This window comes from Strix aluco, chromosome 5, assembly GCF_031877795.1.
Source record: "Strix aluco isolate bStrAlu1 chromosome 5, bStrAlu1.hap1, whole genome shotgun sequence".
In the NCBI taxonomy this organism is placed as follows: Eukaryota; Metazoa; Chordata; class Aves; order Strigiformes; family Strigidae; genus Strix; species Strix aluco.
The window spans coordinates 14717850-14859678 of record NC_133935.1 but is presented as its reverse complement, the minus strand read 5'-3'; the positions used below and the strand labels follow the sequence as shown (position 1 = coordinate 14859678).

General features: G+C 46.0%; 5 protein-coding genes and 1 non-coding gene across 16 annotated transcripts in view; 3 read left to right on the top strand and 3 right to left on the bottom strand.

The window, feature by feature from the left end:
- The window catches only part of LOC141924139 (electroneutral sodium bicarbonate exchanger 1-like), a 21819-nt gene extending 19121 nt beyond the window's left edge, over nt 1–2698 (bottom strand). For 2 of the 7 annotated variants that reach the window (XM_074826061.1, XM_074826065.1), the window contains exons 1-2: nt 2329–2698; nt 1243–1344 (exon numbers count right to left, since the gene is read on the bottom strand). The gene's annotated coding sequence lies outside the window, so the exon portion shown is untranslated. The remainder of the gene's footprint in view (nt 1–1242; nt 1345–2328) is intronic. The other 5 variants (XM_074826063.1, XM_074826064.1, XM_074826066.1 and 2 more) reach the window with 5 other exon arrangements.
- Nucleotides 2699–3895: 1197 nt separating this feature from the next.
- Nucleotides 3896–3980, top strand: LOC141924889 (small nucleolar RNA SNORD45). Its single transcript, XR_012623690.1, has one exon. It is a non-coding gene; the product is annotated as a small nucleolar RNA SNORD45 (small nucleolar RNA).
- A 16227-nt stretch (nt 3981–20207) lies between these two features.
- LOC141924138 (homeodomain-interacting protein kinase 2-like) lies at nt 20208–75350 on the top strand. Its single transcript, XM_074826060.1, is given in 20 exon segments — nt 20208–20322; nt 23382–23506; nt 25338–25420; nt 26158–26407; nt 31902–32652; nt 51486–51609; nt 53714–53833; nt 54567–54653; nt 56125–56309; nt 60131–60293; nt 62021–62030; nt 62033–62239; nt 63831–63952; nt 64895–65037; nt 65415–65594; nt 68192–68473; nt 71711–71958; nt 72963–73123; nt 74878–75304; nt 75307–75350. Coding segments are annotated over 18 exon segments (3513 nt in total). The 5' UTR covers nt 20208–20322; nt 23382–23506; nt 25338–25396; the 3' UTR covers nt 75336–75350.
- LOC141924142 (uncharacterized) lies at nt 75216–98318 on the top strand. 5 transcript variants are annotated; one of them, XM_074826070.1, is made up of 7 exons: nt 75216–75660; nt 75764–75817; nt 76302–76443; nt 77338–77483; nt 78731–78893; nt 85226–85328; nt 98208–98318. In XM_074826070.1, exons 1-7 carry the CDS (start codon nt 75472–75474, stop codon nt 98293–98295), a joined length of 885 nt encoding a protein of 294 aa, XP_074682171.1. In that variant the 5' UTR covers nt 75216–75471; the 3' UTR covers nt 98296–98318. The 5 variants fall into 5 exon arrangements, with proteins under 5 accessions (XP_074682171.1, XP_074682170.1, XP_074682172.1 ...); XM_074826069.1 differs by lacking the exon at nt 98208–98318 and adding an exon at nt 95581–95800; XM_074826071.1 differs by lacking the exon at nt 98208–98318 and adding an exon at nt 90594–91148.
- On the bottom strand, nt 86296–90030 carry LOC141924143 (transmembrane protein 140-like). The gene is given in 4 exon segments (XM_074826074.1): nt 86296–88499; nt 88502–88576; nt 88579–89070; nt 89865–90030. Coding segments are annotated over 4 exon segments (825 nt in total). The 3' UTR covers nt 86296–88407.
- Nucleotides 98319–99215: 897 nt separating the features above from the next.
- Nucleotides 99216–127197, bottom strand: LOC141924021 (cytosolic carboxypeptidase 3-like). The gene is given in 18 exon segments (XM_074825839.1): nt 99216–99292; nt 100039–100071; nt 100997–101031; nt 101033–101049; nt 102235–102304; nt 106385–106454; nt 106457–106470; nt 107603–107682; nt 107842–107909; nt 107912–107938; nt 108462–108588; nt 109699–109861; nt 111479–112258; nt 112778–112882; nt 115101–115221; nt 120253–120364; nt 121479–121552; nt 127023–127197. Coding segments are annotated over 18 exon segments (2148 nt in total).
- Nucleotides 127198–141829: the final 14632 nt, after the last annotated feature.

The following is a 141829-nucleotide window of genomic DNA, read 5'->3' as shown; positions in this document are numbered from 1 at the left end:
AGCTGCCTAATTGCTGATTTGCTAATTATGAAGTAAGAGCTTTGACCAGAGCATAAGTATGTACTATTGTAATAATAAAGGGTCTTTCCTTCTGCACTTCATGGAGAGTCCGTGCCTCAATTGCCACAATCTGTGATGTGAGTTCTAAGAGCTGGTATACTTCAGATTCTAGGGAGGTGAAATTTCTGTTCAGCCAACTTGAAAATTAAAACTATTCTCACTAGCCAAGATTTTTTTCTAAGGACAGAAAACTACTGGTTTGAAATCTGAAGGTTCTTACTCTAAATTCTACTCCTGCAAGTGAGGAAAGCAAGGAGTAATTGAACTTTCTTAAGACCGGGCTTTTTTCCTGGCAGGTTCTGTGCTTTTCCAGAGAAAGAGGGTGGGAGGGTTAAAAGTTTATTTGAAAGTTGAGACTGGTTTTACAGGATCCCAGTTATTTAGATTTCCCATTACACTGATCCATCACGTATGCATGGTTAGGTAGACTTTTTTTTTTTTTTTTTTTAAATGTTCAAATTAATCAGATCTAGTATTAAACGAATGCAGGAAAGGCTTTTGCCTTTACAGTCATTTCATCCCTGTCTCCTGATTACGCTTCCCTGTATTGCTGCCCTGTTCCAGATGGTGTATGCTTTTGGCCATTTGTTTTACGTACAGAAACTTTGTTGCTTCCATGCATTTGATATTTCTCAGCATGACACAATTCTGCTGCTGTGTTTACTCGTAACATTCTTACATGCCCATGCTTTGCGCTGTGTTTCTGTCCAGCTACAAATCCAAGCTACTATGACAGAAACTCCAAGTCAGTTTCTCAAATTTGGAAAACTTCCCTTCTGTAATTGTCAGTGAGGCTTGAAACTACTGCCATCGGCTGATAAACCAAACCCTTTCTCATGGTAACTGAGGAAGGTTGTGGGTTCTGATGTCTTTACACTTGAGTTTCATGGCTGTCTTCATCAGCAAATAATTTAAATATGGGGTAAGCAGCAGCAGGCAGAGAATTCACTCAGAATAAACCATTTCCTCTGAACCAAAAAACTAATGCAACCACAGGTTACAGCATCTTAATTTTTTAAAAGTTTTGTAAAGTGCTTGGGAAGATTATCCCTATATTGTGACTACAGAGAAAGGGAATTTGCATGCATCGGAGCAATCCGCCAAAGCAAGTTCTGGCAGAACTGGGAAGTGAAACACTGAAACCCCAAAACTGCGTTGCCCCTGAATCCCGTTGCACCGTACCTGTGGAGCAGATGGCATTCGACCTACACAGGTGCTTTGCTGTGTATCTCCCACTTTGCTGCCAGCAAGCCAAATAGAACACAGGGAAGATGCAGAATGTTTCTAGAGAAAAATGCAAGAATACATGGTTAAAAAACACAAAAGAAATAGAAAGAGAAATACTGTATGGAAGAAAGTACTAGTTAAGAAGAAGCAGTGGGAATAAATTGATGAAAGGGAACATTTGCGATGGCCTTGAAAGGCTACTCAAAGAAAATGCAACACTTTTAGCACATCCTAATCCACACTGGATTAGTGCTATGAAGGTTGACGAGTGTGGAAAGACCTGTCAAAATATTTTTTAAAATGACCAGCTAACATCATTGCAATTTTTCTTTTCAGATTTATGATGCACCAACACCTGATGGGATGGAAGGAAGCAGAGGGAGTCAGGCACTCCTCAGCAGTACCCACCAACAGGGCAAGAGGCAATGGGCACAGATTAGACACATAAAACCCCACCTGAACACAAGAAAACACTTTTTTTTACTGTGAGGGTGGGTCAAACACTGGCACAAGGCTGCACAGATAGGTTGTGGAGTCTCCATCCTTGGAGGTACTCAAAATCCAACCGGACATGGTCCTGCATAACTGCCTCGGCCTGAGCGGGGGGAGAGGGTGTGTGTGTGTGTGTGTGGACTCGATGACCTCCAGAGACCCCTCCAGAGACTCCTTTCCACCTGAACCCTTCGGGGAATTCGTTTGCAGCCTCCCACCGAAACGCCCTCGCTTCACCACGGTCCCTGGCACCCCCGCTCTGAACGTAGCACCGGACGGTACAAATCCTGTTGCCAGGTGGAAAGCCTGAACTGCTTAACGAAGCGCTTCATGGCTGTAAACTGCCACCTGAGTTACCCGCAGGAAGATCAATACTGTGACACGCCGGACAAGTATTGGCTGTGTTTTAAAAAAACACCAACCCCCCCCCCCCCTTGAAAACCCCTCAAAAAACCCAACGCACCCCCCCCAACGCCTTAAACCCCTCCCCAGAGCTTCCCCCCCCCAATACCACCCCCCAGCTCCTCCAAAAAAAATAAACAAACAGACCTTCTTTCCTATTGTTCTGTGCCAGCCAGCATTACACAAACTGTTCCTTGTATACTCTCCAATGGTGTTTCCGCGCGGCACAGCTCACATCTGCAGGGTCCAACACTGGCAACTCGCACCGCACGCAGCCTCATCCGTTTCATGAGGAAGAAAAAGGGTTTATTTCCGAGAGGAAGCGCAGTAGCACTGCCCTGCCCCGGAGCCGGCTCCAGCACCGGCCGCTCCTTAGAGCCGCGGCGAGCGCAGCGGGCCGAGCCGGCTCCCGGGCGGGGTCCTTCCCAGCCCCGGGGCGACCCGCCTGACCGCCGGCTGCTGCCCGCCTGCGCCGCCGCAGCCCGCAAGCGCGGGTCAGGCGCTGGGATAGTCACCCCTAGCGGGGTCCTTGCCGGAGCTGCCTCTTGCCCACGCCGCGCTGTGACGGTCTTCCTCTCTCTGGCGGCGGCGGTGGCGGCACGTGCAGGTACCTTGTGGCGCGGGAAGGGCCCGGCCGGGGCCGCCGGCGCCTGGGCCCGGGGGGGGGCGTTGAGCCCGGCTGCTTGTCCCAGCGGGGCGGGGGACCCGGCAGCGGGGCTGAGCAGGCGTTCAGGGTGCCGGGGGAAGAACCGGTGGGTGGTCGGAGGGGAATTGGTGCCTCCTGCTCGGGCACCGAGCTTGGTGCGTGTGGCCTCGGCAGGGGCGGGGAGGGAGGAAATGCAGCGAGAACTGTCTCAGGGACAAAAGCTAGCTCAGAACCTTCTGGGGAAGAAACTGCAACGGGCAGAACTGTTCAGATTCATCTGCTACAGAAGCTGTCAGATTTGGGAACGCTGTGCTTCTGATGCTCCTTAACCGGTGATGTTGTCTGCGTTCATCATGAACTTTGCAGCAGTCTTCTCCAAATATTTCTTAGCTACGGGTTTTACTGGGATTTTGTAGACAATTGCTTTTGGGTTTTCCGAATGCTTCTCGGTGTACGTTGAGGTGAAAGATGCGTATGGCCCGAGGAAGAGGAAAGGCTTTCATTCTCTGCATACTGATTTGCACAGAAGTAGAGATTGCTGTGTATTAATTTATGTTTAAATGATGATGGAGCAATTATATGAAATAAACGGTTGTGTAATAATTTTTCTATACGTGTAGTGTGTTTACGCTTTAGTACCATACAAAAGAAGTCTTGTGGGAGTCTGTTCCTATGTTGTGCTCCTCAAATCTGGCTTTTTTTTTTTTTTTCTGTTGAACTTGAGATTTCTGTTCAGCGGGTATTTGTGTGGTGTGCGCTTTTCCCCAGAGCAAAAGGACTTAGTCTCAATGTTACTTGTTGCCCAGAGCTAGCTCCACTGTAGGTGAAATGTCTCACCATCTCTTCTGTCTCTTGTTTTCTTTCTCACGGGCACCGTGGTGAAGAACAGTACTCAGAAGGCTCTGGTGCTCCCAGACAGCGGCTTGATGGCTTGTGCCATGTCCCTCTGGTCCCGTCTCCAGGAACGGGTGAGTGGCGTCACAACGAAATAAGGCAGCGTCCTGCTTTGGGAAGAAAGTGAGCTGGATTGGAAACCCTTGGGTGGGCCGGGAGGAGGTTGCCTTCCCGGGTCAAGGATGAGCGCTGGCATGTATTATCTGATCTGGAGTTGATGTCTGTCCCAGCTTTAGCTCTAGAATTACTCTGAGACCCGGGGAGCTCCAGTGTCCTTAGGCTGTGTCCTTGGAGCTTTTCCACGCTGTGGCATCCAGTTGCCGTCCCAAACTCTCACCCGGCGTGAGGAGAAGGGGGCACAGTTTGAGTTTTCTCCCGTTTCCGTGCTGGGGAGGCAGAGTTCTTGGCTTAGCGCTGGTGTTAGGAGGAGATTCTTTCCCGTTCCCTGCCTGCAGCTCTGGATACCCCAGTGGAACAGCGTTAGCAAGTGCTGGTGGAGGGACGTGGGGGTAACCATACCCAGCCTGCCTGGGTGAGCGTGCCTGTTCCGAATGCCCACAGCCTGTTCAGTCCCACCTGCACCTCCAGAATGCTTGAAGGTCACGTCTGCCTTGGGTCACAGTTAACAGTCGTGTTCAAATCTGCTTTTTAAGGGGAAGAGCAACGATGGTCTATTTTCTGTGGGGCTGTAAGTTCCATTTAGGGTTTGCAGTCGCCATCTCCTGGCAGGTTTAGATTTGTTTTGCGTATTCACATACTCCTTAAAATGCTGTAAATAGCCGCTGTTTTGCGCAGCAGTTCAAAATTTTCTGGCAATACTGCATGTATCTTGCAGTATTCTTAGACAGGCACATCACTGGTGGTGTGTGTGCTTTTGTTTTTGTTGTTTGTTGGTCTTTTGGTGGTTGTTTTTATCAGGAGAAGGTGATAATGAGCAGACTTCAGCTGATACTGTTGTTTTCTGGAATGTGTACCTTCACAGGTAAGCCATGTCATGAGAAAAACAGGCTCAATAGCAGCGTCCTGGCTGGGTGAGCAGGGACACCAGCAGCAGGTCTGCTGGTCAGAAGCTGTCAGACCCCGGCGGTGACACTGGACTGGCCTCCGCCAGTGGTGACGCCTGGGGCAGGTGCCCCCACCCAATGAAAACAGGGCTTCTTGGCTGCTCAGGGGGAGCAGCTGCTGATTGCCTTTGTCCTCGGGGGTTTGCGGTAGTTGGGGTGCCGGGGTTATGCAGTGCTGGGGTAACGGTTTTCCAGGGTTATCACACACTAGTTTTAGGGAGAGCCAGTGTTATTGGGTGCCAGGGTTATGGGGTTGTAGGCTTACAGTGAGCTGGGGTTATGGGGTGTTAGGGTTACGGGGTGCCAGAGTGTAGGTGGGATAGCATTAAAGTGTGCTATTTTTAGGGACAAAATCTGGGCTTTTTGGTCCTGGATTCCTGGGTTGTTTGGGGGTCTCTTGCCTTAGCTTATGTTCTGGGTGGTTTTTGGAGAGTCCTATTTTAGGTTATTTTCTTTCTAGGGTTTGGATAGGGGCCTCTAGTTTGTGTATGATGTGTTTTCTAGTTTGTTTTGGTTTGTTTTTTTTTTTTGCTCTTCTGGTGGTTTATTTTGCATTTTTTGTCTTGTAACCACCCTTTCTGGTCTAATACACTTGTCCAGGTCAGCCAGTGTCACTTCTTCTGCGGTCAACTCATTTGTGGTGAGGGTTGGACTGTTTTAAATGGGTTCATGCAGAATGACTGCTAGATGACAAACAGGCACTTCTGGGGTGTGGGAGGACTTCTGGCCCACAGATAATGACTGTCGGAAGGCTGAGTGTACTTCTGAATTTGTGTAGACTTCCAGATAGATGGTCATTTCTCCTGCCTTGGGGAAGAGGCATGGGAAGACATCAGCCACACAGGAGGACAAGGGTTTCCCCAAGGTCATGTGGCTTTTTGCTTTTGAGTAAGAAACCTACAGAGAGGTTGGTGTCGTTAAGTTTAGTGGCATTTTGTGAAGTCCGGTGTTGAGTATTGTGGGACTTGAAATATCACTGAAAAAATGGTGGAGGTTTGTCTGTGTCTTCTGGATGCTTCAGTTTTGATTGTCTGCTCATGGTGGTGACTTCAGTCTGTCCTTAGCTCCTGTCTCAAGGCACAACGTGTGCTTAGGGTGAGGTTCATCACCCATGATAGTGGGTGTGAATCTGTATTTCAAATAGACTTCTTGATCATTTTGAATCTGGGGGGGGCAAACTTCTGCTCAGACCTGTTCAGTCATCCTTGGTTTTGCCTCTTCATGTAACTGGTGAGGAGCTCGTAGGAGGAGCAGGAGAAGGGTCAGTGCTGCCGTTTCCATGTTGGTCACTCGTGCTGCAGTTATCAGGGTTATCTTCCATCTGCAGTTTCTTTGCAGAAATCTCTTTAAGTCATTTTTCTGTTTTGTGAGGTATTTTGGACTTAACAGGAGACTTTTTGTTCCTCACTAGTGCCTCGGGGATTTACCTGATGATTTTTGTTTGTTTGATTTATATTTGCTGTGTTTAATTTAAAAAGCTTTTTGTAGCTCTTTAGATTTCTGTCCTTAAAGAAAGTCTAGAATTTCTACCCAGGAGTGTCCAGAAAGGACGCTGGTACACTGCTGCCAGCTTTCAGTCTAGTGAAATGTCTGGTGGTGGTGAATGTTTAATGGTACTCTAAGTCAAATGCATCTTAATAGACAAGCTTTGCCCTCGTTGCTGCTATGCCTGGGGGATGATTCTCAGCAGGTTGTAAACAGTGTGTTCTGCTGTGCTTTACCCGTTTAAAATAGTGTATTGCCAGAAAATAGTGCCTACGCAGAGCAAGAACCACCAGCCCCTGTGCTGCCCCCCACAACCAAGGGGTTGGGGCCCCGGCAGGTGACCTTGCACTGCCTGAGGAGATGCTTCTTGTTTGCTCCCTGCCCAGCCAGGACGGTTTCAGGAGCCTCCCCGTTCCTGGGGACCCTGGCAGCACCAGCAGAGCCATCCCCCGCTGTGGCATCGACGCTGTCTCGCTGCCCGTGGAGCTGCTTGCCCCTGACTACAGCGTCCCTGAGCCCACCAATGCCATCCTGAGCCTGGAGCAGTTCACCACTGTTCAAGATGGGGCCCCAGGAGCGATGGTAGGATGTGGGGATGGACCTGCCCCCACCCCAGCCTGGCATGTCAGAAAGGAGGAGGAAAAAGCAGAAGAGCACCTGGCCAAACCACCCAGCAAGCGCAGGGCTCTGGCAGCCAGCACTGGGGTGGGAGGGTGGCAATAGACTCCAGCAGGAATGAGATGAGACTGACCCCCAGTGCAGTTGCATGGGGGTGGGGTGATTATGCATTAGAACAGATTTCATGGCATGTTTGGTCTTTTTTTTTTTTTTTTCCACTAAAAGCCATTTCTCCAGAACCGCTCCATGCCTGTGTGAGAGGAGGAGGCAGCACAGGGGGCACTGGGAAACAGCACCCAAAGGTGCAAAAGCCCCACTGAGCCCCAAATCAGGGACGGTGAGCCCCAAAGGGAACTGAGCTACCCCCAGGGTTGAGTTAGTGCCAGTGGGGCAGCAGTGGGGGGGGGGAACACTCCCCTGGCCCCTTTGACAGGGGAGCCAGGAAGGACGGGTCCCTGCAGGACTCACAGACAGAGCCCCACGCAGAAAGCAGCATGGAGCTTCTGGGACAAGGACGGACCTTGGGGGGCTGGGGGGGGACATGGACACACATGACAACAAGGGCTGCAATGCCTTTGTCTTGAGCAGTGTCTCCTCCAGCGGGGACAGAGCTCGGTGCAAAGCACTCCAAAGCCTCAAGCCAGTCATGCCGTTCCTTGGGTCCTGCTGCGCTCAGCTCCAGCACCCGGCTTTGCCTCAACGCCACAGCAATATAACTCCAAATCACCCCAATAATGTTGAGGGAGGGAGCTGGTGGCCAGTCAGGGACCCTCCTCCCCTTGTCTGGCTGCACCTTTGGCAGCCACAGGACCAGGAAAGGAGGAAAAATGGAAGGGGGGAAACCCTGCCCTGTGTCTTTCCTTTGGGAAGCAGCGTTGCTGTCCCGCCGTGCTGGTGGGAGCTTTCCGCCTCTGTGCTGCAGAAGGTACAGGGTGAGGTCCCTGTCGGAGCAGTTCCCCAGCGCTGGGGGTCAGCAGGGCTGAGCCCCTTCCTAAGGGCAGTCCTAGTGCTGGCGGATGGTGGCCTGCTCGGTGGGGTACGGCCACCTGGGGCTGGTGGGCAGCCGGGGGCAAGTCTGCCATAGTTGCCCCCCCAGAAGGCAACCTAACCATCAGCCCCTACTCTTCCTGGTTGCAGATGTGGCACCAGCTTCTGGCTGCAGCACAGGGTGCGTCTCAGCGAGCTGTGGGTGCTGTGCAGTGAGAAGGCAGCGTGCGGGTGTGCACAAGAAGATACAGTGTTGGGCCTGGACTGCTGCAGGACCCTTGTCCTTGTCTGGCCCATCAGCTTCCGTGTGGTCACTTTCTGGTGAGCGGTGGTGATGTGCACCCAGGCATTGGGCTGTCTGGGCCAGTGCTCTCCCTTAGAGCCCAGCTGGCTCCTCAGGCTCACGTCACGGGGTGAGGGGGGAAGCAGAGGCACTGCTTTGCTTGTGCAGTGTTTTGCAGCTTGGCTTATTTTCTGAGCTGGCCCTCTGGCCTCTGGAAACAGCCCTTGCACAAGCTGTGCACTGTCAGAGGAGTGAGGCAAAGCGTGGGCTGAGGGGGGGGCTGTGTGTAGACAGTCCATCCCATTTGGTCCCAGGAAGCCCCAGGTGCAGTTCTGGCAGAGCTGGGCTGTCTCTCCCCACTCTGGAGAAGCCTGGTGTCTGCGACAGTGCTCCTCAGCCCAGGGGGATCCCAAAAGCTGTAGAGTTGCAGGATCAAAAGGGGCTCCTGGAGAGATGCGGCTCGGTGATGAGCAGAGCCTCCTTGGCTTTGACCTTCTCTGTTCTCCATCTGTCCAGGGAGAGCAGAAAGACTTGCTTTTTCCTACTCCCCCTGCTCAGCCCCTGTCAGTCCCTGAGCTGCTGGGTGCAGTGGGAGCCTGTTTTTGGGAAGGCCCAAGAACAAGGGGAGAGCTGCTTTTTGGACAGGTCCTGCAGGTGTCAGAGTGGCCTGAGGTCCTGGTCCTTGCCTCCAGCCCCTCTTCCAGCTGATCAGGGGAGGACAGCCCTGCTGTCGGTGTACTCCAGCTGCTGGGACTGGAGCGCAGCTGCAGAAAGGGGCCCTCGGGGGTGGGGGGAAGCAGAGGCATCAGCCTGATGCCTTCTGCTTGTGCTAGAAAACCGCTTTGCACCTTGAGAAGCGAACCTGACCCCAGAGGTCTGGGTTTTAGCACTGCAGGGGGGGGAAGCAGCCCAACACCTAGTTGGTGGCAGCGAGGTGTGATACTGGTTCTCCTGTCTTCTGCAGCTCGCAAGAGAGGAAAGAGCTCTGGCTGGACGCCATCCTCAGGTAAGCCCCACTGCAGTAGCAAACCTCTGGTGCCAGTGTGGCAGTTGGTGGGATGCTCCAGCTGAGCTGAAAGGCAGCTCGAGAGCTGGGGGAGAGGTACCCACACTGCTGGGGCAGCTGCGGGGCAGCGCTGGCCGAGTTGCTCAGCCTTGAGTTGGTAAAGTAACACCAAGGCGATCCGGCTGTCACCACTTGCTCCTTTTGTGCCTGGAGTTCTTCTGATGTAAATGGTGCTGGGCGGGCTGGCAGGGGAGAGAGCAAAGCCGGGTTCAGTGATACAGAGGTCTTCCTTTGTCTATTCCCTGTGCAGAGGCAAAGGAGCAGAGCCCAGGAAATGCAAGTGAGCACATTGCCCTCGATTCATCTTCTCGTGAACATCTTGGGCCTCAGTGGATCTGTAAGTGTCTTTGTTGTTCCAGCTGGGTCAAGGGAGTGACTCTGCTTTCTAGCATGGACCATCAGAGGAGTTTCTCCCACTTGGCCTTTGTTCTCTTTTCTAGCCAGTGACGTTAACTGCCCAGACCATCGAGGCTTTGGTTCAGTGCCAGGCAAAAGTAAGCAGTGGCTACATTTCTCCTCCTTGGCATTGTGTATGGGTGGGAGAGGCCTTAGGAGAGGAAGGTCAGCCTTTCTGGGATGGGAAGCCATCGAGACACAGGCCTCTTTCTCCCTGGAGGAGTTGGGGTGGAAATTGCCAGTGCCGGGGTGGAGAGCACAGATGGGCAGCCTGTGTTCCCTGTGCTCCACTCTGGTGCCCTGTGCCCGGCTGTGGCTTTTCTGGACCACACGGCAGCCAAGAAGGGTGCTGAGGCAGTGCCCTGTGGGGCAGGTCCCGAGGAGCTGGGTTCAGCACAAGCTTTGGGAGCAAACACCCCCATGGGGCACAGAGCCCACGAGTCCCTCCTCGGGGTGAGGGCCCTGAACTGCAAGTCTGTGGGGTGAGGGGCGACCATCCTCATTTACCTTTGGGCGGAAGGAGTGCTACTTACATACGGAAAGTAATCTGGGATGGATTTTTTTTTTTTCCTCCTGCCTGCCCAGAGTATCCCACATCACTGTTCTCAGAGTCCAAGGCACGGAGAAGTCCACAGGAGAGCCCTGGCCGAGCAGCAAGTGCAGGAGCAGCTGGAGCCGAAAGTGCCTGAGCCTGAGGATGGCAGAGCATACACTGATGTGCAGATGGGTAGGATGCTGTAAAGGTCTTAATTTCATGTCCAACTCAAAGCCCATCGATCCAGATATGCCTGGAACAGGCAGTTGGGAGCATCACCTTGGGTGGTGGTTCTGTGGCCATTGCCCTTATAACATCCTGGAATTCACTGCTTTGAACGTTAACGAACAGGGTGAATTAGGTTGACCTTTTCCAGAGGTTAATTGACCTTTCTTCAGGTTTCAGCGCGTATCCTGGCACACAAGCCAGGGCTCCTTTCTTTGGTCTTTCCAGATGCTCATCAGATGTGGCCTGAGGTTTGTGAATGGTGCCACTGCTGGGCCCTGCTGAGCCTGCTGCCCTGCTGCCCAGCGGCACTGAGGCTCTTCTCCATTGGCATAGCATTTCACCCAGAACGAGGTGGTCTGCGGTGAAAGTTTTGTTCTCTTACCGCCTGACTAATGCAGATTGTGTTGTGTTCTCTGTAGCCCTTTGTGGTGGTTTAGGCCCTGCCGTGACCCGAGACCACGTTGCCTCTGCCCCTCCCCCACCCTCCAACCGGAGCGGGGCAGGGAGTAAAATACAAATCCCGGGGTTGAGATAAGGAGAGTTTTAATACAACAGTGCAACAATAACAAACTGAACAACAACAAGAACAATAACAGTAACAGTAACAACAATAAACAGAACAAAAGATGTCCCTATACAGCAGTGAGAGGAGCGACTGCACACACCGCGCGTTCTACCAAACTTCCCGCGCTTGGGCACCCCGGACGTGACGTCAGCATGGTATTGAATAACCCGGCTAGAGCTTCTTCCCCACTGCTGGGGAAACTTAACCCCGTCCTAGCTGAACCAGGACATAATGCTGAACCAGGACATAATCCACCTCTTTATTCTATACCATCTGCGTCATGTCCAGCTGCCATTTAGCAATTAACAATAACAAAAGATCCCAATTAACAAAAGCACAATATAATTCACGGTGTGTTTTCACCCAAAATCAAATCCCCTTGTGGTACGCATCGGACCTCTCCATTTTTCTGCATCACCCACCAGGTGCACCCAGGTCCTTGAGCAAAAGCAATCCCGTGGATGGGTTTGCCTTTGCCCGGCGCAGGACTAACCCAGACCATTTTTCCCAGCAGGTCCCTCATGCACACCACAGGGACTCTATCCCCGTCCACAACACGTGGAAGTTTTGACTGAGCCGGGCCAGCTCGATTGGCAGATCCTCTTGTGTTGACTAACCAAGTGGCCTCTGTCAGATGTGTGTCCCAGTGTTTGAAGGTTCCACCCCCCATTGCTCTCAATGTAGTTTTTAACAGTCCATTGTAGCGCTCGATCTTCCCAGAGGCTGGTGCATGGTAGGGGATGTGGTAGACCCACTCGATGCCGTGTTCTTCTGCCCAGGCATCTATGAGGTTATTTCGGAAATGAGTCCCATTGTCCGACTCAATCCTCTCTGGGGTGCTGTGTCGCCACAGGACTCGGTCTTTAAGGCCCAGGATGGTATTCCAGGCGGTGGTGTGGGACACTGGATAAGTTTCGAGCCATCCAGTGGTTGCTTCCACCATTGTGAGCACGTGGCGCTTGCCTTGGCAGGTCTGTGGCAGTGTGATGTAGTCGATCTGCCAGGCCTCTCCATATTTATATTTCATCCATCGATCTTCATTCCACTGGGGCTTCACCCGTTTGGCTTGTTTGATTGCAGCACATGTCTCACATCCGTGGATGATCTCTGCGATGGTGTCAATGGTGAGGTCCACCCCTTGATCTCGAGCCCACCTGTATGTTGCATCTCTGCCTTGGTGGCCCGAGGTCTCATGGGCCCACCGGGCTATGAACAGTTCACCTTTACGCTGCCAGTCCAAGTCCACCTGAGCCACTTTGATCTTAGCAGCCTGGTCCGCCTGCTGGTTATGTTGATGTTCATCAGTGGCCCGACTCTTGGGTATATGGGCATCCACATGGCACACCTTCACAACGAGGTTCTCCACCCGGGCTGCAATATCCTGCTGTACTTCAGCAGCCCAGACAGGTCTGCCCTTGCGTTGCCAGTTGTTCTGTTTCCATTGCTGCAGCCACATCCACAGGGCACTTGTCACCACCCACAAGTCAGTGTAGAGATAAAGCCTCGGCGACTTTTCTTGCTCAGCAATCTCCAAGGCCAATTGGATGGCTTTCATCTCTGCGAACTGGCTCGATTCACCTTGTCCCTCAACAGCTTCAGTGGTTTCTTGTGTGGGATGCCACACCGCAGCCTTCCATCGTCGATGTTTTCCCACAATGTGACAGTGTTCACTCATCAGTGAACAGGGCATATCGTTTCTCCTCCTCTGGCAGCTCGTTACATGGTGGGGCCTCCTCAGCATGTTTCACCTCTTATTCTGGTGACATCACAACATCTGTGCTCTCTGGCCAGTTTATGATCATTTCCACTAATCCTGGGGGGTTGAGGTTCCCTATTCGAGCCCGTTGTGTTATCAACGCAACCCATTTACTCCACGTGGCATCTGTTGCATGATGTGTGGAGGGAGCCTTTCCTTTGAACATCCATCCCAGCACCGGCAGTCGGGGTGCCAGGAGGAGCTGTGTCTCAGTGCCGACCACTTCTGAGGCAGCTCGAATTCCTTCATACGCTGCCAGTATCTCCTTCTCAGTCAGGGTATAGTTAGCTTCAGAGCCTTTGTATGCCTGGCTCCAAAAGCCTAGAGGTCGGCCTCAGGATTCCCCATCTGCTCTCTGCCAAAGGCTCCAGGAAGGACCATTCTCCCCGGCTGCGGTGTAGAGCACGTTCTTAATCTCCTGCCCTGCCCGGACTGGCCCGAGGGCCACTGCCTGGGTAATCTCCTGCTTAATTTGTTCAAAGGCTTGTTGTTGCTCAGGGCCCCATTTAAAATCGTTCTTCTTGCGGGTTACGTGGTAGAGAGGGCTCACAATCAGGCTGTAGTTTGGGATGTGCATCCTCCAGAACCCCACAGCGCCCAGGAAAGACTGAGTCTTCTTTTTAGTCGTTGGTGGGGCCATGGCTGTTATCTTGTTTATCACCTCCATTGGGATGTGGCGACGCCCATCTTGCCATTTTATTCCTAGGAACTGAATCTCCCTTCCAGGCCCCTTAACTTTCTGTTGCTTGATGGCAAAACCAGCCTTCAGGAGGATTTCAATTATCTTCTTTCCTTTCTCAAAGACTTCCTCAGCTGTGTCCCCCCATACAATGATATCATCAATGAACTGCAGGTGTTCCGGAGCCCACCTTTCTGCAGTGCAGTATGGACCAGTCTATGGCAAATGGTGGAGCTGTGTTTCCACCCCTGGGGCAGTCGATTCCAGGTGTACTGGATACCCCTCCAAGTGAATGCAAACTGTGGCCTGCACTCTGGTGCTATTGGAATGGAGAAAAACGCGTTAGCGATGTCAGTCGTGGCGTACCACTTGGCTGCCTTCGACTCCAGCTCATACTGGAGCTCTAGCATGTCTGGCACTGCAGCACTCATCGCTGGCGTAACTTCATTCAGGCCACGGTAGTCCACGGTTAGTCTCATTCGCCATAAGGTTTTCTCACTGGCCATATAGGGCTGTTGAAAGGTGAGTGAGTCTTGCTGATCACCCTCTGGCTTTCTAGTCGACGGATCAGCTGATGGATGGGGACCAGGGAATCTCGGTTAGTGCGGTACTGCCGCTGGTGCACCGTCTTGGTGGCAATTGGCACTCGCTGCTCTTCAACCTTAAGCAACCCCAGCACTGAGGGGTCCTCTGAGAGGCCGGGTAAGGTGGACAATTGCTCAACCTCCTCCAGGGCAGCTATACCAAAGGCCCACCGGTACCCTTTTGGGTCTTTAAAGTACCCTCTCCTGAGGTAGTCTATCCCTAGGATGCACGGGGCATCTGGGCCAGTCACAATGGGGTGCTTATGCCAGTCCTTACCAGTTAAGCTTACTTCAGCCTCTAATAGGGTCAGCTGTTGGGACCCCCCTGTCACTCCAGAGATGCAGATGGGTTCAACCCCACTGTGGCTTGATGGCATCAGGGTGCACTGTGCGCCAGTGTCTACCAAGGCCTTATATTCTTGTGGTTCTGATGTGCCAGGCCATCGGATCCACACTTTCCAGTAAATCCGATTATCCCTTTCCTCCACCTGGCTGATCTAAGAGTGACTCCTGCAAGAATGACTTCCTGGTCCCCTCAAGAGAGTCAAGCATACTGTTGGCCATTCTATTCTGTCTGGGGGATTTCCGACTGGACACTGGAGCTGCGTCTCTCTTGGAAGACTCCCCTTTCCATCATCTTGAAACAAATGCTAATTCAAGAGAAGCCTGTAATCTTTTTCATGAGACCAATGTTTACTGTTCTCGGATACTTATTTTTTTTTTACTGTCTTTGTCTTGGAGAGTATGCAGCCAGAATGCATTTCAGCCCTGTTGCCCAGTTGCTTTCTCCGGTGTGCATGAGAATCAGCATGGTTTTAACCAGATGTGAGATTCATCTGAGGAGCTTCTAATCCTGGCCCAGGTTTTTTCAGTAGAGAATACCTTTAAGAGTGTGATCTGTAATAAATGGAGTAGTGCATATAGGTCTGTGTTTAATCAGTATGTGCTGCAATTTCTAACCCCTCACTGACTCCTGTGTCTGTAGCTTTACTGAACAGTCATGGAGGTGCACTGGAACCTTTTGCAACCTTACACAGTGGAGCCTCTGGAGAAGTGAAGGGATGACCCAGGGAGCTTAAGAACCAGGAACGGTCCTAGTAAGGACTTAAGAGGACCATCTCTTCAGTGTCATCATTCACTTTGTCAGCAATTCATAGCTAATCTCACATAGTGCTGTACTAGGGGATCTTGAAAATCTAATCTTAATGGGATGCTTTATGGCAGCCCAGATGACGAGTGTGCAGTAATTATTACTGAATGTGGCAGAGCTTGACTGTTGTTGTGTATGATGCCTTGCCTGCCTCCTTTTCTCCTCTTGCTTTAAGGAAAATATTTTTTCTTTCATGCTGCTAATAAATGTCAGATAGAACAAAAACATCTTCTCCAAGACTAGCATGGCTGTGCTGTGGCTGTTCAGTTTCTTTAATGCTCAGTTGTTCTGAAACAGGTTTCAGTTGCTCTCTGCTACTAGTCTTGCTTGGGAAAGGCACATTAACTGGTCTGTTTCCCAAGAAGTTGTTTCTGTTTCTTATTTGTCTTGTGTGTGTTACGTCTTGATAAGAGGAGATTCCTTGCTTCTCCTTTTTATTGTTGGCTTTGTAGTGTATTTCCCAATATGTTAATTAGGAAGTTTTACTTTGTGATGTTCCTGAAGAGATACTGTTCATGTAAAAAAAATGCTGTGAGCAGACTGCCCCGTATAATAATACGTAATGCTCTCCACTCCTGTATATTTCTGTGTCCTTTACACTTGTTTTGTTACCTTTCTAAAGAGCTGCCAGTCAGAGAGGGACCTGGGGGTGTTGATTGACAGTGGGCTAAACATGAGCCAGCAGTGTGCCCAGGTGGCCAAGAAGGCCAATGGCATCCTGGCTTGTATCAGCAATAGCGTGGCCAGCAGGGACAGGGAAGTGATCTTACCCCTGTACTCGGCACTGGTGAGGCCACACCTCAATTGCTGTGTTCAGTTTTGGGCCCCTCACTACAAAAAGGACATTGAATTACTCGAGCATGTCCAAAGAAGGGCGATGAAGCTGGTGCAGGGTCTGGAGCACATGTCGTACGAGGAGCGGCTGAGGGAACTGGGGGTGTTTAGTCTGGAGAAGAGGAGGCCGAGGGGAGACCTCGTTGCCCTCTACAGCTACCTGAAAGGAGGTTGCAGAGAGCTGGGGATGAGCCTCTTTAACCAAGTAACAAGCAATAGAACAAGAGGTAATGGCCTCAAGTTGTGCCAGGGAAGGTTTAGACTAGATATTAGGAAGTATTTCTTTACAGAATGGGTTGTTAGGCGTTGGAATGGGCTGCCCAGGGAGGTGGTGGAGTCCCCATCCCTGGAGGTGTACAAGAGGTGGGTTGACATGGCGCTTGGGGATATGGTGTAGTTGGGAACTGTCAGTGCTAGGTTAACGGTTGGACTAGATGATCTTCGAGGTCCCTTCCAACCTAGATGATTCTGTGATTCCTATGCATATTTGTACTTCCCTTAGATTCTTTTCTGGATTATTCATTTCTTCCTACAGCAGATCCTTTTCTGATCTATTTCTGCCACTCTTATTAACATGTTATTTATTCATTCTGTTGTTTCTATTGTAACTGAGGCCATGAAGTTTTACACGGCAGTAGCTGTCATAAATGTGCTTGTGAACAGTAGTTTTCTTCGTGGTGAGGCCCCCATGATCCTCTCGCTGCATCCTTCTTTCACTGTGCCAGATAACAGATTCCAAGTTCAGACAGGTGAGTTCTTCCTGACACGAGGAGGAGGAGATGTAGCTTCATATTGATTCATGCTTCTTCACTTATGATTAAGTATGTAAGGTGAAGTCAAAACCCTGCATTCTACTGCAGTGAATCTTAATTCTTGGTTGTTTGAAATACTTCCTGGATCCATGGTTGAGAGACGATAAATTGTAGACAGTTAACCCCATAATCTCATTATCTTTTTAGGAATTTTTTTTGACACGTTGCAAAATAGGTTTGCTCTTTTTCTTTCTTCAAAAGGTGAGAAAAGAAAAAAATTTCTGTGAAACATTTACTCATACAATCACACTGCAGCTACTTTATAATGCTTAAGTCAAGTTTCAAAGTATGTTTACTTTAAATGCCACGATTTAGAATTCTCATAATGTAGAAGAATTGGTGAACAGGAGGATCGACTGCTCATGTATGATGTGATCAGGAGGATTGCTCGTGCAGTGTTCAGTTTTCCATGGCTGCTGTATGGCAGCAGTTTACGTGAAGTCTATGACAACTGATAATCTAAAGTAAAATATTACCTATGTAATAGATTTTGAGAATCAGTGGTATGATTTAAAATATTCTTCAGGCACTATTTGCATAACAGAGCCACCTGCCTGGCTGGTTGAATGCGTAATGAGGTAGTGACAGGGATTGAGTATATAGGCAGAGAGTTAATGAATGTCAAACATGGTGCTTTTGTTCAGGTATGTTTCATGTGTTGCTTCTGCTCTGTTAATAACTGTATGTTAAGACATCACTTCTTTAACTGCGCAGGTGTGATGTCTTTTTCCACTGCTTAACATGGTTATATAGATAGAAGTAGATATGTTTTCTGTTCTTGAACCTTGTGTAACATTGCTATCAGGGTCTGTAACCTAATCATAGCGTTTCTTTGGGTAAGACTATATCAGGAAATCCACAGATGAGTATGTAGTTAAGGTCTGTGTGCCTGCTCACATTCTTCTACTCCCACACTTTCTCTCCTGTGCTCTTTCTCTCCTGTGAGGACTTTAAGGTGTATGTATCTAGCTTTAAAAGATTGTTTGCTAATTAGGTGTTTTGAGAGCGTTAGACTGATACTGATGCACATTAATGGACCCAACATGTGATCTTTTAGACAAGCTAAATACTATATTTCGGTCTACAAGAAAGAGATTTGTTGCTTTTTTCCTTAAGATTTTCATTGATCTGTTGAGTACTGAGGATTTCAGTGTGGCTGATTCAGTGTTCAAGTTGTGTAAAATTAGGCGCATGTATGTAGCGAAGGTCTTTCAGTACGCGAGAGGAGACAGTGGGTATTTTGTCACTAGTATCTCTCAGTAATCTAATTACTGCTGCAGCAGGTTGTAATGAGTAGACAATTGACTGCACCAACACAAAATGTATTTCTACTGTATTTTTACCCAGTGTTTGACAATGTGTGTCTTGAATTCCATGAAAAAGTGCTAGTCCCATGGATTCTCTTACTCACTGTGTTCTCTCTCATGGCAGTACTTGTCTGTAGGAGTAATTTGTACCCTTTGCCTTCAGTGCTTCAGTTTGTCCCTCGGAATGTGGATGTTGGGTTCTGCAACTTTAGCTGGCGCATTGAGAAAGGGCTGACAACAGCATTCATGGAGGTGAGCAAACACCAGGAGTTCTACAACTTCACTGTGCAGGTAAGAAGATCAGCATGTTTTGTGTCTGTCCCTTTTTCTCCTCACCTTTGGTTGTCCCGTGTTTCATCCAGCCAGTGAAATGTTAGGTGTTCACTGGCAACCACTTGCCACCTAGATCATATAGAACTATAAGGCTTTGTTATGAAGTCAGGATTTTCTTCCCCTACAAAATAATACGGCACCACGTATCTCTCTGGTTTCAAGCTTTTTGAAAAAATGGTCCAAGATGATGATTTATATCCAAAGCATTATTCAATATAATAGGGTTTATACTTTTTCATATAAAGGCTGCCCCAACCCTTACCAAAGTCATTCCCTTCAGATTTTACTGTTACACAGTAGGGTGTGGTTAGAATGTTTTTGTTGGAAGACAACTTTCAGGTCTCACTGCCACTCAGGGGGTCTTATTAGGGAATATAGGAGTTATATGGACTCTGCCATTATGTGAGGAAACATGCTAGTTGCCTGTGAAGTCTAGAATAAGGTACTTACATCAGTAGATGATGTCTATGGCAGCTGCTGCTGGAACTTCACATATGAAGTGTATTGCATATATGCTGGGTACTGAATCACATAGGAGAGCTTAAAACTCCCTGGAAAGTCAGTAATTTAACTTAATGAGACCAACTCCCTCTTCTATCTGAATTCTTAAATTTAATCTAGCTGTGTTGTAATACCAAAATTAATAAACATTTTGTTGTGTTATTTAACTGGCACCGTAAATGCCCATCTGTGGTACCCTAAAATAGAATCATAGCAGAAAGAAGGACAAACTTTATAGTACTTAAAGTGCTGTAAAGTGCTCAGAACTGTACAAATGAATGACACAACGTGATGGGATAGACTGAAGACAGAACGCGCAAAACAGTTTCTTGGACTATTGGCTTAGCAAGCTTTTATTTTAAATACTTGCTTATTGTCTGGAAGAGCTGTGTCTACATGAACACGGTTGCTGTGTGCATTGGTGCCAAATGAAGGTTTTGAACTAGTGGTAGAGTCTGGGCATGCATGGTGCAGGAGGTTTTGACCAAGAGAACATCCACTTTCAGAATGCTTCTTTACCATGCTGTAATGGTTTAGCCCCTGCCGGGGTCTGAGACCACGCGGCCACTGCCCCTCCCCCACAAAGGGAGTGAAATACAAAGCCCCGAAACTGAGATAAGGAGAGGTTTAATACAACAGAGCAACAGCAACACAACAAACAGCAGCAATAAGAATAACAGTGATAACAATGAACAGAGCAAAGTGTATCTACCAATACAGGAGTGAGAGGAGCAGATGTATAAAACCACGTGCCCCGCGCTCCCGCGCCAGGATGTGACGTCCAGGATGTGACGTCCGCGTGGTATCTGAATAACCTGGCTAGAGCTCCCCCCCACTGCTGGGGAAACTTAACCCTATCCTGGTTAAACCAGGACACATGCTCTCTTCCTGTCTGTTCCACACAGTTCGGTACTTGTCTAAGATTTCTTTATCAGTAGTTTTATTTTGCTGACTGTCTCTCTAGGTTTTTTTCATCATTTTCTGTACTGTAGCTTTCAGATTACTCTGAATTACGATTGACGTTAAAGGATAGCTCTTAGAAGAGGAATTCATATGTAACTTTGCCTCTTCTGAGACTCAGCAGGCTGAAACAACCTGGTATAGGAACACCTCTGTTTTGATGTGAACTGCCTCCCCCTTCATATTAGGAAAAAAAAATAAAAGACTGTCAAGGAAGGAATGGAAATACCAGTGCTTTGATTTTGCTGACGATACTTCAATCTTGTCTTTTCAGATACTGAATATAACTCTGAGTAGGCCTGGGGTAGCACTTCGGCAAGGCCCCGTAAGCATTGTTTTTGCTGTCCGAGATAGATACGGTTTTCTAAACAGGTCCGAAGTCAGCGAGCAGCTAAGAAACTTGTCTGTGGTGGAATTCAGCTTCTACCTGGGGTTTCCGGTGCAGCAAATTGCTGAACGTGAGTACTTGCTGTTTGCCAAGACTGCAAAATACTACTTATAGTAATTTTTCCTCTCTACAATTTTAAAGTAATTTTGTGCATAAGTGATAATGCACCATCAAGAACCTGACTCATGTCATGAATTCTGCAGAGCAAATACATGCCTCTCTCTGCTCACATGCTGCATATCAGTGTTACAGCAACTTGTTGCTTTTGCCATCGTCCTTTCCTTCTGCACTGGGTGAGTTGTGTTTAACCTGACTTCATTTTCCCTGGTCTTAGTCTAGATTAAAAGAAAAGAAGTCACTTTGACCAATATTGCTGTGAAGTGTAATCCAAGGTGTGAGTCTGTGGATATGTCTACAGGGGCCTTGGCTGCTTCTCAGCAGGGTTTACTACCTTGGGCTTTCTGTTGAACTTAACTATGCACTTTTTCCAGACTGTTGCATCCTAAACCTAGATTAATGGGAACTGCCTGGTAGCAGAGTTTGCTTGACCCCCAGCCTTGACAATTTATGTTTGGTTAGATTTTTCAGATTACCTCAGTCTCCTAAATAAGAAAAGTTTCTAAACTCAACACATCCTTGTAAGCTAATGGATTGTTCATGACAGAAACCTCTCATGAATATTAAGCAAGATCATGAGAAAACAGTACTTGCCTTTCCTGGTGTGGTGGTTTAGTCCCTGCCGGGGTCTGAGACCACGCGGCTGCTGCCCCTCCCCCACAAAGGGAGTGAAATACAAAGCCCCGGGGCTGAGATAAGGAGAGGTTTAATACAACAGTGCAACAGCAACACAACAAACAACAACAATAACAGTAATAACAATGAACAGAGTAAGATATGTACCGATACAGCAGTGAGAGCAGAGAGATGGCATAACACACGCGTTCACTGATTCTCCCGCGCTTGGGCACCAGGAGGTGACGTCAGCATGGTATTGAATAACCCGGGTAGAGCTTCCCCCCACTGCTGGGGAAACTTAACCCTATCCTGGCTGAACCAGGACATGCTCTTACTTCATATTGATTTTGGCGATATTAATTTATACACTGGAATTAGGAAGATTTGTCTCTTCATCTAATCCTGTTTCTAGAGGGAGATTTACTTAATGTTCAGTGTAATTTGTCTAATGTGCAACTTTGTATGTAGAGTGTACCCAGATCCAGCAGAAACAGTGGGTATAATAAAAGAGAGCACTGTAGTGGAGTGCTGTAAATCCCTCTGTAATTAAAAATACTAAATTAGTCAGTGTTAGCGTAGTCAGGAGACATTGCTATCTGAAAATCAGGGATATATGGCAAGAGTTTTCAGTGCAGGACGGGGAAACTGGGTCTGTGTTCATCTGTGTGCCTGTGGTATGTGTCTAGGGGAGGGATGGTTTATAATATCTTTTGCCAGGAATACAGCTTGGGTGGCAAAGAGGAATCGTTGGGAGTTATCCCAGGGTTGTCCTTGCATGTTCACGAGGTGATGGAGGAACCAATTCTCCTGCCAACTCCCACACTGTCTCACTCTGTTTTCACCACCACCACCACCACCCCCCCCCACCCCCCCCCCCGAGTCCTGTGTGCACTTGGTGGACAGTTGCAAGGCTGGATTTTACACTTCTACAAAAATGTCTCTAAAAATACTTTATTGCTCTGAAGAAGGCTGGCACCAGTGATTGGTTGATTTATTCCCCCTCACCTCCATATGTCTGTCTGTATGTCTGTCCGTCTTGTCTTTCCCAGTGTTAACACAGATGAATCACTGCCTGAAATTTTCAGATGGGCCTTTTTTCAGGATTTGGTGAATCTCCTTGTAAATAATCAGGGGAAGGATCAGTTTATAGCAATGTAAGATTCACTACCTCTGAGTACTGTCCATCTGCCTGTCCTATATCCAGCTTATGACCAGTGCTGCCTGCAGTGCCTGACACTTCATTTGCTTTCTCTCTCCTCGGAGAGAACAGGAGGAAAGGTGGGGCTTATGCTCTAAGCAGAAGTCGCTATTTGGAATTGAGTAACAAGACTTTGTTGTGTATTAAGATTAAAAATAAATTAATCTTGTTTATCTGAACAGAACCAGGATATGAAATAAAGCTTTAGTTGCAGTTTGCATTTAAGTTTGACTTGATTCTTTTAGTGTAACATCTGGCCGCTGTGGTTTCTTCAACAGCTGGATAATATCATCCAAGAGAAAGAAAAGTGTATGTCATGGCAATGACCTACTGTTGAGGCCATCCAACAGCTTCCCCATTTTAAGACCCTTGTTTTGGTTTTTCACAATTTTACAAAACAAACTCTCTGGGCAAAAATTTTCCATCCCAGTTACCTGCCTCAGAATGTATGAATTTTTTGATGCATGTTAAATATAACAAATTTACAAAGAAACGAGGAAGCAAGCCCCCACCTTAACAACCCAATACAATTTGCATGGTATATATGTAGGAGGCACCACTTCTGCTGTCTACAAGAACATCAGCCCAAATGTGGCCAGGTTTTAAGCCTTAAAAAAAACCAGTTGCCACCACATCCTCAGCAGACAAAACAGATCTCTGAAGGATTTGGACCTAAGAGTTTCAATTAGACATTTAAAATTAGTGGAAGCTTTTCACGTTAATATCTCTGTGCCTCAGTTCCCTGCCCATGACATATGGATAATACAGTGTCTTACTTTATGAGGACATTGTGAAAATACATTCCCTTATGTTTGTGAAACATTCAGTTACTCTGATGATGCATACTGTAGGAAAGCCCATGAGTAAATTACTAATTTTGTCTGCCGAGCAGAGTGTGGCAGGTACCTAGTAAACAAGGCTTGGGGCCACACCTCGAAGAGCGCGGAGAAGATGAAATAGTGACTAGTTGCTTGCTAGGTGAGCACCGTGTGTCCCGCTGTACTGGGTGAGGCCAAGGTCCTGTAGAAAAATAGCTGTGATTATGTGATTAACAGCTCTGCCACAGTAGACAGGCAAGAAAGAGGGCTGGAGGAAGGTTGCATAGGCAGTCATAAAGCTGAGGTTCCCTAAGCCTTGTGTTCTTAATTTGCAGCTTTAAACAGTCTTGCTTTCACCTTTTTCTGTTTTCTGTGTAGTTGTCTATTATGCGGAGTGGGCATGAGGAATAATAAACAGCCGTTGCTCCTGGAAGAAGAAACAGGGTAACGCGTGGTGCCATCGTCGTCAGAGAGGAAAATTCTTGGTGAAGCCTTGAATCCAGGTATTGCATTTAGAAGCATGTGTGACCCTTGAGATAGAGGGAAGTCAGGGATGGAGAAAAAAAGCAAACCAGCCGAGGTGCCTGTTTTTCCCTTATGGCAACTGTTTGGTTTATGCTGGTTTTCTATAATAATGCTGCGTACCGTTAAGCAGCAATGCCACAAACCAACAGACTTGCAAGTTATTTCAAAGAAGAACAAGATCATCCCATTGGTTTTTGCTGTGGGTCTTGTGGGAAGGCTTTTCCTGATTTTACTCTGGTTGCTCCCTCTCCCGGGTCCTGCCCTGTGGAAATCCTAAGCAGTACATGCATGAGACTGTCATCTCTAAGCTTGGGAAAATGATCCAGCCCAGACTGACAGGCAGAATCACCCCCAAATCCCTCTGCTTTTGTTCACTTCCTTATATTTTGGTTTTCTACCTACATGTGTTTCCTCAGGTAGAAGGAAGTCGTGCTGCCCGCAGCCCGTTACTAGTTCAGAGTTGTATGTGGGCAGTAGCATGGGAGGAGGCGGCTCTGGTTGAATGTTTGAAGTAGAAATTGTGATCATGCCACCAATGAGCAAGCTACTGGATGGCTGGGATGCATGCTTCAGCAGAAGTTTGCCCCTGTCACAGTACTATCAGCTGTTTCTTCTGCAGTAACTTAGTATGGGAGTAAGGGTTACGGTTCAGCAGGGGAACACACTGAGCTGTACAAGTTGAGGAAACTTGCTCATTCTCTGCCTACATCATGAGTCAAACCAAGATGCGCATTTTCTTCAAATCCCTAAACCCTAAAGCCCGTGCACAAGAGCCTCTTCTTGATGTGGTTTTCCTAATTGATGTTTGGCTGTTTCACAGTTGCTTTTCCCCCTGGAGTTTCTCTTAAAAATGCCCTATATTTCTTTTTAATTTTGACTGTGCATGGCAAGTTTATATTTCAGAAAAGAAATTCAAGCATCATTTTTTGTAAAGCTAGGATGCCATTAGGGTACTTTGGGGAGGGAACTGCTTATTATTTGTGGTGTCCCCTGAGAAGCTGATAACTGAAGTCCTACCAATATTTCTTCTTCTTCTGCATGTGAATTTTCAGAAAGGTTTGTCAAGACAGACATTGGTCTGCCAGCACTGACTGGTTATTACAGTTGTTCAAGCATTAGGCAATTGTGTTTTAGCAAGCAACGATAGTTTCTCTCTCTCTTTTTTGTTTCGTTTTCTTTTAATAGCAAATGCCTTTCACATTCCCTGCTACTTGACTCCTCCAAAAGTAGGCATGCCTTTTAACTGGCAGCTCTCGGTATGTAACTCTGAGCTGAGATCTGTCAGCCATGTCAAAACCCTGTAGAAGAAGCTGGGGTAGCGCAGGTGGTCCTGCTTCAGCCGAGGGCCCTACGAGGGAGGAATGAGGGGACTGTCATCCCTTGGTCCTGCTTCATGCAGTGTGTGCCTGCACACAGGGGCAACCATTGGTGTGGGCATCTTTGGTCACCTCCAGGCTGCACCTACGCTTAGTGTGGATCACCACCAGTGTCCTGTCTCCCATAACCCTAGCGAGGGAAACACGGAGTTGCTCTGGAGCAGGGATTTTGGAGGAAAGGGGCTGTTACCATGGGAGGTGCTCATCTCCTCTGAAAGACGGCATTGAGCCACTCAAGCCAAGGGCTCAGACGTGGCCCGCCTAGGAGTCCACTGCGATGCATCAGTCTGTTGCCCCAACGTCTGGTTTCACACCCAAACTGCTGGGTGTTGGCTTTGTCGTGGAGTGCTGCTTTTTAAATAACCCTTACTGAGGGGTGGAAAGTGTCTAACCCGTGAAGTGCCTGCATCCTCCCTCCTGCTCTCCTCCACAGAGCTCCTGAGGTGCCACAGCTTGAAGATATCCTGGGTGGCAGAAGGGGAGGTAGCGAAGATGACGTCCCCCTCTGAAGATCTGGTATGTGTTAGGACATGGGATGCGTTACTCCATTTCTGACCTCTGAAAATGACCTCATTTTCATTTCTGACCTCATGAAAACGTACTGTCTGCCCCTTTGCCTGCCAGCCAGCCCCGTTCTGAGTTAGACAGAGCACCTAAGACAGGGTAGATGGGATCACCTTTCTTTCAAAAAAAGAATACAAGGCAGTACCAGTGCTTGTTTTAATTTATTCCTGCCCCTTGGTGTAATTATAACCTCTGGGTTTCAGTGTAAAGGTGGAAGGGGATGTGATTGAATGAACTTTTTTTTCAAATTTCATTAATACGTGACTTATATGAAAAACAACCACCCTCACACAGGAATGCAGGCAGTATTTGCAAGCTGCCTGTGGATTTATGAAGCGTTTGGAAACACGCTGTACATTATTTCCTGAGACCTGTTTCTCTACACAGCAATGGTGTTTGCTTATTCTGGGACAATGATGAGACATGAAGGTATTAAAAGCAAAATTTAAAAAAGGATAGAAAATGTTTATTTCAAAAGCTAATAAGGGCCCCATTTCTTAACAGAAACAAAATTACAAACCTTTCAGTACCTAGTTGGGACTTTGAGAGATCTGCCTAGAGAAAACTATTTATCATATACTTCTATATACTTCTTTTTAAAATTTTCCCCTCTTTTCTGTGAAGGCTATTTACACCAGAGTAATATCTTTACTTTTGGAGTTCATCTGCTTCTGCTGTTCCTTCTCCAGCTGAAGTCACAATACTCAGTCTGTGACATCATCGTTGGCGACGGTGACGACATGCTGTTACTAAGAGGAGTTTTCACTCCAGGTGGAGACCTCGGAGCAGCAGCAGCCAAACTCTGTCGAGAGCAGAGAGCATATTTGACTGTTCATATTTCGGGTCTTGAAGAAAGAAGTGAAGGAAAAATGCCAAAAAATCCAAGAGAGAAAAAGCGGAATACCTGTGCAGGTCTTCTGCGATTGCGCAAATTTGCAGGTGGGCATGGGTGTTAGAGACTTTACTTTCCACGGATTTCCTTTTCAAATCGGTTAACAGCAGACCAAATACTTAACTGGTAGAAAATTACTTACTTTTAAAAAAGGAAGAGTGGGAGAGAGGGGTTTAATTTAGATTCAAGTATGACTCGGATACCTGAACTGTGTCCACAAGTTTTATGGGGGTTTTTTGCTTTTGTTTTCTACACAAACCCCCTTGCAGAAGACAAGGGAAGATGACTAATGCCCTGATCCTGCTAACGCTTACACATGTGGTTAGCTTTCAATGCATGAGTTGTCCTGCTGAAGTCAGTTAAGACAATTCATGTGCTTAAACTCAGACACAGGCCCACGTGCCTGTAGCATGAGGGTCTAGCCAGCTGCCCTAGGGAAACAGTCAGATAATGAATTTATAGAATATTTTTGAATGCAGACACTGTCTTGACCTGGAAAAGCTGAAATCCTCCAGGAAAAGCAAGCTGGCCTTACCCCTTTCCCCTTTGCTTTTATCTGCCTGATTCATCTCTTGGGTCACAGGCTTGCAGTTACTGGTTAGAAGGTGAGGCATGTCTGCGAGTGTTTGAGGGACTGTGGCTTAAGAGGTGACACAGTGAGATCGTTAAAGAGCACGGGAAAAACAGAGTGGTAAAATGGTCTATATCCCCATTGACCATATCATAGTGATACAAGTGAAAAATATATGTACATGTAAAGTCTAGTTACTAGTGACAGGTTCACTGTTGAAACGGTATGTCCTGGTGGCCCACAAGCATGGATCGAGTAGCCATCTCATTTACTCTGAAGGCCGCCCCAAAGAGTAAAGGCAGCATGGAAACCCCTCAGATGCACTTGTAGCATTATTTCCATGCTTCAGTCTCATGGCTGCATTAAGGACTCCAGGAGGACCTTGAGCAGAAAAAGGCATTGCTGTTTCCCCAAGCTAACTTCCCTGCTGGTGTGAGAGGAGTAGCACCTCCAGCTGGCTAAGTGCACTCAGAGATGTGTTTTCCAAAAGACCCTGAGCATCCTCTGCAGCCTCATCCCTCAGTGACCGATGAGCAGCCTCTGCTACAAGTGTTTTCTCTCACTTTCAGCATCCTGGGCAACCCAGGCATCTGCTTGGTTGGGGTCCAGGTTCCCTGTGAGATGAGGCTGAGTGTTACTCCTGCTTTCCCCTGGCTCCCCGCTACAGCCATGCTGAAGCATTTCTGAAGTGTAACAGATCAGGAGGGCATATATTTTTTAGGCAAGCCTTGTAGCATAACTGTACTGGCAGCCTGAAGAGAGTGGCTGTTTACCTACATATGCGATTTGGGATGTCTTAGGATTTGTTTGTTTGTTTTTTTATCAGGGCTGCACACGCTGTGTTGCTGTTGTGGCAATCTATATGATTTATGTCTTGCACAGTCTGACAAGTTTATTGTAGCTTGCATGTGCTGAGCTGCACGCTGCGGTTGCTGCACTGCTCGTGGTTAGTACCAGGACAGCCCGTGGTGCTGGTGCTGGGTTGTGAGCAAGTGCCAGGACCCAGAGGGTGCCACGCATGGGAGGGCCACTCAAGTGAGGTCCCTGCGTTGTCTTTGGGAGGTGGAGAGGACATGAGAACACTTGCTTGGGCTTTATCTTTTAAAACTTCTCCAGGAATAGCATGTTCTTTGGAGCAGGCAGAGCAGAAAGCATGAGGGGGCAGAGAAGAAAGTGGGAGGGTCAATTCTGGGATCTATGGGTGCTGCCAGGATCCAGTTTCATATTTCTGTCTCTGCAGAGCATGAAGTAAGTTATGACTTCATTTGAACAGCTTGGAGTCTCTACCACTGAGCCTTTAAAAGACTCCACGCTCCTGGTGGAGGGCAAAATGGCAAGGAGCTGGGTGCCAGCCTCGGGCCATTCCACGCAAAATGTGGCAAGGTGTCTGCTGGGATTTTCCTGCAGAGAAGGAAGGTGGCAAGAGAGGCCCGGCCTGACACAGGAGGTTTCTTGGCAGAGCTGTGAGTGGGAGTTTTAAGAGGACTTTTCCCAGGTGAAACAGCCCGTTTCCAATCCCTCTGTGGCTTATGGCCCCTTCGTCTTTCCAAGACCCCAGGAGTGAGGATGCTCCCGAGGAACATCCCCACTGTCTCTGGGGGATGCTCAGAGGGCATTGCTGTCACAGGGATCGCCCCATTACTGCAGGCTTGTGTCTTCATAGATGTCGTGGCAAGCTACTGTTGGCCTGTGTAATCAAAAGGCTGAAGTTGCAAATCATATTACAGGCTGTAATGAGGAACTTGATCGCTGTAACAAACCATCCAACTTTTATTCACATTTATTGCTATTTCTGCTATTGCCATGGAGCAAAGATCCATTTTGAAAAAAAGAACATGCCACCAGCATGATTTGATAGTGTCCTCAGGAAATCTAGGGTTGTGTTTTTCTCACATTAACTGCGCAGGCAAATTTACAATAAAAATGACTTTGCTGCAGAAGCCTTCTTTTCCCATCACCAAGCTGTCAATCAGCCTGTAATTTCTTGGTATCAGACTATGCGGAAGAGCTGGCCAAGTTATTCTCCTTACAACGTGTGCCCCTAAAACCTCCAGTGTGAGAAAATAATTTTGGATGGAAGGAAGAAGATTTCCTACTTCCTTTTTTAGGGAAATAAAAATATTTATCCTGCAATGAGATATAAGCTTTGAGGAGGGTGGAAGCAGCAGCAGAGGAGTCCAGAGTCCTCCCTTTAGCCCCAAGACAGCCTGCTTCCTCCACCCTCTCCATTTTTGGGGTACCAGAGTGGGTCAGTGTTTGTCCCCTGTTCCTGTCCCCCTGCTGAGGCTGCCAGCAGTGTTGCAGGGACAGCAAGGGGCTATCTTGATTTTTACAGCAGCACTGAGAAAGTTGCAGCTACTGCCCTTCACATCCGTGACTTTAATTTGGGCTGCCTGCGTCTTCTGGTGTTACCTTTAGAGGAACGTGCGAGAAGAACCTCTCTCCTTGTTCTGCGTCAATTGTTTTTTCCCCTTTTTATTTTGTATGAAGAGATATTGCTCAAGCACACTGTGGAATGAAAGCCATAAAGCTATAAATTACACCTCGGCTAGGTCCACAATATGTTACCAATTACATCTGCTTTATTATTCGCGTCCAGGGGGAAAACATACATCAAACCAACCCTACTCTCCAGGCAGGTTCAGTACTGTACTAGAAGGAACACCATGACTCTTCTTAATCAGTGGAAAAACAAAACACGGTTTCGGCTCACTCACATATGATGTTTGTGTCTGGGATGACAAGTTGAGTAATACTGCTGTGGTTCTCCGAGCTTGCTGCGTGCCACATGCTACGGCATTTGTGGCAACATCATCTCCCCGTGGAAAGGAGAGAGGAAAGAAAGCACTTAGCACTGGGGAGGGGGTCTGAGGACCCAGCTGCAGGGACCTTGGAAATTGCTGCCAAGGAGGTTGGTGGGCGGGAGTTAATACGAATGGCAGCAGGCAGCACCAGAAATCACATTAAAGCCAGGGGTCACGTTTGCAAAGGAGAGCACACTGCGGTTTGCAGGGCTTCGTTGCTAGAGCGGGGTTAGTGGGGTTTTGTGTTGTGTGTTCCAGCAGGGGTGAGGGTTTCCCCACATGTCCTGATAGGGGTTTTCTTCTGCGTCTGCCCTGTCTGCATAAATTGGTCACTGTGGCAGGGGTGACGGTGGGGGTGTCACCCCTGCCACGGTGGGGGTGTTGAAGCGTACTTCTGTGTAGCTACGTACGGTGTTTTTTTGCTCGCCACAGTGCCCCTCTCCTGAGCAGTTCCTGGGCTTTGGGCTGCTGGGAATTAACTGGAAAACAGGTGTTGGGTGTGTTTAGATGTGTTTGCTTGACCATGCTACGGAGCTTTGGAAGTGTAGAATAACATTCATATTTTTCTATATGGGTGTATGCAATTATGCATGCCTGTGTGTATGTGTACATACGAGCTCCAGAAAATTTTCTGAAGAGCAACATAGACTAGGGGAGTGTGGGTTTCTTTTAGGAAAGGGAGGCGAGTGTTAGACACTCTCAGATCTCCACATGAAGAAGTCATCCATGTGCACTGCGGAGTTTGTTGTGGTTTTGTCACTGAAGCATTCATTCAGCTTTTGACTTTTTAAAGTTGAGAACAAGTCAAGGTTACGTTTGTGCTTAATAATTCAGCAATGGTGCCAGCTCAGCATATTGTCTTTTTCTTCCCTAGTCATTCTGGTTTATTAAAAAGAAACACTGACGACAGATAGAAGGGTGAAGGAGGCTGTGCCTTTCTGCTTTAACTCCCGCCATGCACTGACTCCTTCCCCAGGAATCCCCACAGATTTGTGCCGTTTGCGATACCTTTGCCCCAACGGTACCATCCATACCCTGGCCAGGGAAGAATGTCAGCAAGTCAGAACTTAGATGTCCGCTTCTCTGTGGACCATGTCTTTTCTTCTGAATAGGAGTATTTTCTGTTTCAGTGGAATATTCCTGAGAATCCTTTAATAAGTCTGTCTCAGTGATACTTTCTTTTCACTTTGGTTATGAGGTTGTGGGTTTCTTTGTTTGTTTGGTGGTTGTTTTTTTTAAAAATAAAGATGTAGAAGATCATTAACTCTTCTAGAACCAAAGAAGCTTGCAGTAAAATAGGTTTTTGTCTTTTCTTGAAAAGTATAGTTATATCAGGACCTAGTTCTACCACATGCTAACATGTATGTTGCTTCATTAACGATGCCGTTCATTCCTGGGGGATCTGCTTTCCAGTGAAGGTATTGTCACTGTGAATAAGAACAGATGAACACAGTTTTATAAATCTGGGAGAACTGAGAGCACACAGTGATGCTCACGTTGTGTAACTTCCATGTCCAGTGTCCCTGAGCACAGACCAGCATTGTGCACAATTCCCACACATAGACTTGGCAAGAAACCTGAAACATCATCTGCTGCTTCTGTCCTGGCTCCTCAACTTCGTCCATGCACCTCCATTTTGTCACGGTGTATCATCTTCTGGTCCCATCCTGGCTCTCTGCAGGCCAGAAGCTATATAGAGGTTTTATGGGAATAAACAGAGGGCTTAAGTCAGATCCACCAAACTGTTTAATGTAGGATGAGCCTGAGGATTTGAGATTTGACTTCCATAGGCAGAATACTTCTCAGTATTTGACGTGAATTCTTCCTGAGAGCTAGAAATATTCCTGGAGACAGTGGGAATAGGAGTCTCTTTAGGCAGAGGAGGTAAAAATAACATTTACATTCCTGTTATTAAAAATGAGAAGAGGGAGAGCAAGAGAGCAGGAATCTTGATTGTTGTTAGTATAGTTCAATCAGGGGTAATGATTTATTTTAGAGCATAACATTTGTGTTGAATACATATTTCTGGAAGAACTTGATTTCTGTGTGTGTGCATGTGCTGTATCTGAAGTCTGTATCCCATTTTCCCTTCCTGCCACTGAACAACCGAAAAAACCTGGGGAAGGCATCTTGACACTGTGGTTTCACTCTGATGTTGTATTGCAGGTATGGCCTCGCATGTGCAAGCTGTCTCTTCTCACACCCTTCAGTCAAGCGCCTTCTGTAGCGTGAAGAAACGGAAAGTGGAGATCATCGAAGAGCACCCACCAATGATTCAGAACAATGCCAGTGGGGCCACTGTAGCCACTGCCACCACCTCCACGGCCACCTCCAAAAACAGTGGCTCCAACAGCGAAGGAGATTACCAGCTGGTGCAACATGAGGTGCTCTGCTCCATGACCAGCACGTACGAAGTGTTAGAGTTTCTTGGCCGTGGAACCTTCGGACAAGTAGTCAAATGCTGGAAGCGTGGCACTAATGAGATCGTGGCCATCAAAATCCTAAAGAACCATCCTTTCTATGCCCAGCAAGGCCAGATTGAAGCGAGCATCCTGGCTCGTCTGAGTACAGAAAGCGCGGATGACTACAACTTTGTCCGCGCATATGAGTGCTTCCAGCACAAGAATCACACATGCTTGGTTTTTGAAATGTTGGAGCAGAGTCTCTATGATTTCCTAAACCAAAACAAATTCAGTCCCTTGCCCCTTAAGTACATTCGACCAATACTCCAGCAGGTGGCAACTACCCTAACGAAGCTGAAAAGCCTGGGACTGATTCATACAGACCTCAAACCTGACAACATCATGTTGGTAGACCCATCCCGACAGCCATATAGGGTCAAGGTCATAGACTTCAGTTCAGCTGTCCATGTGTCTGAAGCTGTGTGTTCCAGCTACCTTCAATCCAGATATTACAGGTGAGAGACTGGGCTCGTAACTTTACTAGGAAAAATATTTTATCTATGGGAATTTTCCTACATTCCTGTAAAGGAATGAGAGTCATCCCTTAATGCTAAACTGGGATGGCTCTTAGAATGGCTTGTTGGTCATGGGAAAAAATGGTATCCTAACCTCTTGGAGTTTACTTGCATTGAAAGCCATTGGAAATTTGTAAATAACCATAAAATGTTGTAAAAACAGAGTTTGCCAGTTACAATTTAGAAAGCCTTTCACCTCTGTCAGTACTTTGTTCTCTCTGGGACTGTTTCCAGAAGAGGGAACGTATCTGGATGTCCTGGTTTAGCCAGGATAGGGTTAAGTTTCCCCAGCAGTGGGGGGAGCTCTAGCCGGGTTATTCAATACCATGCTGACGTCACCTCCGGGCGCCCAAGCGCGGGAGAATCAGTGAACGCGCGGGTTGTGTGGTCGCTCTCCTCACCGCTGTATCGGTACATTCTTTGTTCTGTTAATTGTTATTACTGTTATTGCTATTGTTACTGTTCTTGTTGTTGTTCGGTTTGTTGCTGTTGCACTGTTGTATTAAACCTCTCCTTATCTCAGCCCCGGGGTTTTGTATTTCACTCTCTGGCCCATCCGGTCGGAGGGTGGAGGAGGGGCAGCGGCCGCATGGTCTCGGACCCTGGCAGGACCTAAGATACCACACTGGAGAGTCCATATTTCCTTTCCAAGTCAATGCAAGTACGTTCTTGGTTTCAGAAAGACCTTAACCTAAATAAATCCATATTTCAAGTATGTACTCATACGTGAAACCAGGTACTTTACAAGAATAAGGTTGGCCCACAGGAAAACTGTATGGATGCAGAAGATGATTTGTCAAGTAGTTTTCACGCAGGCTGTGGAGCTTGCTAGAGTCAATGGGAGGATTCTGGCTGGCTCCTGTTGGCTCTGCTCCAGGTAAGCAGGCAGCCTGGCCAGGCTGGAAACACCTTTCTCCATGTGGGAAGCTGTTGGTAGGGTTGGGTGAGTATTGTCAGTAATTTGGTGTTGGACTGAGGACCTGTCGTGTACAGTCAATTCCCACTCACAGTGCTTTTAACTCTAGGCATGTTATGTGCTGGGATGGAGTTCTGACCTCTGTGTAGGTGCGTGCGAAGCTCAACGTGTGAACCAGCTACATCCTTCTTCAGTGTGTTGAACAGTTTCAGCAAAGCAGCCTCTTTTCATAACCCCTGGAAGGTCATCTGTCTTAACTCCAAGACACAAAGTCTCTCTGTAGATGTTCTCCTCAGACCTTCTCTTTGGTACCAGTCAGCTTCATTCAGCATCCCAAGGACTGAGAAAAGCAATTCTACTTTTACCTCAGGGGTGGGAAAATATAGGGGGGGGAAAAAAGGGAATTTGTCTTTAGATGATAACTGAATTTAGAAATGTTCAGGCCATGTTTTTGTGGTTGTAATTCTGTGAAACGGGGGCAAAGGGGAAAATGTGATCTTTCCTGATGACTGATTTAATGCAAATCAGTCCTGGCAGCATCCACAGCTGCTCAGATGGGTTAAAGAAAAGCAGGATAGTTGCTCTGTTTGTAATAGGAAAGAAATCTGTCTTATACATCGGGAGGACTGGGGACAAAAAACAAGTATCAGTTGATAACAGACCCTTTTCCTACTTCATAAACATCACAGTGGCAAAGCCCACCTGAGCTGTGAGCTTGGGAAGAGTTAATTTTCACAGGAACTTTGACAGTGTAGCACTGCAGCAGCTGATTTTTATCTTCTTGTCCTTTGCTCTGAAGGAGGCCAGAAAAAAATCCCCAACCCTAGTTTATACCTCAGAAGAGACTTATTAAATGAAATATTCTACCTGATGACAGTCCCATCCTCCAGGAGAGACATGTTTCTGTGGTAAATATGCAAAAGCTTTTAGGGTTGCAATTACCTGGCAGACTAGAAGGAAAAAAAGAAAAAAGATAATACAGGCGTTTTGTTGTTATCTGTGATTCTGCATTAGCAGCCTAGGTCCCAGGCTGAAAGACAGAAGGGGCAGCCAAAATGAAATATGTGACAGAAAGCAGAAATGAAAGAGGAAAATGGTTCATTCTCAGGGACAAACAATATTTTTGTGGCAGTCTCTGGGGAGGAAAAGGCTTGATAAAATTTGCTTTTTATATTTTAAATGTTATTCCTGCCCTGTCTGAAATTGCAGCTTGTTGGATAATAAGTTCTGTCTAATTCCTCCCTTGTTTTTCGTGCCTGAATTGGTGGGAGGAGGAGAAAAGGGGCAGCAGCTCACCAGGAAAAAAAAAAAATTTAAAAAAAAAAAAAAAAATCTTGTTAGGTGGAATTACATCAGCAGGGGGCTGCTGATGAAGCTAAATTCAAGTCGTGAGGAAAATTTTTATTCTTCTTCATTTTCTGATGGGGAAAAATACAGCACAGAGTAAAGATCCATTCCACTCCAAAGAGAAAGACCTTCCATGCTAGGGAGAACACTGGGCTTTATAAAGATTTCATGTGTCTCCCATTAAATTTACACTTGTTTTGCTTACTAGAGTATAAAATACAAGGGGATGACTTCAAGAAATGGCACGTTTAAGCTGAACGTGAAGGAAAAGCTTCCTCAAGAGTAAAACCTCTCAGACTCTAAGCAGGCATGCCAAAGAAGTGACAGAAGTCCTGTGCCCCGTGCATTTAAGGAAAGACATGGCTGAGTGCTGGGGAATATAATGTAGAAGTTGGCTCTCAGCTGGAGGTTTTTTATCACGGACTTTGGAGAGCAAATTCCCAGGTTGTCCCCATATATTATTAACAACTTGCTTTTTCGTTTCCTGCTTTTTTTTTATTTGTTTGTTTAAGACTACTCTCAAGAATGTGATGGCCAAATCCTTTCAAGTGAGGAAAGCTGTGTGGGATCCTGCTCATTCTCAGAGCAATAGAAGGCCTTTCCCCTTCCTGTAAATGATAGGCCTGTTTACTTCTCCTGGAGGTGGAAGACAGAAGTGTCTTGAAACAAACTCCATGCTTGCTCTTGACCCAGATCTGCATAGCCAGCATAAGCTAAAACAGTCCCATGGCTGCTTGCAGACTTTATGTGAGCAATTTGCGGTTGCTGCCACGTAACATGCTTTGAAGACAAACAGGATCCCTGAGTCCGGTTTCTTGTGAGAGGAACGGTGAGCAGACGTGGTATTGCACTGCTGGTGCAGCCTGGGGGCCCTCGCTGGGCGCCCCAACATCAGGAACATTTCTGTCCCACCAGGGGTATTTCTGTCAGGCTAAGCCAGTGCTCTCCGGAAGGATTGTGTGGTATTGAGGTGGCAGGGTGGGACAGAAGGTATCAAAAATGGTCATCAAAATGTCTTTAGCAAAACTAGCCTCTTCCAGGCTAGATCTACCGCCATATTTGATACTGTGGAGATCTTTCTCCCTCGCTCCTGACTGTAGAGGGGCCCAGGAGAGGCAGGACACGCCAGGCTAAGGTGGGCCTTGCAGAAACCCCCCCCTTGCTGCCGAGTGTCCTGGTCTGGGAGGGCAGCACCGTCACATCCCTGTGCCTGCCCCAGGCCTCTGGCGAAGGGGATGAGACCAGCCAGAGCCTGGCGGGGTGGGGGGACAGGCACACCCTGGGCCCTGCCGCTGGCTCTGCACCGGACTTACAAAGGACGTCACAGCCGTTGTGAGAGCTTAAAGCTACTGGTGCTGAGTCCTTTACTAATGGGGAATGACCCCAGAGCAGACTGGGAACCAGGGGTAGGGTCCCGGACCCACAAGGCCCACACTGCCACAGTCATCTCCCCCGGCCTTGATGGCGGCGCAGCTCTGGCACTGTGGCGCTCGCATCGCTGCCCCGCTCCCTGACAGTGCTGGTGGGCCGTGCAGGGGCTCTCCTGCCCCATCCTGATTTCCTCGGCCGCTCCTTGTGCTGCTGCTCCAGCCAAGTCAGAGATTTTGTCAGTACTGTGGTCAGAGTTGTCATCTAAAAGGGGGAGTGCTGTGAAGAGGATCAGCCTCCTTCCTCCCACCCATCTTCGGCCTGTGCTGCAAAACTCACTGTGCTGCAAAGCGTTTCTCCTGTGGCATCCTTAGCCGGCACGTGTAGGACCTGGCTGGTGGCCGTCCAAGCATTCCCCCTTGCTTAGGACAGTGGTCCCAGCTTGCCCCCCAGTCACCGTAGTCCTTCATCTTGTCACTTATCACTTAGCTGAGTCAGCCTGATCAGTGACCCTTCATGGAGGAACATGGTGACCCAGCCATGGTCTGGAGGTGCCTGTGTGAGGAACTGAAGCTGCCAATGGAGGCAGCTCTGCCCAGCTCACAGTGCAGGAGCGGGGCTTTGCAGCTGGGAGTTTTAGCCGGGCACGCTTAGGCTAGGAATGAAACCCCATTCACAGAGCAACCGATCAAAAAGCTGCGATAGCCGCTGCATCATGGGGTATCTTCATGGGATTTTTTTTTTCCCTTTTCTTTTTTGTGCTGCAGTTTGAAAGGGAGATCGTTGAAGTAGTCTCTGTGATCTCCGTTTTGCAGGAGGTCAGAGGGATGAACAACCAGAGAGATCCCTTCTGGGTTGATAATCCGTGTCCGAACAGCTTTCCGGGAAAACCCGCATCCTGAGAAATGCAGGGCTCAGGCTGCAACAGACACCCCCTCTGTTAGAGCCCACATTCATGCACCCAGGTGGAAGAGGGGGTACTACCCTCTGGGAGGGGGGATGGTTAGGGTGGTGGGTAGAGCTGCAGTCCTCCCTTGCTGGAACCAGAGTGTGGGTAGGAGCTCTGGGACGCTTGGAGCAGGAGGGCTTTTCCTGGGGGCACTGCCACTGTGCTGCCTTGTCCTCTTGGCTTTTCTTTGCTGCTCAGCTGAAACAGCTGCTCTGTGTTGCACCCCAGGGATGACAGCGTTTCACTAATTAATGGCATAATCACCTTATGAGATTTAAGTCTTTTAGAATTCGCAAAATATTGCAGATATAAAACAATGGCTGTCACCCATGCACTAGTAACAGATAAATGTAGTTTTGGTTCCTTGTTTTCAAAAGGCTTTGGTATGTGGTGTGTCTGGCTTGGGTTGAGATGTCTGCTTTGTAGGTAAGTGGCCTTTGATGAAATGTTTGGATAACAGAGAATGAAGCCGAGTATCAGTTTGAAGAGGTGTTTTTCTTTTTCAGTCTAGTTTCAGACACTGCAAGAAAATACGCAGGCATAAAGGCCTATGCGCATGCTGTCAGCTGCCCGTATGGAGTAGATAGCGAGGCCGTGTGCAGGTGTGTTTTTTAACTGGCTGTACTCGCTTCGCTGGGTGAGTGCGGGTCCTGAGGGATGCAGGAGCCTAAAACTGGATTTGTCTTGCCACACGTGGACATTGTGCCGTGACAGGTATCAGTCCTCTAGCCGTGCTGACAGGGAGCCAAAGGAAGGTAGATTCCAGAGCAGCATCACAACCTCTTCCCCATCGTGTGGCTCAGAGTATGTGTCATTCTGGCCAAAACTGCACTTTAAATGAGGCAGTAGTAACAGCAGCAAGGATAGGCTGCGCTTATTAGTTTACTCAGTGAATTGGCATCTGTTACATCCTTGTATAACAGTGTTAGTGCATTTACATTTCAAAATCTTCTGCGATTCTGGACTTGCAAAAACATCTCTATCTCAGATTTGCCTCCTTTTGCAGCTGTGGGAGCCTCATTGCTCTGCCAGTCTGTTTCAATCCTACCTGCAACACTCACTGCTTTACTGACTCTGCCTCTCCAAGGTAAAGAGCAGAATAGCTAGATGATTTGAGGAGGAAAGTTTCTTCTGAGGACTGGAGCAAAACCACCAAGTTCATTCCTGAAGTCTAAGCTCGGTTTCACTTAGTGATCATCACACCTGGTAGGTTTGCAAAACAGGCAATGCATTGCAGAAGACTTTGTGGAGGAAAGCAGACTTCAAGCTGTACTGTTTTAAGCAGTTTTTAATTTCTTTTCCAAGGACACTTGGAGGAGTTTGGAGTTGCTTTTTTCAGAACCAAAATTCAGCATTTTTTTTTTTTTTGCAAAACCAACACCAGGATTAATTAAATCTCAGTTTCATTGTACCCAGACCACCGAGCCTTGGAAGGGAACAGACATTCAGCTGAAAGTTTTTGGCTTTGTCCCATCTCAGCGATAGTCAAGCCAGGTTGGTTTTTGGTTTTACAAAACTCAAGCAAAGACAGCTCTTTGCCAAGTTCCTTTGTGCATAAATCACCTCAGAGCAGGGATGGTAAACCAGCACTGTGCCCATGGTGCATCCAACAGAAGATACGCACTGTATATTCCAAAATAACTCCCTTTCTGGGATGTAATTTAAAACAGAAAAGCCTATATTTCAGCCTAAACAATCTCTCCAGACCAGAGTCTCCCTAGGGTTTTCTCTGCTGAAACCTTCTTACTGTTTCCCTAGGTGTGTTTTATTTTGCTCTGAGCAGACATGCCAGCTCCTGCTTTGTCTTGTCAAAGTTAGTGATCTGCCCCTTTCCCTGTGATGCTGCAGCATCTCCCTGCCTAGCTCCAGCACATGATGCTGGCCTCGCTCCGAGAGGAGCCTGCGTTCCTCTGCAGAGTCGGAAAGGCCATCGCAGGAGAGCTTTGTTTATTTATTAACAAAGTGTATAAAATATGACCAGTTATGTGCCTCTGGGCCCAAGAATATTTGTAAGAAAGGGCTGTTCACAAGGAACCTCACAAGGAGGCTTTTCCCAGCAAAGAGAAGACATCAATAGCCTGAGGAGGGAGAGAAGTCTCGTGCTGCTTCCTTTTGGCTCATCCATGTCTGAGTGGTGGAAAATCAAATATCTCAACTGAATGCTGAGCCAGTCCCTTCTGTGCCCTTTCCCCTCTCTGAAGACAGCTCCTATATGGCAAAGACGGAGGACTGACACTAATTATTCCTTCTGCAGATCTCAGTTTTATCTTGGTGGCTGGAAAGGAAGGTGTCCACAGGCAGGGCTCAATCCATTACGGGTGTTGTAGATCAGAGTCAAGTACATGAAAGGCAGCCAGAGGCAGGTACCAGGGTCGGGAGTGCTGGTTTTCCATCAACTGGTGCCACCCCACAGGTGAGGGGCTCTGGTCCTCACCAGTCGGCTGGAGTTGCAAGACCTCTGCCATAGTCCAACGAGGTAAAACACCACAGGGAACTGCTTGGCAGAGTCCCAATAAGCACAGATTAACAACAACAACAAATGAAATAAAAAGATTTTTAGCTGCTACACTCACCATTAATTGTTGGAACAACCAGAGACCCTAAGAGCACCCCAAAATCTGGGCTTTGGGCCACCTGTTAACCATACCCTGTCACATTGCTTTTCCCTTGTTCATCACTGTTAGAGATACTTGCCTGAAAAAGTGCGTTTGTTTCTTTGGAGTTGCTAATTTCCAGTGGTTTCTCTTCCCTGCCTGAAGTTACAGTCTCCCTCTAGATGTGGAAAGGGGATAGGATTGCCAGTGCCACCAATGCAAGCAGCAGGATGATGGCCTCAGGTGAGGGGGTGACACCGGGAGCAGGTGAATGGCTGAAGAAAGATCCCTCTTTTAGGAAGATGTCAGTTGTGCAAAAGAGTGAGCAAAACACAGGGAAAAGAAGGTAAATGCAAGTTTGCTTCTTAAAAAAAGCATTTTTCCAAGGCAGCTTTTAAGCATGTGAGTGATCCCCAGAGAAGGAAGGGCAGCCCTCGGGATGCGGGCAGCCCCATTCACCCTCAGCGGTGCTGCCCGCGGCCTGGGCCAGTGCTGTGCGGGCAGGGAGCCGGAGCCGGAGCGGAGCCACAGTGGCACAGCTGCTGCCCAGGGCTCAGTGGTCAACCACCAGCTCTGGCACAGGTGTCCTGCCCACGCTGGGGCAGCTCACCTCACCCTTCTCCACATCAGCTCCAGAGAGACATGATTTTGGAGAACAGTGCTCCTCTTCCCCTCCACCCCCTCTACTCCATAACCTTCCCGTTTAAGCTCACCTTCCCTCCATGCAGTCCCACGCCTGGCGCTGACCTCCCCGAAAGCAACACCTTCTGGTTTGGAAACAAATACGCTTCAAACGCAGCTGAACTGGAGTTTCTGCCAGCTTTCAAGAGGTCTTGCAGAGAGGAGGCAGTGTGCAGATACACTCGTTACCAGTTTGCGTACTACCACCTGAAGTCATCTGGGAACTCCTGACATAAGCATCCATGAACATTTTTCTTTTAAACCCAGCACTGAATCCTAAACTAATCCCTGCCTTGTCTACACTTGCTGCCAGAGGCATTTCAGTTACCCTGGGAGGACCAGTGAGAGGCTCGAAGGTCCTGGTCTCCCCACTTGCAGGTTGGCCACAGGTGTTCTTGGGTTTAGGGGTTTTTTGGTGGTTTGTTTTTTTCTTTTCCTGCTACTGTTTCTCTCACATGGTCACCAAAACAAGCCTGTCACAGGATTTCCTGCTGTCTGTTTTTCTTCTCTCAAGCTTTATGAGCACAGTAAGGCCCTTTAAGAATGCAGCCTGGTGAAATGATGTGAAAAATCAAGGTCACTCTGGTATTTACTGTACCAGGGCAGGTCTGAAATAGCTACAAATGGCTAGCTTGTTTTACTTAGAAAGAGCTATTTACCTAAGAAATCAAAACCCTCCTATTGCAGCTATTGCTGTAGCACTTCAGACTCCGTCTCTGTAGTACATAAAAGACATACTGTCTTTTGGTAAAGATACCTGTGCTCAGACCAGGGGCTGGGAAATAACTTAGCTCAGTACGGTGACAAGCAGTTGCTCCTGCAGCCGTACTTGTGAGCGATGGTACAATTAGTAGAACTAGAACAAGGGCCACCTGCAATCGGGGTCCACTGTTTGCATGTATATGAAAGACATACAGTTCAGTTTCTGCTTCTAGTTGCTTACTTCTGTGGTTTTGTGTTTGCTCTCCTTTCTCTCCTCCCACTCAAGTTGCTTCCTCGCCAAGTGCAAAGGAAACGGAGTGGGGAAAGGGTGCTCTTTTTTTCAGCTCCGATGACAGAACAGCAGCAGCTGCTCATAGGAACAGCAGTGTGGTGACCCACAGACGTTACTCCAGCAATAGGTGGCCAGTGAAGGAGAGTGCGCTGCAGTCACAGACTGGACTGTTACTATCCACATCTTTCTCTGCTTATTTCAATGCATGTTTGGGTCAGGGCAGTAGCTGGCTAAGGGCAGTAGTGGCTGCTGAGAAGCAAAACGATGTGAGGGGCTGTTGGCGTGAGATCAGTGCTCCAAGTGTGAAAATAAGAGTTCCGAGTAGTGAGATTCATCATCCGTACTTCTGAATATGAAAAAGCAGCATTAGCAACACAGTTTGCACAGGATTTCAGGAATGTTTTGCTCAAGTACCATATATTTAAATCCTATCAGATTTTTGCCTCCCCCTGCACGTTTGTTCACTGCAGGCAAGAGATTTAAGTGTAACATGGAGGAAGCTTACTGCAGACATCTGTGCATTCATTAGGTTCACAAATTTTAGGCCCCAGCACAGTGGGACTGAAAAGCTGTATTACACTGAAGAGCATTTTCTGATTGGAAAGGGTTTCTGCTCTGCTGCTTATTGGCAATGAGGTTAGAAAAGTGACTGACGTTGGCTTATGAGCAAATGAATCATCACTAGAAGAGAGAAATTACCTAAAGATGCTACGATTAGTAAGGGGTTATTCATTCCCCACCTTCAGACCCCTGAATGCTGTGATTTCAGTCCCTGAAGTTTCTATCTTAACTTGTCAAGCCACTTGCTGCCATGGTACTTCAGATTAGCCTAAGCTAATGTAAAAGCACCTAATTCCCGGGTGGGGTCTCAGTAGCTGCGTCCTTCTCCAGGTCACGCTGGGGAAAAAGAGCAACTCTCAGGCAGTTAAGAGTGGTTGTCTTGCTTGAAAAACACTAATCTTGTGGCCTAACTTAAGGTGAGTTAGAGCCACAGCTGTTACTTGTTTAAGGAGGAAGGTCAAGGAAATGTCCTTTGCCTTATAGGCCAGGTCATACAATGGTTATTCTGTGGTGCTTTACAAGGAAAAAAAAAAAAAAAAAAGGCAGAAGAGAGGCATGCGTATATATACTGTGAGAAATTTTTAGTTCTAAGAGGAATAAATAGAAGGGAAGTGGTTCTAGGAACTGAGAGAGGGGAAGAGCAGAGGAGAAATCCTCTTATAGGTGATGGCTACCTGTTCCCTGTATAAGAAAAGATGTGGGAGGAAAGAAGATGAGATTTCACTCTTCTTGCTATCTGGAAACTTCAAAACCAGAGACAGGTGATTTCCAATCAGGACGGTGTGCTTCTGAGATGGGCTGGAAAGTAATCTGTGAGTCCCTGAGTGGCAGCTTAACCTCTGTCTTCTACTTACTGAAGGACAGAAGTAATCGCAGCCGTTGTTTTACTTGCACAGACATGACTTATTTTGCGTTGACAGGTTTTGCCCTTATCTTGCTGTGACTGTGTGGGATCAGTGCTTGGGTGCATGTTCACGTTCTGTCTCCTCCGTCCTTGCACCTCCTGGTTTGCGTTAGCCAGGGATAGCAGACGTCTACCTGCTACCAGACCTACTGTTTGTCTCCAAAGGCTCCTGCTTAGGGGCGGAGGCAGGGTAGATGTGTGGGATTTGACCTGAATCTAACTGAAGTGACTCTGAATCAAAAAAACGTATGGTTCAAAGAGTTGGGTTAACTGTCATTATTTTTCTGTTTGCCAACCACTGCCATTCCTAGCTGGTTTGAAGTAGAAGTTCTCAAGTGCGAGCGCAGTACCCCAGGCCTGATGAGACATGAAAAGTGCCAAAAGCTTTGTAGTGTTATCACTGAACTTCTGCTTTTCTGGGAGGCTTGGGACAGTTTTCCAATAACTCTGGTGACTTGCACAGCTCCTGAGCCCAGGAAGTTCACCAGCTGAAGCCTTTAGAGGAGGAGAATTGTCTGCTCCACCAGCTGACGCTTGTGCTCATGTAGAGGCAGACAAGGAAAAGTTAGCAATGTTTCAGTTAATTTGACAACAGGAGGAGCAATACTATAATGAGTTGTGTTTTAACTGCTGATCATACAATTAGATCGCTTGTGGTAATACTGCTGAGCAACACTGTTTTCTCCCCGTACTCTCCAGTCTAGCTGTAGGTGGCTGTTGCCGTTTACCTTATGCTGTTCTCCTCAGATGCTGTGTTTTCTGAAGCGGGGCTGTGTTTACAGCACAAAGATTTTTTTGTGGCTGAGGCCCTTAAACAAAAGGGTAATAGAGAGTAAGTATAATGGTACACGTGACCATGAGGGCTAGCACGCACGTTAATGTGACAGCTGGTGTACAGAAGGGAAGCTGATGGCCTTTTTCAGATCCACCATGGTAAGAATTCACGTTTCAACTAGTTGCTTCCCTGCAGAGCTGTGCACTCAAAAGAAAGTCCAGGGTGGTGGGGTGGAAGGAGTATCTGATGGCTTAAAAAAGTTTCAGTTGATTTTGTCTGAGAGTGTTTTACTTGCCAGTGGGAGACTGCAAACAGAGAATAATCATCCAGGAGGAAAATGGAGTATTTCTTTGACGCTCACAACAATATTAAGAGGGAGAGATGAAATCTAAAAGATAAACAGGTTCAGCTGAGGCTAGCTGAATTTGCTGGTTACTATGCTAAAAAGTTAATAATGAAACACTGCCATTTGATTTCAGCAGATAAAAGGAAGTAATGGTGGAGGCCTGTATCAAAAATAAAAGCTTACCTAAGCAATCTCATCCCTGTAGTTGTCAAAAATACAGCTCCTGCTGTTGTTAGCCACTTAAATTAGTGGACTGGATACTGGAGGGCTGCATGAGCACAAGCAAAAGCAGAAAATAGCCATGTTGTTGTTTCTGGAAATGCTTTTCTGGAGGCTCATTTGTTAACCTATTTCCTCTTGGCAGGTGCATGAGGGACCAGGGAAGGGAAAGGTACCACGGGCTGCATTTTACTTAGCAATGCCAATATGCATACAGAGATGTGGTGGCTGCAAACGTATTCCTTTGTAAGTGAGGTCAAAATATAGCTTGATGTGTAAGATATATAATGAGCGAGAGAAAGAAAGGCATGTTAACTGGGTTGAAAGATAACATTCTGTCTTTTGAATAGGTTCTTGTTATTGTCACCGATGTCAGTTTCAGCAAAAAAAATACTGAAATATTGAAATTATTCATTTTTCTCTATTGTTTAGCACTTGTTCTCAGCTTTGTTATGGCCACAAAGAGATGATAAAACTGGATTGGCACAAAGTTGACTTTCCCGTATCATTTAGAGTTACGTTTTCAGCCCTTAGCACTTTGATAGGGTCTGTTTGTCGTTTTCAAAATAGCAATAAAAGAGGAGAGAACGTAAGAAAACACAATTCTCTTTTTTTTTTTTTTAATGAAATTGTCAGTGCTAGTCTGAACTTTACCTCTGATCTGTATGAAGTCTCTGAACTGTGCAGTGGGAAGAAAGCAGATACAAAAGAGAGATAAAATATCCATGTGCCTGGCTACTTTAGAAGGTAATAAAAAGCCCCCAAAGTCTTGCTTGTTTTTAATCTGTATATTTATGTCTACATAAATCCTTTGGGAATAAACTTTAAACATTTACGTTGGATTTAGAGAATTACCTTCCAGCATCAGTACCTATGATCTAGCAAAAGAAACTAAGCTTAAGCTTGTGTGAATGGCTCTCTTGGCTTCCAGAGGTATGGGTAACATTAAAGCATGTGTTGAATTGCTACACTAAAATGAGGAATGGTGGTAATGTGTATGAAGTGTTGCAGTGTATTTGCTTTTCCTGGGTGGTTATTGGAGGAATTGGACATGCATGGGGAGGTAGCTCACATCTTAGAAAAAGACTCAATCCGCAGCTGAGTGTCAAGGCACAGTTGACCGCACCCCCACTTTGGGGTGAAGTGTCCTGTTATGTGAATCTTGAATGAGCTCAAGCCTTCAGCCTCCTCATTAGGGAGAGGTGAAGAATTGCCAGCCGCTTCTCCCTGGCAGCTTAAGAAGCACAGCAGTGTCTGTCCCACCTGCAAGTTGTCAGGGCATTTTCCTAGCACCCTGATGCCCTTTGCAGGCTCTGAAGGGCAGCCAAAGTAGAAGTTGGAGAGACAAGAAGCAGGAGCAAACCCAGAGCATGAGGTGTTGGCTCAGATAAAAGATGAGAATGGCAAAGGCCAGAGTTGCTCTAGACAGCCGATACAGCCACATGGACTACTACTCTCAGCCCGATTCTGCAGTGTGTTCTTATGTGGGATTTGAAGAGACTCCTTTCCAGTTCAAGGTCTGTGCTTTTGAGCAACCCTTCAGCTCTAGCTCCTAAACACATGCGCAGCTTTTACCTTAGCCTGGGGCTGCAGGATATGATTATTGCCCACCAAATGGCATTTTAAGTCATGTAAGAATTCTGTGTGCAGAATACAACTGTAACTTTTGTAAGGGGACTGTCACAGCAGCCCAGTGGCAGGGCAGAAAGAAGGGGATGCTGCTTGGTTTTCTGCAGAAAATGCCCCTGACATTCTGTATCGCTCAGATCAAATTGCATTGTGAGTGAAGGTTGGGGGAGTGGGGATGGTTGCAAACTTTGACTTAAGTTTTCAGAGCCATTGGCACGCTCAAGTAGCTTGCAAAATAGCTGCTTCCATTGTATTTCCCTGATGCTTTTGCCTTCTGAGAGATCCAAATTGCTGTGCGTATCCCTTCCACACCAGGAACAGTGCATTTGCTTGATACCGCGTTGCTTTGCTTAGCTTTTAGGTTATGCTTGGAGCTGTGCCACACTATAGTATTTGCTGCCGTCGTGGTTTTCATCAGTGGTGTGGCCGGGCACTGGGGTACATTTCTTCACGATGCTTTGAAACAGCTGCCATGCTCTCATTGTACATACCCATGTGCACACACATGGACCTCTCTGGTGAGCCAGGGTTTCGGCGCGCTGGCTGGTGCCGTGGCAGGAGGGCTAGCAAGTAGCTGGCCGTGGCAGCAGCCCCCGCGGCAGCCAGAGGGGAAAGAGGACTGAGGCACTGCAGGAAGCATAGTGTGGTAGAAAGGGCAGGAGGCTGCTGTGGCTACAGTCTGAGCTTGCTTTCCTCAAAGCTGGCACAAGATTTTCCAATGAGGCCTCAACTGACCAAGAGCTTAAAGGCTTTCTTATCTGCAGAGTGTGACACAGGCCGGTGGCAGCCCATAATTAATAATGATACTAACCCTCCTTATGCAACCAGGGGACGTCTGACAGCGTTAGTAGGTAGTTGCTCAACAACAAGGCATGTTACAACTAACCAGCTGGGACCAATTATGAAAGCCTCACTAATGCTAGCAAGCACTTGCCTGTTCACATCGTTGGACTGAAGTCGAAGAGATGAGTGACTGCTGCGCAGTGCGCGGGCAGGCTGGCGATCAGGTGGTGCACGGTGTTGAGCTGAAGCACAGCCACTGCGTGGAGCGTGGGGTCTCTGCGCTCTGGGGTGCCTTTGCTGGGCACCGATGAGCCGCAGTGCCCTACATTGGCACCGTGTCTAGCTCGTGTTCCCAGATGCGGGGTGAGGAAGTACCCCCAGGGCTGCAGCACCATCTCCCTCCCCACCGCCTCGCTGCTGAGGCAACACCGATATGTGCCCAGTACCCACTTAGCTGCTCACTATGGTTAGAATAGGAGGGGGAGCGGGGGCTCCTAGTTATGGCTTCCTCATGAATTTTTCGTCACTACATGAAGATTTCAAGAGTGTGTGAATAAAGCATAAAATGAAGCGAAAGACTAAGTGGCACTGCACAAAAGGAGAAAAAAACCCAAAACATTGAATCGTTGTCCAAAAGGTGCAGCCATTAGAGAATAATAATAGTTTTTGTGTGCAGTGCAGCTGGGGCCACAGTTGCAGAAGGAGGGTCCTCGGTGACCTGTGCGATGGCTCTGTTTGTTTAATGTGCTAAAACAAAGAACTGAAAAGCAGACAGGGCCCTCGCAGATACTCACAGGGCTTCTCTCTCGGTTCCTGTGCCTGTGCCCTCTCTCGCTGCGTGCGTGTGTGTCTTCATGCTCCAAATGCAACTAATCACAGCTACATGCTCTTGGATGCCTTCCGTTGTGCATCCCTTGTCTCTGCGCCTGGGCACTCCCTTGTTGAATTGCTATTTTTGTAATTTAGAAACTACGACAAATAACGTAAAGTCAAACGGTTACTATTTCATTGTCTGTTTTTGTAATTCTCTGCTCTTCAGAACGAGCTTGGGGTAATGACATTATTCCCACCCCTCCACCCTGACCTCAGTCTTTTTTTATCCATTTAGCAAATACTGCAGCTTGCTCAGTTTTTAATGGGTGGGAATCAATGTGGCTTTTTAAAATTGGATTCTCTCTGCCTGCACAAAATCAATGGTGTTATTGAGCATGTGCAGGGCTGTGTGAACGGGAGCGAGCCAGCAGGGTTTGCCGCCTCAGCGAGGCAGGGGCAAAGCCTGTAACTCACACGGAGAGGATCACTCTTTATTTCTCTGTCATTTTGGTAAGGGCTGACGAGCAGCTTGGTACTGTTTAGAAAGTAGGGCCTAGGGAGCACTTTTCATCAGGTTAATAAGATTTTTAAGGTGGTCAGCGTGAGGCTGTAAAAATGGACTAAAAGCAGACCCATTTGAGTGCCAGTAGGAGGTCTGAAGATCCCAGTAAAATGAGGTTTTATCTGAACCATGCTTTAGTTCGGTACGACTTTACAATTGGGTTTGCCCCATCTTGCGGGGCACTCCCACTGTGGCCTTTGCTCTCAGAAGTGAGTTTCAGAGGGAGCTATAGCAGCAGGGATGCGGTTTTGCTTCATTCAGCCTAAACATTTGTATGCAAACAAATGGGATGGGGAATTTATCTATCCGTGTTTATCTTCTGTGGCGAATGAGTTTACTAACACTGAGCTGTCGTGGGAAACTTGACTGGCAGAATTGGTCATGGCCTTGGGAGATGGAGGCAAGGGCAGATGGATGGTATTGGGGTTTTTTGACTACTTTTTCAGGGATGATTTTCAGTTTTAACATTAGCAGGATTTTATTGCATGGTGTGGGAGGAATGGACTCTTCTATCAGGTTCTCTTCGAGACATCGACGTCATCCGTAAGCCCCAGTTCACGAGGCTGTGGTAGATTGTTTGCGGAACTGTATGAAATGGTAACATAGAAGATATTTTCAATTAAAACTTAGCTGTGGAGGGTGTATCATGATCCATGAAAGACCTTGTGTCCACTTCAAGAGCCTACTGCTGCTGCAGGCTGCATTGGCGGGACAAACAGCGTGCACAAAAAGGAAGTTCAAAATTCATTCCTTTTCGAGTCTTGGCCTCTCTGTGCAAAGTACCCCAAACAGTGTGTATATTTGTCTTCCAGGAGTTGGAGCAATACTACCAACTCTGTTGACACCAGCAGTCTTCCAGCTGCAGCCAGTTTCAGACACCACTGATACGGGTTGGGTTCACACTGATGACTTTAGTTGTATGTGAAAGACTCCAGAACCTTTTATCAACCTGCAGGGCCATTCAGTCATCTCACATAAACGCACATGCCAATGCTTGTTTTGAACACTGCTTTGTTAGGAGCACAGCGAGCTCAGTGTTTTGAGTGAGAGCAGAAATTTCGGGCCACGTGACAGAACGGGTTTTCTAATGCTCCTGTCAGCTGAGGAGCTCTGGGTCCTGAGAAGGAAGGGGTGGCAAGAAGGGACCTTTCCCCAGTGACTGCACCACCCGAAGATGTGTTTCTTTGGTGCCCTATGTTTTCATGACTAAACAGGAGCTCAATTTAAAACGCTGTCAGCTCTGAGGATGGAGTACTGATGAGTGGAAAGGAAGACCTGTGTTTCTAGTGGGTCCATATTTCCGTAGCCAAGAGGAAGACTTGAGCTGGCGTTTGGTTCCTGACAGTGACTTCTGCTGGGGTGCCAACCCTTGGGGTTTGTTGCGTGACTTTTCCGAGTTTTCTTTTCCTGACCCACTTTAGATTTCTTGATTTCTAATTGCTGAAAATCACCATCACCCCTTGATTTCACTTGTAAATGGAGTGGGCTCATTTCTAACAAACAAAATTAACCTTCTCCTGCTGTCCCCGGTTTGAATGAGGATTTTTTTATGGCCATCCTTTAATTGCGTGATCGTGACTGACCTGAGACAGTTTCAGTATACTGCATTCAGTATAGCTCATCCATGCATACATTCTGAAGTATGTGGAGGAGTTATAAATGATGCAGGAATTGTTTCTCAGCACAGGGCTTGGTACATGTATGTATGTGCTAGTGGACACCCTTTTTCATTGTGCAGAGTTTTATCCATGCAGGAAGCTTGTGATCATCAAATATCCTTTAAAAGAAGCTAAAAATGTGTCTTTATTGGCTTCTTTTCTTTCCACAGACAACAAAGGTCCTACTTATTTTCAAATGTTGGCAGCAGTGGAGTTTTCTGCAACTTGCAAATCAGTGCAAGAAGCTTCCCTGGGCTGAAATGTGTTCAGCAAAGGGTCCAGTCAAGCCCCAATTCATTAAGCACCTAATTTCCATGTGCAATGTAATTTTTAATCAAAACAGTGTTCCTTTCATGTGTGCTGATTAGAGCTCTACAAAAAAAATTGGTGTACTGTAGCATGTGCCAGGACATGCTTTTTCCTCTTGCTTTGTGAAGTCCCCAGGACAGGCAGGTCACTTGTTTGTGGAGAGGCCTCTGTTAACTGTGAAGGCAGGAAACTTCTGATGCTGCTTTGATCCAGCCCTTCTCTCCACTCCAGTGTCAGCAGTGTGCTCTGCTGGGAGGGCTGGACCTTCGCAGTGTTCGGTGGGACATGGGCAGACACTTCCAAATGTCCAAGCAGGAGTTCTGCTCCCTCCCAGGGGCTCCTGCTGTCCCTGCTTCCCCTGCATGCTGCCACGGGAATGGGTGAAAATCGTGGGTCAAACTGTGGTAAAAAAATAACAACAGGTTCTTCTTTATTTTGGGTTGGGATTTTTTTAGATTGTAGGGTTGATACCATAAAGATTTGGGTTGGAGCCTTGATGATTAGAAACTTAATTAAAACAGAAAGCTAACGTTCTTGGATTTGGGCGTCTCCTCCGCACCCCATCCAAGGATCCTCCTGGAGAGCCAAAGCAAGGCTTTTACCTTGTTCTCCCTCAGCAAGGCTAATCCCGAAACTCGCTGAGCAGAGGTGCCTCAGTGGGCATTTCCTGAAGCCAGCAGTAAATGCATAGCAGGAGTGCCACTGCATTTTGGCTGTTTGGCCTGGAAGGGAAGAGGAAATCTAATCAGGTACCTGGGAAGTGAAGGCTTCTTAGCTACTTCCTCCTGAGGAAAAGGGTTAGGTCTAATAGATCTAATTATATTATTTCTCTGCTTTATGGTTACACCCATTTGTTTAAAAACTCAATAATCCTTTTATACCAATCCTGTAATGATTATTTAATGTCTGGCTGTTTGTGAAGCCCACCGAGCTGTGTGAATGGAGGATGCTTTACCACAGGGAGTCTGCACAGTTTCTCCACAGGATGATGAGCTGGACCCAAGAGCCTTGAGTGGGGGCCTTAATTGGGTGGCCTTGGACGCATGATGTTTGTTTTGTGCTTCATTTTCCCACCTGCCAAATGAAAATAATGGTAGTTCTCTCCTCTGCAAACTGCTGCAAACGTGGTGCTGTCTCTTGACTAAATACTGCCAGAGGACGCTTCTACAAGGATAAATATTCACCAACTCATGCTTGATTAGCAGATACTTTGCCAGTGGTCAGTGGAGCCCTCAGCTCCGTAGGAGCAGTGACACTTGTGGGCAGCAGGCAGCTTCGTGAGCATCGTGCTCTGCACCGGCCTCCTCACACCAGCTGAGCGGATCCGCTCCTGTTGCTGATGTTTTCTAATGTCTTCCTTTGCAGAGCCCCTGAAATCATCCTTGGTTTACCGTTTTGTGAAGCAATCGATATGTGGTCGTTGGGATGTGTCATTGCAGAGCTGTTCTTGGGCTGGCCGTTGTACCCAGGAGCTTCAGAGTATGATCAGGTGGGTATGGATACTGCCCTAGATGCTGGTAAGTGCATGGATGTTTCTCCCATCTTTTGTCAGCATGAACAGATACCAACTTCTTCTGTTTTGCTAACAGGGGGTAATGTGTTTCTCACCCTCCCAAGTCAACTTTTTCATTATCCACCTGGGGTACTTATTCTAGGTAACCAGTGTGCTCTTTAGTACGCTGGCTTTTAAGTCCTGACTGCCAAAGTGAAATCTCAATCAAGAGTCAACAGTGCTGTTGACTGGAGAGCTCTGTGTTTGTGTCTCCTCACTGAGCAGAACAGGCACCCTTTCTCTGCTGTAACAGCAAGGACTGAATAGAGGTTTATTTGTTAGAAGAAACTGCATGATCTCTGCTGCGTTTCATAATCCCTTTTACAAGGGTGAATATTAAAAGCAATGACAAGAAGGAGAATGTTCACAGTGGTGTAGGTTTCCAGTTAATATAAGCTGTCGTGCTTCTCTCCCTATAGGCTTTTTTGCTCCTTTTGTAGTTCTAAAACTGACAGCGCAGCGGCTGCTAGAGCCAGGGCTGCAGAACACTTTCCATTCCCATAGTCGTCTTTGGGGTGATCTTAGCTTTCTGCAAATGAGGCCTGAAAAGGGTCTTTTTTTCTTTTAGAAAATTAAAAAAAAAGAGCAGGGTAATAAATAAATAAGTTTTTCATATATGCAAATATTTCTTTGACTCTGCTTTTGTAACTAGTGTTTTTCAGTCAGAGCTTTAAAGGTGAAATTTATCAGGGGAAGTAAACGGCAGTGAGGAGCAGGGCCATTAGTGACTCCAAAGTAAATCAGAGGGAGCTGAAAAACTTACAAGCATTTAAAAATCAGATACCAAGCATGAAGAGTAGATTTCTTTCTCCTCACCCCACAAAAGCCATAAAACACACATCTGAAAAAGAAATCACCGTATGTAACTGCCCAGCTTAACTGCCCAGCTCAAAGCTTCCTTCAGTGAATTATGGTGAGGGCTCCTGGGGAGCTGGGAAAGGGGCAGGGACTGATCCTGGCCCCTCACCGCAGCCCAGCTCGCCCTGCAGCACTGGTGCCGGGCTGCAGGCAGCGTCCTGGTGCTTCTCAGGCACGCAGGCTCCAATGGACCTAAGGAGCTGCAGAGTCAAGCAAAGTGCGCTCAGTGAACTGGGTCCTGAGAACTTGGAAGTCTTTGAAGCCACGTCTGCTTTTTATGCCTTTATTTATTTATTTTATCCCCCTCTGTCTCTTCTTTCAAAAACACTTTCCATTCTTCCCTAGAATTTTCTAGCGTAGATGACTATTTTTAGTAGTTTTGCAGAGTTTGCAGCAGTTTTGTGGAAACATTCAGCAGTCAGGAGATGCCAAAGTTAAGGCTTCCTGTGCACACCAGGCATGTGTGAGATCAGTCTCTAATTGTGTAATCACAGACCCTTTCTCCTTTGAATAACTAAATTGAAGTCTGAGATCCTGGAAACACATGTGTAGCATCTTTTAGCTGTGTGAGTGCCAGCGAGGTCATAGTCATGGAAGTAACCCCAATAACAACAAATGTAAGTCACGTAGGCAATAGAGATGAAGTACTTCACATACCATGAGGGTGTCAGTTCATTTGAGTGTATATTTCATCTAAGTTCAAAGATAGTCACTTCATAGTCCTCTGTTTTGAACTTGAAACTGCTGTGTGCTCAGCTGGTGGAAAAAACAGCCAAAGTTAGAACACAAACATCAAATTGTTGAACTTATCTCCTGGAGAGGAGAGTGTGACAGAAAAAGGTGCGAAGCGGTGAAACACCCCATTGAAATCTCTGTGTGGGTCTTCCTCTTTGACCTCTAAAACCTAGGGACTTTCCTCCCTTTATCCGCAGGCTTTGTGGGAGCGTACCGTAAGGGTGAGTTTCCAGTGATGTATGTGATAAACGGAGGATTGCTGCACAGGAATTCTCTTTCTTCTCATTCCTTGCACTGGTCTTGGTTTTTTTTGGTGAAGTCTAGCTGCGTGCTACATTTTCTCTTTCTTTCTTTGTTCTGTTGTTTTAAATGCCTCCTGCCCTCCTTCAGGGAAGACCTCCAGAGATCTTCACAGGATGAACAGTGACCTCTCATCCTTCTCTTACAGATTCGCTATATTTCACAGACACAGGGCTTACCAGCAGAGTATTTGTTAAGTGCAGGGACAAAGACTACGAGGTTTTTCAACAGGGATACAGACTCACCATATCCTTTGTGGAGACTGAAGGTAAGAAGACTCTCCCTTGTTTCTTTTACCTTGCAGTTGTTGGTTGGAAGTGAGGAGACATTCAGGTCACCTCAGAGCCTAGGTCTCTGCTTTTTGCAATGCAGCACAGACATCGGGGTGGGTATAGCCCGAGGTAAAACTGTCATCCCCAAAGTCCGCAGCCCTTAGCCCACCTGCTCGGCACTGCTTTGTGGGAAATTTAAGTCCGGAATTGACCTGGAAATCTCCTTCTAAGTAGTCAATGAATTGATGTGTAGTTCAAATGAAACATGCCCTGGGCAGTCTTTGCTCTCATATCTAATGCATTGGGGCAGGGGAGAAAAAAAAAAGGCATTTTAATTCTGACAGTCCAAACTGCTAGTAATGCAAGTGAGCCCTGAGTCTCTCATACCAGCGTGCTTGTCTGCATCCAGTCCCCAAGGAGAGAGGCCAGTGGGCTTCTGGCTGTAAGGATGGGATGCTGAGCCTCACGCTGGAGCGGGTGTAAGAGACCTTTGTGACTCCCATCGTAGTTGGGAGGATCCTCTGAAGTGAAAAAGAAGAGATACATCACCTTGTGACACAAAAGCTGTCATATAACCATAGCGGAGATAGCGTAAATGTTATCTGGTCAGGCAAGAGAGACACAGTGGTCTCTGATGAGGGAAGGGTAAGGCACAAGCTGGAAGTGGCACATAACCCGCAGCTGATTGCAGGGCAGTTCTGGTCAATGCCTGTCTCCTGTTTTGCGCAGACGCCAGATGATCACGAGGCAGAGACGGGGATTAAGTCGAAGGAAGCAAGAAAGTATATTTTCAACTGTTTGGATGATATGGCACAGGTAAGAGCATTGGTGAGTAACCAGTAAGACTGCCTCACACGCTTTGGGGCAACGCTAACAAAGGAGAACTACATGATGTCTCCATGATCCTATTCTTGTGCCAGCTCTTGAGAAATACCAGGATTATGCCTACCAAATCAGCTTGTTATGTGCTGCTTTGTAGGGGAAACTGCACACAGGGGCATGTGGGCTCAATGGGCTGTAGTAAAGCAGCCTTGGAAAGTGGCTAAGTTGCATCTCTGAGTGTTGAAATCCTGCCCTTTCTCTTGTCTCTCGAGTGCTTCTCTATGTGACCACTGGCAAGTCACTTACTTCTTTGTGCTTTAGAGTTTCCACTTGTAAAACAGTGACATTGGAAATAATCGCCGTGGCTGCAGAAGAGCGCGCTGTCCGTAGAATGTGGCTGTCTGGGGGAATGGGGAGTACTAACGCACTGTGTCAATTCCGTGTGGTTGTGAAAGCGAATTCCAGCATAACCACTCCTGTGACTGGAGTTTGTGTTAGCAAACAAACTAGTGCGCAAAACTGGCACAGCACTAGCGCACAACACTAGCCCAAAGCTGGAGTTTGTGCTAGCAAAGTCTAGACATCATAGCATTCACAAGCAAGTGGAGGGCTGAAATCGGGTGAGACTGTATAAATGGATGAAATAACACAATGGGGTTTTTTTTCCTGGCACGTGATACAGGAATGGAATGTTTCTCATAAACCTGCTGACGATTTTTATTTATTTTATATATTTTTTGCTCACAGAACACATAGTTAAGTATCTGATAGCACAGTCCTTTTATGTGATAAATATACTGATTATCAGAGCTTGCCTGCTACCACGGAAGCTGTTCATCTTCAGTGAAGGGTGACTAAGTGTTTGTCCTGGTTTAACCAGGATAGGGTTAAGTTTCCCCAGCAGTGGGGGGGGAGCTCTAGCCGGGTTATTCAGATACCATGTGGACGTCACATCCTGGACGTCACATCCTGGACGTCACATCCTGGCGCGGGAGTGCGGGGCGCGTGGTTTTATACATCTGCTCCTCTCACTCCTATATTGGTAGAGATACTTTGCTCTGTTCATTGTTATCACTGTTATTCTTATTGCTGCTGTTTGTTGTGTTGCTGTTGCTCTGTTGTATTAAACCTCTCCTTATCTCAGTTTCGGGGCTTTGCATTTCACTCCCTTTGTGGGGGAGGGGCAGCAGCCGCGTGGTCTCAGACCCCGGCAGGGGCTAAACCATTACAGTGTTTCATTAGCCATTGACCCAAGCGAGATGAACACTTAACAGTCTGTCTAGAGATCTGACATGCACAAGCCAGATGACTAGCCACTGTGGAGTCTGCCATGTGACTTCAGCAACTACCCCTTTAGACAGAGAAGCTTGCAGGGCATGTGCTCCAACGAGGAGTAAACAGTTTGCTGGAGACCTGACCATCTGCTCTGTCTCTTTAGTGCTCACCCTTGTCCTTTCTCCTTTAGGTGAACATGACAACAGATTTGGAAGGAAGTGATATGTTGGCGGAAAAGGCAGACCGACGGGAGTTTATAGATCTGTTAAAGAAGATGTTGACGATAGACGCAGATAAGAGAATAACACCCATTGAAACTCTGAACCACCCTTTTGTCACCATGACGCACTTGCTTGATTTCCCTCACAGCACACAGTACGTGGCTTTCATTTCCCTTGGGTTTTGAATTGAGGGGTTCAGATGGGAGCTGGTTGTGGTGGAGACCAAATGTATCTGAGGGGCATTATTAAGATGCTTAAGTCCTAAGTTTTAATCTTTTTCTTGTTTAAAAAAGAGGGTTACCAAATCTTAAGGTTGCAAGAATTGTGTTGTAGGTGCTTGGCATTTAAAACACTGCAGAGTGTGCTACGTTCATTATGTAAATATTCAATAATTACGTATGTTTGCATTAAAATGCAGAAGAAATTATGCAACTAGTGCTGAAAGTATCAGTGTATCTCAAAGTAACATAGTCCTGATTGTTACTGCAGTAATCAACCTTATCTGCAGTGGAGAGCCGACCCTTCCTCCCAGAACCTCCCCATCTTGCAGGGGTCAATTTGGGGCTGTTTGCTTTTTGAGGGAAGAAAGGCTCGTTTACAGGCACAGGCAACAGGACAAAGAGTTGAGTTTTCGGCTTTATTGTTGCCCACCTATGTAACATCAAACACCACGCTCTGACCTCAGCTGACACATTTGTGGAATGGAGATGGGCTCCACTGCCCGGTGGAGATGTGAAGAAGAGTCATGCCTTCAAGACTGGCTCCCCCTTCTCCTCAGGCTACATCATGGAGTGTAGCAGCCTGAAACACAGGAAACCTGTGCCCAGCCTATTGCTCTTGTCCCCTGGGAAGTTCACGTAGGGCCAGGCTTCTCAGGTGCAAGTGAAGGCAGACACGTAGTGGGAATTTTCCAAAGCCTTCAGGACACCTAGCTTTGACCATCCTGCTTTACAGGATGGGACTTTGCAGTTCAAGGTGCTTTTGCAGGCTGTCCCTTCACCTCGTCAGGAGAGCAGAGTTACCCGTGCAGCACTGTACTGACCATGCAGCACTGGGTGCCATGTGCATGGGTGTTTAAAGGCTGTGAGGGGCTCAGGTATGAAAATAAAGGGGACTGCTTAAAAAGCCATAGAGTATGTTTGTGTGGGTGCTGCAGAGCAGCAGGTTACTGTGTCACCTCTCCTGCCCATCTGTGCTCTTACCTGCGGTATTTCAAGTTCATTTAAGGTAGTTTTCCCTCTGTAAAGGAGCTGTAGCTGCCTTTTTGTTACATTTTTCACAAGATAGGAGCAGCTGCTTACCAGAAGGTAGTGGGTGCAGGATCTGTGTAGACCCAGACTCACCCTGCACAGACATCTTTGAGCATTGTTATCTATAAGTAAATAGAAACTGATAAATGTAAACAAGATGGGAGATTGTTGCGCTAAACAGAGAGAAAACAAGTTTCATATACAAATGTTCATAAATAAAAAAAGTATTTTCTAATAGTGTTAACATCATAAACTAAAATTTTTCCATTTTCAGCAGTCCTTTTTACTGTGCAACAACCAATTGTGTAAGATAGGAGAGATTTGTGGCATAACGCGTTGCCGTCAGAAATCTTTCCGCTAACGCAACAGACGATAATTGCATCTTCATTTTTTGAAATGCTCACTTGTGGCTGCTCAGGCAAAGCCCCAGAGAGGTTGAAAATATCACTGGGGCCAGTAGCAGTGAGAATTTTACCCAAATAAACAATTCAGCACCAGGTCTCTGAATACTAAATGCTGTGCCAGCCGGGTGCGTAACCCCGCGCAGCCCCTCCGTGTTGGAAGCAGTGATTGGTAAAGAGAGCAATAAGCTGTAACCAGCGCGGCAAGTTGATGGAAATTTTGTCTGTGATTGCCTGTGGTTTTGAGAATAGAAACTTCAAAGCCTCGAGAGATGCAGGGAGTTGTAATCTCTCTTGAAAGTAAATCAGGCAGCAGAGAAAGTGAGAGTATATGGAAGCTGGAGCTTCTGGAAGGAATCTCTGCTGTGGCATGCTTCAGAGAGGCTGCGAGTTTGAGCAGCCCAGGAGGGGCTGTTCTGCTTACTTTCAAACAAACAGCAAAGTGAGTTTAGCTCCCCACTTCACATATTTAACTGCCTGGCTCATAAATTGTTGGGTACTCCTCAGTCTTTCTGTCTGTTTTGCTCTGTCCCTGCCTTTTATTTTTACCCCCTTTTTTTAAAAGTAAAGACAGAGAGCACAGTATTACATTAGTAGAGATTATACCTTGTTATATAAAACCATTTGGTAACACACACAGTTTATCATGTACAGAATATATACTCTTTCCAGTGCCTTCTACTTTTTGGAGTGAGAATTATGTTCATACTTGACTGGAAAAATGCAATCCAATAGTCCGATAAATATAGAATATTTATTTGATAAGTGTTTGATTTTTCTGAATGTTCTGCAACTTAGAGGTATTTGATAGTTCTTTAACTGAATGCGCATAATGTGCAGCTGTGCACAGTGTCCTGAGCCTGTCTTATCTGCAGGTCTTTATGCCACAGACCCCGTTGTCAAGATATTCCCTGTAAGAGAAGAAAGATGACCATATGAGTAAGAGACAAGACAGGGATAAAAAGATCTAGGTCGTCTTCCTGACCAACCCTAGGGATCGTATTGAGCTTGTTCCTTTTGAAGGGACATTTGTTTCTTAAAAATTATGTGAGGTTGTGTTTACCTCCCCTACCTCTAACAGCTTAGATCGTTGCAAAAGAAATTATGCATACAGCTGATTTTTTTTATAGCTACAGCTGATTTTCACTCTGGATTTTCTATTTTTCTGGGTTGGGATAATGGAAATAAAATAAATGCCTTTGTACTTTTTTGGGTTGTGTTTCAGACTCTGAAACACAATGTTTGTAAAAACAATTATTATGGAAGAATTGTGAAAAACTCTGTTGGGTTTTAGACCTTGGAAAAATGAGATTTTATTAAAAATACAGTTTTGTGTAAGGTCACTATGTTGTTATCTCTTAAACCTCTGTAAGCTTTGGTATCCCAATTATAAAACTGAAATACCAGCAGTTTCATGTACCAGACACCTAGAGTGTTCTAGCAATGCGGAGAGTATTTCATCTCATTTGCTGGGGATACAAAATACGATACTTCTCAACATTTCCATTGCTATATCAATAACATTTAAAGGAAAGTCTCTGTAGAGGAAGAAGCTGTAATCTTTTCCCCCAGAGATCCAGTTCTTAGTCTGAGATGATAACCTCAGAACCTGAGTCCCTCAGGACATTGATGAATCTGATTTGGCGTAACCTTTTGCGATATGAGTCGTCCCATTGACTGGAAGAGGACAGCTCATACGCCTTAACATAAGCATCTGTGGAAGTGTTTAGCCAGACAGGGGCAATGTTTTAACCACTTGGCTGGACTCAACTCTCAGTGAACTACTTTTTAAGAGGAACAAGTAAGATTTTTCAGGAATCTCAGTGACCAAGAACAGTAAAATTCTTCCTTGCAATAGACTTGTAAAACTACCTTCAGACTTACACTGAGGCAGAAAGCATGAGTTGTCTTTTCCTGTCAGGCTCAATTGTCAGAAGAAAACCAGTATCTATCTATCTTGCTTGCTCACAGTCTCTTTCAGTCTTTTAAAATAGCCACATTGTATTTCTTGCACTGCCACCTAAAGAACAACCAATCTGCTTGCTTTTTGTGACTTACATTGCAGTGCTTAGACCCATGAGGGCACCCAGGAGTCCCAGAGCAGCTGCTCTCATCTTGACACCCATTTGGCCCTCTTCAGTACAGGGTTAATCTGACTCTCACTGGTTAAGAGACCTGCATAAAAGAGCAAGGGGCTGGAAGAGCCTAGAAAGTGCCAAGTCTGCCGTGGAGACCTAATGCAGGGCCACTGTGATGAACTGTTACCTGTGTTGGTCAGCTGATTGATTTTCTGTCTCTTCCTTGTCCCCCCTTTCCTTACACAGCGTCAAGTCTTGCTTCCAGAACATGGGGATTTGCAAGCGGCGAGTGAATATGTATGACACAGTGAACCAGAGCAAGACACCGTTCATCGCCCATGTAGCCCCAAGTACATCGACCAACTTGACCATGACTTTTAACAATCAGCTGAACCCAGTCCACAACCAGGTAAGGCCGTCGATCAGAAGCAGCCAATGCTTGAAACATTTATGTCAGTAGGATCTAGAAGATGAAAAGCAAAGTAGCATCCCATTTAACATGCCTGCAAAAAGATGGTCCTTTTTACTCTCCTTCCTCCACCATTCCTCATTCTCTTTTCTTCAGGCAAGCGGTAATCTTGTGACATTCCGTGTGACAGTGAAATGTTGTCCTCGTTGTTGGGGGTGATAAATCCTGCTTACTTGAGAAGTTGCTATGGGGAAGAGCTCATTAGTCCCTTAATGCAGCAAGCAGGCCTGCACTCCCTGGGTCAGGCAGAAGTATTTGTGATCTTACAGCCCTTCTTCAAATTGGCATTGAAGTAAAAGGAATTTAAACCCTTTGTAACAGACACAGCACTGTAACCGATCAACAGGAAAAAAGAGTTTAGTGGTAATGTTTATTCTTATCCCTCACTGGCTTTACTCCAGGTGCCACAGTTGACCTGGGGACCCTGTGCACAAACTGCCACTCCAAACACAGTGCACTCTACATTGGTGGGCTCTGGCTTTGTAATCATGCTTTGGACTCTTGTATTAGTTTTACATGCCCCAGTGTTGGGGGATGCTGGGTTGACAAATTTTATGTGACTAGCAGGCTAAGTTGTTCGCTGCAGTACTGTATTACAGCAGCAAAAGGAAACTCTCCAGGGACAGCAATCTGGGAGACTGAAGCTCAAGAAATAGCTACTGTCTTTTAAGCCTTTTGGGAACAGGCTGCTCAAGATTCACTCTGGAGATTGCAGGTGGCATTGCGGAAATGGTGCTTGGAAAGCAAGAGAGCCTGTGTAGATGTACAGGGTGTTCGCTCAGAAAACCGGACTTCATGACTCAGTTCTCAATACAGCCTAGCTGCCTAGATGTGAATGCTAAGGATGTAATTTTAGACAGCAGTGTCAGAGCTGTTTAGGGGTTGTTTGTCTGCAACTGTTACAGACTCAGTCCACATTAAAAACGAGTCACCCTCAGATTTCTAGATGTTTTGCAGAACACTGCGCTGATTTTTGTGGCTTTGCAACATCCCTTGCTGGAGTTTCTGCTCTGAGAGATTTTAAAGTTAAGCCACGTGAAGTTTGGACTTTGAAAGTATTATTATTACCTCCTGTTATGCATTCTGATTCCTTTGAATTCAGAACATAATGCAAGGGCCATGTGCCATCTTAGATACAAGGTAGAGGAAAGGCTGGAATGAGTCTCCCCTTTCAGGATGAGGCTGCGCAGAGTATGGATGTGCTGAGTTTCTTTTGCTTAAGAAATACGAGCTGCTTCTAGAGCTATGTGCATGATGAGAACACAATGTGATTTGGGGGTAGTAGCATTTTCTGAACCCATCTTCATCATGCTGCAAACCAGAACCAAGTGGGCAATAAATGGCCCTACAGTTCCGCTTTGGAGAATATGCTATGTTTCCGAGCAGTACACAGCAGCGCCGCATGGCCACAGGTCGCACGGCGTGGTACAGCTGCAGTTATTCAGGCAGATCGTGCTCCTTTCCCCATCGCTGCCCTTGCCTCTGTGCTCCTCGGTGTCCTGTTCTGCCCCTTGTTTGGTTTCAGTTTGCTGTTTTGTTGGGTTTTTTTTTTAACTTTATCTTACACTATTTTACTCTTTTATTTTATTTTTGGATTTTGCTTCTTCCAGCGTACCCATCTCCCTCATTTTTTGTTTGTTTTTGTTTAATTCCCGTCATTCCTTTAGACCACCAACCTGGTCCCACCTCCTCCAGTGCCACTATTTCCTTAGCCAACCCCGAGGTCTCCATACTAAATTACCAATCTGCACTCTGCCAGCCCTCAGCGGCGTCCATGGCTGCGGTGGCCCAGCGGAGCATGCCCCTGCAGACAGGAACAGCGCAGATCTGCGCCCGGCCTGACCCCTTCCAGCAAGCTCTCATCATCTGCCCACCAGGCTTCCAAGGTAAGTAACAGCCTCGCCAGGTCTTGGCCAGTCGCTCTTCCCTCCCCACTGCTGTTTGATCATCTGGCTCTTGTTGGAAACAAGCTTCCTTAGTGCAGATCCTATGGTAGAAAAGTTGCTGGCCTAGTAAATCAGAGGAGTGAGGTTGTTACGGATGGAAATGTTTGCAACAGCGGAGGATCTTACAGGCACCTCCAACATCATGAGTTGGAGGTGGCTGGTCTAAAACAACAGGGCAGGCACTGAGAAGGGGCTGGGAGAGAATATGTGGTATTTGTCATCCTTTGCCCTGAACAGAGTTTCAGGCTCTTCTGCCTCGCTTTGGTAAACTTGAAAACTTTGCCCCACAACAATGATAAATCAGTACATAAATAATGGGTTTGTCACTTCTCAGTGGTTCAGTTGTTAAAGGGGGAACTCGGAGCTTAACGCAGCAGGGAGCGTGGTGCTGGTGGAACTGGTTTGCCCCCATGACAGATGCTCCCGACCATTTATCAGTACAGTTCCTTCAGCTCGAGCCCTGCTGCAAGCTGCTCTGCCCGCATGTACTAGTGGCAGGTACCATTGTCAGACGAGTCGGGTGATGATCAGATTTAGCCACTTGTCCTTCTCTTGACGGTACATGCTGTAGCAATTTGGCGAAACTAGCCAGGTATCTGTAGGAAGAGGTCTAAATAGACCTTGATTCAGCTGGTGCAACTTCTGCTCTTCATTTCTACAAGCCTGTCTGTGCAGCAGTCTCTAGGCACTTGTTAAATGTTCTGCAAGATTATCAAAGCTCTTTTGAACTAGGAGAGTTTAGCTAGACCTCTTCTACATAGTTAAAATGCATCTCAAGGGTTTGACTTCAGAAATGGATTGCTAGAATATGTAAGCTAACATCTTCCGCTTGCTGTCTTGAGAAAGCTCTAAAGCAGAGGAAGTAGCACAGGCTGTGCCACGCACTGAGGTGGTGGAGAGGGAAGCTTCCTCCAGCTCAGTTAAGCTAGTACGTGGCTGAGTCAGCGGTGGCTGGAGTTTGGGGTGTGCTAGATTGCCTGGTGAAATCGGAGCCTTTTAAATATGAGTCCTGAGAAGCTGTGCAAGAGAAAATCAGCTCTCCTTGTCAAGGCTGAGGGAATACGGGGTTCTGGATTCCCGCTGCACTGTTCCACTTTGGTCTAAAGAGAGCATTCGACGTAGCAATGGGTTTTGGCTGGCAAGGACCATTTTCTGTTGTCCAACCAGAGAATATGGGGTAAGAGAAGCCATTCCCTCCCCTCTCTTCCTTTTCTTCCGGTACACATTGTATTGAGATGTTTCCCACATGTTTGAGGTACCCTCAAAATATGAACTCAGTTAATCCCTTAACGTTTTTGTAAATGTCTTTTCTGCACCCTTTATGCAGGTATCATGTTTATGAATATTTGACGGACATCTTTGGGCTGGGGTAGAATATGTGGAACCCTGAGAGCCCAGTTTTTTGGAGGGACTGAACACTGCAATTTAAGTGGACATCAGCGAGTGCCTTTAGAGACCTCTGAAAACCAGACCCCCATTCCTAGCAGTGCTGTTGATGGCTAATGCTGTACCTTCTGTGCTGGTGGAACAGGGTTACAAGCCTCCCCTTCGAAGCACGCTGGGTATTCAGTTCGGATGGAGAACGCCGTTCCCATTGTCACTCAGGCTCCTGGGGCTCAGCCTCTTCAGATCCAGCCAGGACTCCTCACACAGGTAAGGAGCTCTGAAGACACTGAGCTTGGCAGGTATTTTTTGTGTTGTTTAGCTCTCAGAGGCTGAGGAGAGTAACTTTCTCTGATGGCCTTCTGTAGTGAAATTTGGAGACTTGGACAGGCATGTAAGGGTCTCCAGCTTTCTCCGAAATGTTCAGACTTCCCTCAGTTCATTGTTCAGCCCAAAGGCTATGTCAGAGTTGCAGAAGTCTCTAGAAAGACCTTTCCTTCTGCTTCTCCACTGGAATCAGTGGGAAGCCTCAGGGGAAGCTGTGTCAGGCCTCTGCTGAGGAGGAACTGGTAATAACCTTCCTGCATCGTCCTGAACTCGCAGTCTCAGTGGTGGTTTGTGGCCAGGAGTTGCGCTGGTGAATTCATGCTGCAGATAAATATCTTTCATGCTTTAATTTTGCACCCTTCTGTTTTATGAGCTGCCTCTCTGCCCTTAAGTTATGAGAGAGATGTAGGGGGCAGAGGCAAGGGCCCCACAGCCACAGAGCTCTCCTTGTCAGCAGCACTTGTTGCCACAATTGTCTGAAATGTGCTCACAGGAAAAACATGGTTCCTCCCAGGAAAAAACCCAGACGGGAATAGTGCCCAGCTGATCTGGAGAGTCAAAATTCAAAGGTGCTAAGGAGTTTGATGTTTGGGTTGAAATGCCGACCAGTTTCAATCCCTCCCATTCCCGGTTTATCCTGAAACACAGGTGCTGCTTTGGACGTCAGGGGTGTTTTTTTCCCCTCCTTTGTGCTCTCTATATTGATAACTTTTACTGCTTTTGCTGTCGTTTCCTAACTATATTTGTCATCTATGACTAAAAAGTGTTAAGAACTAGGTGGTATGACCACGATCGTTATTAGCAGCCCCAGCTGAGCACGAACCACCACTCACGCTCAGTGTATGATGCCTCTTGTTAAGAAATTGTTTTCCCTCTGTCCAACAGCAAGTGTGGCCCAGTGGCACTCAGCAGATCCTGCTCCCTCCTGCCTGGCAGCAGCTGACTGGGGTGGCCACCCACACTTCTGTCCAGCACGCAACCGTCATCCCGGAGTCCATGGCGGGCACCCAACCACTGGCAGACTGGAGGTAAACAGGAGGTGCTTGGAGGCTTCCTGAAGCACCCAACGGTGCTGGAGGAGGCGTGAGAAGAGCCGGGGCAGGAGGGCTGGGCTCTCGTGAGGCTGCAGCGCCAGGGGCAGGAGGGCAGAGCCTGCAGCCTGCGACCCCCCTGTCTGAGAGCTACGGGCAGCTTCTCCGTTCCCTGTCCTTGAAATGGAGGACTGTGCCCATGCCGCTCCCTTGAGTCATTTCCCTGTGGGAAACACTCCTTCCTGGGGGGACTGGGAGCCCAATGGGCCCTGGAGGAGGGTGCCTCGGTGAAGGCAGTGGGGGAGCATGTGAAAGAGCCTGCTGAAGAGCCGCCGGTTGCATTTTAAATGTGTGCCTGTCTCCCCGCTTTGCAGAAACACCCACGCCCACGGCAGCCATTATAACCCCATCATGCAGCAGCCCGCGCTGTTAGCTAGCCACGTGACTCTCCCGGCAGCCCAGCCCGTCAACGTGGGTGTTGCTCACGTCATGCGCCAGCCACCCGCCACCGCCACCTCCACCAGGAAGAGGAAGCAGCCCCAGTCAGCACCCCGGTAAGTGTGCACGGCCCCGGTGCTGGCGTTGGTCGTGGCATGGGTGAGGTGAGAGCCCGTTCCCGGTTTGTTCTGAATGCAGCCCTGCCATGCACGTGTGCTGACAAGGGTGGTATTCACTGACATCTGTGGGGAAAAAGGAAGTTTGTTCCACGGCCCACAAGTGATTAGGTCACGCTTTTTGTGCTGCTTCACCTCATCTGTACCCAGGTCAGGAGAGCAGAGGGTAAGAGGTAGTCAGGTGCATTTTATACCTGGTGAGCATCATTTTGTGCAGGAGTTAGTGCCTGGAGGGGATGCAGGATGGGAGACTCACACCCAGTTCATACAGCTCATTATGCTGCTGTGATTATTTGAGGCCTTGTAGTCACCGTAATTGAAAACGTAACTATATTCTCAGGTCAGTGTGGCATAGTGCCCGGTTGCCATACCTTTTCTTCCCACATCATCTCGAGGAAGCACTCCTGAGGTGCAGTGTCTGCATTTCCACAGGGTGGTGCACCTCCAGGGGACTGCATCTTCAGGAACATGTGCCTGATGTGTGCACACAAGATCTGTCCTTTCAAAAGCAATGGGGTGATGACCTATCTTCTGAGCTTTAATGCCATGCAGAGCGGGGGACTGGGGTGGCTGTAGGCCACCTTCAAGCTCTCTAGTGCCTAACAGAGGTGGTTGGTCCCTATCTTCAACAGTACACTCCAGCAACAGATACCCGCACTGGCCTTTTTATAATCGTGGCAGCATAAACCAGGGAACATTTTATAAGGACATCTCATATAGGAGCAGTCTTCAGACACCTAAATCTATCAACTCCCAGTAGGACCATTTGGCTCTGCAAGGAGGAGACTGGGTTTTGGTTCATACTCTGTTATGTGGCACAACTCAAATGATGGGATGATTGCAGCGCCTGTCACAGCCCTGTAATCTTGCCTAGAGGACAAGGCAGTTTCAGATGTTATGTGCAGCTGGTCTGGGGAAAGTGCTCTGGGCTGTGAAACTAGCACATTTCTTTTAAAAAAATAATAAAAGAAAACAGTGCAGGGGAGAGAACCAAAATGGGTCAGCATTTGTGCAGTGGCGAAAACAGGAGCTTGTGGTTTTCCTGGGTGACTGGACTGGGTCCAGAGGAGCTCTTGAGTTCACAACCAATTTGACTCCAGTTAAGAGGCCACTATTTAAATCCTTCCCATTTATCTGCTCTCTAGTGTTGCATTTACTTTGGGTGGGCTCCAGCTGTCTTAGTCCATTCATAACGTAGAGGAGAGGCAGCTACATGCCCTGCAAGCCAGCCAAAGAGAACGGCTGTTGCAACCAGTGTGCCTGTGCAGGGCCTCCCCTCTCCCTTCCCTCTCCAGGGGCAGGGTGGCAGTGTCCAGGAGGAACTGGACACTTTGAGAGCAGTGGGTTTTTACAGCTTAATTGTGACACTTTTGTAGCCACATGAGGAACATGCTCATTTGGAGAGGAGGGTACTCCACGCTGCTCATTGGTATTCAAAAAGCACTGCAAATGCTACTGTGCAGCCGTTTGTTATGCAAAAGACCCCGTGTAAGTTGGTATAGTGCGATACGTCCAGAATGACTTCCTTTTGATGGATACCACCTATTCCTTTTGTTAGCTTTCGGGACAGGCTGAATGTGCAGCCCAGGACCCGCTGTAGAACAAAACCAGAACATTGTTTTTTTCATTTTTGTATCTGCAAATGTTCTGCAATAGTCAGAGAAGATACAAGAAATAGAAGGAAGAAAGAAAATGTGGGAAATGAGTGAAATGGGCTTTAGTCAGTGTGCTTTGGTAAATAATCCCATCTGCAGACCTGTGCTGCACTGTTTGGTGGACAGGTTCTGTGTTCAGATCCCTGATGCAAGTGGGCCCTTTCCATCTGTCAGGCAGGGAAGCTGAAGTAGGAAGACTGGGGAAAAAGCAGGACTTGAGAATGGTTTTCTACTGCATAATAAAAAGATTGTTCTTTCTGATTTATATATGCTGTATCTGCTGCCTCACATGGGAATGGAATGAAACTGAGTATGTGTGCTCCCATCTGTGTGCTGTCATCCATGGGAGTCCACTATCCTAGAGGATGAAGCATTGGGCTGGAAAAGTTCATTGAAAAGATTCTAAAACAGAAAATTAAATTTCAGTTTTCCTGAGAAATGATTATTGTTTTCCACAACATATCCTAATTTTACCTTTAGCTTTTTCTGGCCAAAAAATATCTTTTCATGATGCATCCATGCAGGGTACAGGAGAACGGGGTTATCATTTCAGTTCTTCTTCCTTCTGCGACAGCCGTACTGTGCCTGCCTGTGGTTTGTATGTCTGGGCTGTGTGACTAGCCTCTACCTCCCAGCACAAACTCCTGAGAGGCAGCATTTCTCATCTGGAAATTTCTAGGGAAAACAAAATTGAATTTTTTACTAAAAGAAACTACTTTTCAGCCAATTACATAATAAGTCATGTGAGGCACTCTGACCTTTGAAGAATTTTGCAGTTTTCTGAGACTCCTTAAATCAGTGCCACAGAGACCAGGAATCAAGCCATGGCAACGGGCAACTTAAACTGAGTTTTAACCAACTAACAACCTTTCCCGTTTCCAGAAATGCATCCACCTATGAAGTTTCATCCTCTCAGTCCATCAGCTCTCCTCAGCACTCAAAACGAGTGAAGGAAAACACGCCTCCCCGCTGTGCCATGGTGCACAACAGCCCTGCCTGCAGCACCTCCATCTCCTGCAGCTGGGGCGATGTGGTCAACAGCACCACGCGGGAGCGGCAGCGGCAGACGATAATCATTCCCGACACCCCTAGCCCTGCTGTGAGTGTCATCACTATCAGCAGCGACACAGATGAAGAGGAGGAGCAGAAGCATGCACCCACCAGGTGAGCAGCGACTCTCTGCTCGTCTCTGTGTGCAGGAGAGAGAGACAGAGGCAGAGATGTGCTGGAGCATCCCAGGAGTTGCTGTGGGGTCCCAGGAGCTACAGCTGGGTGTCTGTACCCAGGTCGTCTTTCATTTGAGAGGAAAGACGAAGGGGAAGCTAAAATACTAGCTGAGGACTCGGCGGACTTAGGTGATGTTCCCTACCGTGCTGTACATTTGCTGTGTGACCTTGGAGAAGTGTAGTAGTCTCTCTCTGCCACAGTCTCTCATCTGTAAGAGGAAGTAATAGCTTTCTCAACCTCACAGGACTGTTGAAAGGAGACCCTATGGTGATGTCCCTCTCTAAGTCAGAGAGCTGTTTAAAACAAAGATAAAAAGAAAGGATTGGAAGGAAGGAAGCTTAAAATTGCCTTTTCTCTAAGTGATTCAGGCATCTATAAAGAGCATTAAATGACACCTTCTACATGCGCTGATTTCTATAAAAAGATCCTGAAAAACAGTTAGTGGTTGTGTCCTAAACACTCAATAATGGTAAATACATTGCAAGAGGTTTGCTCAGTTCTGATTGTGTTGCCAAAACATCCCTGAACTATTGTAAATAGTGGCAGAAACTGATTGCTTTTTGGCTGGCTCTACAGAGAAGCATAGATGAGGCTATAAAGACCGTGGTGACTGAGTTTGCTCCTCAGAGAATTACCTCACCTGAGTGAACAGTGCGGCCCAGGACTGCTGCCACTGGTGATCATCTGCTGTGGATGAGAGAGGACTTAATGTTCCAGGACTGTCTTTTCAGCACCTTTCATCACATGGAAGCACTCTAGGTTTCTCATCTGATGCCTGTCACAAGACATCACTCTGCTTTATAAGTTGTTGAGAAGTAGCTTTGCAAACAGCTGAATAATGACACCACCTTTATGTTGGTAACTGAGCCGGGAATTGTTTTAACCTTCTTGCTCCAGTATTGTCGAGAGAGAATTAATTTTTTTATTTATTTGGAACATGCACCATGGCATTTTTTCCTTTAATCACTGGAGATATCTATCTGTATCTCTGCATCTCTACGCTGTGGTGTTAAGTGGAGCACTGCAAATGTGTGCAGAACAGATGAGATGCATTTGGCCTCAAGGAGCTGAAAATCTGTAAAGAGGAGACATGTGATGCAGGCATCCAGGGCTGCAATTTCAGCCTGCCTCCCGACAGCCACTGCCACTCGCCATTCCCCTTCTCTCTACCAGTGAACTCTACTGGGCAGCAAGAGATCAGTGCCTCTCAAATTCAGGCTTGCTGTGAATGCAGTGGTTATCATGGGGAACTGATCACCGGACAGCATCACGCTCCAGCAACAGATACCTGCACTGGCCTTTTTATAATCGTGGCAGCATAAACCAGGGAACATTTTATAAGGACATCTCATATAGGAGCAGTGTTCTTTCGTAACACCATATCCAAACTGCTACATCTTCACATACAGTAGTTGTCCGTCTAAGATACGCTGTTGCTCTTTCCATTTCTAATCCAGCACTCTCCAGCTCCTTGTGGAAAGCCAGAATACCAGGGGCCGCTGTCATACCTTTGCTTTCAGCTTCCAGATTGCTGCGCGATAGCTTCCCCTTTATCATCTGCCCCGTTTCAAGTGTCAGTGCTTTAGGATAGCAGGGGCCTCTTGAGACATATTTTTCACTGTGTGTAGCACAACATGGTCTTGTGTCCTCTTTGAGGCACACCAGGATCCTGTGGTGATAGCCCAGGGCAAGTCTGCGTGATGGTAACTTGTTTGTGAATACAGCACCCCAGGGCGTTCTCTAGTGGAGAAGATGAGAGCTTTTCCATTACAAGTCTTGGGAAAGGTGGTGAGCAGCAGTTTGTCGATGCTGATGGAGAGGCTTTGGGATGGACAAGTTGAAGGGAACCCACCAGTGCTCCTGTAGCACTGTGAAAAATAAATAAATAAGGCAAACAATGTCCTTGGAAGGAAACTGTTCTCAGCATCTGCTCCACCTTTCCCTGCGTAAGAAGCGATGCTGAGACTAGGGAATAAATGGATCCATCACAGACTAAGACCGGATTAATCAGCTGTTCCCTGGACTGGACCGGCCGGAGTGAGGGAACAGAGAGGAGACTCTGTGGTAAAGGGATCTCTCTCTTTAAAGTGCACACTCAAGAAGTTAAGAGATGGATTCCTTTTCCTCTATGGCATTTCTGTTCCTGTTGGGGCTGTTTCCACCATTAAGCCTAATTACTTAGCTTTTTATGTGCTATCCATTTCTTTTCATCATTTTAAAAACTTCAGTTGCCATAACAACATAATGCAATCAGTGAAACATAGCAGCTGTTTTCCGTAGTCAAGGTCTGTGCACTGTCAAGGATGTGAGCCATTTAAGCAAATCTTCACCATCCCCCTTCCTCCCTCCTCTTTCTCACTCTCTCTTTTTCTCCCTAAACAAGCTCATAACAGGAAGGAGAAACCATCAGGAATAATTAGACACAATAGCAGAGCAAATCCCAATCGTACTCATGCAGTCTAGTCTAATGAACTTCTAGCACTAATCTTGGAAGTGTTGATGTTCTTTTTTAATCACTTTTTTTGATGTCATAGATAGATTAGCTGCAGCAGGACCTTGATAATCCATGCTAGAGTCAGGAGACCCAGTGGCTATTCAGAGAAAGAAAAGAAAACCAGAAACATTACGTACTTTGCTCATTTTTTTGTCATTTGTTTCTCGGTTTCAAATGCTTATTGAGAATATATGCCCATTGTATCATATTAGTAAATAGAATGGAGTGTATTTTGTAGGTTCATGGGATTTAAGCATGAAAAGTCGTAGCATCTATTATTAAATCATTGCTGGAAGGCTGGGAGAAACCGACACGTTTTTGTGGGGGTGGTGAGACTTGCAACAAAGCATAGTATAACTGCTGGGCTTCTACAGCACACATATATAAAAAGCAGTCTGAAAATAAATCTGGCAGTCTGGTTCAGTGCTATTCTAAGCAGTGTGAATATAAGATCTATCCACAATGTCTTACTCACTCCTTGACCTCCATGAAGGCTTTCCTGGAATAGCAACGAATGAGTTTTGAAGCCTGGGATTTGGCTTAAGCAGCATCTATCTGACGGAGGACTGAAGGGTGTGCTTTGCCTTTACAGAGCTAGTCTGTCACAGGCAGAGTCTTCGGGACGCTTCCAAGTCGATCGTTGCCCATTCACTCTTTGCACTTGTGTGCTTGTGTTTCAGCACCTTGTCCAAGCAGCGAAAGAACGTCATCAGCTGTGTCACCGTGCATGACTCCCCCTACTCCGACTCGTCCAGCAACAGTAGCCCTTATTCTGTGCAGCACCGCGCAGGGCAGAACAACGGAAACACCTACGACACCAAAGGGGTCCCAGAGACTCACTGCAGTGGGAACCCCCGAACGATCATCGTCCCACCACTGAAAACCCAGGCCAGTGAGGTGTTGGTAGAGTGCGTTAGCCTGGTGCCAGGTAAATTGCACCTCTTCCATCAATAAAATTAGTCAGAAATAAATGATTTATCTTGGAAGAATCTCATTGTTCAGTTTTGTTTGTTTGTTTGTTTGTTTTCCAAAGAAACCATGCTCCTGCCCTTCTCTCAAGTGACACATCTGTTCTTGGGAGCCATATTGCATTATTTGTGTGTCCTGGTACACTCAGGAGTCACGGGGGCAAGTGTCGGTCCCAGTTACTTCTGTACAAACCCAAGAACAGAATGCAGCCTTTAGCTCAACATTTGACATGAAAGGCTCCCAAATGCAAGTGTGAACCTTTGCTGTCTTGCCTTTCCATAGGTTTACTTTAAAACGGGTAAGAGGTTGAAAACACATGGGCATTTTCATCCAGACTTGTTGACATTTCTGGGAAGAACATTTCCCCAGGATCTTCATTACGGACTGATGAGGTTTGCTGATCCAGAGCCTCCGCAATGCTAGATAGTACGATGTGTTGAAAAGGGGCTTATGGTGGAAGTCTGGCCCGAAGCAATTGGCTTTGAGCTACTTGGCAGTCCTTTCTTTTGACACACTGCTGGAGAACACAAAGGCTCAGAGGGTGAGCTCCCCACTAGCTCCTTCTCCCTCCCTTCCTACTCACCATGAGGTCAGCCAAGACAGGGCTTTTTTGTGCTGTGCACACTATACTTTCCTTCCTCTCCTTGGGATTTATACCTGCATCGTACAGTTCTGCTGGCAGAACAGTTTCTCACACTTCTGAAGGATCTATAAAGCCTTCGCCGGGCCCAGTTTGGGTCCAGATACTGGCTCTGCTTGTCTGCCTCTAGGATAACAGGCTGGCCATGTATATGAAGCACTGCTGAGGTATTCTGTCAATTAAGAGAAACGGTTTTCTTATCCTGCTTCTGTTGTATGTCTCCTCCCAAAAGCCACTCTGGAGGAGATTCAGTGAGGAAGAGGTAGGGTGAGCAATTAAAGAATGTGATGTAAGCTACAAATGTGTTTCCTTTCCTGGCACAGTCACCACCAGTCACCACTCATCCTCCTACAAGTCCAAGTCCTCCAGCGCCGTGACCTCCACCAGCGGTCACTCTTCAGGGAGCTTGTCTGGAGCCATTGCCTATAGGCAGCAGCGACCAGGAGCACATTTCCAGCAGCAGCAACCTCTTAATCTAAGTCAGGTAAGTCAACCGAGACAGATTTTGGTGGTGCGTCATCCAGCTGTTACCGCTCCTCCAGCGTCCTGTCTAGTCTAATGATAGTTGGGCCCCGTGTTGAGTTTGATCGACTTGTTTCAACTTCACTGCAGACCTTGATCTTCCAGCTCAGGCAGCAGAGGTAGTGCAGATCCCACCCCTGAGCGGGCTGGTGGTACTCTTACCATGGTTTTGAAGTCAGATGATCTGGCAGTGTGAGGGGGAATAATGCGAGAGAGAAGGTGCAGTGGCTCAGACACAAAGGAGTGGAGCATGACCGTGTAGGAAGGACTGAATTCTCCTTAGCTGTGGGTAACTATGAGGAGAGTGTCTTCCAAGTGAAGGGAGTGGATCAGCCCGGCTGCGGGATTGGGAGAGGTCCCCATCAGATGTGACAAGGCAAAGCAGAGCCTCTGTCTATATACATGACCTCACGTAGTGAGTTGGATCCATCCTGTGATAAACCTGGGCTGAGATCTGCGCAAATCCCGTTACTTGGCAGCAGGCAGTTCTTAAGGTGTTTCATAGTCTGTGATCAAAACACCCAGGGAGCTCCCCAGGAGCTTCAGTAAATAATGCCCTTTTCACATACTGCACCTGGGGCCTCTCTTCCCCAAGGTGAGATAATGAGAGTAGGGAAGTTACAGCACAGTTACCAACGTTTCAAGAGGAGAAGGTCTGGAGAGCTCGGAGAACAGTGCTGGTTTGCATCCAGAGCTGGATATAAGCAGAACTGTTTTTTTTAAAAAAAATAATTTAGGGGAGAAGAATGTCTCCTCCCCCTCAAAATGTAGTTGAAATTTAAAAATTTAAATAAACTTGAAATAAAAGCAAGTTAAAATGGAGGAAGTGGGTGAGATGCTGTTTCCAAGAGTGGGGGAGGAGTGTGGCTGCTGCATTTCAGACCACAATGACAGTGTAGGGAGTGCTTACAGAGAGGACGAGAGGGCTTGGAAGAATAGAAGGCAATAACATGGAGCATTGCGCTTCTTGCCTTCTAATTCCTACTTTATTGGTTATTTAATACTCTGACTACAAATGACTGGGAAAACTCCTTGACATTATTGTGCAATGCAAAAAAAACCAACTTAGAAGATCCTTGGAAAAGTACATTACTCCTGTCCCACTGCAAGATGTTGCCTGTGCTCAAGTAATTAGAGCTGATTACATGAGGGAACCGGGTGCCTGCAGGATCTGATCGAGCCAAGGGTTTTATCTTTCAAAAATAAAGAAATTATTTTTACTAACCAAGGAAATGATAACTGCAAAGATCCAAACTTAGCAAAAATAAATTGCCTGTTCCAGGCTTAGTTAGGCAACTTCATTCCCCTGAGCTGTCAGTGGACCGCATTTCATCAGCATGTTCACTAACAAAAGCCGTGTGTTGTGTGAGCGACTGGACTTGTGGAAGATGTTCTTAGGAGCCAGGCATCCAAGGCTGGCTCTTCATGGTAGCTGTGCCAGGAGGTTGTGACTCAAACTGGGGGACTGCATTGTCTTTTTTGGGGCCATTTCAGTGAATGTATGAAACTACAGGGTCTTCCTAGGCTTGGGAGGGACCCTTTGCCATCACCCATTTCTAAGGGAAGACTGTGGTGATGTTGAGGGCGTCAGGAGGAGCACAAGGGACTTTCCTGAGGCCGTTCTGGTGTTGCAGGGAGGCTCCCAGGCACCACTGAGGCGGTAAAGAGCCGTCTCTTGTCTTGTAACTGCTTATCACTGTTGCTGTCTTTATCCAGGCCCAGCAGCACATCACGACCGATCGCACAGGGAGTCACCAGAGACAGCAAGCCTACATCACTCCAGCGATAGCTCAGGCATCGTACTCTTTCCCGCACAATAGTCCCAGCCATGGTACAGTTCATCCTCACTTGGCCGCGGCTGCCGCTGCTCACCTGCCCACCCAACCCCACCTCGACACATACACCGCCCCGGCCGCCCTGGGCTCCACGGGCACCGTCGCGCACCTGGTGGCCTCCCAAGGGTCTGCGCGGCACGCCGTGCAGCACACCACCTACCCCGCCAGCATTGTCCACCAGGTCCCCGTCAGCATGGGCCCATGGGGTCTGCCCTCACCCACCATCCACCCGAGTCAGTACCAGGCTCAGTTTGCCCATCAGACCTATATCAGTGCTTTTCCAGCCTCCACAGTCAACACTGGATACCCACCAAGGTCAACCAGTACCCTTACATCTAAACACTGGAATAAGGAGCAAGAGACGCACCCATCCCGGGGCAGTGAGGCGGCCGCTTTTGTACTGAAGAACGTGACAAATGAACAATGCAATGGGAGGCTCGCGTGAAACTTGAATGAAGGAGACTTTAAGGAAGAAATGAAAAAGAGGAAGAAGGGGGAGAACCAATTCTACACTTTTTATTTAAAAAAAGCCGGGTTCAGTGATACAGAGCTCTTCCTTTGTCTATTCCCTGTGCACAGGCAAAGGAGCAGAGCCCAGGAAATGCAAGTGAGCACATTGCCCTCGATTCATCTTCTCGTGAACATCTTGGGCCTCAGTGGATCTGTAAGTGTCTTTGTTGTTCCAGCTGGGTCAAGGGAGTGACTCTGCTTTCTAGCATGGACCATCAGAGGAGTTTCTCCCACTTGGCCTTTGTTCTCTTTTCTAGCCAGTGACGTTAACTGCCCAGACCATCGAGGCTTTGGTTCAGTGCCAGGCAAAAGTAAGCAGTGGCTACATTTCTCCTCCTTGGCACTGTGTATGGGTGGGAGAGGCCTTAGGAGAGGAAGGTCAGCCTTTCTGGGATGGGAAGCCATCGAAACACAGGCCTCTTTCTCCCTGGAGGAGTTGGGGTGGAAATTGCCAGTGCCGGGGTGGAGAGCACAGATGGGCAGCCTGTGTTCCCTGTGCTCCACTCTGGTGCCCTGTGCCCGGCTGTGGCTTTTCTGGACCCCACGGCAGCCAAGAAGGGTGCTGGGGCAGTGCCCTGTGGGGCGGGTCCCGAGGAGCTGGGTTCAACACAGGCCTTGGGAGCAAACACCCCCATGGGGCACAGAGCCCACGACTCCCTCCTCGGGGTGAGGGCCCTGAACTGCAAGTCTGTGGGGTGAGGGGCGACCATCCTCATTTACCTTTGGGCGGAAGGAGTGCTACTTACATACGGAAAGTAATCTGGGATGGATTTTTTTTTTCCTCCCGCCTGCCAGAGTATCCCACATCACTGTTCTCAGAGTCCAAGGCACGGAGAAGTCCACAGGAGAGCCCTGGCCGAGCAGCAAGTGCAGGAGCAGCTGGAGCCGAAAGTGCCTGAGCCTGAGGATGGCAGAGCACACGCTGATGTGCAGACGGGTAGGATGCTGTAAAGGTCTTAATTTCATGTCCAACTCAAAGCCCATCGATCCAGATATGCCTGGAACAGGCAGTTGGGAGCATCACCTTGGGTGGTGGTTCTGTGGCCATTGCCCTTATAACATCCTGGAATTCACTGCTTTGAATGTTAACGAACAGGGTGAATTAGCTTGACCTTTTCCAGAGGTTAATTGACCTTTCTTCAGGTTTCAGCGCGTATCCTGGCACACAAGCCAGGGCTCCTTTCTTTGGTCTTTCCAGATGCTCATCAGATGTGGCCTGAGATTTGTGAACGGTGCCACTGCTGGGCCCTGCTGATCCTGCTGCCCTGCTGCCCAGTGGCCCTGAGGCTCTTCTCCGTTGGCATAGCATTTCACCCAGAACGAGGTGGTCTGTGGTGGAAGTTTTGTTCTCTTACTGCCTGACTAATGCAGATTGTGTTGTGTTCTCTGTACCCCTTCTCTTCTGAGCAAGGTCTCTTAGCTCTCCTGTAGGAGACAGGTACAATTCAGACCAAGTGTCCACATTTCAGATATGCTGTTACCTCCAGGGCTCTTCTGGCAGGGGTAGGAAGAGAAGGTGCGTGCTCTTCACGGTGAGACCCAGTGCTCCGGGCTGCGACGTCTGACATCTGCTGAGTGACGCCTGCTGCCAGGAGTCCTTCCCAAGGAGGGCAGCAGGGCTTGCAGAGCACAGAGGGTATCAGAGGGTCAACAGTCACAACCATGTCCCTCTTCAGGTGGGGTGTAGGTTTTTGCCATCTTCCTTCACAAGAGTCATTCTGCGGCACAGTCTTGGGATGTGGTTTGTCCTACTGAATCAACAGGCAGAGTCATGACTTTTAAAGCTCAGCAGACCCCAACACGTGTCATTCTTTATGCCTTTGCTTTCCAGAGTTGTGTTCAGATGAGCCTGGAGACCACGGAATAAAGGTGGAGATGGTATGTCAGGCAGACGTGCACCTTGAGCAACCACCCTGTGTGCTCTGCAGCCTGGCAGAGGGAGGAGGAGCCATGGCCAGGCAAGCTGAAGGAAGAGAGGTATGAGGCAAAACCAGGCTCACAAACCCTAGCAAAACAACCCATATATATCTGCAGTTTCTGGGGCAAAACTGAGGCAGCAGACTGCTTTCTTTGAAGCAGCTGTGCTCTGGGACTTTGCCTTGTTAGATGGCTCATCAAGAGGACAAGCCTGAGAGCAAGCTTTTTCTGTACCTCGTACAGTTGTAAGTCAAGCAGTTAGCTTAGCCGTGTTCATGATAGTAATGTCTGTGGTGGTTTAGTCCCTGCTGGGCTCTGAGACCACGCGGCCGCTGCCCCTCCCTCACAAAGGGAGTGAAATACAAAGCCCCGGGGCTGAGATAAGGAGAGGTTTAATGCAACAGTGCAACAGCAACAAAACGAACAACAACAACAACAACGACAGTAATAACAATGAACAGAGCAAGATATCTACCAATACAGCAGTGAGAGCAGAGAGATGGCATAACACACGCACTCACCGACTCTCCCGCGCTTGGGTGCCAGGAGGTGACGTCAGCATGGTATTGAATAATCTGGCTAGAGCTTCCCCCCACTGCTGGGGAAACTTAACCCTATCCTAGCTAAACCAGGACAACGTCCTAAACAAATACTTGCAAGGCTCTGAAATTCAAAAAATATCCTCCTACCTTATAACCTAAATAGTGCAATGCACCTGTGATTTTCAAGTAGTTAATGGATGATATGAGTAATTCCCCACCAACAGTAAGCTGGGAAGGTAAACCTATATTATTCATTGTAACTCAACCTTATACATTTGTTTTTTCATTCTTGCCTTATAAGGATATAACAGGAGATCCTGTTTGTTATAACAAACAGGGTAGAAAATAGGAATGCTGGAAAGTGCAGAAAATCCTGGAGCACCTTCTGCTTGTCCCACAGCTAACTGTCATCTTTATTTGCAATCCCAGTAAAGCCACGTGTCTGGAGATCAGGGCATGCTGAGGCAGCTTAGTCTGGCCAGTCACAAAACACTTGCCTTTCAGATTTACCAGAAAGAAAACCAGTACATCGAGGAGGAAGTTCCCCTCCAGCCTGTGGGGGGTTTGCTGCTGCACAGGTTGAATGCACGCCAGCTTTCCAGCACTTTCTCCTGTGAATGCTTTTTGCAGAAGTAGAGGCTGGAGGGACCAGATGTTGCATATACTGATGTCCTCGGTCGTTGTGTTGTCTGCTGAGTCGTTCTTCCAGATCGGAGAAGGGGCAGCTAAAGCCTGAATGTTTGACAGGTGGCATTCTCTTGGCAGGAACCATGTGAAGGCCGGCAGACGCCACCGCTGCAGGCACAGGAGGAGCCCTCCGCAAAGACGGCAGCTTGGGCATGTACTGAGCAGGTCTTGGCTGAGCTTTTTGACTCGTCCTTGCACATCGTTTGTGAGAGCAACTCTTCTAATGACCCCACCGAGAGAGGTTTGTGTTATTTTTTCTTTTTCATATGTGAATGTAGCAATGTAACAGGCAGAATAACCATAAAACAGACTTGTCAGTCCCGTTCCGTAGTATTATGTGCTAAAAGGAAACTTTTTTTATTCCTTTACAATTGTAGCTAGGAGAAGGGAGAAATGCACGTCCAGTCCCAGTTCCAATAAACAAACCACAATGAAGAAAATAAAACAGAAACCAGCATCTGGAAGAGCAACTAGATAGATGCTGCCCAACTTTGCCCAAAACTTTAGATTGTAGAGCTTAGTTTTCTCAGGTGTGTTGGGTGCAGGGGTTGGGTAGGGGGTCTCCTGGTGGAGGTGGGAGCTGTGGGAAATTCAGGCCTGTTGGGATCCCACCATGTAGCAGCAGGTAGTGACGACAGGCAGGCGTCCTAAATGGGGTGGATTTACGGAGGAGCTGGAGAGGGCCACGATAAGCTGAGAGGCTGGGAACCCCGTTTCTTCATCTGGTTCTTACTGCTGGATGCTGTGCCTGTCCCAGGTGGTGTGATGGGGAGATGATGTGCAGCCTCCTCCCAGTTCAAAGCTAAATGTGGCCCTGCAAATCCCAGGTGGATCCCTTCCCCAATGAAGCAGACAGCAGAAAAGAGCTTTCCTTGGGCCGCTTTTGTGTGGACCCTAATGTTCTTGGTGGGGCCTAAACCACCACAAACACTCACCCCAGTCTTTAGAGAGGAGCCAGGCACCGAGCTGTTCAGCACTTTTAAAGCTGGCCTGCTTCTAGGCATGCCCAGGAACAAGCGTTTCCCACAGCTGAGAAGCTTTGCTGATTGAGACGGGGATTTCCCAAGTGAGGTGGCAGACAGGGAGAGTGCTAGTTCCAAAATTCTCCCTTTGGAGCTGGGGACCTGGCATCCTTTCATAAATCCAGCCTCCCACCACTGCAAGGTGTACGTTGCTTCTCCAAGGCGCTTGAAATATATTGCCATCCCCTTCCCTTCAAGCAGAACAAATAGTAGTGCCAGGTATAGGAAAAATCTTCTGAGGTGACGCCACGTGCTTCCTTAGAAAAGATAAGTATCTGTTCTAAGTCAGAAAGTCCGTAGGTGGATTTACACATCCGTTTTATAAAGCTGTCATATGCAAGTTGAGTATCATGTTATACAACTATCTGTATTTCTTGAACCTCCAGTTTCAGTGTTCCTGATGGGGTTGGTGTAGCAGAGTAGCATCTTTCTGTCTCTGATCGAAAGAGCCTTTTTGTTTGAAGAGGAAGAGAAGTCACCCAAACTGTTCCCTTCTACTCTGTGAATATGTGTTCCCCCTGACAAAGGTCATTTCAGGCTGAGGAGAGACAATTGATGGGAGCCAGTTTTAAGGTGGTGTTGGAATAGCTCCAACTGCAAATGGAAGCACAGAAAAATATTTAGGTTGGGCTGTTTTCTGTATGAAGAATCTCCTCAAGGTCTATAAAGCAGGAAACAAAAGTTCTTGTAATGCTCTTTGTCTGTTGTGGCTGCTCTACAAATCCATGAATTGGAAACAATTAAGAAACACACAAGCTCAGATGATCGTGATATGCAGAATCTATATATATGACGGCTCTCAGCCTACTCACTAGTTCATAGTGACTGTGTTTAGAGAAGGGCTTGACTGGTTGTGGTTTCACAGCATACACAAGTCACATTCCATATTTATTTTGAGATCTGCAGTGCTTATAATTTGCATTAATGCAGTTCCCATTACTACCGAAATGATAGTATTTAGATGAGATCAGAAAACTGCTTCATGAGCTAAATTTTGACTATTTGATAACAAACCTTCTTCCAAAGTGAGAAGAGTAAGCAAGCTAGACGAGCGAAAATCAGGATGAAGAATTAGTTTAGATGAGACAACCAGCAGTATGAATTGAGGAGAAAGAGTAAAATCAAGTTTAGTGATCTAAAGGCAGTGAAGCAGGATCCACACTGCAGTTCTTCCCCAAAGTCTTCTGTCTGGTATTGAGCTGGAAGTCTCCTCACCCAGCAGGTTTGAACAACTGATGGAGACTCACACTGGAAGTTTTGCTCCACGTCTCCTCTGACTGCATCTTTGCCAGCTGCCCGAGTTACCAGCTGTTACTGCGCCGTGCAATCAGCTGAGCCGTGATTAACAGCTCTGTCTGAGGAGGGAGCACAGGCACGCAGTCAGGTGGACGTCCGCCCACGAGTGGGGAGCGATGGCTTCACCGGGCAGCGCAGTGGGACGGGGAGGGGCTGCCTGTTGGTACCCTTAGGGTTGGCGATGCCAGGACATTGCTGTGCTCGGCTTCTCACCGTCATTCTGGGAGCAGAGCTCCCACCTCTGAGCTTGATGACTGAAGCGCATCGAAAATAAGAGGGGTTGGTTAGGTACTGCAATCCGAGATCCACAGCAGAGAGCGGGCCAGGCAGCAACACACCCCCACCCGTCCCCAGGAGATGCCAGAGAGGAGTGCCTGTCTCCCAGACTTGGCCACCTACTTGTAGTCCAGAGCATGCCCACGTGCGTGCCTCGGCTTCACTCTGAACTGGAGCCAGACCTTCTCTGTGAGTGCAGGCAACCAGCGCGTTTCATTCCTTTGAAATACGGCCTGTGCTAGTGCTACCCACCTGTTTTGTGTGGCAACTGAGCAGTTAGAGCTCAGGGAAAAGATCTGAGTTCAGAGCCCTCCTTAGACCAAAGGAGTTCAAATCCACACCTCTCCTAAGAGTTCCTGACCCACTGTGACCCGCGGAGCATCCTCAGGTTCCTCCAGTGACTTTAGACCTCATGGTAGTGGCGCGTATGAGACATGGGCAGAGGGAGAGCATGTGGGAGCCACTTCTGCCACCCAAAGAACAGAGAAGTCCATGTGGAGGAGAGTGCTGGGTCCTGTTCCTTGCTTGCAGGATTGTATTCACCTTCACCCAGTTACTGTTTGATGCAAAATATATAGTAAGTCCAAGGCAAGAGTCTCATGTATAGTCATAGTAAATAAGTAATAAGTCAAAGGCCAGGGACCGGAGCCCAAAACCAGCTGTGGGCATGACACTGTGGATTGAGCATGTTTCCCACTGGGAGACTTTGCTCTCAAATTGGGTCATTTTTAGGGGTGTTAGCTGAAGAAAAGCCTGAAATGCTAAAGCAAGACCCCATCACTTCTTTGCAGTTTCTTACGTTTGTCAGTGCATGTGAGCAGTGTGGTTTTCTTTCCTAGATGGTGTACAAAAACAATTTTGCAGGAACAACCCCATATTAAACAGAAAAGAAGCAGCATTAGTGATTCCTGGAAATATACTGCTTATGCTGGTAAAGATTTGAACTAGAGATGTAGCTGTGAGTTAAAGGTTTTAAGAGGAATTAAGATAAATCTCTTATAAGATACACGTCCTTTCAATAGTGGGCATTACAACTGAATTCTCTCTACTTTTCCAGCTGCTTCTAATGGCTTTGCTGGAACTTTTTACACAGTCAGGTGCTCTCTCTTCCCCTGGGGTCTCTAAATAAAGCCATCTACAGAGACAGCGTGCCACTTATTCCTCTGGTTGCTGCACCAGAGTGGTGAACATTCATATTTTAGTCTCTTTGCCATATGACAGGATGCTTTTGAAGGCGAGGAAGCTCAGCAAATTAAGTGCTTTATGATTTTAGGACAAGCTGTCCGTGTCAGCACTGGTTTACTTACAGCTCTCTTTCACTGCATGACTCTATGCAAAACCTAGCATCAAGACTGACATATATGTATGTATATATACATAAAGAGGTCATGTTTATACAGTAAGAAGATGAGTAAGTTAAGTTTTGTGGTTTCTATACCTTGGTGGTTATGAAACAGCAAGACCATACAGCAAGGTATCCAACCATCTGTAATGGCGAGCAAGAGCAGACTGGGATGCCATACCCCAGGCGTGCATGTGTGGTTATTGCATGGCTCTGTGTAAGGAATGTACCCAGGGGAATATGTTGCAGTTGATATTTTATGGACAGATGCCATATTGTTTGGCTTAGAGATGTTTACCAAATGGGAGAAAGTATTTTTTAAAGTCTCCTAGTAACATTGCTGTCGAGCTCTGCTACATGCAGAGCTGGCTTGAGCATAACTAACACACTTGGAACTGATACTAGCAGTGACCCCTTTAATTTTTAAAATGTTCTTGGTGATGCTGTAATAGCCACATGCCTAATTTTCAGCATAAGTAGTCTCCTGTGCTGGGTGTTAAACTTGTGTGTAGCTGTTATCAGAATTGGGGCCAGACAAGTTAAGTCATATTTGCAGACATGGTACCTGCTCTCAGCTGCAGTTCACGCTCTCAGAAAGCTCAGCCTTCAAGGTGGTTCCATTTTCAGGCTCTGCTAACTCTTACTGGCAGCCCTTCCCAGCGCTACACCCCAAGCCAGGCGGGTCAGGGAGAGGCTATTATTAAGCCTTGCTTCCTAAAAATGCTTTTGATAGCGATATCTGATTATGATGTGGTTTACTTAAGCTGAGACGAGCCTTGGCTAGGGCTCCTGTTCCCTGTGCCACAGCCAGGACTTGGCTTTGGAAAGCTGCCGGTGTCTTGCAAGGGCAGGAGTGTTTTGGGAACCTGAACACCAGAGGTATGAAAGCTGTACAACGTGTTTATCTGTTCAGGTCTTACTTGGAAAAGTAGATTTGGGACGAGCGTGATACCAAGACAGCATTTGGTATCTTAGTCGCTTAGATGGGAGAGTTTTGTTTATCAGGAAAAGTCTGTTGCAGCTTCAGACATCGTGTCCCATGGCCATTTTGTTTCCCTGAGGAGAGAGTCACTGGCATCTGCATCTGTAGATATGACATGACTGCTCTGTGAAACAAAGCAGCTTTGCTGCTCTCCCTCCCTTCCCTTGCAAACTTGCACGCAGCTCTGATTTGGTTACAGCTGTGGTGACTCAGGTCTGATCATCAGGGGTGTTGTACTGGTATGGAGTTGGTTAGAGGTGATGCAGCTGGGCCCTGGGATCACCCCTTGCAAGAGCTGGGCTGTGCAATTCAGCACTTTGAAATCAGGCTGAGGAATGTCTGGGCTGGGCTGAACCAGAGGCACAGAGAAACGGGGGCTGATCCCGACGCTGGGACTTGGTGAGGCTGGGGAAGTGTTGGGTTAAATCCGAACACGGCTGATCCTCAGACCGGTTGCCCAGAGTTGCCGGATGGTCAGGGTGGTTGCTGGATGTCTCGTCCTCTTTAAGGCTGTGAAGACATGGGCCAACAAGGCCTCTTCCCAGTCCTGGGCATTCAGGGGTGCAAGACGTGCCCATCACCATCAGCTCTGTGAAGGATTTCAGAGAGGTTGTGCACCTGAAGGTTTATCTGCCCCATTGGGGATGATGGGAGCTGCAGCAGCATCTCCCCTCATGGGAATGATGGCAAAAATGGGGTTCCTGGTATGTCTGCAGCTGCTGGCCGGGGGCGTCTGTGCGTGGGATGGAGCCCAGACGTTCCCAGGTGAGAGATGCTCCCCCCTGACCAGCTGTTCAGAGCATGTTGGAAGCTTATTTCCAGCCCCTCAGATAAATTCATCATACACAGTTGTGGCTGCAGCGTGAGACCTGGAGATGGCTTGGGACATTTGCCTTTTGAGTGACAGACTGAAAAAAATCCTTTAGGATGGGTTTTTCCAGATGAGAAGATTTTCTCAGTACACCTACCTAGTGCTGACCTCAGCAAAACAAGAGCAGTTTTCCCTGTATATGCCAGAGCTTGGGAAATAAAAGCTGTGATCCGTAGAAAGTCAGTAATCGGGTAGATGGCCTAACCACCGAGAAGCACTTGAGAGCCACGTGTGATTATTGGATTATTTAAAGGCCATTGGAATGGCCTTACTGTGCTTCTGGGCCCCCTGAAAACCTGCGTATGTGTGTACATATACACATGCATATACCCTGTTAGCCAAGGCGTACATCAGCTCAGAAACCAAAAGGGAAGCAGCTTTCCTCCCTGCGTGTAGCGTTTTCATGTGGTTTAAAGCAAGAGAAACCTGCAGTTACAGCCGTGTGCTCCCGAAGGAGCCGCGTGAGCAGCCTCATTCACACATTGGTGGCTGTGAGAAAGCAAACAGGTTGTCACAACAAACGTCCCACCCGAGTCCTAACATGGCTTCTGTAGCGAGGGCTTTGTGTCCAAATGTTTCTTCTGCTCTTGTTGAAGTGCCAGTTGTGAAGAAATGTGGAAAATCTGGAACAAATCCAGCGCTTGTCCTCAGAGATGTCTGGAAATTCACACAACTTCTAAAGTTCACACAGGATGGACAAAGGAAGGATGCTTGTGGTTCATTGTTACTTTGAAAACAGGCTTTGAGTTCTAATTTCCCTCGTGTTTTGACTCTTCCTTTCCAGGGAGTGAAGACAATTTTAGCTCCTCAAGGAGCAAGGGCAGTGTTTTAGTGCCTGGAGTCCACGCGTCTGCTTCTGGAAGCACAAGGTCGTCTTTTTCTCACAAGTAAGTAATGGAATTATTCCTGGATAGTGCAAGTGCTGCTGGTTCAGAGATAGACTGCTGTGTAAGGTCTTGCAGCTAAGACATGCAATATCAGTAGTGTGAGTGTTAAAAAAATTTGGGTAACACTATGCTCTTGGGCAGCACTAACACTGATGAGAACTGTGATATGGGAAAGAAAAAAACATGCTGTAGTTGGAGACCAAAAATTGTGAATATGCCAGATCAGCCGACTGGTATTTTTTTGTTGTTTCTTCATAACAAGTGTGGGAGATACAGTCAGGTAAGCCAGAAAAGGCATTGGGTGAAGTGGAGGAGGAGACAACTGGGTGTATGGTAGTTAACAGCAGTACTTCTAACCAGTTAACCTTATCCTTTTGCTCTTATCACTGTTTTCTCTTTGTAATAAACTGTCAGCTCAGCAGGTGCCTTTCCAGATCATGACCTTATTTTCTGTAGGAAGAAGGAGACAGTATTACCTGTGATGCTTTTTTTTCTTAAACACTCTTGCCCAACCTTTTCTATCACTAAAACTACATGCAAATTTAAAAAATATCATACTCATCTAACTAAATGAACCTTTCATGAAAGATTTCTGTAAGATTTCTCCCTGTCACGTGTGAAGTGCAAATCCAGACAGCTTGCGAACGCGGGGGTGTTGGGATGGAGCAGCGCCCGTTGTGCTCTGCCCAGGCAATCCCTGCTGGTTCCATTTTTTGGAGCGGGTGGAAAGAGTTCAAATGGCCAGGACTGGTTTGCTGCCCTGTGTGGAGGAGCTGGCAGGCGGGCTGGGACCACCAGCAGGACACCCCTGTGCTTAACTCACACAGACGTCTCCAAGGTCGCAGGGTGCCCCGGCGTGCAGAGATCGGCAGAATGATGCTTAATGAGCAGTTTCCTGTCTTGAAAATGAGACCCATTGTCAGTTTGAATCTGCAAAGGAATTCCATTGTACAAAGTTATTGTGTCTGTAGTACAGATAGCACTATGATGAGTAGCTTTCTTACAAGGATGGGCAATCAAATATCCAGAATATGTATCTACAGCAGTACAGATATATTTACACCCTCAGTCCTGGGGTAAAGGTCCAGTATAATCTACTTGTCAAATTTGTCCTGGCTATTTTCCTCTCCCCAGTTCTCTTTTCACAATATTTGGCACCAGGTGTTTGTGAATGCGTTGGCACACGGGACATTGGGCAGTTATAGCTTTGATCACATCAAGTGACATTGTTATACCATGCTCTTGAGCCCACCTGTAAGTGGCTTTTTCTCCAAGATGCCCACGCTTTTGGTGTGCCCATTTCACCAAGCCTTCATGATCCTCCTTCTGAGGGAATTTCAGTCCAACTTGAGAAATTTTTGCCCAGTTGTCTGCAACAGAGTTATAAAGTCATTCTAAAGCGTCTGTATTGCTATGAGCATCAACGTGAAACACAGTTCTTTAGTCCTTTGTACTATTTCCCAAATATCTTTCTGTGTGTTGCGATTTCCGCGATTTCTGCGATTTCCAGTTTTTCCATTTTTTCCGTTTTTTCCGTTTTTTCACGGTTTTTCTGTTTTTTCCGTTTTTTCCCCTTAGAAAGGCAGTTGTCCATGCAGTTGTAGTTTATTTTCTGAGGTTTTCTGTAGAGCCGGGCGTTGCTGGCCCTGAAAGGCCTTTGCTGGCTCTGCAGAGCCAGACAGTCGTGGTTCAGCCTTGGGGCTCCCTTGTCCTTGCTGTCCCTCTGTGCCGGCTGCAGCGGGGCCTGGCCCGCTGTCCCCATTGGACCTGATGCTGAATTTGTCCCCAGGCTCGGGCAGGCCTCCCATAGAAGAGGAAGACATGGGTGGGAGCAGACTGGCGAGGGGCAGGGACCATCCTGAGGGGGCTGACCCCATGGCAGTGTGCGTGGGGGTTTAGGACGGGATGAGGATGGCTCAGTGTCCTCTTCCCGATCCAAAGTGAGGGGATGAACAAACCGTGTGAGACTGGAGCAGGTTCGAAAGCTTTTACTGAAATAAAGAATTGGTCAAATGAGCGTCCTCAGCCACATCCACACCAAGGCTGCAGCAGGAGAGTAAATGGACCCTCGTGTCCCCGAAGGGGATGGAGGGGAAAGGAAGCGCTGCTTTGTGTGAGGTTACAGACATGCCGTGGAGCGGTGCTGTGTGCTGCTGCAGCAGAGACCCCTCCAGTGCTCTGGCTGCGATGGCCCAGCTGGGGCACTGCGCCCTGGCCTTTGGCAGCCCTGGCCCATCTCCCTGAGTGCACCCTTGTGTGGGGCATGTGTGGGTCATGTGTGGGTCTAAGTTAGCTTTGTGGTGAGCTGCCCTTGCACAGAACCAGTTCTGGAGTCTCAAAGGCTGCTGGAGTGCTGGGCTCAGCTCCATAATATCAGTGGGGACAAACCTTGGGCTCTGCACCAAAATCCTCTGCTTCCTTGTGGAAACTCTCCTCATTAGGGCTGTGTTCAGCAAGTTGTTAGGCTGCCCCTCCAGGTGCTCTGTTGCAGCTGGGGTTGGATGTGGGCCACTTCACCCCAATGAACTAAAGCAGAGTCACTCCAGATATTATTCCAGCAGGTGAAGTACAGGGGCTCCTGCTGAAGAGAGTATTTCCACTTCCAGGGCCACCACTGTAGTGATCATCACTATAGTGATGGCGGTGTGAAGCCAGAGCTCCTCAAGTCACAATTGCCTCAGAGGCATCCCTGCTTAGTCCAGGAGGTGGAGAAGAAGCAGAGTCTCTTTGGGCAACTCCAAGAAAAGAAGCCTGTTAGCATCTCTGCCTGCCTATACTTAGGTTAGATCCGGCCAGAGGGCTGTGTCCACTGTGTGCTAGTTCTGATCTGCCCCCTTCACTGTCCTCTGAGTCAGGACCAGAAATATTGTTGCTTTGCTGCTGTGCCCCAGGCTGAGGGGTGCGTTACACGCTGCTGTTGCCAGAAAGCTTCCACGCTGTGCTGTGGGTGTTGGTGTCTGCCGCCTGCTCGCTGCAGGAGTGCTGCACACAGCTGTGTGCCAGAGCATGGCTGGACGGGGGCCTTTGGACTAAGGATCAGATTTGTGTCGGTGACTAAAGCTGTAGCAGGATTACTGTTTTAAATCAGGTTATCAATAGCTCTTTCATCTTCTTCACTGCCAAACTCAATGGGCAGGGCCTCCTCAGTAAAAGGGGTTTGACACGAGGTGTGTGCTTGGCCCAGCTGAGGTACATAGTGGCAGTGAGAATCTGGAGCAGTAGCAGAGCCTGAGACCCAAGCAGTGCCAATCAGAGGGCTGAATCCACTGTGTGGTTTGGAAAAGAAATATACCCAGGCCTCCAGACAGGATTATCGTCTTGATGATGAGTATGACGGTGATCACCTTCCAGCCCTCTGTCTCCTCTGTGCACTTCACACGTACAACAAAACTGGGGTAGAAGATGCTGAAGACCAGGCAGGCATACACACAGACCCTGGCTATCACTATTCCTGGTAGGCTGATGCCCATCATCTGCAGGTGCTCGTACTCCAGGCACTGTAGCCGGCCGGCTGTCTCATGCCACAGGCAGAAGTTGTAAAAGCCAGTGCGTTTGTCAGGGAGGTCGACCGGGTTCCCAGCTTCCCACAGCAGCGCATAGAGCATCAAGACCAAGGTCCCAGCAGACTTGAGTAGGGTCAGCGCATAGAGCAGGTGCCCAGTGTACCTCTGTTGCAGCAAACCCGTCCTGGTACCCGCATGCTCTCTTGATAGCATGGTAAAGTCTGTTTTGGGGATGCCTGCTGCAAAACATGAAGGGGGGGACCCCTTGGTTGTTGCGTGTTATGGCACCCTTCCCAGGATGTACTTTGAGCCTGTGTCACTGAGGTCTCAGGACTCCCCTTGCAACTAGAGCAGGAGCATCTGAGTCCTGCCTCTGACTGTGCTGCACATGTGTTACTGGGTCGAGGGGGGTGCATTTTTGGTCACAGCAAAGGTGGTTTAATGATGTCCCGAGCATGGACCAGAACTGGGAGGACAGTATGGCTCCCTTAGCCCCACACGTGCCCTTTGCACCGTGATCTCATGTTGGACAAGAGAGACATTTGTGAGCAAACTGCAGTGATGGGAGGGGAGCAAACACTGCTGTCTGGTAAGGAGGGGTTAAAAGCTATTCTGGGGAAATGCTTTTCTTTCAGGTCTGCTCAGACAAGGACATCCCTTGTGATCTTTGGACTACAGAGTAAAATGCAGGCATGACAGGGTCTGAACTGCAGGGCTCCCCCTGCCTCCCTGTGGGCCCCCTCCTCCCCCCATAGCTCTAGGACGCTGATGCCACTGATGACATGCGTTTCCAGCACCCACGTACCCCTGAGGCCCTTGCATGCCCATACATTTCTGGGCACAGCAGGGCTGATCACCTGCAGCTCTGCTCCCCACTGAGGCTGGCAGACACGGTGCTCCTCTGTTCCTGTTGCGTGAGGACCGATGCCCCACGTGGACAGGCAGTTGTCCACCACAGAGAGGCACCCCGGACCCACCTGCAGCCACTTGCCCTCCTTCGAGGCCTGGGGAAATGGGTGCTACAGTGACAGACCTGTGATTGCCATCCTCGCTCCTCTCTCAGACTGCCTGGAAAACTCGACTCCCTGCTCCTCTCCCAGAAACGTGGACTGTCCTCTGCCCTCTTGCAGGCTTCTGGTTTGTGCTGAAAAACAGGGAAGTGGCATCAGGAAGGGGTATCCCTGGCTGGAGAGCCACATGGCATTGCAGCACTAGCCACGCAGATCTGCACAGAGAAACAAACACACGGCAAGGAGTTCAGAGATACTGACTTCAAGCTCAGCCTCCAGCTTGAGGCTCTGCAAAGAACCCCTTTCCTGCCTTTGCCAAGCATTCTCTCCTGTGAATCATTTACCAGCTTCCCTCAAGAATTTCATGACGTTGGTCCTGCTGTCTCCCCTCCACTGCCCATTGCCTGGTGATAGATCATCCTGATGTCCTGGGTGTCATAGGCCATCACCCCACAGCCACTTGTGGATTTGGTACAGCCTCTGCATTTTTAGAGTGCCAGGAGAGACCCCACTCAATCTGTACCCGGTGCCTGGCTACAGTGCTGGTGACTAGAGACCCTTCAGCATCCCCCTCCCACTCCCTGTCTCCCTGGATACTTGGGAGTGGGTCACTTATGTTTAATTTGCACAGGGATAAAGCTTCTCTGTCCCAAACTTCTCCTCCACATAGTCATAGCCAGAAGGAGCACACATCAGCATGGAAGGGCGTCACAGCATCCAGACACTGACCTGTCTCCTTCCCCTTCTTGTAGCTTCCCTTGGAGGTCTTCTTCACAACAGGCTTCTGGAAAGACTGGAAGGTCACGTGGAGAATGCCCATTGTTCTGAATCTACAGTGGAGACACAAATGATCAGGAAAATATCTGTGCTCAGCCCAGAACATGCTGCGGAATGAGACCTTGTGCACATGTAATTTCTCTAGGGTTTGTCTTGACCCTGGTATTGCCTCTTGTTTTGTCTGTATACGTGCTCTCCTGCAGCCAGGCATTGCTGCTCCTCCTCTCCTTGTCCTGCAAGGGCTCACACCTGCCCACTGTTCTCCCTGCCATCCTGCCTCACAGCCCTCAGAGGGAGAACAAGCTGTGCTTGGAGGGGGCTCTTGGTTAGCTGACCACCTCTCCCAGGATTTTTGTCAGAACTCAGAGCTGGGACCGGTACAGCCCAGCCAGCTCCTCGTTCTTCCCACCCACCAGCCCTTGCTGTGGAATTTCTGTAGACTGCTTTCCTAGAGAAGGCAGGCTTGTAGAAACAGGCTTTTGTTCAATCATCTCACATTACCTTTTATTTACCCCCACCTCCATAAAATATAAGAGCAATTAAAAATTGTCCTAGCTGCACATGTTTACCAGAGAGGGGATAGAGAATTAAATTCCTAGAAGGTTCATGGAAATATATGGCAGGGGTGGAGTAGAGCCACCTCAGTGACACTGTGCTGCTATGTGATCTCTGCGTGTGTGAGGGCTCAGAAAAATCCCATGGTATCTCTGCCCTCTCCTCTGTTTTGAGGCTCATATCTGTAAAAACCTAGTTTCTCTTTGCAGTGATGCTCCTCTGTTCATTCTGCTAAATTGCAGGCAGCTTTGCCCCTCAGCCTCCTGCTGCCTCCCCAGCCCAGCCCACCAGGTAAATCCCTGTCCCCAGGTGTGACTGTGACAGGGACAGAAACATGCCTGGCGTGGGTGCCCTGTGCCAGCTGGGGCAGAGAGCACATGGCAGGAGGTAACATACAGTTGGGCAATGAAAGCTGAGACCTGGTACCCTGACACCAGCACAACTGCAGACACAGCTTTTGTGAGCTCAGCAGCTTGGTTCCGGGGGTGTTTTGGAGGCAGCCTGGCTGAGAAGCAGGAGGTAAACAGGAAACAGCTGTCACCCAGTGTCCAGCTGGGGCTTTTCCCAGACATCTGCAGCCCCTCGGCCTCTAAGGAGGTGCGTGTGCCTTTGGATGGGAGAGTCTGCAGCTCTACCACAAAGGTGCAAGAAAGAGGAACCCAAGCATGGCACAGTGAGCCCCAGCCTGGCTTCAGCCCCCTTGTTTCTGGGCAGGCATCAGTGGAAGCACTGAACTTCACCATGGGAGAGCTCTGTGTCTCAGCCTCCCGGGCTCCTTGTGCACAGGTCAGGAGGTCCTTGGGGTGTCTGTGTGTGAGATGGGGCTTGTAGGGACCCTCTGTGCTGCTGGGACTGCAGGGCCCTTCCCTCTGCTGGCTCATAGGCAGGTGAGCACCTTCCCAGGCTGAGGCAGTGCCTTCTGCTCAGTGAGCTGCTGACTGAGTGCCTGGGCCCCTCTGCGCAGGGGACAGATCCCTGAGGAGCTGCCAGACCCCACTGTGGTGAACAGGCTGAATGCAAAGGGGTGAGGGAATGGGCATTTTCTCTTGCACTGAAGAGCCCCCAGAAGACTTGGCTTTCCTGCATCCCCTCTCCCCAGTAATGCTGTGAAAGAGCAGTGAGAAAGGAAGGCAGCTTTGGAGTTGGCACCTTTCCTTCAAGCTACCTGCCTCCCCCCCCACCTCCCCACCCCAGGATCCCTCTTTCCCTCCCTCAGACAGGATGGGCTGTGGGGAAACCACAGGTTAAGAAAGGCCACTGACAAGAAGGATTGCTGGCAAACAGAAACCAGCCAGCAGCACACAGATCACACTACAGATGAACTGCCCCAAAAGTGTGCCACAGCTGGGGAAGGACCTGCTCCCTCCCAGACATTTGTACCCTGCAGCACCACTTCTTTTCCTGGCAGCTCTCCCCAGATGTTAGCGGCATTAGAAAGGTGAGGGACCCAGTGGAGGATACTTACGGGCTGCCCATCTGGCTGGGTGTAGAGCTGAAACAGCGCTGGAAAGTGCTGAGGTACTGCCCCAGTGAGCTGAGCTGGTCTGTGGCTGCTGTCTGGTCCCGTGCTGGATGGGTTCTGACACCACAGCCCCTGCTGTGTCACTGGTATCTGCCTCTGCTCTCTGTTTTGGTTTTCAGGGCCATGGGAGCCTCATGTAGTTCTCTGATACTGCGTCATCTAAATATGAGTGAAAAAAACAAGCTGAGCCTAGCCACTAGCGTTTGAGCCGGGGGTAGGCTTGCTTCTCCTGGCTGTGGAAAGCGACATGATAACTGACCAGGCTAAGCTCACCCAGGAAACCTGGACTACTAGGGTGGCTTGGGTGTCCGTGGGGGCTAAGACAAGTTTGTTTTGTTTGGACACTTCTGTAGAGGTGACTGACTGTCCCAGTGCTGACCCCAGTGCCGCAGCACTGTCAGAGTTCACTGACCACTTTGACGTCGTCTTGCACTTTGAACGCTGCTCCCAGACCCAGCTTTGCCCGAGCTCCCCCTCACCCGCCGACACTGCCTGTGTAGGCGCAGTGCAAAGTGGCAAGCTGCCTGCTGCAACAGGAAACCTGTGAAACCTTAAGTGATTTGAAGGGCGAAACTCTCCTTCCTTTAGTCCTCCTGGCCAGGTCCAGAATCATTTGTCCTGTCCTATAAGCAGCCTTGGTGGTGGGTCTGTTAGGTGTGTGTTGGGGGGTGATACATGTGGGACACCTAGCCATGAAGCTGTTCCCAGAGTCCCACCTACTAATTCCACATTTAGACATGGTCTGGAAACCTTCAGGCGGTACATATATTGTGAGCCTTTAATATTGACACTCACATCCAAGAGCACAAGAGGCAGGTGAAAGGAAATATAGGAGGAAGCCCTGAGAAGCTCAGTGGATAGAGCCATCAGGCAGGTGGCAGTGGGGAGGTGCCTTACTATCTGGCCTGTGTGCGTGGACTAATTTTAGCATTGAGAAGGACAAGAATCTGGATTGAGGTGATTCAGATCACAGATGGCTTGGGCAGGGGTTGTGGTGGGAGAAATCAGGGACGGGGCAGAAGGCTTGCAGCAAATAAAGCCTAGCACGCCATAGCTGCTGAGCTGAATGTGGTGAATGGCAGGGACACAGAAGGAAGTCTTTGGGCTGAATATGGCTATCATCTAAAATTGGGGCTGCTGGCTGGAAAATGAGGTATGAGCCGAGACCACCAAGGCGAGGCCCGTGTTCCAGAGAAGAAACATGCATTGGCATGAGGCATGTTTGTGCTCTCAAGAGGGGCAGTCACGCAGTTTCGCCTCACACCACTCACTTTTTTTTGACATTCAGAATGGAAAAATGTATATGATTTGGATGTGGTGACCAGCCAGTTCCTTAGCTGACCTCAGCACCACGGTGGAGGTTGCCGTTTTGCTGCCACATGTGGGCAGGAGTCACAAGCAGCTCCTTCACAAACATCCTCACTTTGCATTGAGGTCCTGTTTGCTACAGTGGGTCTGTTCCATCATGCCACTGCACTTCTCTCTCGAGCCACTGTCCTCCTAGATAGGTGTCTGATCCCCTTCCCATCTCCTACGCTTCAGCTTTCATGAGTGTGACAGATGGCCACACATCCTGGCTTTAGCCTTTGTGCACACCTCCATCTCCCTGGACTTCTCAGCACTGCTCAGAGCAATAAATACAACATTTAGGGTTGTGGCATCTTCCTGGCCAGAACTGGTTGCCTGATTGTGCACCTATGGCAAAAGTCTCCTCAGTGTTTCCTGAGTGTTTCCTGCGGAGGCTTGTGTCTCCTCCCCTGCAGGGTCTCAGTCTCTGCTGCTTGTAATGCCTCCTGGGATGCCAAGGCTGCCAGCAGGGAGAGGTACAACCTCTGGCTCAAGACTGGCCCTTGGTACCACTGACCTTCTTATTCTGGAGGCCTCCTTCCACATCTTTGGCTGCCTTTCTGCCAGGTAGTTCCCTTGCCTTCTCCTTCAAGGCATTTGGGCAGGGAAGGTTGTGCTTGAAGAATGAGCAGGATGCAATATGCCCTGCTGTTCCCCTTCCTAGGGACATTTTACAGGTGTCCCCTGGCTGCCCCTGTGGCTTGCTTGAAGTCTATCTGATGATGGAGCAGTTGGGGAGGATAGGTGTGATGGGTGTGGGGGTGGGGTAAGCAGGGGGATGATCATCAACATGTCTCATGGAGGAAGAACGGGAAGTGAGAGGAGAAGGAGAGCGGGGCTTCTACGTGTGTGTGCCTGGAGGTAGGAGAGACGGGATGGACTGTTTGGGCTGCTGGAGCCTGGTGTCTGTGAGCGGGAAAGCAGAGCTCTTCCCAGGAGCCAGCTTCCACTAAATTCCTGTGCAATTGTTCCTTCTTGGAATTGTTTCCTGAAATAGAAATGTAATACCTTGTGTGCGTTAAGGAGATGTTCACTTGGCTTTACAGTGGAATGAACTACTCTGCAGCTCTTGTCTCTTGTGGTGCAGTTGAAGCACACACAGCAACGCTGTCAGCAGTCCTAGTAATATTAGCAATCACAAGTAAAGCATAAGATGAGCTGGGACTTTCAAAAGTGTTTTGGTTGTTTTAGCCTGCTGTTTTAAAAGCTACTATACTTGCTTCCCAGAAGCTGGTCATGACCCAGTTCCCCATTCCTGAGGGAATCTCCACAGCAGAACTCTGTTTCCTCTAGTTACTCAAAAACCCTCTCAGCTGTAGCTAGTTCTGCCCCATTGTACCAGATTTAAGGGATTCCTGTGGGAGTCCTTAGACTGGTGAGAAGAGAGGTTGGAGTTCATATTCTTCTACATTGTTTAGAAAGCACTTCTGTGTAGAAGAAATTGTAACATGACTATTTTTTTTCTCATCTGTAATCTGCTGACAACTAAAAATATATCTCAGTGAAACAGAACCAACGCTACGCTTTCCTTCTTGTAGCTGTCCTGAGGAGGTTGCTGGCAGCCTAAAAGCCAGAGTCCAAGGCAGTGCAAAGCTAAATGGCTTTGTGCTGTCTGCGTGTGCGCTTCCACGAGACTGAACCCTCATCCCACGGAGTATCAGATGTAAGGTTCCCAGAACTCATTCCCCAGGACTGGTGCCCGGCTGGCTGCAGCCTTTAGCTTGGAAGGTGCCCTTCTTCACCATACCTGGATGCAGTTTTAGCCCTGACACAAAGCTGACCCACTTGTCTCTGGGAGGACTTGTAATGATGACTTGTGCCTACGTCTCTAATTTTTTGTCTTTATTACTACATTTGTCTTGCTGTAATACGGTATGAGTTTTCCTCATTTCTTATACAGTGCACAACAGAGGGGCTGTATGGGATATTTCCTTCCAGCTATACATTTTAAGTATTTTAAGTATTTGGCCAATTGTTTCTTCTTGCAGATACAAATAATTTAGGTTTTATTTATTATTGGCAATACTAGCTCAGCCCCTCTCAAATGCTCAAAACTTGATGGCCCTGATTTTGCAGCAATAGGTTCCAGTGTACAGATTAAAATGGAGCATGCTGTAGAGACAGAGACAAGGTAGAGAAAGGAAGCTCACGGACTGGCTTACTGGGCAATCCCAAGTGCTAGGAGATTTAAAGGAGCCAAAACTCAGTACCTGTCTTAAGCAGTGTATTTTTCATCTCTTCTCCCAAATGTCTGTACAATGCTGTACACATTAAGAAAATGCAAACCATGCAGGTATATGACTGTAATAAATAAAATAGTACCGAGCTATGTAAGAACACATGAATGGCCATACTGGTTTAGGCTAAGGGACCATCTGTCACAGCGCCCTGCCTCCAACATGACCGTGCGTGGATGGCCAGGGGAGAGCAGGAAGAGGACAAGCATATCCAATAGTTTTCCCAAGCACTATCCTAGATTCTCTTTTCAGCTGAGGAGATTTCCCAGCAGTATGTGTCTATTCAAAAACTCCCAGTGGTCTAGCTACAAGGTACATGTTCACCTGAATCCATGTACGTGTTTTGCATCCGTGACATCCTTTAGCAAAGAGTTCCACAGTCTGACTATTTGTGTACAGATTTTATGTCAAATGTTTTTGAGTGTAACATGTATTTTATTTGTTGGTTGGAATGATTTTTGTGGCTTATGATTCTCCAGTTTTTCTACTATGATCAAGGAATGGTGGCTTCAGCTGCTTGGTGAATAATTCATCTCCTTGAGAATCTTAGGGAAACTTCCAAATAGAGTGAAGAAGGAAAAAAAAAATCACAATGAAACATCCAAATTTTGTCTTGGCCAGTTCAGACTCAGTAAGTGGCTGAGGCTGATACAGTTACTCACTGTTACAGTAAGTAGAGTTACAGAAAGCAGACATTGCTGGACATCAACCCATTTACTCAGATGACTAGTTGTGGGGATTAAGACTTTCTTCATATTGAGCAGACTCCAACTCACATGCCCACCTCCCCTTCTTCATCTATTTCCTAATAAAGGCATAAAGGGATAAAGACACTCTAGGTAGCTCCCACTGAAACTGCTTCACTATGCATAAAACTGTAAATCAGGAAGTGAATGTGCCAAAGGCAACATGATTATTTTGTTTTGGTAAGCATGCAGCTCAGCTGAAGAACATGTCCTCACTCCTAGAGTTGGCTCCCAGGAAAGCAAGTTTTTGACATTCAAATGACACTGGACTAGAGTCATACCAGACATCTCCAGAGCATGAATACTATGTTGAGCCCCACTGGTCAAACAACATGAGAGGGAGAGGAAGAGAAGAGCTGGTGCCACCCAACTGATCTTGACAGGCGATACGTGTTCTTGAGCTGCGCAGCTGCTAGTGCTCACTGGAGGGTGGCTGGCTGTGTCAGAGCAAGGTGCCCTGGGACACGAGCAGTGCTAGCACCCAGGAAAGCTGGAAGTTAAGTAGTGTGGCAGCCTCCTGAGTGGTGGTGCCACTGCATTCAGGCAGCAGCTGAACAGGTGTCCAGTGCAGGTGAGATGAAAGTACCTGAGTGACAGCAACCTTTGGGCTAGAAATTGTTTCCTCTCAGGTACATATCTAGCACCTGCCTTCACTACACACCCTGCTGATAAGACACCTCCCAAAGAGCAGTAGGAGGGAGGAAAAGCTGGTATCAAGTGTTTTACAGGCTGTGAGGCAGTACTCCAGTTGGACCTAAAAACCACAGTAACAAAGTATTAAGAGTCAGCTTTTGTATTTTTTTTTTTCCCCCCCTTCCTCTAAGCAATGTCAATGTCAGGAAAGCCTAGAAGAACATGATCTATACACTTTTACCCTGGGTACACAGTAACTAGGCACAAACAGCTGCAGCTGGGGAAGAAAGTGCTTTAATGTCACCCAAGATTACAAAAGCATTTACAAAATGCATTCTTTATTAATAATCTCGTCTTTGGCAGGCAAGCTCTTAGCAGACATAACACTTAAATGTACTCAACTGTACCGTTACTTAAACTGTACTTAAACTGTATTTAACTGGACTGCCTGTCCCACAGAAGCTAATTACAGCTGTAATGATTTGTGCCCAGACTCAGGTTGGCAAAGGGAGAGTCACTTTTAACTTCACCTCTCCCTCCATACTGCAGGTGGCTCATGTATCTTCTTTCTAAAGACTTGGATCTCCAGCGTGTTGGCTGGTGTGACAGGCACAGCCCCGGCACTGACAGCAGGTGAAGACCACATCTCCTCAAGGGGCAAAATCACTGCTGCAGCCCAGGCCCTGCCCATTCTCTCAGCATGACCTGACCCGGCAGATGCATCTTGCCAGCTGGCCGTGGACCAGGTTAGCTGCAGCTGGCTTTAGTGCTGCACTGCAGATTCCTCATCTGTACATGTACAGGTACAGTGAGGCAGCAAACTACTGGGTAAGGCCCATGATCAATGGGTGAGATGAACCAGGTCTGACAGTGTGTGGGGAGGCATGTCCCTTGGACACAAATAATATTTACAACATTTTGAAGCTCCTTTTATTCTCAACAAAGAGGTACTTTATATAGTTGATGCTGAACATCATTAATAATATTTAACACACCTGGCCAAAATAAAGTAGGGAAGGCAAAACACAGGAAAACCTTCCAGTTTTATTTACATAGTTTCAAAAAATAGACTAAGAAAACAGGATCCCCTCCTGCGAATCAATGAATCCAGTCCTCTCCTATCACAGGCACATCCTTCCTACAAACCCTTTCACAAACCAGATACCCATCTGTTAGTTTTCTAGCTCCCATGATACTTTATTTTTTTCTGGTTAAGTTCTCCAAGACAAAACCAAAGTAGTCATAAGGTAGAATAGCTCTGGGTGCATGTCTGAGAAAAACAAGACAGGAATTCAGAACCAAACACAAAGTCATTACTAAAACGTATCTCTGCAGCATGACAGTGTTAGATTTTTCAGCACCCAAAGTGTGAAAATCACATGAATAAGGATCGTCCTGAGAATAAATTCCAGTATCCTTAAAGTAGACAGAGAATATGTTCTCACATTCCACTGTTTAACTGATCTGTGATAGCTCCCTATGAATCTGTAAAACTCACAGATCTATATTAAAACTCAGATAATATGTATGACTACTTTAATATTTCCCATCCAGTCCTTACTCAGGAATTCTAGATCTCTGCTCACGAAAACAATGGCTGAAGTACTGTTCTGTATAATTTGCTGACATCACATCTGGAAAAGATTTTAAAGCACTTATATCAATGAGAAGAACCTTTTTTTTTTTACTTTTTGCAATTCTCACAATATTTCATGAGGCTTGTTTAACTGTGTAGGAGATGTCAAAACTGAAAAGAAATGTATATTAGCTTTGCAAAATTTTGCCAATAATGTATGCTGTAAGAATCTAAGAAATGTGACACGATGTTGTAATTAACACTGCTCAAAGGTGTTTATTGGAATAAATAAAAATTATATAATGGCTAAAATCAATGAATGCTGACTTATGGCACTGTGGGATGAGGGCAGGTAGCTTTCTATTCAGGACATTTCTACTTTGATACTTTCTTCACAGATTAACTTGTTGATTTTTTATGCTTGATAGTGGGCTGTTTCATGGCTTTCTGGGTATCTGTGAAGCCCAAAGTCTGACACTAAGCATAACAAATCCCATTGCTTTTCAGTACTCAGTCCACAGCAATGTTTTCTATTAAAACTCTACCAAAAACTCTACCAAACCCTAACCTTAAACTCCTGGATGGAATAAACTCTACATTACTGTAAAAAGCCTATCCTGTTTTAATGTGAAACATCGAAATTATATGTTTATGAAAACCAGATTTTTAAGGCCTGAAGGAACCACAGATCATTTCATAACTCTTTCACCTACCATGAAAAATAGGCTAGCAGTTTCATTCAGTTTTCTGTGGGCCCTGTTGTAGACTGTGTGTTTTACTGAAGCAGGACAGAGAACCCTCTACATCTCCTGGAGTTTGCAGTAACGGGTGTTCTGACTCCCTGCCAAAACATGCATCTCTTATTTCTAATGCAAGTTTGTCTGTCATCAATTCCAGTCACAGCTTCTCATGCTTTCTTTTCATGGACTGAAGCTATCTCTGCTACTTTCAGATACTCTACTGAAGAATATCCTTGTATTTTAGGAGACAATTTTCATCCCATAAAGTCTCATTTCATCATAAAGTGGTTGAATTCTCTTAAGTGTCACAACAAGAGGTTGTCTCCAGTTCTCACATACTTTAATGGGTTCTCTTTTGCATTCTTCTTTTCTTAAACATTCTTTAAAATAATGATGACACCAGAAGTAGTCAAAGTAATTCAGTGTTAGTCTGAAGTCAAGATGGCTTTTCTCTCCTATTTTCACACAGGCAAAAACTCTATTTGTCCTTGTGGCACAGTATGAAGATAACTCATGTTGAGCTACTTGTTCACTTTGACACCTAAATCTTTCCCAGATTTCCTTGTGCTTGCAATGACACAAGTCCTCTTGTTCTGCTTCCTTAGCCTCCATATTGCTTCTTTCATTTTGTCTGCACTGAAACCAAAAAGTTTCGGTTGATCCAAATTTTCCATAGGATTTGGGCTGCATTGTTTCATTTCAATGAATGTTTCTCCTCTAGTCTCTCTGTACCAAATCATCACATTATTACAAATGTGTGTGCCCTACTGCCAATAGGAACAAATATTTTTTCACCTCTCTGGAATTTGCCTCAGGTTCAGTTTTTCTCCAGTGAGACTGTTCCCAATCAGTAAAGCAGAGTGTAATAATGTGAAGACAGTTTAAACTAAAGAAAAATGAGCTCTTCCAAATGCTGGGACTGACTGAAATCCCAGCCAAAGGACTCTTTAATGAGGTTTGAGATTATAGAAAAAAAATGGCTTATTGTAATTTTAAGAATTAAAGAAACATATAAAGTTTACCTTTTTTCACTGGGTCAAGTACCTGAAATATCTTGAGTTTCAGTGCCTTGAGTCTGTGAAACAGAATAGAAACATGAACAAATTATTAATATTATTAAGTTCCAAAAGATACAATGACAAAAAGAAGGTATTATCATCTTTATGATAAGGCACTTCATGGCTTGTTCAAGGCGTGTACACCAGATTAGGACAGGGGAAGCTTGGTAAGGGTTCAGTAACTAGTGGGAAAACAGTTAACATGTAAAGATCAGGCTTTTCCTTTTTCTTTCTTTCTTTTTTTTTTTTTTTTTTAAAACCAGAAAGCAAGCTAGGCATTTGGTATTTGGCCTGATTTTCAAAAACTCAGAAAACTCATCAACTTGATTCACTTTGCAAGCTGTTGGGTGCTCAACATTGTAAAAAATACTTGTTAAATTCCTTTTCATGGAAGTAGGAACATAACATTAGACTCCACCATTTTCATCTAGGATTTTTAAGTGTTTGTCAACTACAATGAGGCTCACATTTTCCGAACAGTTATGTAGGATGCCGAACAGCAATAATGGAGAAGTCATGTTTTTAAAAAAGATTAGATCTTATACCAACTATTCTGACAATGACGCTTTAGTAAACTTAATCTCATGGTAATTGCTAGGCCAGCTAATGCAGAGTACTGAATCATACACTCTGAATGGTAGGAAGGGGCATGATGCAGCTTTACAGATATTGCCAGCACAAGTATTTCAGAGCTGGGGCTTGGTAATGACCCCAAGTTAATTAAAAAATTTATTGCCTGTTTCCCTAGAACGTCCTGCGACCTTTCCCTTTCTCTCCTCTTCACAGCACTCTACTGGACTGGAAAACTCAACAGAAAATGTTTAATGGACTTGGTAAAAATCTTGTTCAATGAAACTAGAAGTGAAACAGGTCCAGCTGAGGGAGTGAAGTGTTAGTAGTTTCGGATACTGAAGAACAGCTGGTATAATCTCCAGCTCCAAGGCATATTCCTTGACAGAAAGATCTAAATGTATCAAAAAATATTTTCATGAGACATAATTTTACCATTTTTTCCTGCCCCAGACATGTTGGTGTTGATTCATAGATTAAACAGACAATAAAGAGCAATGGGCATTCTAGGTCAGCAGCTTTTGGTGACAAAATTTTTTGTCTAAAGTTACAGTAGTTGAATTAAGTTGTCATATATCAGTTTTCAGTCAGAAAAAAAGAGCACAACATGTTTCTACTGGGATGAAAAATACATTTTTGCTTTTATGACTTCTGTTCTTAGCAATGCTGTGAAAATGTTTTCCTGATGTTTTGGGTTTTTTTCTGCACAGAAAATAGTATGTAACCATTTTGATTCATGAGGGAATATTATAGTTACAAAATAAAAAAAAACCCCAAACTAGTTGCAAATAAACATGATCATCACAATGCCAGAAGGAACACATGCAAGCAAGCTGCTCAAGATTGAATTCCTTATGCTGTTCTGTACAGCAAATATTTATGAACCTGGACACAAACATATCATATTGACAAGGAACCTCACTTCCTGCTCAATATTGCTTGTTTATTTTTAGTCTGGAAACCTGGACAGCCATGCTTTCTCAGTAGTATTAATTGCCACTGCTCTGTTTTTCCGCTGTTGGGGCTTCTGAAAAGAAAGACTGGCATAAAATGCAAAAAGTTTGGGAAGTACTGTTCTACCTATCGAACCAATGAAACATTAATAAAGCAGCCAGCATTATGATGTTTATGTACATAAAAAGAATATCACCCATCACAATATTAATGTGACTTCTTTCCGAATGACAGTTTGCTTTCTCTAGGCAACAATAACAGTGTTCCTATTTTACACCTGGGGGCCATATAGTCTTCTAGGCTGAACATCAGCAAAGTGCCGTTGAGGGGTACATACAGCTCCAGCATGAATTTCTGTCAAAAACTCTACTGAACCTGTGATATTCCTTGCTATTCACCTTTTTCAAATGCCTTTAAAAACTTCCATTGAGAACAACCACAGAAATTTGGTAAGTCTTTTGATCTAATAACCTTAATTAGTCACTGAAGTAGATCCACTTGGGAAAAGAACAAAAGAAACTTCTTGCAGGAGTTGTGATGTACTGTTCTTTCAAACTCATTTGATAAACTGCTGTTATTTTCTTTCTTTACACAGCAACGGTATCACTCTGACGTGTTTTGCTCCTAGTATACACTCAGCAAAAGCACTTTAATTCATTGCATGAAAGATGCAATTCATACATTTTCATTGCATGAAAGATGCCTTTGTCTATGTTTCAGCACAGAAATTACACAACAGGACCTAGTGAAGCTCCACTTAACTAATAGTTTTGCAATGTGTGTTCATAGGTATTGGCAGGCATAGCCTTACAGAATCAGGCTCTTAGGTGGCCAAAGCTGTGTTCAGTCCTGAACATGCTCATCCTCTCACAGGCATGTGATGGGACAGGGTCAGTACCCAGAGGGATCTCTGCTTGCAGAAGACTCCTCTTTATTAAATTTCTAAAGTGCAGTCACTTTTAAAATAGAGAGGTTCGACTAATCACCTAAAGCTGTGGTTTCACAGACTGCCGAGATCTCCTAAGGGCTTCCTGCTACTGAAGGAGAAAGTCTCTTTTCCTTTGTCCTTGGTCCAGCCTCTCCCACTCCAAACTCTGCCACTTTGGTCCCTGCTCCTAGCTAGTATTTTTCTCCATTGCTTAAACTGACTCTGATGCTCAAAAAAAAAAAAAAATCCTGTGTGACCTGATTTAACTCATTAACCCAGCAGAGAACCATGTCATTCTTTTTGCTGGGTTTCCTTCCTATCAGATTAGTGTGTTAAACCAGGTCACAGCAGGGGCTGAACGTCAGAGGTATACAAGTGGAAGGAATACACAGCAAGGAATGTGGCAGGAGGAAACAAGGGAGGACAGAAAGTGATTGTTAAATGGCTCATCACATCGTGTGAAAAGCCTGTTGGGATGAGGAATATGCTAATGAATTATTTAGTAGAGATCCTGAAGTAATTAAGCTTTAACAAATGCTCTTGTGTGGATCCTGTATACTCAAGTGTTTCTAGGAATGCACCCCTGCCGTTCTTGGCTCTTGGATGTTTCTTTTTTGTATATTACCAAGCCAGTCTACCAGTTTTAAAGACTAAACTAAAAGGACGAGAAACAATACCCTAACTTTCTCCAGTAGTCTTCTGTGTTTGTTTGGACTTCAGTTATCTAAAGCAGTGTTACACCCCTCCTGTTATTTTTCTGAGCTTCAAAGTCCCCTGAAATCACAATTATCCAACAGGGTTCCACATTTCTCATGTCATCTAGATAAATCTCATTGTATGGCCTTTAATCCCAGTCCCTGGGATGAACACCATGCACAGATGTTTTGCAATAAAGCAGTTATGAGAGTTATGTGGCAGCCTGCTCAATCTACAGCTTAGTCACACACATCAGGCAAACCTGCCTGCCTTGCTTTTATGTACCATTTATAGACCACACTGAAACAGTGCTTATGGACATCAGAAAAAAATGGAATCAATCCCACTGACTGGCATGGTGAGTGTTTAGACACAAACAAGGCTATTTTTAGCAAATGACGTGGAAAGGCTCAGAGTTTTAGATAAATTTTTCTCAAGTTGCCAGTCCTCAGAGCTGTCAGTCCCATCTCACTCCCCCATGCACTGGCCAGCTAGATGAGAGAAGGTGGGGCAAAAAAGCGTGAAGGGCTGAGAAGTACTAAAAGGTCCAGGATACTTGGTGTTAACCAGAAAATGCTACTAACTTTAGGGTCCATTTACCATTGTCATTCTAAAGTTTTCAGGAATATTTTTTTTTTAAATCCAGCGCCAGGAAATGTGCACATGTGGATTTATCATTCACATATAAATAAACTCAATCCCAAAGGCAGCATTATAAGAACAAACAAGACAGAGGGTACATTAAGGAAAAAATATCTCAATACTCATCCCTCCCCTGCGTACTTTGACCAACCCTCTGCTGCCAGTCCTTGTACCGTGCAAAAGAGATTTTTCATGCAACTATGGTTGACCTTCTGTAACAACATAGTCCTGGAAATACCATAGCATCAGTTGTGGAAATTCCTGCTTGGTTCTTTAGCACTGAACAGAATAGGGGAAGAAATTTCAAGCTGTGGATAAACATTAGAAGTCAATAGCACCCTCAGAGCCCTTCCATCAGAACTACTACTCCCCGAGCGGGTTGGGTGAGTGGAAAGTCTGTCTGGACTTCACCTTCCCGAAATACAAAACCCAGTAGCTTTGCTTAAACTCTGTGTGACAGCGGGACTAAGTGGAACTGTAGGACTTTGCACAAACATGTGTGCTCCATGTAACTCCTCCAGGGACAAATGCCTCCAGGGAGGGACAGAGCACATGAAGCAATCTGTGGCAGCTTCCCTCACCACAAGTGCACTCACCAGAGCTTATCTGACTGCATCATGTTTCAAACTGTCATCTCTGAAACTAGATCTAAAACTCCAAATCACGCAATTTGTCAATCAGCCCAGTCATCTGAAATGCCTATCTGCATGTTTTGCAAAGTGTTACAGGGGCCACTTCAGTTGTACACACTCTTGGTACTAGTTTCCCCTTTTGTTGTTGGTTATTTACTGTATCTATGTCACAAACAGGAAGCAACAATTTACAGGAACTATTATTGTTGGCTAAAATTCATCCACAAGCTTTCTAAAAGTAATACACTCACAAAAGTCTGTTTTGCTTATCTACAGGAAATGTCTTAAGTAATATGGTAATCACAGGCACCAAAAAAATAAACACCAGGTAAACAAGGACAAAACCCATGTTTCAACCCATTCTTTTCCACAAAACATGTAAATACAGGTTTCAGGAAAATAAAATGTCTCATTGCCCTCCAGTGAAAGCACTTTCTTAAATCTGGGGCTACATTTGCCTGTGAGCTTAGAAGTAGGCAATGGGGTAGTCTGATGCTGACAGCACTTAACAGCAGTGTGATGACTTGCCTGCATCCATGAGGGGAGAACACAACCCCTGAACACCCTGAACTGGGTATCTGCAAAGTATGGCTGACGCCAGTGCACATGGGCATCATACTTCTTGAGCTTAAAGCTGGCGCCCTCCTCCTGCTCACCCTGACCCTAGGTCTGCTTACTCAGCTGTACTGCAGAACCTGACTGGTAGAAAGCCACCTTCTTCCGGAACAAAAACACCACCTTCTGGACAATCTGGGTTAAGCTATAGGGAAAATTAATACTATTGCTCTGCGCTGTTCATTTGGACTGTATAGACTATTGATTTGTTAGTTACTATTCTGACTGACTTAATCCTAAGGTTCTTCAAAATGGAGCCTGTTAAACTCTGGTGATTCTTTCCCAGTGGAATTCAGGACAGAGATGTAAACAGACAAGAAAAAGTCACGGCATACCTTGGTGCATAGTTTTATCTGGTGTGCAACAAGGTCACAGGAGATCGGGTGTCAGAAGTTTGGCTGCTGTGAAAGATGAGAATTGTTTTGTTTAATTTCTGAATTTGGTGACTGCAAACAGTATTTTGCAATCTTCATTCCAACCATTAGCAGGTGTTTTCTGTAGTAGCCCTAGTTGTAGAGATATAAATGTGTTTTCCACATGCCTGTCTTCCAGATCCACATTTTAATTTTACAGACCTACATCTAACCTGCAAAAAGTGGGCATCATCATTTTAGAGAAAGCTTGGTTATTGAAAGAGATGTGATCTATCCAGATGGCACCTCCTGCTTCTACCTAGGTTTCTTTTAGTTCTGCTTCACACACCTTCTCACTCTCCTCCTAAATCCTCTCACATAACATCATTCTCTTTGTTCCCAGCAAGCCTTCTCCTAGTTCTCTGATAATGCATCAAGATCTTGTGTCTCTTTTTATTTCCTTGCAGTTCAGCATCAGTTGTGAAGCTCAGCTCTTGATTTCTATACTCTGGGCATAGTTTGATGAGATAGATCCAACCTTCTGGTTTCCCCAAAAAAGAAATGTACAAAAGTTTTATTCCCTAATAAATGACCATAGGGCCACAGCTCTTCATAACACATAAATGTCCACCTCTCACAAAGCACCTGCACAACTGATCTTGCAGTCACTCACAGTCAGCACTGGCACAGAAGGAGCTGATCATGTTTAACAGGTGTATTGTTTGGTCAGCGTACAGGTTCTTGCACTGCTACCAGTTACCCTGAACTTAGCCCCTTTGGCTAAATGGAATCAGACTGGCATCTTCCATGGTTAACGAAATTAGACTTACACAAAACCAATCAATATAATTTATATTTGGCTAGATTGCTCTGCAAAAGGTAAGGCTGAAAAAAAAGCATATTGATTTAAGTGATGCAGTAGACCAAGCTCTGTACCAACACAGTTTCATTTCTCCCCAGGAAGGCCACCTGGGGTAGATACAGAGCTCTACTTCTAGTGAACTGGCTATTAAGGCTTGGATACAAGATTTGTATGCAATCTTTTAAGGAGTGTTAAATCAAAGAGTGTGACAATTACAAGTCTAATTCTAGTAATATTTCTAACATTTACTTTGGCAGTCTTTATGAGGTGCAGAAAACATGTAATAAATTATGGCATATCTGAATAGTTCTAAATTACCTGGAATCCCAGTCTAACATATCAGAATTGAGGACCTTGGAGTTCACCCTGGCTTGCTGTTTCACCACTTTCTCATGTTCCTTCAGGCACAGATAATAATAACAAACACCACAAATTTAGTTTACTGCTTAAAGAAAGCCATTATCAGTTTCATTATTGCTACAACCCTATAGAGTATATGCTTTGTCACAGGTGGATGAACTGAGGCAGGAGAAAAGCCTAGGGGGGACTTCCCTTACCTCCTTGTTATGAACACAGCAGTTCAAAAGAGCATCACAGAAATGCTGTCCTATTGACTCCAAGTCTTCACACTGAAATGGGTGCTTTGTCTGCAGCCTGCAGTATCAGTAGGAGCAAGACAGAAATAAAAATGTCAGTCATCCTGCTGACTGCTAGGTATCTGTGATATTTCAGGATTGTGGCTGACTGCAAACTGACATACCTTTCACTGACAGATGCTAGAAGGTCTATGACTGTCGGAATTTTATACAGATGATTACAGATCATTATTCTGCCTATATGAACACATCTATCCACGCAGAGGAGGTTAACTATAACTATAACCTATTACAAAATTTCCTAAAAATACAACTGGCTTTAGTTACTGCTTTTAATTTGCCATCTACTAATGTTGTTGTACATATGCAATAATGCTAGCGGTGGCCTGAAAGGTTCCTAGGTGAATGCCCTAGTTTTAGTGGTTTTTTCAACTCTTTTCTTAAATCATCATTCATGTCTACCCAATAAGACAGAACACCAACAAGGGGATGGTAGCTCAAGCTACCATTTTCCATGAAAAAACAAAAGTAAAGGTCTTGTTTGATGATTCCTACTACATAGCTACAGGGAATTGTCTCACCCAACTTAGAGCCACAGATAGAGGCTTCCAAAGTGTAGCTGTTGTTGATGCCCATCTTCCACATTACCACTCGACCTGTGCCTTTTTTGCTCTTTTGGACCCTGAAACAGCAGTCTGGGAATGAGAACTTAAAACACAGGTACAGCATTACATTTTGAAGTAAATAGGAAGATGCAATAATTTAATTTTAACCCTGCATGTTTTTTTAAATCTTATGTACGAGGTAAACAATTGTGAGTTTTCACTCTACTTGACTATTGCATAACATAGTTCAGAGCATACTTTTATTACTGATATAATGGAGATATAGGTGAAATACGAGGCCTTTGATTAAAAGCTTATTTTACTCTAAGGATTTCTGAGACGTCTGCAAATAATTTTTTATGTGGCTGTACTTACTGGTTCTGAATGATCCTATATAGAGAGCTGACCAGCTGAGTTACCATAAATCCTGTTATATACGAACATGCATATTTACTAAAAAGTTGGACTAACTCTTCTCTCATGAGTTAATAGACCAACAGTTTGATACATATGGATCTGGAGCTCACAACCACCTCATTATTGATATTGGAGGAAAACGGCATTAGCTGCAAGTATGCAATGACATCTAGTAGGTTAGGTTGTGTGTTGTTTTATTCCTGAGCCTTTGCAACCTCTCTGGTTCAAAAGAAGCTTATTGCAGTCAGATTTTGCTGGAAAATGACATATGTTAAAAGCCATCATTTCCTACTAAACCTTTTCTTTTTTTTTCCCTGAACTATCTTACACAAACATGGTGATTTTGACACAATTTTCAAAATAAGTTTTCAAAAGGATTCAACCTGGAGAAACATTTTTCTTCTTTAGTTTCTTATTTGCTTACTTGTTTGTTTTTAATTCTACAATATTGTATTTTAAACCTGCATTTAATATAGGAGTACACAATATTTAAAGTTAGTTTTTGACATTGTTAAAATAATGTTACTTTGATATTCCTTTTTTCTTCATTCTTTTAAAAAATCTTCAAAAATGCTAACTTTATGTCCCAGTTCAGCAGGATACTCTTTGGAGTGCTGGAATTTCAAAGGAGTTAAAATTTCATATTTGTACCATTTCTAGTTGTAGCCAATTGAAGATTATTTTACTGGGTGAAGTGTGGTCTTTTAGTAAATGTGATACCTTAACAAAAAATTAGGGATCCCAGACAGTGCTTGAATTTTCAGGTGAGAACATTTCTAGCTAGACATTTGCTTACCTTATCTGGGCAGCTCTTGCTCAGCAGGAGTGGGAAGACACGTGGATGCATGTATGGTGCTTTTGCTTGCTGCTTTCTCTCACAACCATACATGAAGACATTTTGTTTCCTGTTGTGACCATGGATATCACAATACAGGAGAACATCATGTTCCCCCATCACTCTGTAATATGGATGACACAGACTTTATTAAAAGTGGGTTTTTTTCTCCACCTCAGAAACTAGTCTAATACATTACACTGAAGCTCATGTGTAACCTAAAGAACAAGAAATCAATAATAGTTTTATATTCTGAGCTCTAAGTTAAACCTTTAGTGTGCTAGATGAAAGCCAAACTGCTCAGTTCCCTCCAGAATAAAACACTTGTTACTGCACAGAAATAAGATATGAGTGTATGCATCATTAGCCTTTGTCCATGTGTTTGTTCTAACTCTCAGGCTCAGTTATATATATCCAGCTCTGTAGATGTATACATGAGCATGTTGTACAGCTGGAACCCACTATTCTTATCTGCTGCTCTTTCACTATTGTATGTGTTGAATGCTATAAAATGCTGATGCTATAAAATGTTGATGCTATAAAATTATGAGACTGAAACATAAATGGCAGTGATTATGCTTTCCTTTATCAAACTGGAGACATCCATTTTTATGATGTGACAAGATTCTGCAATGTATTATTGCTTAATTAACTTTTTAAGGAAAATTTGCAGGTAGACACATTGGTATTTAGCAACCCACACCCGCACCACCCAATTCATGTCAAAGCAGAGCTCTACAGGGAAGATGCAATGGCACCACAGCTGTCACCTGGGGCTTTACTCTGGGCAGAAGTTGGAAATCCATGGTGGAATGAAGAAGGAAGCAGTAATAAACGTATCTGTCTCAGCTGACAGTAGCTGAATATGAGACTGAAGGTCAGTAGCACATCAGCAGACATAATTAGTATTAATTACAGGGCACTCACAAGTGCAGGCTGTCTCTATATAGTAAGACAGAGAGAGGAATTCTCATGGAAAAGAAGGAGAGGCACAGTGCTCATCCTCTGTAAGCTAGGGATCTACCTGCCAAAACATTCATTTGAAAGAACACAGATCTTCTTAAAAATAGGCTGTAACTAGATGAAAAACATTAAATGTACTGACACTGGCTTTCTGCACAAAAATCTTGTTTGTATTAATTTGTTACAGAAGTTAAACCAGAGAGATTTAGTTTATTAGCTGAAGGTATATTTATAGTTTATAGTTTATTTATAGTTTAATACCTGAAGGTTTACTTTTAAATCCAGAGTATCAATGTGTCTGTGACTGGAAGTCTGCATAAGAAATCAAATATATTTGTAGCAAAACATAGAGCAAACTTGGCAATCTTGTCAAATAGACTTCTGGGATCTATTCTGAACCCAGCTTCATTCTGGGACATGGCTGTATGCCAGAAAAGAAGAAAATGAAAGAAATAAGGAATTTGACAAGTAGATTTTGGCAGAGGATAGTGGGGAGAAATATGCTGAAAACATTTTGATGAAAACTCTTTTACTTTGGAGATACAAGTTATTACCAGAAATGGAGAAAGTATATTAAAGGAAAACCTGCACAATACTGAAGAAAAAAATAACCCACTCTGAAATGCAACTGAATGTAAACAAAATGGTCAGAAAGGGTTGGGTACAGGGCAAAGATGTAAACAATACTGCAACAGTAAGGGACATAGAGAAGTCACACTAACAAAGAGACAGTGGAAAGGAAAATCATCTATTCTAAAGGGAAAGAAAATGAGGTTACCTTTTGATCATGTTTCGGGTGTACCAAATGGAAGGATAAAATTTTTTCATGTTAGATCCATATTTGCAGTTCAGGTCCTGACCAGTTAAAGAGCAGCGGTGATTTCCCACAGTCACACCATCTGGGTTCAACATGGGTACCACTTTGAAGACAAAATTGTCCCGCAGGAGTTGAGCTTTGTCTGAATTACCAAGAATGTAATCCAGAAAGCCCTTCATTATCCAGGAACTGTCAGTTTCTCCCAGATGCACCCTTGCGGTTAGTATCACAGCCTTCTTCTTGGTGCCCTTGCCACTTCTGGGGGGGCTGGTGATAGTTAAAACACACACTGTGTTTCCTGCCAGTGAACAGCACAAGATGTGAATCTTGCAGAATTTGGACTTCACTGGATCTTTAGAGATGGCCACCAGGTACTCCTGCAGGTTGGAGTAGGTGTAAGGATAGCAGTGGGCAAAGTAGCAGGTGTCCTGGTCATGAGGGAACTGGAACGTCCAAGTGAGTGAGAAGTACTGACGTCTACCTTGGCCTGCATTGTTTTTGTAATACTTGATTTCATCTCCAGTCCTTCGCCAGCCAACCTTGTGTTTCTTAGCATCGGCCTCTGAGTATAACAGTGGCCACAAGCCACATTTATATAGGCTGTTGTGCTTGGTAAAGTTGACAATAGTGAAGCGATATGGCATCCCTGCCTGCATATGGTTTACTTGGAAGTAGTACCACTGCGTGTGTCTGCTTGTGTAGAGGTCGGTGCGCAAGGTCAGCTGGTACTCAAATTCATTGCTGTAGGCAGAAAGAAGACAAAGAGTTGTGATGCTGGTTAGCACTGTCGTATGATGCAGTGTCAAATAATGTGGACTATCATGACAAAGCATCCCACAGAGAATCAGGTGGAAATCCAATTTACACTGTCATAAATCAAAGTCTACACAGCTGCCAGGAAAAGATGCCTAATCTCACTGAGTGTGTCAGTAATGCAACTGCTGTCTTCTTTAGGACTTTTAATAATTAGGACTTCTAAAAACATTCTCCACATTATGCTTTAAAAGAAAGTGCTTAAGAAAAGGTGTTGAGTTTGTGTGGGTGATTATCACCTATAGAAAATATTCAGTGCTATGGAATGGCTATTACACCATTTCAGGTGAAGGCTACCTGAAACTACTCTTGAAGCTTACTCGACTAATGTAAAACAAGTTACACACCCAGAGTAACACATCCTGCTCAGAAACTGATAGCAGGCTGCTGATAATAAGAATTCTGATAACTCCACCTTAATAAAAGAAAAAAAGATTAGACACTTACACTTTGACCACCTTCTGCAAATTCCCACTCTCAAACCGTGCTTCGAAGATCAGTGTGTTGTCCCCTTTCTGATGGACGATCTGCATCAGGGGTAGAGATCTCTCACTTCGGAAAACATAAAGCAGGAGTTTTTGTTAGCTAGGGGAAGGAGCACAACAGATCTCTTTCATTTCAGTCTGAGTCATTTTAGAGAATGCCTACATCCTTTTGAATATGTCTTCTAGAAACAGGCAACTTCATGGAGCTGAACTTCAAAGCATATCTTAGGTAAGTGTAAAAGAAATTATATGAAGATTTTGCTGATCATTCCCACTTAATCTTACAGATTTCAGCCAGCCTAAGATCTGACTCTGTCTTGGAGGTGCCTGTGTCTCTCTGCATGAGCAACAGACAATTCATACTCTGTACTTAGACAAAGCAACCGAGTTAGGTGGAAAGACTCTCCTCCTCCCAGCAGGTGTGGGGGTGGCCAAGGGGGGTCAGGGGGATTTGGGAAACACCCCCCCTCCCCAAATTGCCAAATCCCCAACCGCCCAGCTACTCACTGAGGGCGAGGCAGGAGCAGACCCACTGCAGCACCGCCATGGTCTCTGTGGGGACCTGGAGCGGGGTGAAGTGAAGGGGCATGGCAGGGGGGGACTGGGACTGGGGGGATCAGTGGGAGTGGGGAGGGGCACTGGGAGCTGGAGGAAGAGGAGCGGGGAACTGGGAGCTGCTGGTTTTAATGGAGCTGGTCCCACCCTGGGTCCACCCCAACACCTGCCCTCCCCTGGGTGGGGGTCAAAGGGTTGGATAATGGTGGGGCTTCTGCAAGTGGGTGTGTAAAGGTTGGGGCTTGTGTAAAGGCTTGTGCAAGCTTTGGGGCTGGGGGAAAGGCTTGTGCAACGTTTGGGACTTGTACAAACATGTGAGCAGAGGCACGTGCAAAGTTTGGAGCTTGTGCAAATGCTTGTGCAAAGTTTGGAGCCTGTGCAAAGGCCTGTGCAATGCTCAGGCTTGTACAAAAGCACGTGCCACGTTTGGGGCTCGTGCAAATGCAGGTGCAACACCTGGGACTTGTGCAAACCCCCATTTGCACAATTGCAGAGCCCTGGTGCATGTGCAAGAGCCCCAGGACGTGGAGGGACAGAGCTGCACTGAGGGGCACTGGGATGAACTGGGAGGCACTGGGAGTTTGTTGGGTTATTAACAGCGTGTGTATTAACAGGGGGTCCCCGGGGGGGACAGTCGGGGAAGGGGGTCCCAGGACCCTTAGGGGACATTGAGGGGCACCCAGGTCACACACCTGTCATCCCCTCCCGGAGAGGTCCTACCCAGCACACTGGGGGATACTGGGAGATACTGGGGGGGGGAAATGGGGAAACTGGGGGACATCCAGGGACACTCTGGGGACCCCCAGACCACCGTCTATGTCACCATACAGGGATCGCGGGACACTGGGAGGGGCCACAGGGACAGTGGGGGACCCCCAGGCCACCCTCTATGTCCCCATAGAAGGGTCCCAGGACACTGGGGGACACTGGCGGGGAACACAGGTGGACACTGCATGATCCCCAGGGATACTGAGGGACCCCTCCACCCCCTGTCCCCATAGAGGGGTCCTAGGACACTTGGGGACACTGGATGGCCTGGGGGGGGGGACACATGGGCACACTGTGTGACCCCCAGGGACACTTTGGGGATCCCCAGGCCACACTTTGTGTCCCCATAGAGGGGTCCTGGGACACTGGGAGACCCCTAGGCCACCCCCTGTCTCCACAGAAGGGGTCCCGTGACACTGCTGAGGGGACATGGGAACAGTGAGGGACCCCCAGGCCACCCCCCATCCCCATAGAGGGATCCGAGGAACACATGGGGACCTCTAAGTCACATGGGGACACTGGTAGACCCCCAGGCCAACTCCTGTCCCCATAGAGGGGTCCCAGGACACTGGGAGACACTGGGGGACACACTGGGGGACCCCCAAGCAACCCCACAGCCCCATAGAGAGGTCCTGGGACACTTGGGAACACTGTGCAGGGGGGGACATGGGGACAGCGGAGAACCCCCAGGCCAACCCCTGTCCCCAGAGAAAGGTCCCAGAACACTGGGGGGTGACATGGGGACAGTGGGGGACCCCCAGGCCACCCCCTGTCCCCAGCATCAGGTCACCGGGCAGACTGGGGGCACTGTGCCACCACCTGGGGTCCTGATGGCAAAAAGCACTATGCTGACAGGATCGTTTCACTTGTGAGTTGTGCTTAGGTATCAACTCAGATAATGTGGTTTCATATAGCAAGAATTATACTTTTTAACCAGTTAACAAGCACAGGAAGGACTTTACCATGTTTGAACTCCTCTCCCATTACCGCTGGCATTGATGCAGATCCCTTGTGCGTAGAACTCTGCTGTGGAGAGCCTGGGGCGAGGATCCCCATTACACGGTACCGGTCTGAGGGGTTCACCTGGGATGTTAAAACAACTGTGCTTAGCATCAACTTAGGTTAGAAAAACGTTTAAAGGCTTCTGAATTCAATGTTTACACACCCTAGGGTCCTATAGTGGTAAATGAAGATTGCTGTCTTTGGGTTGTGTCAGCAATACAGGATTTGGCCATTCCCTAGATAAGAAAAGCCAGTAACCATCCATCTTAAACTCTGCCATGTAATTCAGGGTAGGATTCAATGTTGCCTACATAAATCTTATATGAAGAACTACCTCTAGAAGTGTTACTTCTGTCTGCAAATTAAAATAAACAATAGCTCTTACCATTTTGAAAAAAAAAGAAGAAGAACTTGTTGAGAGGCCCCTAACTTGACAGGGACTGTGGCACTTAGGACTTCAGAAAGGCATTCCCTGGGACTTGATGGATGGACTCCCGACCCAAAAATTAGAACGACTTGTGCAGAACTGGCAGATGTTGCCACACAAGGTCTCCAGGTCCTTGAGGAGGATGGCGAGGTCCGTCGCCTCCTGCCCGGCCTGGAGGACAACTCGCAGGTGGCACACCTCCACCCCCATGCAGTATACTTGGAAAGCCAAAGATGCTCATGGAAAAGAGCACAAAATTAATACAAGGTGGATTATTCCATCTTTCCAATTATAACCCACTTTCAGTTCTCAAAATGAACCGAGAATGCTTTTCTTTCTTCTTGCAGGTAAAACCCCATGGAGAACAATATCCTGAGCCACGACAGGGGATCCTTATGTAAATTTAAATTCTTGTATAGTATTGATGTTCATTGTCTTATTAATATTTTTAGGATGTATTGTCTATCATCGCAGAAACTGCTCTGGGTGACCGTTCTCCTCTCCCTCAGCTCCTGGGGAGGCTTTGGCTCTCCTAAGTGCTAACCGAGAATGGTGGGTCAGCCACTTGAGTACAGTCCATAATGGGACGAGATTCTGGACTGAGGATGCTGATCCCTGGCAACTCCATTTTCCTGGAAAAGGTATTTATTGCCTTAACTGGACAAAAGAGAGAGGAGTGCGAGTCGGGGAGAGTGTTTGGGAATGGGCTTTATCCCCAGGCTTTGATTGTTATGACCCCTGTTGCAGACCCTATGACTGTTCTAAATACCAAGGGAAGTGAAACCGAACACATGTAAAACTCACAATAGTTGGGTAAAATGTTCATACCAAGAACCTACAGTGGAAGGTTGTAAAGCGGCAATGCGAGATCGGTTCTTTGATGTGCTGTTTGGAAATTGTCTGCATGCCAATAGTACAGATAAAACCCATATAGTGCAGGTGTTTCAGTGGGCCTGCCACCTGGAACCCCAATGAAGTGATTAGCGGTGCTCGAGAACCTATTTATAATTTGAATCGCATTATTCAATTACAAGCTGTCTTAGAAATTATCACCAATGAGACCGCTCGTGCCCTGGATCTATTAGCAGACCAGGCCACGCAAATGCGAACTGCAATGTTCCAACATCGTATGGTTCTCGATTACCTGTTAGCTGAAGAAGGGGGTGTTTGTGGTAAATTAAATGATTCAAACTGTTGTTTAAAAATTGATGACAATGGTCAGGTGGTCAAACAAATAACTTCTGGGATTAGGAAACTAGCCCATGTCCCTGTTCAGACCTGGAAAGGTTGGGAATTCGATCCCTTCTCATGGCTTCCAGGTGCTCCGTGGGTTAAACATATCTTATTTTATGTTATGTGGCTTGGCTATGGTAGTGTTTTTACCTTGTTTGATTCCATGCTTCATACAACTGATTCAAAGCGTTGTATCGAACATGCAATTTGTCTCTACCGCTTCGCCCGATGGCATTAAACAGATTCGTGCCACATGTAAAAAGGCACCATCTATCATACAGGTTGTATAAATGCATGTGTTCTTTACAATGGCCACCACTCCAGTCACAGGGTGGTATAACAACCCACTACCTTATTGGGGATAAGCATAGCAGTGAACTACCCATGAAGACGAAATGAAAGTACCCAGGTCTAAATTACACGTGCACTCTGGGCTGGGAGCGTGGAAATAGATTTTCCTGCTCCGTAGGCAGGCCCAAGCTCCAGCAAGCCAGACCACCATCTTCAGCTCCACAACTGACAACATAGCCTTTTGATACTTAATTCTGTGACAGTTACTCTGGTAGCTCTTGTTATGCTTTCGCTTGTGATATGTATGTGTTGGTCTTGTAAGTGTCCATGTAACTCGTTTCATAGTCGTACTTGTTTTTGTGGACAACCACCTTCTCCCCGCAATCCCCAAGGGCTGGGAGCATGTCTTTAGGCCCAGCCTGGGACACATTTTAGTTAAACACGTTAGGTTAAAATACTGTTAATTGATACTGTTATTGTTACCTTTGTTATATGTTAGGTTAGACTATTGTTAATTGATACTGTTACTTTTATTATATGTTTGTTTAGAGTATTGTTAACCATTGTTAGTATTAATGTTGTTTTATTTGTTGCATGGTTTGGTCTTATTACTGGTTTTGCCATGTACTATTCTCTGCTTTATTCAATTAATTCAACATGTTGTAACAAATATGCAATTTATGGCCACCTCATCACTTGACAATGTTAAAATATATCCATGTGGTGTACCAGCCAAAACCTTCAATTGTGAGAATTGTATGGACAGATTTTTTCCCTGTTTTCTTTTGCTATATGATTTTGTCATGTTAATGTTTGTTCTCCTTGCTATATATTGTTTCATATTTTATATAATTGATTACAACTTCATTGGATGAATTCATATTCTATACAATTGATTATTATGTCATTGGATGAATTATAAAATGCTCTTTTCTGGCCTTTTCTAAACAGCTCTCCTTTCCTAAAGCCACCATGGGTCCTAAAGCAATCTTTGAGCCACGGGGTGGTGTGAGAGACTGAAATGTCCTATGACTGCCTCAAAGCTTGCTTGTGTCTGTGCAAACCTCCAAGAGAAGCTGCTGCGGCCTGTGATTGGTCTGGGGGATGTTGCCCAGAGAAGCGGGAGTGTATTGAAGGATGCACCCCCCCACTTCTTTGCGGTTGCATTGTCCGGACTCTTTAGACAAGCCTCAAAGGGGCAGACGTGTGCTGAGTTGCCCCATCCTGTAGCCGTTTGTGGCCCTATTGTGTAGGCCAGACCCCATACATGCATGGCTAATGAACTGACAAGAGGCAAAGGTTCCTGCCCTGAAGCCAGATGCAACAAAACCTGTTGGACCAGAGAAAAAAAAACTAAAGGTGAGCAGATATGTTAATCAGCAGATACGATGAACTTAAAAAGGCAGCAGAAAATTTTCTCAGTGTGCATCTACCATTGAAGCTTGATTCGTGTGCACCCACCACCGAAGAACTGAAGACTGAGGACCAACGGGACGTCGCTGGATCCATGGTGGTGACTATTCTTGCAGCCCTATCCCGCATCCTTGCTTTATTTCTGCCTTTTCCTTCCATTCTGTCCTATCGCTACCCCTCTTCACTTCTTTAATAATAAAAAACCTGGTTTGGGTATACGGCATTTGACCTCGTTTGTGTCTTAATCTCGCTCTTGGGATCGTATCGAAACCTCCCCCGACATTGGATCAGGACACTTGTTCACAAGAGCAGAAGCCAAAGCTTTTGAATAGAGTGGACATGTTCTTGCTACCAGCATTGTCCAGGAAACCCCACCAAGAAATCCCAGCAGGTTGCAGTAAATGCCATGTCCTAGAGCAGATACACTGGAGTTAGCCTGCAGTCTTTCCATACCCAAGGATATTCCTTCAAATTTGCAGCACCAACTTCCCAATCTATAGAATACTCAGTACACTTCAGCCTCAAAGTCAGTTGTTATTGCAGTGCAATGAGGCCAAAATTGTTGGTCCTTAACAGTGATGAGAGAAAGAACCATTACCACACCACTTCCCAAAATACTGCTACTCTGAAATTTGCCTACACTGCTACAGCTACTGCTTCACTCCAACCTCCCTTAAGAAAAAAATTCTGCCATTCTTCTAGCACTTGCTCTAGCCACATGCACAAACAATACTTTCTTATTCCTTACAGATCAAGCTTTTATACTTAACTTGGCTTTTTTATCATCTGTAGTCAGGTTCCTGAAAAGCAGTAAAGCACCTTGTCTTGTAGGCACTCCCCTCTTCTCCCCACTCTACCCCACAGACAGACCTTGAATCTAAACTAAAAAAACAGGTTTTTGTTTGAAAACTGTCATTTAAACGGCTATCCAAAGCTGAAGTACTTCTAATGGTCTTATTATTTCAGCATGAGGTGCCTCTGAAAAGCTTAAAGATTATGAACAATCATCTTACGTTTTGCCCACAGTTTAACTGCACAGAGCGTGAGCTGGAAGTTCTCTTCATTTGTCACCAGATGTAACATTTCATCGGTAACTCTAAGAAAAAAGTTGAAGTACAGAAGTTCCTAGTAACAGGTACAGGTCTGTTTTATGCTATGCTGGATCAATAGCTTACAATTTGTCGTTCAAATCTATGAAAACAAGTGTGGATTACTTGCTTTGTAGTACGTTAAAAATTACAGATTACACACAACATTCAGTATCCCTTCAGGTAACTGGTGCCCTCAACAGCTTTGTCACAGTTTATAGACTATTGCCAACCATTTTTAATATGGCCCTTTCTAGAGGATTCTGAAAGCCAGGTTTCTTTCGACAGCCAGGAACAATTCAACCAGTCCCTGCTCAACAATGAGCAAGTTAGGCTTCAGGTATTTTAAATATCTTTATTTTTTTTTTATGAACTACCACACATTCTTCTCTACCAAGTGCTCTGCCTATTCATCTGAAGCAGTCTCTGTGGCAAACTGGAACAGTGCACACACCCTGATCCAAGAAACATGAAATACAGGTCTATCTAAACACACAACTCCTTGAAACATCTAAATTTAAGCCCACTCGCCACCTCCTCAGATCTCAAGTACACAGGAGATCAGTTTATGCACCTTGTACAGAACCTGGAGTTGTCTAATGTGCATTCTATACCAATTTCAGTAACACTTTCTTTTTAAAGATGTGTAAATACGCTCACCATTTAAGCTCCGTATACATCTTGTATCCAGGCTTCTCAGATGCCAGTCATCTCTGAGACCAAGATTATCAGAAACAGTTTGCACAGACAGTCTTGTAAACACCAGATCCATCTTAAAGAGGAAAAAAAGTGTCAGCTGCACTGTTTGCAAACTGCACACTAGTGGGGGACAGTTAGTCAAGTCTAAAAAAGAGTGGTTAACATCTGTATTTAGAACTATGTGACTACAGATACATCTCCCAAGAGATTTATTTGCCAAAAAACTTAAGAAAATTGCTAGAAGTTCCATATTTTATTTACAAAACCTTCATTATATCCCCCCCTCTTTTTAAGCTACGGAAAGGAAGTGGTTTTTAGGTTGAAAAAGATTACTCTAAACTTAGAACTTCCATTAAAAGGGAACTTAAAATTGATCATAGAATTATGACGTAAGTTCAACCACCTCAGCTGTACTTCAGCAAAGGAGAGAGCATTTTCTCTATGCAGTAAGCCCTCTTGATCCTGAAGCATCTGGTTCATAGCACAGTCTGAGGCAAGAAAGTTATTCTGTGAATGTCTGCACCAGACAAAGCCCACAAGAAGGTCACGAAATAAGTGTCTTCATGCAAGTGACACCAAGCAGTAACTTGCTTAGGTACTACAGCACGCAGGTCTCCATTCACTGTATAAGAGGCAGTCAAGATACAAGGATTTCTGCAGCTGACAAACCCAGGCAGGAGTCACATGAGTACTTCTACTTGTCATTTTCCAGATTGCTTGTCTCATGACCACTTCATTTTTGATTTGCAACAAAGCATTTAGTCTGCTGATGTGATTCACACAGTGACTACACCATACCCATCCCTCTGTAGAAAGCCAGCTTGTCAGAGCTGGGAGGAGTTAGCAAGAACACTGCCTCTACTCCCACTCTGCACAGTCCTTGTGAGGTAAGTGCTGTTCAAGCACACTACCCTGCTCTACAGCACAGGTTTAGAAAGAGGCGGCCCTGACGTTCCCAGGCCTGCCAGGCTTCCTGGGGGCTTATTTTCCTATCAGCTCCCATTTTACTGCAGCGTCTTCTCCTGGGATATGCTGTGGTCAGGCTGTTTAATTACAGTTTCCTAAGTACACTCTAAGGTACCAATAACCTTGTAAAATAGCATGGTCACAGGTCCCTGGAGAAGTTATCCTATTCCAAAGGAAGAAAAAAATATTTCTCACTTAAAGAAAAAAAGCAAAACGCTTACCTCAACGCCATCAAACCCAAACTTGACAACTGGTACATAACCATCTTCAACTGCCTGTAAAGGAGCGGATGACTCTGTAAGAAAATATTTTTTGTTACTTTCATGTTCTTCCTAAACTGTGATAAACTGCAGAATTTACACTGCTGAACTACTTAGTATACAGACTGAGTTGCTTCCGAACCAAAAAAATTGTTAGTAAGCTGCAAGCAGTATGGCACTACTATGGTACTAATACTGGCTTTAAAAAGTTACTTAGCCAAGAGATTGAGAGGCTGATCCTGTGTTGTAATGAACCAACAGTGCACAATGAGCCATCAGTGTCAGTGCTTGTAAGGCACTTACCTTGGCAGTGAGGAAGAAAAGGAAGAGATTTCTGTAGCTCTCCTTCTACTGGTTAACATCCAGAGAAATCTAAAAAGTTCTGTCCACATCGGACAGTGCGCACTAGCCTTCCTTATTTTGATTTTCTACAATGCCTGAGGGGCTGTCAGATACCTTATGGGACAGTTTTCAGTGTTGTAGACCTCCTGTTAGAACTGTGCCACAGCCCCACTGAGAGTCTGTTCTCAGGTGACAGTCATTCCAGCAAAGGCTCATTCGCTGTGCACATGAAGTCTTTCAAAATGTCTGCACGAGGAAGACCAGGCTAAGAGAAACACTTCTCAGGAGTTCAGTTTCACACACAAGGTGTGCAATACATCACCCGAGGGTGATTTTACAAAGCAGTTTTATACGTTCACAGCGCAGCCCCTATTAACTCTATGTAAAGCTGACAGCGTGCGTCCCTTCCGCAACGTCTCAGGCTGAGTGGGCAGAGAGGAACATGACCAGGGGAGAATGAACTAGAGGTTCTAAAGTACATCCAGAGGGACAGCACGGCAAAGGCGCTGACAGAGCCTTTCCACATCACCTTCAACTGCCTTAGTTTCCAGGCTGCCCCTTCCTTTCCTGCATGCCATTACCTTATTTCCAAGCCCCTCACTAGACCTAAGATTAAAGCAAGGCTCCTAGGGACAACCTTGCTTTCTGATACAGCTGACTCATTCTCAAACCACGGGCAGGGGAGAAGTGTACCACAAAGATTCTGATGTGATGTACAGTCACTGGGAAAGGAACCAAAAGCTTGACTTCTTATGCTGCAGGAAACAGTATTTTAGAAGGTGCTCAGAAACAATTGCTTTTTAAATTTTGGCTTGTAAGACATCCACTACCAATATGAGTCTTACCATGAATATTCTTTTTGTAGAAGTTGCACAACTATCAAGGAGAGAGCTCAATCGCTCTTAGGGTTTTTTATTTTCTCCTGACGTTTTGGTTTTTCAAAGAATGACTGAAAAGATCTTTCTACATGTCTAGGAGCAACAGAAACAGCATCTCTGTCAGCACCTGCAAAGAGACTCCATTTCTTCTGTTATTGTTGGAAGTCACTTTCAAACATCAGAACTATCACCAGACAATGAAAGTTCTACCTTTAGTGTGTACTCCGAGCCAGTAAGATCCAAATGTAAATATTTTGCCACCAACATTTGCTACTGCTGAAGGGGGAAGATTCTGTGGGTAGAAGAGTTTACTTTAGAAGATAAGAAACACATTGATCTATGTGCAAGTTCAGGCAGCAGAGTTTTTCAGAAAGACTACAACACCCTCCATAAACAATGTCTTCTCACTCCCTACTGAGTCGTTAGTCTAATAGACTGCTACAGTTTTTCTGAAGTGAGTGCTTGCAACTCAAAAAAAAAAAAAAAGTAACTTAGCAGTCCTTTCATTAATTTACAGAAATTAAGACCCATTATTAATCTTCCCCACAGCAGACACATGTAAATTAACACAATCTAAGAGCTATACAAAGGGCAAGTCTAGTGTAACCATTTCAAACTAGATTGGGTGCTGTAGGCTGTTTGGGGCACCATTAGTGCCATTGACCATCTAACTCACCTTTGTTAACTGCAGCAAGTCAACTGATAGAGCCACTTCACCCATTTATTCAGTGCCCCAAAGACTTCAAGATCTTGGTCTGAAGTATCTTTTATACCTTATTTCAATGGCAGTTACTACAGCTCTACTCAAGAAGAAAAGTTAACGGTTGAACTTCAACATAAATCCTAGTAGTATGGCCTCTGAAAGAAATAAAAAGGCTTCAGCTGTTTTGATTAGAACATATAAAAAAGCGTTCCCTTGCTCTCACCAAGTTCTGAAATCCATTCGTTGACTAAGTGATTCAGATTACCAAGAACAACCAGCCTGTAAAGAAAACTCATAAGTTTGCCCTAAAAACCCAAGAGGTTAACAAATTTGACAGTCTTCTTATACCTGTGATTCAGTTCTTCCCCGTCTTTCAATATCCCAGATTTGATATTTCAATATCCCAGATATCCCCCTTCAGTTTACAGGTTTCCAAACCAATGTCTGTTCTTTTACCCAGCATTAATATAAATGAGAAAAAAATTGTCCTGCTTATGATTTTTAGATAACTTGATCTAAGTTATAAGTCACAACTACTTTTTCAAAAATATCTGTGGATGTAAGAAAAGATCTAAGTTGCTGCCATCTTAATACAACTTATTTGCATTGCTCTGGACAGTTAGAACTGGTCACCAGGAAATGAAAAGGTTTGAAATCCACCAAGGGTGACACTACATACAGCAGAAGTTTTGGACACATTTCAGTTTCGTATCAGTTTTCATTTAAGGATATTCCCATCAGCTTCCTGCTAACATTAAATAAGACCATTTAACACTGGCTTCTTTGAGTTAAATGTATTTGCTGTGCTTCCGATTCTGGAAGGGCATTGTAGCTGATTGTAGAGGAAGGACATACAACCAAGTGGTCTGTTAAAGAGTTGATGCAGTAAATTCAGCATCGCCTTGTTTTTGTTTATGGAAGAGTATGAATGAAAATATCAACCAATCTGCAGCTAATTTTGCTAGGAGAGCCTCATGCACTTAGCACAGTGTTCAATTTGTAGAGTTCAGAGGCTTAGCTCTACATACATCTGTTCGGTCTAAATCCAAGAGACGTCTCTCAGCATATAAAGCGGCACAAGTTAAGCTCCATATGCAGAGGGTGCTCAAACCTGGCTTAGGCTGGGCGGGACACCAGGCACCTGGGTTTGGAGCCCCTGGAACTCCAGTTACAGCAAGGCATAATTTGTGCCTCCAACCCTCCGTTTGCCCTCCATGTTTAGGCTTATTTGCCATCAGAAGCAGCACAGGACTGACATGACAGGACAACATTAAATTAAAGGCAGCATTCATATTTTCTTTACACCACAGAACCCTTGCTTTAGAAAGGCAAAAATGGAGAAGAAACCCTACTTTACATTACCAGCTGAAACCAGGAGAGAAAAGAGCGGGACAGGAGGGAAGCACTGTACTTAACGGATCAAGGGTCTCTACAGAAACACCAGTAGCAAAAGGGGGAGAGACGCATTAAGAGGTCTGTACAACTCATCACGCTGGTCAGAGTCCACATGCAGACCCTAAGGCTAAAGGGATTAATGATGCCATTATTCAAACTGGCTCTTTTTCTACTTCACAGACAGACTAGCCTCAAATATTACATGGGTTAGTCACAGTATCATAGAATGGTTTGGGCTGGAATCGACCTTAAAGACCATCCAGTCCCATCTCCCTACCATGGGCAGGGACACCTTCCACTAGCCCAGGTTGCCCAAAGCCCTGTCCAGCCTGGCCTTGAAGGGTCCACAGCTTCTCTGGGCAACTTGTGCCAGGGCCTCACCACCCTCACAGGGAAGAATTTCATCCTTACATCTAACCTAAATCTGCCCTCTTCCAGTTTAAACCATTACCCCTCATCCTATCACTACACCCCCCCATAAAGAGTCACTCACAGGAGCCCCTCCCCTGCTACACACAGACCCAATACAGCTGTGAAGGGTTTTAAAATCCATACAAGCTGTTGATTCTTGGTTTGTTGATCAAAGATCTGCTGGCATAAGAAACATTCCAAAGCAATCTCTTGCTTCAGCTTAGATGAAGAATTATGCTTCAACCATACAAATGAACTAAGGGGAAGTGCAATATAACCCATTTTCTGTGCAAACCTTAGCAAAGCCCAACTCTGACCCCATCTGCACATTTTTACAGTGGAACCATCCTGACTCTTCCACCCAAAGCAAATGACTACAGAAATTAATGCAGCAGGATGCAGAAACGCTGGGATTGACCCAGGCATCATGAAAACAAGGAGCTTGGAACAGAATTCACCGAGGAGACAGGAACTGCTAGACGGCAGCTAGACTGCTACTGAAAAAGCATTATTCAAGACAAAATGTGCAGAAGCCCAAAGGTCAAGGTCAACAACGAGTACGAACTAGCACTGCACACTCAGTAACCAGCTCTTCCCTGAACGACTCCAGGGCAGTGACAAACAAGCACAGAATCAAATGAAGCCTGACCTACAAACTAAAGATTGCTCATCAGTGTCACCCCACGGGCAGAGCAGTTACTCGGAAAGAATACTTGTGTGTTACCCCTTGACTTACTGCCGCAGGTTCAAGATACACTGGCTGGAAGGGGAAAGGGAAAGGAGATGAACTTCACTTTGCTTAGACAGCTCCAGCAAAACCGGCCCAGCAGTTCAGCTACTTTTAGAAGTCTTTTCAGCATCCAATTGTCAACCCTCACTTCTCAAGAAAAAAACTGGGGTTTTGAAAAAGAGAGCTTGCAAAATTATTCCCCGCACAGTAACCTGATTAGGAACACTCAGAGAAAGCCACATCCCCCCCGTTTAAGGCGGATACGTACCCTCATCCCAGCATAAAGCCTCAGCCGGCGGCAGCCTGCAGCCAGCCAGGCCGCTGTGAGGGTGCCGGGACACCCCAGCGCGGAGCCCAGCCCAGAGCCGCCCCCAGAACCGCCCCAAAACCAGGGGCTGCGACCCCCGGGGCTGAGCCCCAGAGCCTCCAGCCGCGCCCGCTCCCTGCCTGCCCCTGGCAGAGGCCGGGCAGTTCTTCTGGAGAGGAGCTTTCCCCGGCGAGAGGGAGGTTCCCCCCAGGGCCCCGCCAGGCCCCTCACGGGGCTGCGCGGGAAAAGCCCCTCGGGCAGACGCGCCGCCGCCGCCGCCGCCCCCCCCCCCCCGCCCCTCTTCTTCAGGGCGCGGACCCGCCGCTGCCGGCGGCGGCTGTTGGCGGCGGATCCACCCCCCCCTCAGCGGGACTGACGGGCCGCGCTCGCCGGACCGGCGGGGCCGGGGCCGGTCACGGAACGGGCTGAGGCGCGCCCGTGCCGGGCGGGTGTTCCCGTGGCCCGAGCTGGAGGGTGCCCGCGCTGCTCCCCGCCTCGCAGGAGGGAGGGCGCGGGCAGGTGAGGCGGGGGGAGCCCGGCGCTGAGGGAGCCCTTTACAGCGGGGCCGGGCCGGGCCGGGCCGGGCCGAGCTGCCCGCGGGCGGGGCCCGCCAAAGGCGGCCCCCCCAGCAGCCCTGTCCCTGCTCCAGCCGGTGGACGTTCCCGGGGACAGGCCGCCCTCCGCTCCGAGAGGGGAGAGAGGAGAAGAGCCCATCACCCTCCTGTCCGCTCGTTCTCACCCGGGTGGTGCCGAGGAGCCGGACAAGTGTCGCTTGACTGATGGCTGGACGAGATGATCTTCAAGGTCTGTTCCAACCCGGATGGTTCTGTGACTTCGGCTGGTACCGGGAGCCCTTCGCACACACGGTTAACGGCGGCAGATGGTTTCGAGCACTCCCCACAGCTCACTGCCATGTGGCATTTTGGGCCGACAGAGTCCATCACCAGCCGGGTCCTAAAGCTGCCGAAATACCCTGAGGCTGCTCTGCCCCGCGGCGTTTAGATGACAGCGCCCCGCTAACATCCCAGCCTGCAGAGAAGTTTAAGGTAAAACCATAATGCCTTTGTAAAGTCGAATACATCTTTGGAAAAAAGCTTGCTTCCCAACTGCCTTGATGTCTTGTCGTATCAGAGCCTTTCTCTGAGATTAGCACGTACATCACTTCTGTACTTTTCTGGGTTGTCTGTCTGTAGGGCCTTTGTTGAAGGAGAATAGATTTTTCTCTTGCAAGATACTTTGAAGAAACCCAAACTGAACTTTTCTCCTGAAGTTTCAACAAACAGAACAAAAGCAGCGTTTGCTGTTCAGACACAAAGGTACTTTTAGCAGGACAGACTTATCTACCCTAATCAAATACCTTCATGCTATGGAAATTTAAAAATGACTTGATTTATTTGTTGAATATTTGTGTGACAGTACTTGTGCTAACATTCCAAGGTCTTTGAAAATCAGATGCTTCTGTAAGAAGTTGTGGTGGTAAAGCCAAAAAAGAAAAAAAAAAAGTTTTCAAGCAAATTTCTTGAGAGTTTTTTTAAACCTCTGGTCATGCCCTTTTTATTTGCAGAAGGTCATCGTGGCTTTTAACACTTTATGATCCTCACAACACTGCTGTGATCCTAGAATCAGGACAACTGTTGTTTGTATGCTGCTTCCTGTGCTTTTCTCTCAAGTTGATACCATCTATTTGGTGTGAGGAAAACACTGGCCTTTATTTTTTCCAAGTTTAGATGGCTAATTAGCCAATATTTAAAAAATCTGTTTCTGCTGCGTGCTTTGGTATTGCAAGGCTAGCTGTATTTGCCTACAGGTGGGATGGAAGGTTTTTAATGGAGAGGTGATATCTGTCTTTAAATCACCTACAACTTCTGGGAGAAAATTAACAGGTCTTCAAGCACAGAAGTTTTTCCTCAGGTGCAATTCTAATGTTAAATGGAAATGGAGACTAATCAAGCTTATCTTGATTGTTTCAATCAGGTAAACTACTGAAGAGAAGAGGCAGTGGGTGCCTGAGAAACAAGGGCTGTTAGTGATGGTTGAAGGGAGGTGGTCAGGTCGTGATTCTTACAGTGACTAGAGCTCAAATAGAGGGGGAAAAAAAAAATAAAAGAGTTCTGAAATGTGATGAGAGCAGTAGTTTCATAGTGCTTCTGCTCTTTTGCTTGAGTTTATGAATTCTAGTTTCCAGTATTCTCTTTCTTTATTTGTGTTTCCTGAAAGACAGAACTGAGGAGACAGATTGGGTTGGCTACTCTGTGAGTAATATATTTTCCTAGAAAACAAGGTTCTTTTGGTTTTTGCCGGCTATTTACGTAACATTCTTTCTAAGATGTGACTGTTGCATTTCACCTACATGGCTTCCACCATGTAGCAGTGATTAAAACCTGTTATGTTTCAGAATGTGTAGAATTTGGGAAGAGTTTGCTTCAAGGTAATGCTTTCTTCTGCTGTGTGTATTCTATTAACTTTAAAACAGTTCTGTGTAGTGCTTGGGTTATAGAAATGCCCCAAACCCAATTAAATATTGTTAGTTGGGGCTCTCTTTTTGGTGTGCATATGTGTTATCCAGGTAGCATATTGAAAAAGTGAAATCTGTGTTCTTAGAATCATATAGGGTGGGGGGTGTGTGTTTTGGGTTTGTTTGCTTAGTTTTGGAAGCTGCTGGTACGTTCTAAAGGAATAAATATTCTCTGTAATGTAAATGAGGTGATACCTGAATACTTTTAGTCTGTTAGAGGGTATCACTGATTTTATGGAGATGGGCTTTATAAATATAAATACATGGGCTGTGTGTTTTCATACATGCATCTTGTATTTTAATCTTGTCTGCACAGTTAATGGTAGGGTGATGTGTTTTAGAAAACACTTCTGGGAGAGCATGTGTTTGATAAACTTCTAAAATCCAACAGTCTAAATGCTGATTGCTGGCTGAAAGAAGTTGTCTATGTACTCGATATGGACTCTGCTGTCGTCGTTTCTTCCCCCTTTTCAGCTGCTGCCCCTGTGTTCCTCAGGGGATATTTGCTTGTAAATGCCTGTCCCTTTTCAGCAGAAGGTGGCAATCTTGTCCTGTTTTTCCCCCCTTCCAAACTTTGCTTGTCTGTTCCAAGTGGGTAACGAGCTTTCTGCTCAGTGCACAATTCCTGTAAATTGTTTAGGTTACTCTTTTCAGTTTAAGTCTTTGCTGTGTCAATTTTGACTCGATAAGTCAGTTCAAGTGTGTGATCATGTAGCTCTGTGATCAGAAATATTGACCCAAGGGAAGAAGAAAGAACATGTTGTGAGGAGAGAAGAGGATGAGATGGTTTCTTTCAATATCCCCAAGGTAAATCCTGTACCTTACACAGATCAGATCCTTCTCGCTTACTTAAACTGTATTTTCATAGAGTAGTTCTGTGGCAATTAAACCGGTCTAACCCAGGCTGAGGTGATTTTTCTGCTTTTGCTGAGAGTCTGTGCTGAATTGGTGTTGAGCTAGATCTGTTTCCTGACTGTTGGAATATGTGCAGGCTCCTGAAAGCTGCTGGTGGTGCAGGGGAGAAGCAGAGCCACAGACACAGCTGTGGAAGTGGAGAGGTGGGATGACAGACAGCAGTCTGGATTTAGATTGGTTTACAGTGTACCCAAAAACTTGCATCCTTTTCCAGTATATCAGTTGATTTAAGAAAGCTTATAATCTCTCTCTACGGTTTCTCTGCTTGTATTCTCCTCCTGCAATTCTGTGCATTGTGAAATGTGTACAGCTAGGTGTGTGTGTCTGCCTGTCATAGTTGTACACAGGCACACCTGTAACCGCGTAGATGAATGTGAATTCTAGTGAAGTACTTAGAGTTTCTGTGTTGGTGAGATAGCTTGGAGGTTTTCTGGTTGGGGAGAATACGACTATTAGCTTTATTGGATCAGCTCTTATCCATAGAGGGATGCACATTAATCTTAGCACAGTCCAGTATTTTCATGATGCCTGTGTCACAGACTGAACTCTGTGTTTTAGGGGTATGGGGAAGCTTATATGCTCAGATCTGGGCTTTAACACCTGTCCCATCTACCAGCTGACCTTCTGGCACTGTTGGCTGTCTGTGTTTGTTTGGAGATAGTTCTTTTACTAAGTGGGGTGTCTCTGAGGGGCTGATACTTATGAGGGAGTGTGTTGCTGGAGTCATACAACAATGCTAACAATAAGCAATGTGCTGATGTGAATGGAAAAAGTGTGATATTTTAGTCTGTCGTTTTCTTACCTTGTAGCTTTTTCTCAGATGAATTGTGTTGGAAGCCATTAAAAAGAAAAACTTTGTCCAGAAGGACATTTATTGTATTTTATTTGACAGAGTGCTTCATGACTCTTGTTAGAATGTTAGACTATTACAATGTAATGATTAAAGGAGAGTGAAACTTTAAACAGATTTTTGAAGGCAGTTTTGAGGAACTTTTTGTATATGGATGAAAAGTTATGTACCAACTACTGTACCTGAACCTTTCTGCATCAACATACAAAATCTGACTGAAACTGTGAAACTGCTACAGAGAAAATATTGGTGTGATATTCAAATATTATCCCCAGAACAGAGAAAAACTTATCAAAATAATTTTCTTCAGACTTTGGATTTTTCTTACAAATGTGGAGGATCTTATCTGTGTAATGTACCATATTTCACTAGAGAGAGATTTTTGTCAGCAGTAACTTGTATATATGCATGTAGGCCCTGAAGAATATCAGCTAAAAATAACATGAAAGTCAATACTGGAAAGCTGCATTTTGTAGTAAATGTTCTCAAGATTTACTGATATATCGCATTATATGGGCAGGTATATGGTGAGAGATAACAGTGAACAGTAGAAGGTGGGGCTGCTGGAGACAGATTTCAGATGGATGGAGTTAAACAAATGGTGGTTGAAGGTGGAGTTTTTTTTTAGTTGTTTGCTTGTGGTTTTGTTTTTTTTCCTTTATCTTTGCATGTCATCAATTTACTTAAGGGACATAATTCTATCGAATGTTGGTATTGGTGACCTAACAAGCTACTCAGAAATGTGAATGCATAAACCATTCATATTAAGTTGGTGCAGACTGTTGCTGCTGAAGCACTGGGCTTGCCTTGGTGGGTGTGACTCTGGGACTGTGGTGTTGCTCTGTGTCTTTCTCGGCTGGCTTGCTGCTGATGGCTCTTAGCTCCTCGTGCTGCCAGTTGTAGTGGGCTCCTGGCTTCCCTGCAGTCACCTGGTAGGATTTCAACTGGCCACTGTGTGCTGAGCCAGCAAAACAGTACCTCTGCTCTGCTGCTTTCCCAGGGAAGTCTTGAAAGCTTGTGCCCCTTAATGGGCAATGAGTCACAGCTCATCACTGGGACACCACCACCGAAACACTAGACATAAACTTGCACTGGCTTGTAGGGCAGGTGCAGTATCATCAGGAGGTGGACAGGTTTCAGTTCAAATTGAAGCTAAGGTTAATTCTGGTGTTACCAGCTTCTAAAACAGGTTAGTTAATGGGCACTAACTGTAGACTTGCTGAAGCAGCACTAATCTGGCTGCTCCCAATGAAGTGTGTGTTTCTGATCATTCTCTCTCAGCAGGCTGAAAAATAGCCCCAGGATACGAGTGCTTAGTCTACAATCATGTTGATTTTGCTTTAGGTTTGTCTTTAGCTGTTGGAGATTAATGAATCAAAATGGTGTTTGAATTTACAGCCAGTTCTCATCACTTGGCAGTGTTATTTCTAGCCGTTCTCTGCTTGGCTTAGCTGAGCCCATCAGCTAAAGGACTCTGCTACTCTGCCATGGGGGAGTGGGGTACAGTGTCTAGGAACTAGTGAGATGATAGCAGGGGGTGTTGAGGCCTGTTTTGCTTTTCCAACTGTGTAAGCACTATGCTGTGTATTTGTCGCAACCATGTCCAAATCCACCACTGGCCTTTCTTCTTCACTTGTTTTTGCCCATATTCCAATCTTCTCTGACCTCAGAAGAGGAGCCTCCTTTGATTCCACCAGCAGCCATCAGACATAGCACCAGTATGTTGGGGATATTCACTGATGTGGAAGTGCAGACAGGCCCTGAGATGCTTGATAGCTGAGTGCAAGCAAAGGGTCTGCTTAGCAAGGTCTGTGTGTGCTGATGCTTGGATAAGCAGCTGGTGTATGGATCACAGGTTTCTTCAGTTTCTTGGGGTTTCACTTGAAGGGGAAAACTAAGGTGGTGAGTTTGAGTGTCCCTCTGAAGTGTCTGCATCTCCTATAGGCAGCCTAGATATTTTGGTTCTGTAAAGATTTGATTTGAACTCTGGTCCCTCCAGGGGTATTCCACATGTAAAATTCTTGGCCACTGCAGTTTACCGTTAAGGTGTTTCCTTTTGGGGGAGAAAGTTGAGTGGAAAGTGCACTTGTTCTAGAGAAACAATCTTAAATTAGAAGAGCAGTGATTTCTGCTAGCGAACACCTGAAGAAGGAAAAAGCCTTTTGTGGTAGGTGATGGGTCAGAAACAGTTGCTAGGAAGGTATTGCCCAAATTCAATGGGATATGCCTCCTGTAGTTTTTCTGTTTGTTTTGTTTGTTTGTTTGTTTTTTTTAATTTATAATACTACCTTCATTTTATAGGTAATATTTATTTTATAGGAAGTGCTGAAGAGGTGTAACTGTAATGTTTAGAAGGGGTTTTCTCTGACCTGAATGGAAGTTTCTACAGATGAATGTGTTGTTTGTTTGTTTATGAATAGCTTTAAATAGAGAGAAGAAACACTTATTTTTCTATTGATAAAGGAAGAGAATTAACCTGTTTAATCTTTGTGTTGTTCTTTAGTTTTATTTTGGGTGGGGACCCAACTCCTTGGACAGCTGATGTTGTGTAGCACTGGTATTTGTTCTAGTTCCATTATGGCTCGAACATGGCTGTGAGACTGGCTTTGGGCATTAAAGCCTGATCTTAATACCGCCGATGCACTACGTGTTATCATGCTGAGGAGTCTTTGTCATTAGTTCATTCATTTTGTGCAGAGATCGCATCTAGTTCTGATTGCTTGCAGGGAAGCTCTAAAGAGAGGAATGGATACTGATAATTACTGAAACACCTCAGTTCTGTGTGAGAACGGGGAGAAATGTTCATATCCATTAGCTTTGTAGTATGACCTTGCTGAAGTTTTTTCTTGCCTTTTTGCATGATAGCATGATGTTCAGCTTCATGTGGAAACTTAGCATCTGTCAAAAAATATTGAGCCCATAGCAGGGAACTCTGAGCTGGCCAGCTTCATCTAGTGGTCTCCTGTGCTTGAGGAGGCAGAGGCTCACCCCTTTAGCTGGCAAGGCTCTAGGGAGGTTGTGTAGGTGTGATTGTTTTTAACCTGTTCTTGACAGGGCCCATTGTTTGAAGGGAAACAAAAAATAACATAAACCAAATAATAAATAGTTCTGCTCCAATGTAAAACGCAAGTAAATGCTATTGCTCTTTTGATGGCAGTGTGGCTAGGCAGTGCATCCAAACATGGATAACCGTTGTCTGGGTGGAGCTGTGCTCTTGTGGAGACCCGCTGTCTCATGGAGCTGACCAAGGACAATGCTGTTTGTTCTGCTGCTGTTTGTTCGCAGTCACTATTTTCCCATAGTCTGTGTGTTCCCATAGTCCTTACACTGAAATGGGGAGGGAGAAATGGAAAGATAAAGACACTCTCCTGATGTTCTCTGTATGCTTGCTTCCATTCTGGGCTTCCCATCTGCTATTTGTGTATTTGTGCTGTTCTTCCTGGGTAATTAGGAAGGGGCAACTCACGGGGGTTACATGAACCATATTACAGAATGATGAAGGGGGTGAGAGCTTTGAAAGACATAGTGTGACATAAATACTGTTTTGGCTTTTCCACTGTATTTATACCTTCAGATTTAGAGGAAAAAAAAGACTTAAAATTAACTAAAGCCTACCACCATATTCTTCTGAAGCAAAAATGTAATTTAGAGTAGTTGGAGAGGAGCTGAAAAAAAAGAGCACAGACATAGCTAGATCTCATCTTCTTTTAGAGAGCTTTGTGGTTTTGGCATCTCCAGCTTGGGGCATTGTTCATGGGGCTTCTTTGTTGTAGTTGATAAAGTAAACCACAAATAATTGTTCTTTTCTTTTGATCAGTTGCCCAGTCAGGGAATTGACACGTGCAAGGTAAGCAAGGAAGTAATGCTGACTTTCTCCATAAACAAGTATTTTTTTTTAAAAAAAATCTAACTGAAAAAGAAGAGAAGATGAAGCAAAGGAGAATGACAAGTAATGGGCTGAAATATTTGGAAAAGATGAGTGTTACAGAACAAAGTTCTTACAATTCTGTAGTTTATGTGAGTATCCTTTAGGATGTCTCGCATATCAGTGTTTGTACGTGTGGTTATGCATAGTCAGTCATTTTTGCCTTGAAGACTGGCAGACAAATGTGTGGGACAGTATCAACATCACATACAAATATGAAAGTGCTTCCAATGGTGTTAAAGTTGTTCTAACACATCTATTATGTATTCTCTCAGCTACAGGTAAAGCTTGAGTGAGAGAATAGAAAGCAAGAGCGAGAGGGGAACAAAAATGAATAGTGGGAGAGATGAGCGTGGTGTTCGTGACAACTGCTTGTAAATAAGGCAGTTCAGGGGCTGCCTTCAGGAATATACTGCCTGGGATGGGTGTTCCAGGGTGTGGGGGAAACACTGACAGGTTTTGAGCGGCTGAATATAGGGGTTCATTCTCAGGTACCTCAAGTCTACTGAAATACAAAGGATTTCCAGGTGGTATAAATGAACTTACTCTTTTTTTTTTTTTAAGTTTTCTTTATGCTGTGAGAAAAGAAGACAATGGCAATTGTGCAAAGAAGCCCACAGTCTGTGGGAGCTCACAGTTCTTACTGTATATCTAGCAGTCACATTTATGTCTTTATTGTACTTTCACCCACCTGGTTCCTCTTAAGTAATGTATATTTGGTCTTTTTCTATTAATAAATGTCATTTTAGTCTGAAAGATCTTCCTTCTTCTGCTTGCTGTCTGCAGCAATGTAATGAAAGGGAGGTGTACAGAGAGAAGATTGCTGTGAAGCTTTCAGATGTACTGTGTTATTGTTTTCTGAGATGACTGAAAATTGATGCAGTAGGAGTTTGTTGCCAGATAAGTTTTCCATCTTTGAAGCACTCTGTTTTCCCTGAGGACCTCTTGTTTAATCGACGATGACTAGATATGGTAACCCCTTTCTGGGATGGCTCAGTCCACTCTTCAAAGAGAAGTTTCTAGGCGGTGTTCTCTGCTATTTTGTATGGGAATATTTAATTATTTCAGGTATTTAGGAAATAATACTACTTTCTGCAAGGTTTCTTTTAATTATGCTCTCACCTGCCAAACTTCAGGAATATTTTATCCTAGTGTGAAACCAGGGACAAGCGTGAGCTCAAGAAGTCATTCTTTAATGCTTAGTGTTACATGATTTGCTCTATCACCTGAGCAAATGACCAGCTCTTAAAGAGATGAAAGAGTTACACAGCTAAAATCGTATATGTCTTGAGAAATAAAAGAATTCTGGTCACTTCAACATGGCCATGAAAATAGTGTGCCATTTTAAGATAGCTGAAAACTGGGTGGGGAAAAAAAAATGTTCAGTTACAAGTGTTGGGAAGAATGGTGGTCTTTGTGTGCCTGTACATTTGGCAGGTAGTCCCCATAAGTGCAAGTATGCTTTTTGTTAAGCTACTGGTTCCTTCCCTTGAGGGATCACAGCAGGTTCTTAATGTTTCTGGGGACTGTTGTGTAATGTATATGGATAATGACACTGAATACGCTCTACGGTCTGGAGAAATACATTTTGTTGCAGTGATCTTAGAAAGCAGTGGATACTGTTAAGCAGAACTTTTTGTTCATGAATCATCTTCTTAACGCTTGAGTTAGGTTTTGGTGACTGGTATACTGTATCTGTGTCACTTCAGTGTGATGCTGCTGAAATGCAGGATTCTGGTATAAATTTTAGGCTCCAGAGGCTTATGCAGGGTTTTCTAGTGGGCATGAGATCTTTCTACGTGTGCCACGCTGTATGAAGTGGGCTCTGCTGTGTCGCTCTACGTTCTCTAACCTGACTTCTTCTGCATGTGGTCCTCCTGGCTATGCCGTGTCTTTCGAGGTCGCCCCTGCCTGAGGAGCACAGTAAGAGAAGAGCTCAGCTCTGAAGCGCAGGGCTGCGATGTTCTAGCAGCAAAACTACAGTGATCTTGCTGCTGTGAGAATTGTCCTCGATGTGGCGTCCACATGTGTGCAACAGTATCTATGAATTGTCTGCTTTTGCTTTAGGGTTTCTTTCAATGGCCACAATTTCTTGAGGCAAGAAACAGGAAGTAAAATTAATTCTTTGAGGCATAAATAATGTGGTTAGGCGTTTAGATGTTTCTGTGGTGTGTGATCTGCAGCTCTAGTTAGTCATGGCTGCAGGAAGAACCTACTGGCCAAATACTTGGTTCCTAACTGTGCTGTGCAAATCTTGTTACCATGTAATGGTCTGAGGTAGAATGTCCTGAGTGAAGGTCTCTCTGCAAGGCTGGGTCTAAAGTGATAATGTAGACATGGATCTGGAACTGTTACTCTGCAGCTCAGCGACTTGGTGTTTATTTCTACTCATGTAGAAGTCTTTTGTATTATTCACTAAGCAAGAGACTAACATGTAGACTGCCCTACCTCTTCCTGGGACTGTAACTTTATAGATGGATTTTTTTTATTTAAACTATATGTGAATTCATTCCATTTCTCCTTTTATGTACCCCATCAATGAAGCACATAGGAAGATAAAAGTATTAATTGCCTTCAACAACTTAGATGGAGAATAAATAGGTCTTCATATTGCTAGTTTTATACTGTACTGTAATGAACAGCCCTCGAGGGCTCCCCAGCGTGAAGTGCAGAACTTTAGAAATCTCAGTGCTGTTCAGCCTTTACCTCCAGCCGTGCTGCTTTCCAAAAAGCATACAGTCGACTTTCAGTCTAGTGAATATTTCTTGGCTGACAACAGATAAAAGCCTTCAGTTTCCTGGGAGAGGACAGAGCATAGAAAATGCTGCTTGCATAGTCACTAGTGGACTCCCTTTAATGCTGGCTAGATGATTGTGAGAACTTTTAAAGTGACGATAGGGAGAATCTACTTTCAGTGAAGCAGAGTTCATTCTTGATAAAGGGGTTTCCTGCAACCAGTTCGCTGTAACTCTAGAAAGCCCTACCTTTTGTAGTCTTTGATGGAAAGGGAGAACAGACTTTTCTGAGTTCTTGGTAAATCCCAGAGCTGATAGTGAATGCTTAACACATTGAATGCAGGAGGAAGGAGACTCTTTGGAACTTGCTTCCAGTAAAGCATTCTCTAAATCAGAGTAATATCCTCACTAAGCTGCTTAATAATGAAAATGGTGGTCAGAGGAGTGTAGCGATGAATGTCCTTGGAGGTGGGAGAAAAGGGCTGAAGCAATGTAAATGAATTTTCTGAATCTTTTGTCAAGTGATTATTATCTCTGATCACAGCCCTCTCTTAGGAAATTGGAAACAAAATCAAGTGTACTTCTTCTGCACTGCCAAAAGAAGAAAGCAAAACTTTTGGTCATACTAACCAGGAGTGGAAACAATACAGACTGACTGTTATGTAGGCAACTAAAACTGTGCATAATACAACAAAGGTGAAAGGCTACTTTAGAACTGTAGCTTTACTGTAAAAGATAAGTGTTGGGTGAAAGTCACTAGGAAAGTGAGCCTGCTACTTAAATTTGAACAGGATTTGATACAGAGCCAAGTTCAGGCTGAAGCGGTACGTGTTGAACCTGAACTAGTTCTCCAAGTTCTGCTAGAAAACTTGTTGCTGCTCCTTTTGCTTTTCCTTCCCATTTGACAACAGCTGAGATGGAGCCATAGGAAAGATTTCTTTGAAGGTGCTTTTGGTTTTTATGTAGGGGATCTTTGTTTATTTTGGAACACTCCCTCCTGTAGGTAACATGCAATGTGCTTCAAAATGTTTGTGAAGGAATTTAGGGAGTAAAACACATTTTTAAAATATCCATGTGAGCGAAGTCACATCACACTAAAATAAATAATGAGTGATAAAGCACAAGGTGTTCAGTGTGGCCATTCACAAACAGCCTACTCAATACTGAGTTTCCCATTCTTCCTGTTGCTAATTTTATAGATCTTGTCACTGAAAAGCTATGAGCTAGATTCTCAGCTGGTGAAAACCTGCGTATGTAATAAACTTGCACAGTTTAATTGTAGCCACCTCGAGTACCTCTATAGCACTGTAACTTCTTAAGTAGTAAGGCGTCTGCCAGTAGCGAATGCCACTACTGCAATGCATGAAACTTAGTTTGCAAGCAGTATTGCTCAAGAAGGATGCTTCCTCCTTCCCTGCTTCATGGAAAAGGGGAGAGTGTAAGGTGAATATAGTCTCCTAAAATTTCTCCAGGAGCTGCATGGGTAGTTAGACACACAATGACTCTTTTATGTAAGACAATGTAGCTTTAATAGGAGGTATGTGGCTAAATACCCATGCAGCTCTCTGAAAATATGGTAGCTGGATTGCTACAAGCCATAGTGACCATAACAAGTGCTTTAAACCCAGTTACTCAGTGCTGTTAGAGGAAACTTATCTGATGGTCCAAACCCTGAAATCAGCCCAAATATTTTTCACTCTGTCATGCAGTAATCTTGCTTTCATGAGAGAGACTTCTTTTTTTCAGGAGTATACAGCAGGATTTTATGGTGTTCTTTGTTTGGAAGCTGTAAGTTAACTTTGTGCATGTGTGGCTTCAGGTTTTTTTTTTTAAACTTCCTTATTTGGTCAGGTAAGAACTCTTCTCCTAGGTTTGTCCTGAGATTTGTTCCCAGGCTGTAATTTCAGCCGTCATCCCATGCTGCTTGCTTAACATTTGTACTTTTTCAGCTGAATAAGATACTCTAATTGTTAATTAAGTATCAGTGCAATTAAATTCCGCTAGCACCTCTGCCTCTTGGAGGAGGCGGCGGCTACAGTTTCAGATACTGCTTGGTTATTAAGTAGGGTGATTTATTCATGAGTATCATGAAGAGTATTCTCATCTCCATTTTCCAGGATCCCACGGGTGCAGGGACTTACCTCTTGGTTGAGCTAGAGAAACAGAATCCAGGCGTGTGGACTAGGATTCAAAACCCAGCATCCTTTAGCCGGTGCTAATTTGCAGTTTGAGTGTGAGAGATTGAGCCGGGCATTGCTCTCTGCAGGTGACTCACCCAGTAGATCTCTCTAAGCTTGTCAGTCACTCAGGCAGTCCCTGAGGTCAGCAGAGACAGGTCCTCTGGTGTCAGCCTGTGCAGCTGCTCTGCTTCTAGTGTTTAAAGGGTGGCTGCAAAGAAGATGGGGACTCCCTTTTTAGAAGGAGTGCCATTGAAAAGACAACGGCTAATGAGTACAAGTTACTGCTGGGGACATTCTAGTTGGATACGAGAGGAAAACACATTAGAGTAGAAACTCTTGTCCAAGCTTCAGTGGTTTTACTAAACATAAGCACATGTAAGTCCCGTTACTCTCCCATTGGTAGAAGACAGAGAACAAATTGCAAATAACAGTTCATTGTCGAGTATGTTATTTCTTGTATAATATAGATGTGAAAAAAATTCCTATGAAGGTTTAAGAGCAGGAATCTATAATATACATTGATTTGCTCGAAAACCAGAGGACAAACAGATGCTGAAGAACTAAGGCAAAACGGAGATACTGAGAGGGTGAAGGATTCCTTGAAGAGACTAGTGACAAATCTAACATCCCTCTACTACTCTACAAAAATAGTGTCGGTAAAATAACCACAGTAAAAGTCAGCATAGTTTAATTAAACAGCATCATTTTCCATTTGTGTGTTGGCTTTTTTTTTAACTAGGAGATGGCCAGTTTGTATTTAAGGAGAGTTAATAGTTTCATAATCCCAATGTCTTTATAGACTGTGCTTGAACATGCATTCATGTATTTCTGTCATCTTAAACTGGTGCATCTGAAATTTCCTCCTCTTTCCATTTACTATTCTGTGGGTGTTTCTCAGTAACATGAACACAGTTAATTCCAGCCCTTGGAACCCAAGCAGAAATACAGAGGTTCCTAATGTCGGCCAGGCTAAAACCAGAGCTGAGCTGAAAAAGCGCTTGGCACCATTTATGTGGTTATCAGTTAAAGACCTTCTAAAACAGGGACTTCCTACCTGAACGTGAAAGAACAGACTGCACTGAAAGACTTGCCGTGTTTCTTGGGCAAGAGATGTTATTAGCGTCTTAAATGGTTAATATTGTTCAATCTAAAATTTTAAAAATAGAAATGTTTTAGTAAGGCTGGTGGGCCAGGACTGTTTAAAAGGTGAAGAGCGGAGAGGGAGTTCTGAAGACTATATGGGGGAGAAACAAATCTGTTGTGCATTTGCCTTCCTGAATAAATACCTCATCCACTTCACCATATCCGTGCTCTCTAATATCCTAAATCCTGCAACATTCTCAGCAGCCTTATAATTATTTAAGGAAGGATCCGTTCAGTTCATCTCTTAACAGCTGCTAATCCCCCAGAAACAAATAGTTTATTCACTAACGAATCCATCCTCACTGGCAATACTGTACTCAGTCTTCACCATCACCCTTCATTAAACCCCATGATATGTTTGTAGCCTTTTGGATCAAGACTGTTCATATTAAGCATTGTTTCTTTTTAACAAATTATATTTCTGGTTGAGGAGAGAAAAGCTGTTTGTGTGTGTTGATACAACTGGAATATATCCATATACCATTAGCTACAACTTGTGCATGTTACACATTCTGCTCACAAGTATTAGGATGCAAATAGACACTGGGAGTAAGAGGATCTATTTCTAGAGCAGCAGATACCCAAACCCAGCTCCTTTTGCAAGCCTTACAACTGAGACTTCTGCAGCACCAGCTTGCAGAACCTAGGAGGTGTAACAAACAATTCACATTATTTCCTCTCCTAAAGTTATGCACTATATACCTTTAAGATTAATTTGAAGAACTCTGCAAACTCCTCTTTTCTATCATGCACACTCACTCCGATGTCGGCACTTTTATATTTTAATCATCCCTCTTACTGGCCTTGGAAGAAGTTATGCAGACTTTTGTCTAATTTGTAAATAAGAGCCTGACTGCCACTGAAACAGCACCCATCAGTAAGTCAACTGACAGAGGAGTTTGCCAGGGAGGGCAAGAGAGAGTTTTCAGAAGGCTTTCCCTAAGGTCACCCACTCCCAAAGCAAAGAGGTTTAAACAGAGCTATTGAGATAAGGAGTATGCTGCAGTGACCTTCATCTGAAAGCTGTATTTGTCGCTCTCTCCTCCCATTCTTCTTTCAGTTTAGGAAACAAAACTGCATTTCCATGATAACATATTTGGAAAGACCTCTTTCTCTCTGGTTTTATCCTATCGATCATCATGTAGGTGATGATTTCTCTAGAACAGCTCTGATGAGAGTCATATATCAAATTCTTGAGAGATGAATGATATGATCTGGTAAGGTGAAACCTATTTCCATTATGTGCCCTAATAAGAAGTGGTTGTGAGTCTATTAGAGTAGAT

Excerpts from the sequence above, each read along its gene's own strand:
- LOC141924142 (XM_074826069.1), top strand. The coding sequence starts at position 75,472 with ATGAAAAAGAGGAAGAAGGGGGAGAACCAATTCTACACTTTTTATTTA. Across the intron at positions 75,661-75,763 it reads TCTTGGGCCTCAGTGGATCT|CCAGTGACGTTAACTGCCCA; the intron begins GTAAGTGTCTTT and ends TCTCTTTTCTAG. Across the intron at positions 85,329-95,580 it reads AGGTCGTCTTTTTCTCACAA|CTGTCCTGAGGAGGTTGCTG; the intron begins GTAAGTAATGGA and ends TCCTTCTTGTAG.